The 144,179-nt window shown below is 36.8% G+C and overlaps 3 protein-coding genes across 6 annotated transcripts; 1 reads left to right on the forward strand and 2 right to left on the reverse strand.

The window, feature by feature from the left end:
- Nucleotides 1–5,181: 5,181 nt before the first annotated feature.
- Nucleotides 5,182–38,730, forward strand: LOC102800698 (uncharacterized). 3 transcript variants are annotated; one of them, XM_085495608.1, is made up of 11 exons: nt 5,182–5,270; nt 6,339–6,403; nt 10,599–10,682; nt 11,849–11,959; nt 20,924–21,019; nt 28,949–29,035; nt 30,406–30,516; nt 31,871–31,978; nt 32,712–32,762; nt 34,504–34,557; nt 35,769–38,730. In XM_085495608.1, the coding sequence occupies exons 2-11, from the start codon at nt 6,368–6,370 to the stop codon at nt 35,853–35,855; spliced, it is 825 nt and encodes a 274-aa protein (XP_085351734.1). In that variant the 5' UTR covers nt 5,182–5,270; nt 6,339–6,367; the 3' UTR covers nt 35,856–38,730. The 3 variants fall into 3 exon arrangements, with proteins under 3 accessions (XP_085351734.1, XP_085351736.1, XP_085351735.1); XM_085495610.1 differs by having other exon boundaries at nt 34,507–34,557; XM_085495609.1 differs by lacking the exon at nt 5,182–5,270 and adding an exon at nt 5,984–6,031.
- Nucleotides 38,731–41,592: 2,862 nt separating this feature from the next.
- LOC100369220 (neuronal acetylcholine receptor subunit alpha-10-like) lies at nt 41,593–77,300 on the reverse strand. Its single transcript, XM_085496145.1, has 7 exons — nt 77,222–77,300; nt 69,947–70,086; nt 67,209–67,253; nt 47,124–47,233; nt 46,441–46,643; nt 42,531–42,860; nt 41,593–42,236 (listed from the first exon to the last, which is right to left on the reverse strand). Exons 1-7 carry the CDS (start codon nt 77,298–77,300, stop codon nt 41,674–41,676), a joined length of 1,470 nt encoding a protein of 489 aa, XP_085352271.1. The 3' UTR covers nt 41,593–41,673.
- Nucleotides 77,301–93,411: 16,111 nt separating this feature from the next.
- Nucleotides 93,412–115,635, reverse strand: LOC100367218 (neuronal acetylcholine receptor subunit beta-2-like). Of its 2 annotated transcripts, none has more exons than XM_085495617.1 (8): nt 115,492–115,635; nt 101,410–101,484; nt 99,455–99,600; nt 98,958–99,002; nt 98,292–98,401; nt 97,066–97,268; nt 96,423–96,749; nt 93,412–95,728 (listed from the first exon to the last, which is right to left on the reverse strand). In XM_085495617.1, exons 2-8 carry the CDS (start codon nt 101,459–101,461, stop codon nt 95,139–95,141), a joined length of 1,473 nt encoding a protein of 490 aa, XP_085351743.1. In that variant the 5' UTR covers nt 101,462–101,484; nt 115,492–115,635; the 3' UTR covers nt 93,412–95,138. The 2 variants fall into 2 exon arrangements, with proteins under 2 accessions (XP_085351743.1, XP_085351742.1); XM_085495616.1 differs by lacking the exon at nt 115,492–115,635 and adding an exon at nt 112,286–112,524.
- Nucleotides 115,636–144,179: the final 28,544 nt, after the last annotated feature.

Consider the following 144,179-nt stretch of genomic DNA (forward strand, 5'->3'; position numbering starts at 1 on the left):
ATGTAAACAGAAGTTTACAAAATGGCGTCTATCATATCACATGACCACAGCATAAAAAAAAACAACTTAACATTACAAAATACATAAAATTAATACATTACACATCCTCTCCAGAAATTAATAATAAAATTAAATAATTTACAATGCATCACAAAGGTAGAAATATGTGTATTTAAAGAAAATATAGATGAGACTCAAGGGTGAACAGCGCCCCCACGCACTCAAGAAGTGTGAATTGGCTGGTTCCCGCCTCAAGAACATAAAGTTAAAATTTGGTTTCGCAGAAGTCAGCATGGTTTCTAAAAGTAGTTTATAAATAAATAAACATGGTTTCTAAAATATGGGCGTGGTTATTTCTGTAACTTGATGTACGTAACTCAAACAATTCGGCATCTCCAACCACAAACTCACAGTTTCTGAGCGGACATACTTAGAAATGTAGAATCACAAAATCCAATATGAATAGTATAATCCATGAAAACAAATAATCACATTGACATTCAGATATTTTTACCGCCAACAGTGTAATTTTTTTTACACATTTCACAAATTATGATTCAAACAGCAAATTAAATTAATCACATTTACCAATAATAACCCTTGAGTGTAATTGGAATTTCTGGGTTCCAGGCTAATGGCCCACTGGCGAGGAACAGACGTACAGAAGTATTTTGAGAATCATGGCGTCGATTTCGCTTAATTGACTTAAACGTGAAAGAATATGTCACATTCACGCCTAGATTGAATAATTTGTCCATAAGTATGATTTAATTTGCAAGAAAAGGAATATTATCAAGTCTGATGGTCAATATGAGTAATTATACAACAGGATATTAGTAAAACTCGGCGATTTTTACCATCAGTTTTACAAGGCAGATGCCGGACCTGACTCAAGAGATCTGTTCGTAATTTAGCAACACAGGAAATAAGAACTTCCACCTCGGGATCAGAGCAAGGTTTTATATGAAATCCAAAGCGTTACAGAGAAAGTTTTCTATTCAGCGCTCCTCGTTGATGTACATGTGACTAGATGCTGTCTACCATCAGCTTTATCACGAGCTATATTCGTTTCTTCATCTTTCATTTTTTTTTTGCATTCCAAGAATGGGTTTGTTTGATCACAATTCGCCGGTGACTCCTTCGATACCTTTCAATCACTTAACAAATACCTAATTAAAGATTGGTAACGTCTTTTGTACTCGTTGATCTGCGCTACCCATATATCTCGCGCATGCGTGGCGTGACGACTACACCCTTTAAATAATAAACGGGGAAGCCTCTCGGCTGAGATAGCTCTACTGTTAGCAATGCACGTTACAATTAAAGAATTTAAGACATCACAAAATAAACAAATCTGTGCGAGGACCACCTGAGATACCTATATGTATAATATCAAAGCAATCGGACTTTCAGTTTTTACCAAGAAGTCGAAAATATCACTTTTTACCAAAATTGACAAAAACATTCACCAAAATTAGAGAATTAAAGATAGCATTACGAAATGAAGAAATCTTAGCAAGGTCTACCCAAAGTACAAACACACCAAGTATCAACGCAAACAGACTTCAGGAAGAAGTGGAAAAAGTGAAAAGTTGACATTGTGACGGACGGCGGATAATTACTCATATGATAAGCTTCGCTCGACAAATAATTCAGGAAGGAAAATAACGTGGATAATCTTCGACATTAACGCGGGTTATGTGTGTATGTTTACATGGGCCTTGGATAATAATGCCTAATATCAGAGGTACATTACTTGGGGTTTGCAACTCGCATAGTACTGTATGGTGACATCATGTCAAGATCCCATTCAAGTCTCTTCTCGTAGATAGCGAGACTGAGGCTACGACCTTCTGACATGACGCATATCAGTGTTCAAGGTTTGTAATGAAAAAAATAAACTTTTCTTGTCACTATCATAGTGAAAAATGTAATACATCGAAAATGTACAGAAAATATAGTTCTCGTAATCCGTCATGTCGTGGGCAGCTATTTTGATCCACCTGGACATCCCAGTATCCTAGTTACCTCGGGCATGCGCATTCGCATTTTTTCTGAGTTGGAACGCTTATGCGAGAGCGAGATTGTGACGGGATCTTGGTATCATGTCACCGTAGTTACAAACTCCAAGCAATGTACCTCTGCTAATATATATATATATATAATAGTATAAGTTTTTCGGGGTGTTTTTAAAATAAAATTGTATGTGTGTGTATACGAAAGCTGGTTTACCGCTGAATAATGGTCGTTACTGTGGGTTAAAGATAAAGAATGCCTTACTCGCTGAGATACTTGTTTAGTGGTTTGTTGTAAACTACACGAATAAAAAAAATACTCACCCAAATGAGCACAATGTTTCCCCGCCCTCTCATTAAATTTATTTTATCCGCACAACTGTGTGCACACAAATAAAACCGCCCTCCCAAATGCGAAAAATCTCCCCCGCCAACTAACCTACTAAAAACATATTCGCCCGCCCGCCCGCAAAACTTCCCTCGGACAGCTTTGTGGACTGCTTCCGATAAAAAATGCAGGTAATAACTGAAACACACTGAACAATGCCGTGAAGGATGGCGGAGAATCTTAAATATCCTAAATCGTTTTTTTACGAATCGCAACCAATCCACGACTCTGAGTTCCAAGTAACACAGTATGCTAACCGAGCTCGACTGTAAAACGCGAAAAGCTTGGTTACTTTAAATATCATCGCTCTAACATTTTGTAATGCAGTGATGATATCTAAACGCCACCATGTAGTCGGGTTGTGTGATGCGATTAAGAATTGACTCAGAATTATTCGAATGTTTTTTTCAATAATAAATATTGCTCGACGTTGGTATTGTGAAATGCGTTAGTAATCAGAGGGACTGTGGTTTGAGCGAGCGGTCGGTGTTTTCAATGAGCGAGCAAGCGAGCGAAAACAAAAGCGATTAATGTAAAAATGCGGTCGGTTTCCGGTCGGACAAGATCGCGCGGTTGGAAATTAAGCAATAAGCGGAAATTTGCGCGAAATGAGTACTGTAAGTACATAAACTTTGTAGTATTGACATGCAAATCCAATCTTTCATCAAGTGTCAATTAGGATTACTTTTATGCAAATTGTGTGCTTGTGTTTATAAACAACCACACGTGGCATTGTTTTGAAATAGTAAAAACGCTGAAATAAGCCGTATAAAGTGTTTTTTTTTTGTATAGAATACAAACACTGTCATATATACTGTCCTAACCATAAAAAACACATTAAACGTATGCTAACCCCTTAAAGAGATAATGTACAGGGACACTAACTGTTAGATACTGCTGGTAAGTTGGGAAATTAAGATTATTTTAGTAAGTAATACAAATAAAATAGAATGCAAGGGACCGTGTGAAGGGAATGATGCCAGTTTTTAATGAACGCTGAACAGCAAATCACATGTTTATTAAATTCAGTTAGTATTTGCTTATACAATCTGATACTGTAACAGCCCAGTTGTCCGAAGATTCACGAGACCGAAGGTTCACGATACCAAAGATCCGCGAACACGAACATAAATAATATAATTATTTCACTCATGAATTGTAGAAGAAATCTATTACACTGCACTTCATAATGTATAAGTCATGTGGCGCAGGTGACGTGTGCGGAAAGCTCATTTTGCATAGAGGGTGCATACTCCAATGGTAACGTAATTCAGAGGTGTAGACCATTAAATGTAAGTTTGTATTATAATACGACGTAAGTGTATTATCTATATTATTTCTCCATGTAAGTCGCTTTAGAAGATCACTCTTCATACATTAGAACACACTCATAAAGTCTTGTATATTTATCAAACTGTATTTTTGCTGTATAATATTGATAATTAATAATATATTATAGATATACAGTTTATTAATGTCTAAATATATTTATAAACCCTTTCTATTCAAAGCAGGAATGGTTTAAACATGGTGGCTAACTTGTATGTGAGAAACTACCTTTGTTCCTTTTATTTATTCAAGTTTTCTAATTGTCAAACTGCTAAACACAAATTCAGTATCGCTATATCGTGCTTTCAAAATATTAATCACAGTATTATTATGCAAGGCATTTTTTCTTATATATAATGGACAATTCATTACACTGGAAAACGACGCAATTACAGAAATGAGCTGAGAACACGCGACTATTTTAATATGAAAACGTGAATACTTCGTTGTTTATTCATGTACATGTAGTTCCAGGTAATACACTATGTATTGCTATGATGCCCGTTATTGCATTAACAAGTGACGTCATTTGCTTTGTGTTGAATGCGCCAATATATGTTGTTCTATGAATAAATATCCAACATTAAATATTTCATATTGATAGGAATTTGTTTTTGTTTTTTTTATTTCATTAAAAATAATTAAACTCAATGCAGTAAACGGTTGAATGAAAAAAAATGTGTTTCATAAATAGTATAAAGTTTCCATATAATATGTGTTGGCTAAAACAGAAATGTTTAAACATAATAAAACAAACTCTACATATTTTTGCCATTATTAGCAGCGCATGATAAATATTGTCATTTGAGGAAATTTATTTTCTAGACGATATTTTCGGACAAAAACGACCTTGTGTTTATTGTTTTTAGCTTACGGTAGTTCAGTTAGATCAGACGCCATATGTATATACTTTGGATATCGATTCGATATGAAGACACATTTCCGTACATACACTCAACTTCTAGTAATGGTGCCAAGAAATGTATACACGTATTCTATAGCTTTTAGATATTTGTTTTGTCTCGTGGACCTTCGGACAACTACGATGACCCCCTAAAACAGTACTAACGGTTCTTCAAGTTGAGCGTTCACGATATTTATTGAATTCGTACAGAAACATGTGAAAGCGTGCACGAGTTGTAATTGTCACTATAGCATTTACCAATCGCATTTGATCGCTTAACAGTTACGTCACCGTGACGAGGATGATAAAATCTTTTCGATTTTGAAAACATACATTACATGTAATTGCAGTTCGATTGCGAGCACTTGTTCCCAACGGACCCGACCCCGGGACCCGACCGGATCCAGTAGATGTACGCAGTTGCTATCGCCTTTGTAAATATCTCAGTGTTAATATTGTTATCTGATAGCGTATCTTTCATTTGTGTACAGCAACCATGGTTACAGGGGTAGCCGCCATTCGTATGCAAATGAGACTATAAATTGATACGTCACTGTACGGACGAGATGCCGGATTCCTGAGTGACCCGACGTGGAAACTTTTTCCTACTAGTATAGTTAGAAACAACTTTCAGGTAAGCTCACCATTAATATATGTTAGTGTGGAACACCTGTGGTCCTAGCACAGTACACCGGGACGTTTTGGTAGCAGTGTTCCACCACTGTTCTTGGGTCGCAATCATTGAACCGTGGTCGCTGCTGTCAAAGTCGATAACGCCATTTTTGCTGGCAGTCTAACTAGGTTGGAGTAAGCGAAAGTTTGAAAGTCATTTTTTTTTCTCAACAAATCAGATATACAAATTCTTGTAAACGATGACATCATTTTCTTTTGAAACAAATTAAGGGTTGGCCTCTTGTACTAACTCAGTGGGGGGGGGGGGGGGTGTTCACGCACATATGCATCTTGGACGTTTTGTTTATATTTTTTTTCCCAGAAAAACTTTAAATTATAACTAAATTATATTTAAAATATACTACAATACAGTTACATGGAATAATGTATATTGTACCCACCCCATTTATTTGCTCATCGTCAGCAAAAAAAAAAAAAAAAAAAAAAAAAAAAATGCAAATGACTCATCATTCCCATATTTGGAAATTCGGCTGCTTATAATTAGGCCAAAAAAACAAAACAATTTTGCTACTTGTCCTAGGAAAAATAAAAAAAAAAATTTGAAGATGGTTTTAATATTTGTTGTATTGAGATTATTTAATACCACAATAAAATATAAAATCATTTGACATTTTTTAAATAATATGAGGTTATTAATTACGAGGACAGTACATCCCTGGGGGCTGCCATGTTTGTTATAATTATTAGAGGACATTCACACACGTAATCGCTCCTTATTTGGAATTTCCTAATATGTAGTTTCCTATATAGTAGGATGAAAATACTGTAAAACTATGACACACTGTAACTTATGGCGTTACAGTAACAGATGTATAATAATATGAATTTACGAAAAAGCACTATATAGACAAATATCATTTCGCCATGCATTTGTTTTATTGATCTGATTTCAAATGGTTGATGAATGACCTCTTTGTTTTCAAAAATGCCTTTTCAGAGCCATAACTGACATTAAGACCATTCATTATTTTAAATACAAATTTTGTACTGTTTACAACTTTGTTTGTAGGTACTGCTCGTCAAATAATTCTGTGTAGAATGGGGGACTGGGCAGAAAAACAGAGGCTGAGAGAGGTAGGTTATGGTCCTTCACTGATTATAGTCTTCTAAGTAAAAATATTTACAATCTTGATGACCATCACAAGGACACAGAAGCCAGCTTGCAGATTGTGTGGTTATGTCTATATTATCATAGTGTGATACTGTCAGAATTCACTTGGCATTGCTATTAGTAACCAATTAAATGCATGGTATGCACTATCAAGATATTATAAGTCTATTTAAATATCATCTGTTGTTGCATGTGACTGATGTAGCTTCACTGACTTCAGTCTGATTGCTATTCCATTGATATTCTTCTTCAATAGGTTTGAATTTGAAATAATAAAAATAATAACAATGTTCTTGCCTTCTTGTCCGGTGTTTCGCGAGTTGGATTAAACGACCATTTAATTATTTACTGTATAATAATAAGAATTTGTTGCATGCTTAGAAATACAATTTCTATCAGTTGACAGCAATAACATTATTTTTTCTGCAAAACAGCATTCAATAAATAATTAATATACAATGTAAATAAGAAGTGTGTATAACCATGTCTAGTTTTTTGTTTATGAAAAAAGTAAAATGTGGCGAATTTCACTATGTTATTTATGAAAAGGAAAATACTTTATTGAGTGATGTAGATTGGTCTGATCTATTATCTTTTACATGGGTAATTTCTAAAAACAAGTTCATTGCTAATTTTTGCCCAGATTAATATCTTTTGCGTGATTTTAATTAAAATCTTTAACAATTTGTTGCCAAAATTCAGGAAAAATAAGCATGATAAAACACTACGAATTTCCAAGTTTAAAAATCTTGTCCTATAAAGAAACATAAAAACTGCCAAATCAAATTATTTTTCTGATAAGATTTCAAAGAATAAATAAAACACAAAAATGATGGGATACTTTAAAAGAGATGGGTATTAAATCATCTCAACAGAAGTGACAAAATAGCTATTCATTTTAATAATGTTTTCACAGGTGTAGCCTATAACCTGACTACCGGTAGTATAAAGTTAATTGTGTATGTGAACAAATAAATTTAGCATTAATTCTGATATTATTGATTCATCAAATGGTAATAATCAATGGATAATAAATCTGCCAAATTAATTAAAATTGGTGATTCTACTATGGCAATTGTTATTGTTTTATAGAATCAATCTTTCTAGAAATAGCAATGCATTACCGAAAGAGTTTAAAATGATCAAGCTATTATATAAATATAGCTCTAAAACATATGCTGGAAAGTTGTCTCCCAGTTAGTCTTGTTAGTGTTATTTCTGAAATTCCTGTAAAAGTAGTTTATATACAACTCAAGAAATATTTAGTGTAAAATGATAAGTTGTTTAAATTCCAGAGGTTTTTCAATCGAGACGAGCCTGATACACCTCACTGATCATGTTAGACCTCAAAGAGTCAAAGCCATTTCATGGGTATGGTTTTATTTGATTTACAAATCTGACACAGTGGATCTTCCCATTTTATGTAAAAAAGTAAAATTAATAGGAGTTGAGTCAATTACCTCTTATATTGAAATAAGTATTTCCTTCTAAGCTTTTATTGTAACATTTGGCCTATATTTATGTATTTTTCTATCAATGTTTTGATAATTATGGATCAAATAAACATAATTTGGCTACATGTGTTAATCAAACTAAGAAAAAATAAAATATTTTGGTTATATTTTACATGAGGTAACAAAAGTTGACTTTGCTCAAAAGATTAGGTAATTTGAATCATATCTAATTATAAAAAACAAGTACCGGTACCGGTAATTACGCCCCCCCCCCTCCTCCACCCTCCAGCACGTAGTGCAGTTATGCAGTTGGGGATATAGTGGTTTCCAATGTTCGTCCCTATGTCCATGGAAAGTCATATCAGGAGCACTATAGACATTCAACCAGTACTTCTTTTTAAATGTAATTTGTTATGGGTCAGTGTCAGAGTTGAGGGGTGTTTTTTTGTGCTGTATATTTAGGTACTTGCTATATTTTATGCTAGACCAAAAATTAAAAATTGTGCGGCTCTATAACCAGACCAGACAAAAAAGCAAAGTGGGTATGCAAATCTGTTGTTAAAAATAAACTGAAATTACAAATCAAATAGCATTTGGAAATACAATTGTGTAAATATTTTAGATGTAAATAACAGGGTTACACAATTTCGTCTGAGTTATGTTTTTCGTATGTTTAACAACAGCAGCCAGCCTTGTGTGCAAAAACATTTCAATAAAATAAATCAGGTACATTCATACAACACTAGGGGTGGCAAGTCTAATTGTTGTGTCCCCAGGATAGTAGGCGGAAAAACTGTAAAAGAATTAAAAAAATAAAGAATGGAATAAATTACCACACAGTTAAAAAAAAATAAAGTGATAAATTGCATTTTAAATGACAGTTAAGAAACACCTGGCTAATTTGGATAGATAGTTTCTGACCTGGCTAATTCGGATAGGTAGTTTTTGATCTGGCTAATTTGAATAGGTAGTTTCTGAACTGGCTAATTTGGATAGATAGTTTCTGACCTGGCTAATTTGAATAGGTAGTGTCTGAACTGGCTAATTTGGATAGGTAGTTTCTGACCTGGCTAATTTGAATAGGTAGTGTCTGAACTGGCTAATTTGGGTAGGTAGTTTCTGAACTGGCTAATTTGAATAGGTAGTTTCTGAACTGGCTAATTTGAATAGGTAGTTTCTGAACTGGCTAATTTGGTTAGATAGTTTCTGAACTGGCTAATTTGGATAGGTAGTTTCTGACCTGGCTAATTTGAATAGGTAGTTTCTGACCTGGCTAATTTGGATAGGTAGTTTCTGACCTGGCTAATTTGAATAGGTAGTTTCTGAACTGGCTAATTTGGATAGGTTGTTTCTGATCTGGCTAATTTGAATAGGTAGTTTCTGACCTGGCTAATTTGGTTAGATAGTTTCTGAACTGGCTAATTTGAATAGGTAGTTTCTGACCTGGCTAATTTGAATAGGTAGTTTCTGAACTGGCTAATTTGGATAGATAGTTTCTGAACTGGCTAATTTGGATAGGTAGTTTCTGAACTGGCTAATTTGAATAGGTAGTTTCTGAACTGGCTAATTTGGATAGATAGTTTCTGAACTGGCTAATTTGGATAGGTAGTTTCTGAACTGGCTAATTTGGATAGGTAGTGTCTGAACTGGCTAATTTGGATAGGTAGTGTCTGAACTGGCTAATTTGGATAGGTTGTTTCTGATCTGGCTAATTTAAATAGGTAGTTTCTGAACTGGCTAATTTGGATAGGTATACATAGTTTCTGACCTGGCTAATTTAGATACTGTAAAATGACTAATTTTCACTAGGTTTAAATTTCGCTGATTTACCATTTCACCCATATTCAGTGGGTTTTAAATTCACGGTTTTATCATTTAGATAATGTGTTCTATGCTAAATTTTACATATTCACTGGGTTTTAATTTAGGGCATTTTCCAGTCAGCGAAATAAGCAAAATTAAAACCCATTGAATAATTAATCTTTTTACAGTAGGTAGTTTCTGACCTGGCTAATTTGGATAGGTACCGTAGTCATGTGTCGTAAGATTTTTATATACAGTATATTTGTACAAACAAATGTTTAAATTGTTCATGTATAGTATATATTCCTTGAAATGTTATCGTATTTGTGAATTGGTGTCTATTTGAGTAGGTGAGGTGTTAGTAATTTTATGTTTCTGTATACCGAATGAATTAAACTAAACTTAGAACCAATATTACATTTAGGTGATATCAAAAAGTAATAATTTATAAAATATATTCAACATAATATAATGAAAGAATGTATATTCCGTTAATAGTTTCTGTGGTATATACCGGTACTATCTCAAACATGAGAGATGACTGTAGAACATGCAAACCCAAATTGCAAAGTGTATTTGCCCATACTGGAATTAGGAAAAAATAACTTGTTTCAATGTTATAGGCATCATTTCAAATTGATCTATCTATATATTTTATAGTAAAATATATGAATCATCGACATAGTTTATTTTTTCAATTTTCTCAATGTAGATGTATCACAATTCATAACTTCACAGTGTAAAATCAGCGCTTTAAAACTAGCAACATTTATGGATTTTTTTTTATAGAAAATCAGTTTTTCAATTGTTGTTTCATTCATTGTTTTTTTCCTATTTTATAACAAAATTGATTTAAATTGCTTCATATCATAAATAATTTTTATGATGGTATTTCTAATAGGCTGTTATTGATGCAGTAAAACGTGAGGATATAAACAGTGTACGTAGTTTTCTTAATGATGGTGCTGATATTAATGTATGCGAGGTAAGAACTTGTAATCATTTATCATATCACCAATACATTGTACGAGTCAGATATGTTGGTACATCTCTTCATCTACTTTTACAATTCCTAAATAGACCATTTTCCGTACACTGCGAGAATCACGCGTTATGCGTGAATTCGAATGTAAGAACAGGACAAACAAAGGTCATAGCGTGGTAGTGGCGTCAAACATCGCATGGGATTTGACAAACGTGAAAATATTTTGAGGGCATTTCCGTGCTTAATAATGTGCTGTACACATTTGATGATAGGCAATTTCGATTAAGTGAGGGTATTCGAAAGCAATATTCCTCTTTCGAAGATCGGCCGGTCGATATGAGCTACGAAATAAAGAAATTCGAGTTGAAAATCAAATCGTTCATTTTTTGTGGCAGACGTTCGACACGCGTCTTTCATGCATCTCGCGAGATCTCGCAGTTGAACGAAAAATCACCTATTACCATCAGACACGATGTAATTCTATTAGTGCATGTGTAACCTACCTTGGAACGGGCGAGGATAGGACAAAAATATAAAAAGTCAAAAGAGCACCAGTAGACTTGTAACCCGGAAGAAATCAGCGGCATTTTTGAAATAGTTTTCAACGATAGAGGAGTGAGTGTGGTTGGGCAAACAAGGGCAGCTGTTTAAGACAGCTGAGAAACGTGGACTACCAGTTGAAAAAGATTATTTTTCAGAGAAGATGGACTGACATAGAAATGATACATGTGTGTTTCACAGAGTAAATATGACCATGAAATAGTTTTTCAACTCCACAAATACCCGCAAAAAAATTTGAAAATATTACGCTACAGCCAATAAGAATTTGCATGGTCATTATTTTTGCTTAGGCAGAATAGTGTGCAAATTTTCAGAGGCTGGTACAAGTTAGTTGAAAGATGATGGCAGTTTTATTTAAGGGGAATTTTGAAGTTGGGAGCTGGAATCGTTGATGTTCGGTGAACTGCAGCTCTGCGCATTTGGAATATTCAAAATTTGTCCGACCTTCCATGGAATTCTGGTCATGCAATATGCGCGAGAGCACAAACGATGAACATGCAAACGCTATCAATTTAGGAACCAGGAATTGAATTTCACATTTTTTATGGTGGATACCTTGCAATGAAGTATTTTGTATTAATTGACAAATGTTTTGTTGTTTTTAGGGTGGGTACCTTGCAAAGAAGAATTTATTAATGATGGCCATTGATAGGCGGAATATAGATATATCATTATTGTTGGTTGAAAGAGGAATTGATCTTAATTTTTCACGAACAGTGAGTATCTATTACATAGATTGTGGGTAAAAAGGATGGGAGTTTCTTCGCTACACTATGTTAACATTACACTACGGCCACAATAGACTATGATTACATTACACTATGACCACATTACACTATGACCACATTACACTATGACCACATTACACTATGGCCACAATACACTATGATTACATTACACTATGACCACATTACACTATGACCACATTACACTATGGCCACAATACACTATGATTACATTACACTATGGCCACATTACACTATGACCACATTACACTACGGCCACAATAGACTATGATTACATTACACTATGACCACATTACACTATGACCACATTACACTATGGCCACAATACACTATGATTACATTACACTATGACCACATTACACTATGACCACATTACACTATGGCCACAATACACTATGATTACATTACACTATGGCCACAATAGACTATGACCACATTACACTATGACCAAAATACACTGTGTTAACATTACACTATGTCCACACTACACTATGGCTACATTACACTATGTTAACATTACACTATGATCACATTACACTATGTTAATATTACACTATGGCCACAATACACTATGATTACATTACACTATGGCCACAATAGACTATGACCACATTACACTATGATCACATTACACTATGACCAAAATACACTGTGTTATCATTACACTATGGCCACAATACACTATGACCACATTACACTATGTTAACATTACACTATGGCCACAATAGACTATGTTAACATTACACTATGGTCACAATACATTATGTTAACATTACACTATGGCCACAATAGACTATGACCACATTACACTATGATCACAGTACAGTATGGCCACAATACACTATGTTAATATTACACTATTGTCACATTACACTATGGCCACATTACACTATGATCACATTACACTATGGCCACAATACACTATGTTAACATTACACTATGGCCACAATAGACTATGACCACATTACACTATGACCACATTACACTATGGCCACAATACACTATGATTACATTACACTATGGCCACAATAGACTATGACCACATTACACTATGTTAACATTACACTATGATCACATTACACTATGACCACATTACACTATGGCCGCAATAGACTATGATTACATTACACTATGGCCACAATACACTATGACCACATTACACTATGATCACATTACACTATGTTAATATTACACTATGGCCACAATACACTATGACCACATTACACTATGGCCACAATACACTATGACCACATTACACTATGATCACATTACACTATGGCCAAAATACATTGTGTTAACATTACACTATGGCCACAATACACTATGACCACATTACACTATGTTAATATTACACTATGGCCACAATAGACTATGGCCACATTACACTATGATCACATTACACTATGGCCAAAATACACTATGTTAACATTACACTATGGCCACAATACATTATGTTAACATTACACTATGGCCACAATAGACTATGACCACATTACACTATGATCACATTACAGTATGGCCACAATACACTATGTTAATATTACACTATTGTCACATTACACTATGGCCACAATACACTATGATTACACTACACTATGGCCACAATAGACTATGACCACATTACACTATGACCAAAATACACTGTGTTAACATTACACTATGTCCACACTACACTATGACCACATTACACTATGTTAACATTACACTATGATCACATTACACTATGACCACATTACACTATGGCCGCAATAGACTATGATTACATTACACTATGGCCACAATACACTATGACCACATTACACTATGATCACATTACACTATGTTAATATTACACTATGGCCACAATACACTATGACCACATTACACTATGGCCACAATACACTATGACCACATTACACTATGATCACATTACACTATGGCCAAAATACATTGTGTTAACATTACACTATGGCCACAATACACTATGACCACATTACACTATGTTAACATTACACTATGGCCACAATAGACTATGGCCACATTACACTATGATCACATTACACTATGGCCAAAATACACTATGTTAACATTACACTATGGCCACAATAGACTATGACCACATTACACTATGATCACATTACAGTATGGCCACAATACACTATGTTAATATTACACTATTGTCACATTACACTATGGCCACATTACACTATGATCACATTACACTATGGCCACAATACACTATGTTAACATTACACTATGGCCACAATAGACTATGACCACATTACACTATGACAACATTACACTATGACCACATTACACTATGGCCACAATACACTATGATTACATTACACTATGACCACATTACACTATGGCCACAATACACTATGATTACATTACACTATGGCCACAATAGACTATGACCACATTACACTATGACCAAAATACACTGTGTTAACATTACACTATGTCCTCACTACACTATGGCTACATTACACTATGTTAACATTACACTATGATCACATTACACTATGGCCACAATACACTATGATTACATTACACTATGGCCACAATACACTATGACCACATTACACTATGATCACATTACACTATGTTAATATTACACTATGGCCACAATACACTATGACCACATTACACTATGGCCACAATACACTATGACCACATAACACTATGATCACATTACACTATGGCCACAATAGACTATGACCACATTACACTATGACCAAAATACACTGTGTTAACATTACACTATGTCCACACTACACTATGGCTACATTACACTATGTTAACATTACACTATGATCACATTACACTATGGCCACAATACACTATGATTACATTACACTATGGCCACAATACACTATGACCACATTACACTATGATCACATTACACTATGTTAATATTACACTATGGCCACAATACACTATGATCACATTACACTATGGCCACAATAGACTATGACCACATTACACTATGACCAAAATACACTATGGCTACATTACACTATGTTAACATTACACTATGATCACATTACACTATGGCCAAAATACACTATGTTAACATTACACTATGGCCACAATAGACTATGTTAACATTACACTATGGCCACAATGCATTATGTTAACATTACACTATGGCCACAATAGACTATGACCACATTACACTATGGCCACAATACACTATGACCACAATACACTATGTTAATATTACACTATTGTCACATTACACTATGGCCACATTACACTATGATCACATTACACTATGGCCACAATACACTATGTTAACATTACACTATGGCCACAATAGACTATGACCACATTACACTATGACAACATTACACTATGACCACATTACTCTATGGCCACAATACACTATGATTACATTACACTATGACCACATTACACTATGGCCACAATACACTATGATTACATTACACTATGGCCACAATAGACTATGACCACATTACACTATGACCAAAATACACTGTGTTAACATTACACTATGTCCACACTACACTATGGCTACATTACACTATGTTAACATTACACTATGATCACATTACACTATGGCCACAATACACTATGATTACATTACACTATGGCCACAATACACTATGACCACATTACACTATGATCACATTACATTATGTTAATATTACACTATGGCCACAATACACTATGACCACATTACACTATGGCCACAATACACTATGACCACATAACACTATGATCACATTACACTATGGCCACAATAGACTATGACCACATTACACTATGACCAAAATACACTGTGTTAACATTACACTATGTCCACACTACACTATGGCTACATTACACTATGTTAACATTACACTATGATCACATTACACTATGGCCACAATACACTATGATTACATTACACTATGGCCACAATACACTATGACCACATTACACTATGATCACATTACACTATGTTAATATTACACTATGGCCACAATACACTATGACCACATTACACTATGGCCACAATACACTATGACCACATAACACTATGACCACATTACACTATGGCCACAATAGACTATGACCACATTACACTATGACCAAAATACACTGTGTTAACATTACACTATGTCCACACTACACTATGGCTACATTACACTATGTTAACATTACACTATGATCACATTACACTATGGCCACAATACACTATGATTACATTACACTATGGCCACAATACACTATGACCACATTACACTATGATCACATTACACTATGTTAATATTACACTATGGCCACAATACACTATGACCACATTACACTATGGCCACAATACACTATGACCACATAACACTATGATCACATTACACTATGGCCACATTACACTATGATTACATTACACTATGACCACAATGGACTATGACCACATTACACTATGATCACATTACACTATGGCCACAATACACTATGTTAATATTACACTATTGCCACAATACACTATGACCACATTACACTATGATTACATTACACTATGGCCACAATACACTATGACTACATTACACTATTGTCACATTACATTGTTTTAATATTACATTATGATCACATATGTTAAGATCACTATACTTTATGATCGAGTACCCAACTCAAAAAATTGACAATTTTTGTTCATTATGTGCCAGCTTAAGGGAAATAGTACGTCTTTTTTAGTGGAATGTGAATTGTGAAATGAGTTGCATCTTCATTGATGCCATAGAAAAAGTATTTGTACGCAAACTCATGATGCAAAACAATTTTCACCATGATGTTTTCTTGCACGATATGACCTGCTACACCATTCTTTAACCTGATAAGTCAATCTGTTATTAGGCAATCAGAATGCAGTGTTGTACCAACACAATTCTTACTGGCATTTACAAAGGCATTTCTGATAATGGGGATGTGAATTATCGATGTCGAAGTGTGACCTGTTAGAATTGAAAAAAAGACATGATTTAAAAAAAAAATGGTAATTATCAATTTTTGAAAGGTGAACTGAATATGGAATAAGTATTTACCGCCTTTCACAGTTGTTAAAAGATCATTGTCAAAGCATAGTTTACACAAGATTATCATGGTCTATGCATTCGTACAGTATTCATGACGGTCACTGTATCATATAAATTCAGAAAAGTCAACTAATTCTAAGGACCAGGTTTTATGACTAGACAGTCAAATTTGGACGTTTTGAAAGGGATGGGTGCTGAGCCAACTCAGCCAAGCATGAACCAGAAAATAGAAATTTCTCAAAAGTAGGAGGAGGCCTGGAGCTTAGTTGAGCATGTGTATGGAAAGTATATGGTAAAAGCTTGATTGTAATAAAAATAACCAGTGTAAACAGTGTTCTGTTGGAAAAAAATTAAGTAAACTAAAATAAAACCCACCTGTTACCCCCGATGTTGTCAGTCCGTTACCAGAAACACAGATTTTTTTTCCTTGGCCTAAGCACTCCAAGTAGACTATTGTACATGTACATGACTGTGCTAACAATTGCATTACCAGTACATGTATAATGGTGGGGTGCATGTAAGTGCCTGGTATGGTGTGTACTATGTCAAGGCTATAGAATTTTTCTGATTTATGCATCAATGCATCTTATCCATTGCTATACATGTTAGAGTATTGTTAATAAATATGTAGGTATTCACCAAACTTCATTAATGATCATGAATTATTGAATAGGGACAAACCATTTGATTTGTAGGGGTATTCTATTTTGTATTCTAAACAACTCTCATTTCACTGGCTTCAGCTTCAGCATTATTTTAATCAAATATCAATTTTGTCCAAAAACTAGACATATATTTATTTCCACATTTTAAAGTTAAGAAAAAAAAATTTTGAAGTTTGCACAAGATAGCAAGAATGAATAACTTAATTATTTTCTGGGTTTTTTTTTACTTACTTCGCTAAATGCACTAAATTTATTAAAACCCAGTAAATATTCAAACTTAACAATATAATTTAATATGTTCTTCACAAAAAAGTGAATTAAAAGCCTAGTGAATAACCTTGCAACATTAAAATAACTAAATTATATAAGAATCAAATTAATGCAAGATTGTGGAATTAGACAAGTGTGAATTGTATATAAACAATTTAATATTATTATGGATTGTGATCTTTCATTGGTGTCATATCTTGAGTGATCAATTTATAAATCCAATAATTAAACACGGATGAGTGTGTTTTCTTTCTCCATATCAACGTTTTGAAGAGTGATAGTGTTGAGGGAAATTATTAGTGTCAATAAGTATTTTAATGTTGATTGTATTTCATGTTTGTTGAAATTTTATCATATCGATAATCCCATAATATTTCTCTTTTCTCCCATGAATTGTGATATTTGCTCCATTTTGCTTAGATTTGTTTGTATTTTAACTAATTTTTGAGGGTACTGAAAAGGAATTCCGAAAAACACACATAATCTTGTCAAAATGAACCATTTTCACCACAATCAATGAATCATCTGTAATTATTGGACCATATATCAACCCAGAAGCTCTGGACAACATTGCAGTGTGTACATTTCAAAAAAATAGTTTGGCAGTATGTGACGTCAAACAATGTGATGCGTTATCAATCAATCTGTCCTGTGTGACGGCACAGTGTGGAATGTAATAAAATGAAGTTTCTTATTAAATGTGCTAAAATTAAATTTTTCCCACTTTTCATAAATCATAATTTCTTTAATTTCTACTATTCATAGTTTCTCTGGCTCGCTTAAATGAAACTTGTGACTTTAGAAAATCATGTGCAATCAAAAATATTTTATTTAAAAGACTTTAACTAACACATTTACCATGGAATGAAATCTAAACTAAATTCAGTACCTCTATATTTATAATTTTATAAAGCTTTTTCAAAATAAACACTGATGTTAATGACTAATAATTAATAGATCTTTAGAATATAAAAACTACCATACATGTGTCTCTCGTTAATCAACTTCTAAATTATTTATAACATTGTGAAAAAAAACAACACCAAAACATTAATCTTACTGGTGACACATTGCAGTAGGTTGCTGAGTAAATTTACAGTAACTCTATGTATTGTTAATGCCCTGGTTGTCAAGAATGCCTAAATTTGCATATGAATTGTGCACGGAAGGAAAACATTGGTTATCTGACCTCTCCCATTTCAAACATGGCTGACACACCGTCCCTCAACATTGTTAAAAAATGGGCTAGTGACTACAGGTATAAAAAATCACTTTTCTGAACCTCTACTACGACTTAGTCTTTTCCACAAAACGAAACGAAACGAAACGAAACGAAACTAAACCCAAACCCAAACCCTAACCTTAACTCTCATTTTTTTTTTATTGGCCCAATAATATCTGAGAAAATTTCACACTGTGAAATACGGACGTGACGATGTTTGAGGTCGTTCAAAATCTAAGGTTAGGGTTAGGGTTTCGTTTCGTTTTATTTTGTTTCATTTCATTTCGTGGAAAAGACTAAGCCCTCTACTACTACTTTCTCAACTTGAGAGAGAATAAATTGATCTGAAATTAAATCAGTTTCTGTCTGTTACTTAACTGGTTTTGTATATATTTCCTAAAAGCTTAGATGTAGGGGAAACTCGATATATTTTGTAACATTGTTACGTGACTAGGAATTATATTCACAACCAGGATTGAACAGGTTGTATTTCATGTTTTTTATGTTTGGTGTAATACAGGTCATTGAAAAGTTCACAGTGTAACTTGTAACTTGTTTTGTAACTTGGGATAAACTCGTATTGTGGAATTCATAAATGTAAGAATATATTTGATTAGGGGCTGTAGTATTTGCTATACCTTCCAGTAAAAAAAATTACATTGGGTGGATACATTGTAGCATTGTAATGTAAGTTAATAGAAGAATGTATATAAATATTATTATTATTATTATTTAAATATCCTAGTGGTGTATACGTGTATACAGTCAGCTAAAGTCTCTAAGCTTGAAAGTAAATATGTGAATAATTCAATGTTTTTTTATTTCCAATGAGATCTTTATTTGACTATGAAATGTTTTTTGTTCTGTATTATACTTCCAACACATTCTCATCTTCAATTACATTTTCACACCATTTTTTGCATATTCTATTTTTTACTAAAATATTTTTTTACTACTATATTTACCAGTAATTTACATGTGTGCATGCATTAATAATAGAGCGAATATAGTATTTACCTTCCAAAGCGATTTTTCAGATGTTATTGATTTATTTTTTTGAATGAGTTTTCTTGTAAAATTGATTTCATTGCATTCAACTATCGGTATTTGCATTGGGTAGTTTTTGTTCTAGGTAAGCCTGTTTTGTTAGATTATCATTTCACTGCCTAGTTGAAAAGATAACAAAACAAAAAAACATTTTTGTGATGCTGTTTGGATGTTATCTTATGAAACAGCTGTGATTATTTCAGCAAATTAGTGTGACCTCGCATGCCCTATGAGTGCATACCAAGGTGATGTGAACACAGTTGATTATTTTTTTTTCACTAATAATACACGTATTGGGTGGTTTTCTTCTATATACATTTCTTCACTCAAGAAAGAAATACCCCCTTAGAAGACTGTAAATTAAAAATGTGTAATAAAGCAAACCAAAATTTAATATTCACTTGCATTTTAAATAGTAGTACTGCACTTGCAAAATACTTAAAAAATACAATATATAATTGTGAATCCTTATTTTATATATACCCCTTAATTTGTTATGTTTGTAATTTTGAAACTTTTTTTGTTTATTTGTGTTTTTTTTTCTTCTGATCTGTATCCTTACCATACTGCAACCACTGATAGTGCTGTAGTATAATAAAGTTATTATTGGCTACCATGTCCCTCAAATATCCATCCCATCACCCCTCCCATGGCTTGGCATTTATTATATATGTAATGTAGTCATATATTTGTTTTGTATCTTGTGCAGATAGAGAAGGAAGAGAAAACTGCATTTGATTTAGCTAAAGATAAAAAATTAAATGAGGTCACTGATGCCATAGAAAGAAAGAGCAGTGCTAATGAGGTGAGAATTGTACCCTGGGTGTGTGCCACAGACTCAATTTGGAGGCCAAATCCACTGTACACTGGGTGAGTGTGCCATAGACTCAATGGGAGGGCCAAATCCACTGTACCCTACAAAAATGTATGTGAGTGTGTCACAGACTCAATGGGGAGGTCAAATCCACTGTACCCTGTGTGAGTGTGTCACGGACTCAATTGGGATGTCAAATCAACTGTACCCTGAGTAAGTGTGCCACAGACACAATGGGGAGGTCAAATCCACTGTACACTGGGTGAGTGTAACAGATTCAATGGAGAGGCCAAATCCACTGTACCCTGAGTGAGTGTGCCACAGACACAATGGGGAGGTCAAATCCACTGTACTCTGTGTCAGTGTGTCACAGACTCAATGAAGAGGTCAAATCCACTGTACCCTGAGTGATTGTGCCACTGACTCAATGGGAGGCCAAAGACACTGTACCCTGTGTGAGTGTACCACAGACTCAATGGAGATGTCAAATCAACTGTACCCTGGGTGAGTGTGCCACAGACTAAATTGGGAGGTCAAACCCACTGTACCCTGGGTAAGTGTGTCACAGACTCAATTGGGAGGTCAAACCCACTGTACCCTGAGTGAGTGTGCCACAGACTCAATGGGAGACCAAAGCCACTGTACCCTGAGTGATTGTGCCACTGACTCAATGGGAGGTCAAAGCCACTGTACCCTGTGTGAGCGTACCACAGACTCAATGGAGATGTCAAATCAACTGTACCCTGGGTGAGTGTGCCACAGACTAAATGGGGAGGTCAAACCCACTGTACCCTGGGTAAGTGTGTCACAGACTCAATTGGGAGGTCAAACCCACTGTACCCTGGGTGAGTGTGCCACAGATTCAATTGGGAAGGTCAAATCCACTGTACCCTGGGTGAGTGTGCCACAGACTCAATTGGGAGGTCAAACCCACTGTACCCTGAGTGAGTGTGCCACAGACTCAATGGGAGACCAAAGCCACTGTACCCTGAGTGATTGTGCCACTGACTCAATGGGAGGTCAAAGCCACTGTACCCTGTGTGAGCGTACCACAGACTCAATGGAGATGTCAAATCAACTGTACCCTGGGTGAGTGTGCCACAGACTAAATGGGGAGGTCAAACCCACTGTACCCTGGGTAAGTGTGTCACAGACTCAATTGGGAGGTCAAACCCACTGTACCCTGGGTGAGTGTGCCACAGATTCAATTGGGAAGGTCAAATCCACTGTACCCTGGGTGAGTGTGCCACAGACTCAATGGGGATGTCAAATCCACTGTACCCTGGGTGAGTGTGCCACAGACTCAATGAGGAGGTCAAATCCACTGTACCCTGAGTGAGTGTGTCACAGCTAGACTCAATGGGGAGGTCAAATCCACCGTACCCTGTGCGTGAGTGTGCCACAGACTCAATTGGGAGGTCAAATCCACTGTACCCTGGGTGAGTGTGTCACAGACTCAATTGGGAGGCCAAATCCACTGTACCCTGTATGAGTGTGCCACAGACTCAATGCTGGGTAGGCCAAATCCACTGTACCCTGGGTGAGTGTGCCACAGACTCAATGCTGGGTAGGCCAAATCCACTGTACCCTGGGTGAGTGTGCCACAGACTCAATGGGTAGGCCAAATCCACTGTACCCTGGTTGAGTGTGCCACAGACTCAATGGGAAGGTCAAATCCACTGTACCCTGTGTGAGTGTGTCACGGACTCAATTGGGAAACCAAATCCACTGTACCCTGGGTGAGTGTGTCACAGACTCAATTGGGAGGTCAAATCCACTGTACCTTGGGTGAGTGTGCCACAGACTCAATTGGGATGTCAAATCCACTGTACCCTGGGTGAATGTGCCACTGACTCAATGGGAGGCCAAAGCCACTGTACCCTGTGTGAGTGTGTCACGGACTCAATTGGGAGACCAAATCCACTGTACCCTGGGTGAGTGTGTCACAGACTCAATTGGGAGGTCAAATCCACTGTACCCTGGGTGAGTGTGTCACAGACTCAATTGGGATGTCAAATCCACTGTACCCTGGGTGAATGTGCCACTGACTCAATGGGAGGCCAAAGCCACTGTACCCTGGGTGAGTGTGCCACAGACTCAATTGGGAAGGTCAAATCCACTGTACCCAGGGTGAGTGTGCCACAGACTCAATGGGGATGTCAAATCCACTGTACCCTGGGTGAGTGTGCCACAGACTCAATGAGGAGGTCAAATCCACTGTACCCTGAGTGAGTGTGTCACAGACTCAATGGGGAGGTCAAATCCACCGTACCCTGTGCGTGTGTGTGCCACAGACACAATGGGGAGGTCAAATCCACTGTACACTGGGTGAGTGTAACAGATTCAATGGAGAGGCCAAATCCACTGTACCCTGAGTGAGTGTGCCACAGACACAATGGGGAGGTCAAATCCACTGTACTCTGTGTCAGTGTGTCACAGACTCAATGAAGAGGTCAAATCCACTGTACCCTGAGTGATTGTGCCACTGACTCAATGGGAGGCCAAAGACACTGTACCCTGTGTGAGTGTACCACAGACTCAATGGAGATGTCAAATCAACTGTACCCTGGGTGAGTGTGCCACAGACTAAATTGGGAGGTCAAACCCACTGTACCCTGGGTAAGTGTGTCACAGACTCAATTGGGAGGTCAAACCCACTGTACCCTGAGTGAGTGTGCCACAGACTCAATGGGAGACCAAAGCCACTGTACCCTGAGTGATTGTGCCACTGACTCAATGGGAGGTCAAAGCCACTGTACCCTGTGTGAGCGTACCACAGACTCAATGGAGATGTCAAATCAACTGTACCCTGGGTGAGTGTGCCACAGACTAAATGGGGAGGTCAAACCCACTGTACCCTGGGTAAGTGTGTCACAGACTCAATTGGGAGGTCAAACCCACTGTACCCTGGGTGAGTGTGCCACAGATTCAATTGGGAAGGTCAAATCCACTGTACCCTGGGTGAGTGTGCCACAGACTCAATTGGGAGGTCAAACCCACTGTACCCTGAGTGAGTGTGCCACAGACTCAATGGGAGACCAAAGCCACTGTACCCTGAGTGATTGTGCCACTGACTCAATGGGAGGTCAAAGCCACTGTACCCTGTGTGAGCGTACCACAGACTCAATGGAGATGTCAAATCAACTGTACCCTGGGTGAGTGTGCCACAGACTAAATGGGGAGGTCAAACCCACTGTACCCTGGGTAAGTGTGTCACAGACTCAATTGGGAGGTCAAACCCACTGTACCCTGGGTGAGTGTGCCACAGATTCAATTGGGAAGGTCAAATCCACTGTACCCTGGGTGAGTGTGCCACAGACTCAATGGGGATGTCAAATCCACTGTACCCTGGGTGAGTGTGCCACAGACTCAATGAGGAGGTCAAATCCACTGTACCCTGAGTGAGTGTGTCACAGCTAGACTCAATGGGGAGGTCAAATCCACCGTACCCTGTGCGTGAGTGTGCCACAGACTCAATTGGGAGGTCAAATCCACTGTACCCTGGGTGAGTGTGTCACAGACTCAATTGGGAGGCCAAATCCACTGTACCCTGTATGAGTGTGCCACAGACTCAATGCTGGGTAGGCCAAATCCACTGTACCCTGGGTGAGTGTGCCACAGACTCAATGCTGGGTAGGCCAAATCCACTGTACCCTGGGTGAGTGTGCCACAGACTCAATGGGTAGGCCAAATCCACTGTACCCTGGTTGAGTGTGCCACAGACTCAATGGGAAGGTCAAATCCACTGTACCCTGTGTGAGTGTGTCACGGACTCAATTGGGAAACCAAATCCACTGTACCCTGGGTGAGTGTGTCACAGACTCAATTGGGAGGTCAAATCCACTGTACCTTGGGTGAGTGTGCCACAGACTCAATTGGGATGTCAAATCCACTGTACCCTGGGTGAATGTGCCACTGACTCAATGGGAGGCCAAAGCCACTGTACCCTGTGTGAGTGTGTCACGGACTCAATTGGGAGACCAAATCCACTGTACCCTGGGTGAGTGTGTCACAGACTCAATTGGGAGGTCAAATCCACTGTACCCTGGGTGAGTGTGTCACAGACTCAATTGGGATGTCAAATCCACTGTACCCTGGGTGAATGTGCCACTGACTCAATGGGAGGCCAAAGCCACTGTACCCTGGGTGAGTGTGCCACAGACTCAATTGGGAAGGTCAAATCCACTGTACCCAGGGTGAGTGTGCCACAGACTCAATGGGGATGTCAAATCCACTGTACCCTGGGTGAGTGTGCCACAGACTCAATGAGGAGGTCAAATCCACTGTACCCTGAGTGAGTGTGTCACAGACTCAATGGGGAGGTCAAATCCACCGTACCCTGTGCGTGTGTGTGCCACAGACTCAATTGGGAGGTCAAATCCACTGTACCCTGGGTGAGTGTGTCACAGACTCAATTGGGAGGCCAAATCCACTGTACCCTGGGTGAGTGTGCCACAGACTCAATGGGAAGGTCAAATCCACTGTACCCTGTGTGAGTGTGCCACAGACTCAATTTGGAGGCCAAAGCCACTGTACCATGGGTGAGTGTGCCACAGACTCAATGTTGGGTAGGCCAAATTCACTGTACCCTGGGTGAGTGTGCCACAGACTCAATGGGAAGGTCAAATCCACTGTACTCTGTGTGAGTGTGTCACAGACTCAATTGGGAGACCAAATCCACTGTACCCTGGGTGAGTGTGTCACAGACTCAATTGGGAAGTCAAATCCACTGTACCCTGGGTGAGTGTGCCACAGACTCAATTGGGATGTCAAATCCACTGTACCCTGGGTGAGTGTGCCACTGACTCAATGGGAGGCCAAAGCCACTTTACCCTGTGTGAGTGTACCACAGACTCAATGGAGATGTCAAATCCACTGTACCCTGGGTGAGTGTGCCACAGACTCAATGGGAAGATCAAATCCACTGTACCCTGTGTGAGTGTGCCACAGACTCAATTTGGAGGACAAAGCCACTGTACCCTGGGTGAGTGTGCCACAGACTCAATGGGTAGGCCAAATCCACTGTACCCTGAGTGAGTGTGTCACAGACTCATTGGGGAGGTCAAATCCACCGTACCCTGTGTGTGAGTGTGCCACAGACTCAATGGGGAGGTCAAATCCACTGTACCCTGGGTGAATGTGCCACAGACTCAATTGGGAGGTCAAATCCACTGTACCCTAAATGAGTGTGCCACAGACTCAAAGGGGAGACCAAATCCACTGTACTCTGGGTGAGTGTGCCACAGACTCAATGGGGAGGTCAAACCCACTGTACCCTGAGTGAGTGTGCCACAGACTCAATGGGAGACCAAAGCCACTGTACCCTGAGTGATTGTGCCACTGACTCAATGGGAGGTCAAAGCCACTGTACCCTGTGTGAGCGTACCACAGACTAAATGGGGAGGTCAAACCCACTGTACCCTGGGTAAGTGTGTCACAGACTCAATTGGGAGGTCAAACCCACTGTACCCTGGGTGAGTGTGCCACAGATTCAATTGGGAAGGTCAAATCCACTGTACCCTGGGTGAGTGTGTCACAGACTCAAAGGGGAGACCAAATCCACTGTACCCTGGGTGAGTGTGCCACAGACTCAATGGGGATGTCAAATCCACTGTACCCTGGGTGAGTGTGTAACAGACTCAATTGGGAGGTCAAATCCACTGTACCCTGGGTGAGTGTACCACAGACTCAATGGGAGGCCAAAGCCACTGTACCCTGTGTGAGTGTGTCACGGACTCAATTGGGAGACCAAATCCACTGTACCCTGGGTGAGTGTGTCACAGACTCAATTGGGAGGTCAAATCCACTGTACCCTGGGTGAGTGTGCCACAGACTCAATTCGGATGTCAAATCCACTGTACCCTGGGTGAGTGTGCCACAGACTCAATTGGGAGACCAAATCCACTGTACCCTGGGTGAGTGTGCCACAGACTCAATGGGGATGTCAAATCCACTGTACCCTGGGTGAGTGTGTAACAGACTCAATTGGGAGGTCAAATCCACTGTACCCTGGGTGAGTGTACCACAGACTCAATGGGGATGTCAAATCCACTGTACCCTAAATGAGTGTGCCACAGACTCAAAGGGGAGACCAAATCCACTGTACCCTGGGTGAGTGTGCCACAGACTCAATGCGGAGGTCAAATCCACGGTACCCTGGGTGAGTGTGCCACAGACTCAATTGGGAGACCAAATCCACTGTACCCTGGGTGAGTGTGCCACATACTCAATTGGGATGTCAAATCCACTGTACCCTGGGTGAGTGTGTCACAGACTCAATTGGGAGGTCAAATCCACTGTACCCTGGGTGAGTGTATACCACAGACTCAATGGGGATGTCAAATCAACTGTACCATGAGTGAGTCTGCCACAGACTCAATGGGAAGGCCACATCCACTGTACCCTGAGTGAGTGTACCACATGAATGGGAGGTCAAAGCCACTGTACCCAGAGTGAGTGTACCACAGAATCAGATGATAGGTCAAAGTCACTGTACCCTGGGTGAGTGTGCCTCAGACTCAATGGGAGGGCCAAATCCACTGTACCCTAAGTGAGTGTGCCACAGACTCAATGGGGATGTCAAATTCACTGTCCCTGTGTGAGTGTGCCACAGACTCAATAGGGATGTCAAATCCACTGTACCCTGTGTGAGTGTGCCACAGACTCAATGGGAAGGCCAAATCCACTGTACCCTGAGTGAGTGTGTCACAGACTCAATTGGGATGTCAAATCCACTGTACCCTGTGTGAGTGTGCCACAGACTCAATTGGGATGTCAAATCCACTGTACCCTGTATGAGTGTGCCACAGACTCAAAGGGGAGGTCAAAGCAGACTCAATGGGAAGGCCAAATCTACTGTACCCTGTGTGAGTGTGCCACAGACTCAAAGGGGAGGTCAAAGCCACTGTACTCTGGGTGAGTGTGCCACAGACTCAATGGGAAGGTCAAATCCACTGAACCCTGTATGAGTGTGCCACAGACTCAAAGAGGAGGTCAAAGCCACTGTACCCTGAGTGAGTGTGCCACAGACTCAAATGGAGGCCAAATCCACTGTACACTGGGTGAGTGTGCCACAGACTCAAAGGGGAGGTCAAAGCCACTGTACCCTGGGAGAGTGTGCCTCAGACTCGAATGGAGGCCAAATCCACTGTACCCTGGGAGAGTGTGCCTCAGACTCGAATGGAAGGCCAAATCCACTGTACCCTGGGTGAGTGTGTCACAGACTCAATTGGGAAGGTCAAATCCACTGTACCCTGTGTGAGTGTGTCACAGACTCAATTGGGAGGTCAAATCCACTGTACCCTGGGTGAGTGTGCCACAGACTCAATTGGGAGGTCAAATCCACTGTACCCTGTATGAGTGTGCCACAGACTCAAAGGGGAGGTCAAAGCCACTGTACCCTGAGTGAGTGTGCCACAGACTCAATGGGAAGGCCAAATCCACTGTACCCTGTGTGAGTGTGCCACCGACTCAATGGGAAGGCCAAATTCACTGTACCCTGTGTGAGTGTGCCACAGACTGGAAGGATTTTTTTCAAAATTGGTACATTATAAGATATGCATGTCATTTTGTTCTTCAAATCAGATTCAAAATAACCAACTGGAAGCCATTTAGTTTCAATGAATGCTGTACGTTCCAGAGCCATATCTCTGACATGCTTTGACCGTTCATGTTCAAACTTTATAAAACATCATAAAACTGTACATCACGTCACACATTTGACAATGAAATTCAAGATGGCTGAATGGCAGCCATTTTAATGTTAAAAATTTAATGCATCAGATCTTGGTTTTTTAAGGAGAACTTTTGGTACATACCGGTACATTGAACAGAATCTTGATGTAAGTCTGCTTTCTGTGAGTGAAATTTGAACCAATCCATTATATTGTTATAGTTTAACACTGACTTTTACAATTACAGGATTTAATGAGAGCAATAAGTATTGGTGTAACAGAACTAGCTGTGCATGCCCTAGATGCTGGTGCTGATATTAACCTTATAGTTAACGTAAGTCAATTATGACAGCTATTGTCAACATACGTACTCTAGGTGATACCTTATCACATGATCATGGTGCATATCATTCTTAAGAGTTATGCTTAGTGTGAAATATCACTGACAATTATTTTACACTAAACATGCTGATGTGATGCTGAACGTTGTCAGTACGTGAAGGGAACCATATCGTGTAACAATACCATTTTCTCATGGTATCACTATGGTATCAACAATTTCAGACTGGATATATGAGGTTATTATGAGGATACCTCAAAGTATGCACAAAGACAGTACAGTGGGAGTATCGACCGAGGCACAGCGAAGGTCGATGTGATGGTGTACTGTCTGAGTGCATAATTTGAAGTATCCTCGTAATAACCTTTAATATTATTATTATTATACACCTTTATTTTCCAAGGATACATCATTGGAATGCCGAAATTCTAAAAGTTGAGAACAGAATCCGCGAACTTCTTTGTGTGGCGTTCGGTCAAACCCTGGTGTCAGCCATGTTTGTTTTTATTATTAGAGGACGCTTACATGTGTAATCATTCCATATTTGGAATTCATATACTTTATATAGTAGGATGAAAATACCCTGTAAAATACCGCATAATTATGGCATGCTGTAACTTATGGTGATATATGTATAATAATAATGATTGTTTGCAAGGTGCAATGAGAATATTTCACATTAAAGGGGTAAAAAGATACCTAATATACATATTTGTAGAGCTGGTTAAGATACACACGGCCTCACGGAATGTATTAACCACTCACTTATGGTTCATAGAAAATACTAACCTATGAAGTTACTTGTATCAACGTACTCTACAAACAAGTGCAAGTGATATCAGGTGATATCCTCATAATATTTGCAAGAGTGACAGTTTTACATACATGTATAGTTATACTTCACTCTTTAATCACAAGAACCATATTTCACTATACATGTATGTTAATAATGTGTCAATAAATCTGCTGTTATACAGTGAATTTCATGAAGGCATGAATGTTTTTTTTTCTATAAATTATTTATATAAGTTTTATAAATTTCAAATGACGGTTGAAAACAACTTGACTGATCACAAAATACTAACAGATGCGCAGCAGGAAATCAGCCAATGTTTGAAGGAAACTAGCAAAGAATCATGGGTAATTGGTGTTCTACAGTCAATGAAAGTGTATTCTTTATATTGAATAAAGTGTTAGGGTCTTCCAGGGTAAATATAAAATTCCACAATAACATTCATGCCCTCGTGAAATCAATTGTATAATATTTTATTAACCAAAATAATAGATTTGAATGGCGATTATAGAAAACTTTTTTAACTACAAATATTTACGCCATATATATATGGTTGGCTTGTTTATTGCAGGAAGGTAAAGAACATGGAGGCACACTGCTAATGATTGCAATATGTATGGAACAAAGAGACATAGCAAAACTTTTAATATCAAGAGGAATAAATTTAGATTTTGTAAATAAGGTAATCATATATATTAATTATATACATTGTGTACCATTGTTATTTTCATGATTTGATGACATTTGTGATTTTTTGAAGGGGAATTTAAACTTCAATTTTTTAGGCCTTTGCCGCATTCTGGCCACGCTGTGTGGCGCGGATCGCGTGGACGGGTTTCATGTTCTCTGCACGTAATAAGCTTGGTTATTAAGCATCCTTTATTGGGGATGCCCGGTGGCCGAGGGGAAGACGTGTAGTGGCGTGAAGCTAGGCGATTAGGTGCCGAACGCGAGCGCCAGTTCGTGTCACGCACGCAGTACGTATTTACTATAATTAGACGTAGTCTTTACCTTGCCGTTTATTCAGTGTTATTTGCTTACTCAATTTTTTAGTACTTTGGCCACTATTCGCAGATATGATGGTATGACTACCTTGAGTGGTCACTATACACAGGTAAGACTACCTTGAGTGGTCACTATATTCAGGTATGAGTACTTTGGATGGTCACTATATACAGGTATGAGTACCTTGGGTGGTCACTATACACAGGTTTGACTACCTTGAGTGGTCACTATATTCAGGTATGAGTACTTTGGGTGGTCACTATATACAGGTATGAGTACCTTGGGTGGTCACTATACACAGGTTTGACTACCTTGAGTGGTCACTATATTCAGGTATGAGTACTTTGGGTGGTCACTATATACAGGTATGAGTACCTTGGGTGGTCACTATATACAGGTATGAGTACCTTGGGTGGTCACTATACACAGGTTTGACTACCTTGAGTGGTCACTATATTCAGGTATGAGTACTTTGGGTGGTCACTATATACAGGTATGAGTACCTTGGGTGGTCACTATACACAGGTTTGACTACCTTGAGTGGTCACTATATTCAGGTATGAGTACTTTGGGTGGTCACTATATACAGGTATGAGTACCTTGGGTGGTCACTATACACAGGTTTGACTACCTTGAGTGGTCACTATATTCAGGTATGAGTACTTTGGGTGGTCACTATATACAGGTATGAGTACCTTGGGTGGTCACTATACACAGGTTTGACTACCTTGAGTGGTCACTATATTCAGGTATGAGTACTTTGGGTGGTCACTATATACAGGTATGAGTACCTTGGGTGGTCACTATACACAGGTATGAGTACCTTGGGTGGTCACTATATTCAGGTATGAGTACCTTGGGTGGTCACTATACACAGGTTTGACTACCTTGGGTGGTCACTATACACAGGTTTGACTACCTTGGGTGGTCACTATACACAGGTTTGACTACCTTGGGTGGTCACTATACACAGGTTTGACTACCTTGGGTGGTTTGACTAATATTGGTGTTTTTTGTTCTACATATTATAGTGGGATGATCCAAGTAGTGGTGAACATTTTGAAGACACAGCATATGACTTAGCAAGAAAAATGAATTATTTAGATGTTATAGAATGTATGGAACAACAGAGAAATAAAGTAAGGCCAATTGTATTTATTATCTATATATTTGATGTAGTCTTAACCTTTTTACTACTAGACTTTCTCACCCAAATTTGTCTGCACTTTTTTCTTATACTTCTTAAATATTTCTGGAAAGGAACCCTAATTTTGGAGCCAACAGACGAAATTTAAGTCAATTTTCAGTTTTTAATATTTGGCTATTTAATCTTCAGTACTAAATTACATAATATAAACATTTTGTGAATTTGTGATGAAAAGAGGGAACTGGTGGTGAAAAGATTACACATTCTTTATGCTGTGTAATTAATTCATTTTTTGCAAATTATGAATAGTGAGATAATTATCAACATTTCGTGGTTTGCTGGCATTGTGACATTAAAAGGCATTGGTTGTCATGTCACGCATACACGAGATATGGAGTTCTTATGAACAATGATGGCGCCTTTGACTGTTGTGCAGACAAACGAGTCAAACTGAGACATTACCATGTTTTAACTAAGTAATTGCTTTGTTGATTAGAATGTATTAAAGCAGTCACAAGTGATAATAAGTGCATGTCATGCCCAGGTAGTGACTCATACTTGGGAAAATCAATGTTTATCAAAACAAAAGTCACACATGCGTGCATGCGTGCATGTGTGACAACCACCGCCTTTAAACCAAAATCACCAGATTTATCAGATTTTACTATTGAGAAGGTTAAAATTGTTGTTCTATGTTTATTAATGTTTTTTTCTCACTTTTGTAGAATAAACAGAACAACGATAGTTCCCATAGCAATGGATTACCTACGCAGCAGGTAGGTCACTGTTGAGCTGTTGAGAGTTGAGCTGAAGAGGGCGCACTACATGCTGGAAATAAACCAAATTGATACATCCGACTATGATCAAATAACCCTGACCTCATATTTTATGAATAGCTTATAATTTCATGTTCATTGATTACTATGATCATATGCGATACCAGATCTATTGGAAAAATATCTTGTTCCCATGGAAACTGATATGAGTGTTTATAGAGATTTTGTGATATGAAACTTTTGCCTTGCACTTTATTACATTACTTAAAAACCATGTAAAATCAAGAAAATTAGGGGGTGGGTGTATACTCAGGACCACCTCAGAAAAGATAATTTGGGGGGGAGGGTAAAATTGTAACCATCTTCCCAACCACGACAAATTATCAAAATTACATTTTTCGTTCACAGTGCCGGTCTCGGAGAAATATTACATCTTTTTGATTTCTACAACACTTTTTACAATAAAGAAACAAACATTTTCATAAAAATACACACATTTTATTACAATATGATTTACATACTGTCTGAATTTACAGTGCAAAAATGGGTAAGGTCTGTGGGAAAACAGTCAAAGGCAAATTCTTTATCATTATCATCTTTGTGGAATGTTTTGGATCGTACGCAAGCTCTTGATACAAAGCAATTTCCCCCATGGTGTTTTGCATCATGACTTGACCTGAAAAACTTCCTTTGACCTAACAGGTCACGTCTTTCGTTAACCAATCAAAATGTTGTGTTGTACAGACGAAGTTTTCCGATTATTGACGAAGTAATTTTTTTAACGCAATGTGGAAGTGAATTATCGCGTTGTTAAAATGCGATCTGATTTTGGCAAAAAACGGTGATTTTTTTCCCCTAATGCTGTTGATTCGCAATTTTTGAAAGGTAAATTGAGGGTGGGGGAAGGATTTAAACTTTTCACGGTCGCCAGTCATGTCAAAGAATAGTTGGCTCGATCACATCCCATTCACGAAAGTCTCAATAGACACGATTATTTGGAAAAGTAAAACAATGTTCAATGACCAGGTTTCACGATCAAATTTTTGGCGTTTCCATAACTACTACTCGGGAAATATGGATTACTTCAGTATATCAACATTGGGGTTCATCCTGAGTAAATAACAGAATAAAAAAGGTGCGAACCATGTTCCGTACATTCGCTGGCCTGAAATTAATGCGAGTTTTTTCATAAAAGCAGGAACCAAACTATCGTACCACTCATGATTATTATGCAATGAAATACAATTTTTACATGCATATTTTAATAAATGTCGTCGACACCTGGGAAAAACACCCTGGGCCTTTATTCGGGGATGCCCTCAACCTGTTAAATGTCTAAAAACAGAGGGGTGGGCTTATACTCGGGGCAGTACGGTATTACTTCATTCTTGTTTGTTTGTTTGTTGCTAGAGGTTACTGTTGAAATCATGCAATTCTTGTTTATAATTGGCACAGCCATAGATATCCTAATTTTTAGCTCAAAATTGATTGCAAAATTCCAAAAATACCTGCCAGTTTGAACATCAGGGGTTCATTGTCAGTTTAGGACATTTTGTCATAATGGTAACTAGTTCACTTTTCTAATTATTTGGGTGTAAAACAGTAAATTTAACAGAAAACACTTTAATAGGCCTTTTGTCTGAAATGAGTAAATAAATAAATTGAAAAAATATACCAGCAAATTGCTGATGTTTAGGGAGCATTTAAATCAATGACAACATTTGCATATTGTATTTCACAGCAGAATGTGAAATCCAGTGATGTCATAGAAGATGTAGGTGACTTTGATTATGAGGTATGTTTGCTGCCCTCTATGGTGAGTTGCTGCCCTTTGGGTGAGCTGTTACCCTCTGTGGTTAGTTAATTGTTGCCGTCTGTGGTTAGTTGCTGCCCTCTGAGGTGAATAGTTGCTGCCCTCTGGAGTGAGCTGCTGTCTTCTGTGGGAGGGTTGTGGGGTTGCTGCCCTCTGTAGTATGCTGCTGCCCTCTGTGAGAGGATTGTTGCCCTCTGAGATGAGCTGGTGTCTTCTGGGGGTAAGCTGGTACCTTCTGGGGGTGAGATGCTGCCTTCTGGGATGAGCTGCTTCCCTCTAGGCTGAGCTGCTCTCCTCGGTGGTGAACTTCCGCCCTTAGAGGTGAGCTGTAGAAATTGGATCAATGTGCAATGTTGTGTTTTCTACATCCCTTCTTTCTATTTCAATAATGTTACATGTTACTAGTTCCCCTTCTCAATTCAGTATGTATATGCACCCCTTGTTGAATCATGGATGTTGGGATGTCGAGAAATGTGACTTATAGAGGGGCACAAGGACAGACAGACTGGTTAACTTTAGCTTGGACATGCTGCTCAGTTGGAAACTAGAGGTCAGAAAAATTGTATTGCTGAGATTTTATGGGGTTTTATCAAAGCAGTATCTGCTGTGAAATATGTAAAGTCGCAAGTCATTACTGTGACCTTAGTGTTCAGATCAAGTTTTGTTTTTGATTCACTGATTCACCTAGTCTGTACTCAAACAGGTCTTCACTATAACATAATACATTAGGTTTGTTATGAATGAGAGACGTGCAATGTATGTATCAGGAAATTCATTATGACGATGTCCATTAACACGAGGTTACAGTCTAGTTATATATATATATTAAGAGGTTATTAGAGGTTACCTCAAAGTATGCACAAAGACAGTACAGTGGAAGTATCAACCGACGCCCAGCAAGGTCAATGCAACGGCGTACTGTCTTGAGTGCAAACTTTAGGTATCTTTGTAATAACCTTATTATTATACATCTTTTCCTTCCAAGGATACATCATGGAAATGCCGAAATTCAAAAAGTTTAGAACGGAATCAGCAAACTTCTTTGTGTGATTCACATCTGAACATTGATTGGTTTGAAAATTGACTGTTGACATTAGCACATGCTATGATAACTCTCAGGTCAAAGGTTAAATAGAGATTAATGCTGCAGATAGTTGTGAGTTATTGCTTATATTTTTTTTGTCTGATTGCAGGAAAAAGTTGTTGAAGAAGTCAACTCTAGAGAGAAGAAGAATAAAAAGAAAAGTCAAAAGAATTCCAGTAGCTGTGTTATAGTCTAAGATCTAGAGAGTGAGCCATCCCAAAGCATAATAGAAACCAAAGATATAACATGAAAACCCAAAGATATATTGAAGCTTAGCAACTAATACTGTGGAATACTTTATTTTCGCTGGAATTAATTTTCGCTGAAAAGGCTTTTTGGGCGTTTTGTATGGAATTTATTTTCACTGATTTTTGATGAGTTTAATGTGAAATATAGGAAAAGAAGTATATTAATATTTGCTGGATTTTATTTTCACGAAATCATCCCTCCAGCGAAAATAAAGTATTCTACAGTATATCACATGATATCACCAAGATATTCTGAAGTTTAGCAACCAATATAACACATGATATCACAAAGATATTTTGAAGCTTAGCAACCATTATAACACATGATATCACAAAGATATTTTGAAGCTTAGCAACTAATATATCACATGATATCACAAAGATATTTTGAAGCTTAGCAACTAATATATCACATGATATCACCAAGATATTCTGAAGCTTAGCAACCAATATAACACATGATATCACAAAGATATTTTGAAGCTTAGCAACCATTATAACACATGATATCACAAAGATATTTTGAAGCTTAGCAACCAATATAACACATGATATCACAAAGATATTCTGAAGCTTAGCAACCAATATAACACATGATATCACAAAGATATTTTGAAGCTTAGCAACCATTATAACACATGATATCACAAAGATATTTTGAAGCTTAGCAACTAATATAACACATATCACAAAAATATTCTGAAGATTAGCAACCAATATAACACATGATATCACAAAAATATTTTGAAGCTTAGCAACTAATATATCACATGATATCACAAAGATATTTTGAAGCTTAGCAACCATTATAACACATGATATCACAAATATATTTTGAAGCTTAGCAACCAATATAACACATGATATCACAAAGATATTTTGAAGCTTAGCAACTAATATAACACATGATATCACAAATATATTTTGAAGCTTAGCAACCAATATAACACATGATATCACAAAAATATTTTGAAGCTTAGCAACTAATATATCACATGATATCACAAAGATATTTTGAAGCTTAGCAACCATTATAACACATAATATCACAAATATATTTTGAAGCTTAGCAACCAATATAACACATGATATCACAAAGATATACTGAAGCTTAGCAACTAATATAACACATGATATCACAAAGATATTCTGAAGCTTAGCAAACAATATGACACATGATATCACAAAAATATTTTGAAACTTAGCAACCAATATAACACATATGATGATATCACAAAGATATTTTGAAGCTTAGCAACCAATATAACACATGATATCACAAAGATATTTTGAAGCTTAGCAACTAATATATCACATGATATCACAATAATATTTTGAAGCTTAGCAACCAATATGCAACATGATATCACAAAAATATTTTGAAGCTTAGCAACCAATGTATCACATGTCATCAAGATATTTTGAAGCTTAGCAACCAGTGTATCACATAATATCGTCAAGATATTTTGAAGCTTAGCAACTGATATATCACATATCACCAAGGTATTTAGAAACATAGCAACCAATATGATATCGCATGATATCACCAAGATTATTTTTTTCATAAGAAGGCTGCCTCATGAGATATTTTCTGCTTCAAAACTTGGACTACTGCATCATGGGATATTCTCTAATCAGAATTGGACTATTGCATCATGGGATATTCTCTGCTTTAAGATATCGGTCACTGACAACTTAAACTATCAACATTTTGAACATACTTATGCATTAGGCATTCTCTAATTTGAACACTGGTGGCGCTGTCACTACATTGAACATTAAGATTACTCCATCATACCCAAATGATAATGTGATAAATTATATAAGATAAAGATACAGACTCAAACATTGAGTAAAATCAACCATATCATGATCAGATCTATTTTCAGATATTAGCCACAAAATTTGTATTGAAGAGGACGGAGGGTGAAAGGTTGTAGTCATGAATTTCACAAACTTTTTATTGGGATTTACATAAAAGAGTCCCCACTGTAATGTATAAAATAAGTTAAAACATTGTTTTGTTGATAATCATGAACCTGGCCTTAGTTTACATTGGTTTCAGATCTAAATATGCAGTTGTACTTAGCTTATCCAATGGCAATACTTGTATCATCCAGTATTTAGCAATCTCCTATGATTCTTTGCACACATCAAACTGACTTGTTGATATAAAAAACAGCTACTTCAAATTTATTGACTCATAAGTGAACAAGCATTTTTTAATTTATGTATATATTTCTGATTGTATCAACAGATGGCATTGACAGTTTTAAAAAGTGTTTGTGAATTCTGATTGCAGACAAGCAATCAAAGTTTTTTCCAATTATAAAAACATCTGTGAGACAAGTAAATGCAATTATGCAGAGGTCACACTTGTTCATGCATATAAATTCTAGGTTCCATTAACTGCATCTCCTATTGAGATATTGGGTTTGAAGCTTTGTTCTTGTAAACATGAATGCAAATAGTTCTACTAAGCGGCCATTTTGTGTTACTCAAAGTTCTACTGCTCTTTACAAACAGCCATGTACAGTATTTATGTCTGTCTGTCTGAATCACAAATATTATTATGTTAAAAGTTGGCAAGATGCTGCAACACCTACATCTCTTGGTTTTATATCCTGGATTATTGTTGTTATTGATATTTACAAAATGTATTTATTAATGCCTTTGGTATGATCCAGCATCATCTTAAAAATGCCTTATTTCATTACATTGTATTTTTTAGTACAGTAGTGTCTTTGAAGTGACTCATGAACCAACATAACAATGTTTGGAAATGTGAATATGTTTTTCATAAAATATATATATCAAATCAAATATTGTATTGACTCAATAAGACGTGCCCCTGCCATGGATTTCCTTGTATTGTTTCGGTTCTATCAGAAGTGCACAATTTCCAGGAAATAATTAGAATTCTACATTTTACTTAAAATTACAAATTTGCCACATTTGAAAATTTCATGAAATTGCACTAATGAAGGTATTCCTTAATAATCAAAACAGAGTGTAACTAGAAGGCACTTTGAGAGCACAAACTTCTACCATAGCTGTGAAGTACTTACAATGACCCTATCTTGTATTGAAGAATCCATCCAACTTTCCTGTTTACATGGCAATCATCTCCAGATGTCTCCCTGGATATATATTTTTTTCTCAACTCATTCCAAATCTTGCAAATTTACCCACATGTTGGTGGGTCATTGGACAATGGTGGAAAAATACTTCCAAAAATTCATGTTCCCATATCTACCAAATCAAGATATCTTCCAAAACCACAGTCACTTGGGGGCTGAAAATCAATAAATACTATTTTTTTTTTTTTAAATCATTCGCTATACGTATATAAATAAACAAGTTGTGAAACACGGCACCGAGTAAATCGACACCCTGTCGGTTTCAAATGTCGATTTCTTACCTTAAAATGCGAAACAAAAATTTTAGAGGGGATCAGGTGTTACGTTAATAACCATTGTTCATAATCGCTAACTTGGTTTTATTCAAAACTGCACAAATCCCGCGTTTTCTGATGATATCCGACGATTTCATGAACGAAAATGGCCAGCAGCCAGAATCAAGGGGGATTCGCATAGAGTTCTGGGTAAATCAAGGAAATACTCGCTGTTACGGCACGCCTGATTGGCTGAAAATGAGTATGCGCACTTGATTTACCCAGAACTCTGTGCGAATCCCTCTTGATTCTGGCTGCTGGCCATTTTCGATCATGAAATTGTCGGATATCACCAGAAAACTCGCGATTTGTGCAGTTTTGAATAAAACCAAGTTAGCGATTATGAACAATGGTTATTAACATAACACCTGACCCCTTCTGCACTTTTTGTTTCGCATTTTAAGGTAAGAAATCGACATTTGAAAACGACAGGGTGTCGATTTACTAGGTGCCGTGTTTCACAACTTGTTTATTTATATACATATAGCGGATGATTTTTTTTTGAAAATTAGTATTTATTGATTTTCAGCCCCCAAGTGACTGTGTCCAAAACCTAATTGGTGTAGGACAAACTCTTCTAAAAAAATATTACTTTTTGAGTTATCCTGCTGATGGACAGACTAAAGAACCGCCCAACCAATCACATCAATTGCGAATTTGACGTCACTAGTACTATAGTATTATCGAATCACCAGTCAATCCCAGTACAAAAGAGCAGCTCAATAGCGAATCACGACTTCATTTGTATTTGCATTTGTAAATGTTTACAAAACAATACATAAGTAACCTGAAACAACTATACACTTGCCTCGAAACTTAGACCCTCCAGTAGAGGGTCTATGCTCGAAGTCAACAAAGCCTTGTACATTATGTAAATTTGTATAAAATGACGTCACATCGCGCGGCTGTTCTGTGCTGATCACTTCGGGAATGGAGGTGGACTGAAAGATACTTCCCGAAGAATAATACACAAATAAACACCAATGCATGTTGGTTCCATTACTGTACAGGCTAGTTTTATTCTACATAATGTAAAGGGCGGCAGTCGTCGTGCCTCGTTCTGTTCGATATGGGACTCATAGCGACGCGACGTCTACAACGCGTGTAAAATACATTATTTATTTACGTGAAATTCGAACACGCGCTGCGCGACGACCACCGCGCTTAACCGTACTACTTGCTGTTCTTAAAAAAACACTGCCCAGTAATATATGACAATAGGCAACGAATGGAAACTCAACTAGAGGACATATGATACAAATAATAAAAGTAAACTGGTGAGTAGATGAAAACGTGGTGACGTCACATCCGATTATGTAAATTTAGTTGGTCACAAAAATTTTCTAGTACTACCTGGCAATCTTCGCACGCCACTGTTGTGCGAATTTTAAAACTGTAATAGCAAATTAATTAGAAAAACTGAATATTCCATCACCATCTGGCCTCGATATGCCTGTACCATATTCTAATGTTCGTTTCACATACTTTGAGGCATAAACATGAGATATCTTCTTTCTTATTGAGTCTTAAAGTTCGATTATTCTGCGACCAATTCGTAATACCCGATCTCCATAAATGCGATAAGCTCGTAGATTCACTAAAGAACTTAGGCAAGTGATATTTGTTCTATTTACATTTTAGTCTTAGCGTAACAAAAGCATTCCCTTCATCTGTATAAATATTTATAGATTTCATCATTCGAACAGTAACGAGAAGTTATTATTGGCCGATTGAATAACAACAATGACGTCGTTTCGCACTGTGCTCGTTGATTGGCTGGTTGGATTCAAATACTATTGGAATTTATAAATATTTATAAAGATGAAGGGAATATCTTTGTTGCGCTGAGATTAAAAATGGCTGCTTGAATTCAAATCATTTCAATCACGTTAATTAGCCGCAGCGTGGTTGAAGATTGTTACGCTCTAGGCAGTAAATATCCTGAACATGTGCACGCACACTACTAATCATTACCCAAGTGTGTACTCTAAAAGTAGTTGCCATGGTTTCACTGCAGATTTCTTGCGAAAATGAATGTGAATAAATGCGATGACATAGGTATAACTTTGGCTCAACCTAAATACCTGCAGTAAACTTAAATCAGTAACGAAACCATAATTGAAACTCGTAACTCGAGAATAAAATATTCCATAAACAGAATGGACGTTACCAGCTACTTTAAGCAATCATTTCTCACTTGGGTAAAGTCTCCAACCTCATATCCACTCGTAATAAACCTAATCAACACACATTTAAGTATTCAACGGAACTTAAATCAGCAAACGGTGATTCACTTCACCGGTGACGTCATTCTAGCCTATTTGAAACACTATTATCAATATAGTAGAGATAGTTCCGATAATATACACCACCATAAACAGTCTGTCGATCACAACTGCCAATCTCTTCCATTCGTTTGTCGCGTTTTCTCGACGGTTCCTATTTTCAAAATGAATGGCGATTTTTCGAAACTCGTGAAGCAAATGAAATAGAAGGTGGTCATCCGGTCCACTTGTGACACCTTTTTCTCGTTTACTGTTCCGTCTGTCCTGCAGTTGGCTATGTGAGTTTGTATGTTTATTTCTAAGTGCGTGGGCGTGCAGTGCACATGCCTTAAGTATTGCACAGTCTATTTCCTTCAACATCCGGGGTATCACACATACTCCAGCTTCGGTGGTAATCCGTGAGAGAGGAGGGTACTTCGTTGAATATTTGCTTCTAACACGTAGAATCTTTTCAAGATGGCCGAACACTAATTTGCGTACTTTATCTGGTACTGGCGCCCTCTCTGACCCACAGTAATGGAGGTTGAGAACTGTGACGGACATGCCAAGAGATAACGTGACCATCACCATGGTAGCAGCATAGTACTGTCCTGCAAATTGAGAATACTGTGTTAATGTACAATTCTCCTCCAAGTCTCTGAACAATGTCACGTGGACTCCATAGTTTCGATCTGCTAACAACTTGCCTCCAGACTATGAATTGTTGATACAAAATTAGCACATCGGGCTGATATGCAAACTGTTAGAACATCTTCTTACATATTTCCAGAAACTGTGGCAAAGCCAATGTGAGAAGGGTTTGTACATGTCTGCCCGCGCTCGCACGTGCGCGTGAAAGCGTTATCAGCGTCAGTGTGTGAATAAGAGTAAGGGCGCCCTCTTACCTATTAAGGGTATAGTACTGCATGGCGGTGTCGTCTCTGCTACCAACAACAAAAACACCGTCAGCGATAACAAGACGGTGATACCCAGAGTGATTTTCTCACCGGATTCAGCTGGTATTAAAAAGCTAAGAATAGTAACCAATGAAAACAGTCCACATGGCGTTATCAAATTGAACACGTAATAGATGGGTCTTCGTCGTAGGTACACTGTATATGTGATGTCGGTGTAGGGAATTCCTGGGGCGTCTGGGTAAAATTCCGTGTTTGCTTTCGCCGATAAATGCTCCATTTCCCATTCTCCATCACTTTCGAACACTGATGTGTTACCTGCTAAAAGAAGAAGGCAGACAAAATAGATCAAACGCATGCTTCCAACTGTGACACTGAATGATGATGGCGCTCTGTTAAGTGAGATGGTTAAAGCGGGGGAGTCGCCAACTGCGCATGCGTCAGATGGTCATAGAGTGTCATTGTTTACAAACAAGCGTCTACCCATGAGCCTTTGCTTTTTTAGTGTGTGTTGTTATTGGGACTCAATTCCCGATTGCGCAGGTGACGACCCTCCCGCTTTAAGTAAGATCGCAATGACCATATTAACCAGGAGACAATATTCTGTATCGTTATCCTGGGCGTTATAAGTTTTGACCCCAAAAGGAAATCCCAAAAAAATGAAGGAAACGGAATCTTTCATCTCGGCCACTGGCTTTTTATATGTAATACAGTAACACGATTCAATTTTCAATCTCTCTTTACTGTGAACGAATAAAACAACCCAACTAGCAGTACTGATAGCGTAATTTTGTTGCCTTACCCCAACACACTGTTTAAGCTGTTGATTTGAACCATCGACATGGCTGTTCTGTTAGCAAAACAGTAAGCTATATTACAATGCAGCTGATTGGGTCGTTTTTTCATTCACAGTACGGTTACTAGGAGCGATGACGTCATAGTGGTCGGACACGCATCGAAGAGAAGTCATTAGCATATCTAACAATAGAGTTTCCTAACCGTTCTTCTTGTACCCGTGTTCACAGTAAGTTCATGACGTATGCATGACGTATGTAAGTGAGATTTCTGACAACAACTGAAGTCAGCAATTGGATGAATATATGACGAGATGGACATGCGTACATATTTATTCCAGGAGATTTCGTTTTCTCAGATACTCCAATACCGGGCATTTGAGTAACAACTGGTACTCATCACTGGCATTGTTACATAAACATGTATTACATAATCTTATCTACCCATCGCCTCCTTCATGTCTATCGGTTTATATCCCAGAGAATAATAAGAGACTGTTAGACCTTGCAAGTGCATCTTGTGCTTTAAGGTGGGAGGGTCGTCACCTGCGCACGCGCGGGAATTGAGTCCCAAGCGACGATAATAACAGACGCTAAAAACGCAAAAGCTCATGGGTAGACGTTTGTTTGTAAACAATCACACGCTATGGCCATCTGACGCATGCGCAGGCGACGATTCCCCCGCTTTAAATGAAATATATGGTTCCACCTTAAGCAATAAGTATAATTTTTTTCATTTATATATATAATTCAGCTCGTCATTCCTGTTATTTCAAGTCACTAATTTATAAACACGTCACAGGTTTAACCACACGTAAACAAATTCACGCTTTTTTTTTAAATTTCAGTTGCCCATGAATATATCCGTCGTCCATCCATATTATATTACACCGTTTCACATGGTACCAATACAACGGCAATCGCCCAGAATCGAGTAGTTAACAACACTACTTGGTAAATAAAAGTGGCTTTGACAATATGCAAGGTACACTGCTTCGAGTTTGTCATATTTTTTTGAAAGCCCCGGACTTCTGTACTCTAACAGATCACTTGTAAAATCAGACTATTAAGTATTTTAAAATACAGGTATGTGGCAAGAATTTCAAATTTGCCACAGACTTTCTTGTAGGGCCGGAAACCGTACATGACATTACAAAAAAAACTCGTATCCACCGTTGGTTTGTTTCTCCTTTATACCAGCACCCACATTTACTTAGGTGTCGTCTATTTCTACAGAATAAGACTTTTGTTTTGTTCATATTTAATTATCACAGTTCCCTACATGCATTGCTGGTAATTCAAAGTAGCCTTGCCGGATGTCGGCTCCGATAACAGAATTTAAAGCATATATAAAACGGTAACACCTTAAATGATTTAGTCAATCATTTAACTCTGACATAGCTGTATTTGTATATTACGTCATATTCTTAGCATGTCGAGTCAAACCCGAAGTCTTGTATCAGAAGACGATAAACTTTAGAGTTATGTACGCATGCGCGCACACTTTTGCAACGCAAAAAACATGTTTGTCTGCTCGGTTAATCGTATTTTCTTTATTCATTTGTTCCCTAGAGAATTGGTACGAGATAGGAGCAAGGAAATTAAAGTAATAAAGGTTTTCAAGAAAACATATAACCACATTTACATTTTATATTTAGGCGATCCGCATGAAGACTGGGAAGTGCTATGTGTATTAGTCCTTAACGCTGATCGTACGTGCGTCATGTATAGACCAAGGCTTAGGTTTACTGTCTGAGAAATAATACGGGCAATTAAAGTCCGCTGTGTACTGAATGTATTACGGACATTGATGTCAAGTCGAGTGACACTTGGAGGTGTAACATCATTTCATGTAAAAAGGTCACACTATCTGGAGTCTTAATTCAATTTGTTACCTGTCGGATTGGCTGTCGTACTTCCAAAGTCATATGTTGATCACGTGACTCTTGGACATTGTCTTGAAGCCTAAACCGACGTCTTATGATATTTGTATGTGATCTGGCATAACGAGTGAAGGAATGCATCCTTGCGATCTAAAGACAAATAACTTTACACCAAAAAAACGTGTACAAGTGTTTTAATAACTTTTGATTTGTGTTCGTCTCGTTATTTGTGGATTATAAAACACATCACACTTTCGCTGAGTAAACTAGTAAGTAATTTTTAGTCTGGTTCAAAAATAAATTTACTAAAAGTGTAGAAATTAGGATATGCTTTAAGATATTCGATACCAACCCCTTTCCCCGGTGAAGCAAACATTAAAACCGTGCACACATTTTTTTGGAATATTTGTTCGGACAGGCCTATCATACAGATAGTCTGTCTATGAAAAGGGAGTCAAGGAGACCATGCATTCGGTCTCCTAGGTTACCAAGGTTGGTCACTTACTGTTAGCGTAAATTCTACTGGTAAATTTAAATATGTAATTCCTAGTAACTTGAAACTCAGTGTAAATTGGACAAGAATGGAAAGAACCAAAGCTAACAAATTGTGTTATTAATGTATGGATTTGAAGATTAATTTTGTAGTTCAAATCAGGGAGTTGGCAATGAAAATAAATTTTGTTTCATAATGTAAATATTCACACATGGCACATTGAAGCTGGCAATTATGAAAGGCCTAGTACGTACAAACTATTTAACACTACACTCCGGATTGAAACACTATTTAGAATATAAATGAAAGCAATATTAAGAAGAAACGCTTGCGTATCTGTTTTGGGTTTCGTGTATTGTTAACTTTGTTGAAACTTTATCATATCAGTAAAGAATGCTGAAATACAATAGCATTTTCAAGCCATATTTATTGGACTGGAACGTAAGTGTAATCCACACTATGAATGAATGAACAAACCCCCAAATATATTCACAAGTGTTAAGGGCACCCATCTCCTCCCGCAAGTCATGTATTAACAATTAAACTAGGTATACATTACAATATACTAAGAATGCAATATATCTGAATAGAAGACGAAATATATCGCATTTCATATTTATCCAACCAAACGTAATTTTGCACTTAATGGCCTGTAGTATATTGTAAAAACAAACAAACAGACAGACATGCAGATATACAAACGTTGAATGTTAACTGGTGTGATATCTTACCTCCACCACTCATATTGACCTCTGACCCCTCATACTGCCAAGGACCAAATTTCATACGACATTGTTGTTTGTCAAAAGGAAAATACGTAACGTCAATCTGACATTTACTGGTGAGTATGAGTGGTGCTGCCCACATGACGTCACCACTTGGATAGACAACAGTTAGCTGACCACCCATAATGCCTCGATAATCTTCGTATGCACTAGAATAGAATTAGGAATAGAATAGAATAGAATAGAATAGAATAGAATAGAATAGAATAGAATAGAATAGAATAGAATAGAATAGAATAGAATAGAATACGATACGATAAGTTGGAATACGATTTGTTGCTGTGTTTTGTGGGGCAGTGCGTCGCAGTGCGGTGTGTCAGTATAGTGATGAGTTTCGCGGCGAGTTGTGTCGCGGTCCCGGGGCGTGGAGGGTGGTTCTCTAAATAAAATATGGCACGCAAGCTGAAGTAAAAAGCGCGTAAAAGGGGTGTTATCTAGTTATTTGACGCGTAGATATAAATAAAGTTTGAAAATAGGAGGTATAATATGATGCAATGTGTGCGGTGCGATGTGATTAATGCAACGCGATTAGGTGCGATGCGATGGATTGCGATGCAATATTTAGTTCAGCGTAGTTTGAAGTAACGTATCCTCCATACATATTGTTGAAATACTATAACATGCCTTACTTGTCGTAGAGAGCTAAGTCTGGTAGCCATATTAAGTCAGATGGGATTTTTATATCCTTAATTCCAGGGTATTCCTCTGGATTCCACTCAAGATATTCGTCTTTCCATCTCTAAATTAGCGAATGAAAGAAAAAAATACGATTACAGAATCGCGCCACCATAAGTTGCATCTATGAGAGGAACTAAATGGAATTGACATCACTCAATGCACCGCATCAAAACGAGGTGCTGGATTGTTCGAGTTACGGACATCGAGTAACAAACATCGAGTTACGAAAACATTGAATTCCAAAACGAGCACGCCCATATTTTAGAAACCACGCCTAAATTATAACTCGATGTTCAATTAACAGTTAACCAAACTTCGAGTTATGGGAAACGTAAATTGGAGTGGTTTCTAAAATATAAGCAATTCAGCATCTCCGTCAAAACCATAAAAAACATTTCAGTTTTTATAACGCATCGTCGACATACGTGGCAGTAATTTACTTTCAAAGAATATTCAATGTTTTGTTAGTGTTCGTAGTATTTAATGTTGGAAACCTTTTTTTACGTCAAACTATTAAAATAATTTTTAACATGTTAGATAGCACAACATAAACACATTGTTTTAGACAACATCATTTTGCCACTTAAATATGTTACTAAAGTTTGTAGGAAAACACTAGATCGACATTTTCAAGTGAGGCGATCACTGTTGCTATTTTGATGGGTCGCTGTATCGTTTCATTTTCTACATAAATAAATATCGATTGACTTCGATTCGGCCCTAGTATGCAACGGACAAAATGTGACTGTCATGTCAGCTATACTGTCGCTATTTTTGGCAGAAATATTCGCCGAACTGTCCTGCCCATGGGAATGCCCGCTCCCTCATGCAATGCTTTGTCGGCCGTTCGAAGCATTAAGGCTATTCCATTATTCATTTGTAGCAACATACGACTAAGAAGACTGGCAGAGAAATAGATGGATGGAGCAGAGATTTACAGTCACACATATGGCGACCTCCAGGAAGTAGACTTGGGGTTTCGTAAATGTATATACACGTGTTTGCCATAGCTAGTGTTGATAAGTTTGATCTTCAAAATTAAGTCATACCTACATGGACGGAATTACTGTAATTACATACAGAATAACATTTAAGAGCAAGACTAGATCTAAATATGTGACAGATAAAATCGGTTTTCACTGATAATCTAAGAAATTATTTATCGAATGTTAGCGTCAGTCGCTCAGTCTACCAACCGTTACCATAATAGACTACTTTCCCGGAAGTAGCGAGATTGGGGTGCAAAAATACTCCTGGTTTGTCATGGCTGAAAAATCAAACACGTCAGTTTTCTGATAAAAGTAGATAGAAGGGAATTTTTTTTGTGACGTTGATTTGTACACCCAGAAGCACAATATCACGCGTGCAAGTTTATGTTACACCCCAAAACGGAATGCGCGCGCATGCGAAACGCCGTATATTCGACTTCCGGGAAAATTGTAGTTGTATATATTTTTGTCGTCGATGTGCCGCTATACTGCCCTCTCTTTCTTAGTACTACCCAGGCCAAAAAAACAAATTGCACATGGGACCGTTAATATTCAGCCACACATGGTACTATGCATAACATATATTGAATGATCGACCCAATATGAATACAAAATGAAGGCACCATAATTCCCAGTCTGTAAACCATACACGCAGTATTAAGCAGCAGCTGTATATTATTAGATCGTATGCGATGATAAATAGAAACGATGACTTGCCATCAGTGTGGGCCAAGGTGATCAGTTACTCGCCCTAAGGCGGAATTCCAGTCTCTGTACACATATAATTATCGTCCTTTGAGATACATGAATACAACACGATTCAGTTGAGAACACTATTTGAGTTTAACTCGAAATATCACTCGCCTTAAATTACAACGTTTATTCAAGTGAATCATATTTTCAGAGAAAATAAATGGAAAATTCCTAAATGGGATAGACAAATATCGTCCGTCATAACCAATGATGATAATGAACTCAAACATCCGAGCTGAATGACAATTCTAAACTTTCTGTTCGTATTACAAAGGCCCATATCACAGGGGTCCTTATCACAGGAAGCCCATATCACAGAAGGTCCATATCACAGGGGTCCATATTACAAGGGCCCACCTCACCTGTTTTTATTACATGGGGCTATTAGAGGGGGTCAATATTACATGGAATTATTATACATCTGTCACCGTAACGCCATAAGTTACAGCGTGCCGTAATTTTCGTCCTACCATATAAGGAAATGCGAGTTGGAAATATAGAATGATTACGCGCGTAAGCGTCCTCAAACAAACATTACTGCCACCAGGGTTTGACCGGACTCGACACAAAGAAGTTCGCTGATTCTGTTAGAAATTATTTGGATTTCGGCATTCCCATGATGTATCCTTGGAGGGAAAAGATGTATAATAATAAGGTTATTACGAGGATACCTCAAAGTATGCACTCAGACAGTACACTGTCGCATCGACGTAACATACGTATCTTCGTGCATACTTCGAGGTATCTTCGTAATAACCTCATATACATATAGCATAGTGTCCATATAACAATGGTGCATACTGCATGGGTCCATATTACATTGAACATTTATGTTTAAATTTCTTTTTAAAACTCATATTAGTATGTATGTAAGTATGATTATTATAAATAACATTTCTGCAATTTTCATATTGTGGAATATAAAAAAAATACGAATAGAGTTTACAAAAAGTCGTATATCATGTGGTAATTAGTCCCCATGGAAATATGAAACAAAATATTTCCACACGATGAATTTTAGTGACAAATATGTAATTTGTTTTATACACAGCGTATGCTGACAACTAATTATTCTTTTCTCAAAACAAGTCCACGTCTGACGTCTATGAATATTCGTGATGTACACGGTTTGCCTGCTAGAACGCATTCGTAGGTCATCAGAAGTACCGAAATAACGAAACACTACTGTCACGCTGTCAGGTAGCAATGAGGTGATCCATTTATTGTGACCGTGTTTCTCTGATAGTAATTTAATCCCATATGGACCAAGAATGCTACTTTATTGCGAAAGGCCTGTCACAATGTGTGATATCTCGTGCCGTTGGATTACTTATCATTTAGTTGAAATATTGCGACTGGCTGAAGCCGCTGCGCTTATTTACGTTTGAAATAACAGCGATACAAAATATCCTATTAAAGCCGAAGGGTCACCACCTGCGCACGCACGGGAATTGAGTCCCAAGCGACGATAACAACGCATGCTAAAAACGCAAAAGCTCATGGGTAGACGCTTGTTTGTAAACAATGACACGCTATGGCCATCTGACGCATGCGTAGGTGACGACTCCCCCCCCCCCACTTAAATATACATGTATATATCTGATAATAAAACAACTCACGAGCAAAGTTGTCAAAGCAGATAGCAAGTCGGTGCTCTTGATCAGTGAAGAACATTTGTTATCACGTGCACACATTCGCTACCCGGGTAACAAATATGTAAACAAATGATGTCACAGTGTGACGTTCTATATGCGCGTCAATGCTTCTTTCCTGTCACCATAGTTACTACTGGTAACATCTGAATGGATCGGAAATACTACTCGACATAGTCACCAATGGTGCTTACAGTGGGTATTAAGTAATAATATTATGATTGTTTCCCCGATATTTACAATAGTGCAACAATGTTTGCATTTTCATTTTGAAAACTGTTGCCACACGTAGGCAAGGCATGTTCGGTCTGAAACACTCAATTTTTATTCTAAACTAAAGCTGTATGAGTTCACACGTTTAGTGATCTAAGACTACTTCACGAACTTTGTCATACGTTTACTCTAGTTGTGTTATAACACTAGTTTGTAATACAGACAGAAACATTTGTTCAACATTATAAACTTCGCACAGTGTGTATCAGAGAAACTATCATAATATTATTATTTCACACTCATTCTACCGTGTACCCACCATTGATGACTATGCCGAGTGGTCTTTTCGCTCCGCTCATGTGTTACCGGTAGTAGTTGAGTATATAAATACGCATGTGTATATCCATGGTATGCTATTTGTATCTTGTTTATTGATATGAAGTACGGGGTAGACTTATTTGGATGTACACAATTTAAACCAGTGTAATAATGTGTTTTTTCCAGACATTATTGGTGTCACCAGACATTTACATAACTGTAAAAATCAAAATTTAAGATAATTAAATACCAATCCTATATCAAGGGAATTTATTTATTTAATCTTCGTGATATATTTATTTTGTATTTTTGAGAAGAAATTAAACTGTTCAATATTGAACAGGTCGGGTTTACATGGGCTGATCATTACGAGTTTACAAGGGCTTATTATTACGGGTTTACAAGGGCTTACTATTACGGGTTTACAAGGGCTTATCATTACGTGTTTACAAGGGCTTACTATTACGGGTTTACAAGGGCTTATCATTATGGGTTGCATGGACTGATCATTACGTGTTTACAAGGGCTTATCATTACTGGTTGCAAGGGCTTACTATTACGGGTTTACAAGGGCTTATCATTACGGGTTACAAGGGCTTACTATTACGGGTTTACAAGGGCTTATCATTACGGGTTTGCAAGGGCTGATCATTACGGGTTTACAACAAGGGCTTATCATTACGGGTTGCATGGGCTAATCATTACGGGTTTACAAGGGCTTATAATTACGACTTGCATGGGTTGATCATTACGTGTTTACAAGGGTTTATTATTACGGGTTTACAAGAGTTTATCATTACGGGTTGCATGGGCTGATCATTACGGGTTGCATGGGCTGACCATTACGTGTTTACAAGGGCTTATCATCACGGGTTGCATGGACTGATCATAACGGGTTTACAAGGGGTTATTATTACGGGTTGCATGGATTGATCATTACGGGTTTACAAGGGCTTATTATTACGGGTTTACAAGGGCTTACTATTACGGGTTTACAAGGGCTTATCATTGCCGGTTGCATGGGATGATCATTACGTGTTTACAAGGGCTTATCATCACGGGTTGCATGGACTGATCATAACGGGTTTACAAGGGCTTATCATTACGGGTTGCATGGACTGAGTTCACCACAGAGAACTATCTCCTTAAAGCTTATCACTGGGTTTGAACTTTGCGTGAGGACTGAATAAATGTTCTAGATCATAATATCGTTTAATTTACACTTTATGAGCAGATAATATACTGTGGCAAAGAAACTATCACCAAAAAATAAATCATATAGATTAATGATGAATATTAATTATTTTTTGAGTGCCATATTGTCAAGCGATTGACAATTTACGATGACAGCGTAGAGTTTATGTGAGACCTCACTTGAAATGGTGTAAAATACCACGTGATATAGAACATGTATAATTGATGTTACAACAATATTCATTATCAAGATTTAGATTCAAATCGGTGTGCGATGGGAGAAAAACTATCAACGAAACAAATACAAACAATATGGAATGGTTCGATTAAACGTGTTAGTATCGTATGTTACGTAACTGAGAATATGGAATGGTTCGATTAAATGTGTTAGTATCGTACGTTACGTAACTGAGATTATGCAATGGTTCAATTAAATGTGTTAGTATCCGTATGTTATGTAACTGAGAATATGGAATGGTTCGATTAAATGTGTTAGTATCGTATGTTACGTGACTGAGAATATGGAATGGTTCGATTAAATGTGTTAGTATCGTATGTTACGTGACTGAGAATATGGAATGGTTCGATTAAATGTGTTAGTATCGTATGTTACGTAACTGAGAATATGGAATGGTTCTATTAAATGTGTTAGTATCCGTATGTTATGTAACTGAGAATATGGAATGGTTCGATTAAATGTGTTAGTATCGTACGTTACGTAACTGAGAATATGGAATGGTTCGATTAAATGTGTTAGTATCGTATGTTACGTAACTGAGAATATGGAATGGTTCGATTAAATGTGTTATTATCGTATGTTACGTAACTGAGAATATGGAATGGTTCGATTAAATGTGTTAGTATCGTATGTTACGTAACTGAGAATATGGAATGGTTCGATTAAATGTGTTAGTATAGTATGTTACGTAACTGAGAATATGGAATGGTTCGATTAAATGTGTTAGTATCGTATGTTACGTAACTGAGCATATGGAATGGTTCGATTAAATGTGTTAGTATCGTATGTTACGTAACGGAGAATATGGAATGGTTCGATTAAATGTGTTAGTGTCATATGTTACGTAACTGAGAATATGGAATGGTTCGATTAAATGTGTTATTATCGTATGTTACGTAACTGAGAATATGGAATGGTTCGATTAAATGTGTTAGTATCGTATGTTACGTAACTGAGAATATGGAATGGTTCGATTAAATGTGTTAGTATAGTATGTTACGTAACTGAGAATATGGAATGGTTCGATTAAATGTGTTAGTATCGTATGTTACGTAACTGAGCATATGGAATGGTTCGATTAAATGTGTTAGTATCGTATGTTACGTAACGGAGAATATGGAATGGTTCGATTAAATGTGTTAGTGTCATATGTTACGTAACTGAGAATATGGAATGGTTCGATTAAATGTGTTAGTATCCGTATGTAATGTAACTGAGAATATGGAATGGTTCGATTAAATGTGTTAGTATCGTATGTTACGTTACTGAGAATATGCAATGGTTCGATTAAATGTGTTAGTATCCATATGTTACGTAACTGAGAATATGGAATGGTTCGATTAAATGTGTTAGTATCCGTATGTTACGTAACTGAGAATATATAATGGTTTGATTAAATGTGTTAGTATCCGTATGTTACATAACTGAGAATATGGAATAGTTCGATTAAATGTGTTAGTATCCGTATGTTACATAACTGAGAATATGGAATAGTTCGATTAAATGTGTTAGTATCGTAGGTTACGTAACGGAGAATATGCAATGGTTCGATTAAATGTGTTAATATCCGTATGTTATGTAACTGAGAATATGGAATCGTTCGATTAAATGTGTTAGTATCCGTATGTTACATAACTAAGAATATGGAATAGTTCGATTAAATGTGTTAATATTCGTATGTTATGTAACTGAGAATATGGAATTGTTCGATTAAATGTGTTAGTATCCGTATGTTACGTGGGTGAGAATATGCAATGCTTCGATTAAATGTGTTAGTATCGTATGTTAAGTTACTGAGAATATGCAATGCTTCGATTAAATGTGTTAGTATCGTATGTTACATAATTGAGAATATGGAATGGTTTGATTAAATGTGTTAGTATCCGTATGTTATGTAACTGAGAATATGGAATGGTTCGATTAAATGTGTTAGTATCGTATGTTACGTTACTGAGAATATGAAATGCTTTGATTAAATTTGTTAGTATCCGTATGTTACGTAACTGAGAATATAGAATGGTTCGATTAAATGTGTTAGTATCGTATGTTACGTCACTAAGAATATGGAATGGTTCGATTAAATGTGTTAGTATTCGTATGTTACATTACTGAGAATATGCAATGCTTCGATTAAATGTGTTAGTATCGTATGTTACGTAACTGAGAATATGGAATGGTTCGATTAAATGTGTTAGTATCGTATGTTACGTTACTGAGAATATGCAATGCTTCGATTAAATTTGTTAGTATCCGTATGTTACGTAACTGAGAATATAGAATGGTTCGATTAAATGTGTTAGTATCGTATGTTACGTCACTAAGAATATGGAATGGTTCGATTAAATGTGTTAGTATTCGTATGTTACATTACTGAGAATATGCAATGCTTCGATTAAATGTGTTAGTATCGTATGTTACGTAACTGTGAATATGCAATGCTTCGATTAAATGTGTTAGTATAGTATGTTACGTAACTGAAAATATGAAATGGTTTGATTAAATGTGTTAGTATCCGTATGTTATGTAACTGAGAATATGGAATGGTTCGATTAAATGTGTTAGTATCGTATGTTATGTAACTGAGAATATGAAATGGTTTGATTAAATGTGTTAGTATCGTATGTTACGTAAATGAGAATATGGAATGGTTCGATTAAATGTGTTAGTATCCGTATGTTATGTAACTGAGAATATGGAATGGTTTGATTAAATGTGTTAGTATCGTATGTTACGTGACTGAGAATATGCAATGCTTCGATTAAATGCGTCAGTATCGTATGTTACGAGACTGAGAATATGAAATGCTCCGATTAAATGTGTTAAAATCGTATGTTACGTGACTGAGAATATGCAATGCTTCGATTAAATGTGTTAATATCCATATGTTACGTGACTGAGAATATGGAATGCTTCGATTAAATGTGTTAGTATCGTATGTTACGTAACTGAGAATATGGAATGGTTTGATTAAATGTGTTAGTATCGTATGTTACGAGACTGAGAATATGGAATGGTTTGATTAAATGTGTTAGTATCGTATGTTACGTAACTGAGAATATGGAATGGTTCGATTAAATGTGTTAGTATCGTATGTTACGAGACTGAGAATATGGAATGGTTTGATTAAATGTGTTAGTATCGTATGTTACGTGACTGAGAATATGGAATGGTTCGATTAAATGTGTTAGTATCGTATGTTACGTAACTGAGAATATGCTATGGTTCGATTAAATGTGTTAGTATCGTATGTTACGTGACTGATAATATGCGATGGTTCGATTAAATGTGTTAGTATCGTATGTTACGTAACTGAGAATATGCTATGGTTCGATTAAATGTGTTAGTATCGTATGTTACGTAACTGAGAATATGCTATGGTTCGATTAAATGTGTTAGTATCGTACGTTACGTAACTGAGATTATGCAATGGTTCAATTAAATGTGTTAGTATCCGTATGTTATGTAACTGAGAATATGGAATAGTTCGATTAAATGTGTTAGTATCGTATGTTACGTGACTGAGAATATGGAATGGTTCGATTAAATGTGTTAGTATCGTATGTTACGTGACTGAGAATATGGAATGGTTCGATTAAATGTGTTAGTATCGTATGTTACGTAACTGAGAATATGGAATGGTTCTATTAAATGTGTTAGTATCCGTATGTTATGTAACTGAGAATATGGAATGGTTCGATTAAATGTGTTAGTATCGTACGTTACGTAACTGAGAATATGGAATGGTTCGATTAAATGTGTTAGTATCGTATGTTACGTAACTGAGAATATGGAATGGTTCGATTAAATGTGTTATTATCGTATGTTACGTAACTGAGAATATGGAATGGTTCGATTAAATGTGTTAGTATCGTATGTTACGTAACTGAGAATATGGAATGGTTCGATTAAATGTGTTAGTATAGTATGTTACGTAACTGAGAATATGGAATGGTTCGATTAAATGTGTTAGTATCGTATGTTACGTAACTGAGCATATGGAATGGTTCGATTAAATGTGTTAGTATCGTATGTTACGTAACGGAGAATATGGAATGGTTCGATTAAATGTGTTAGTGTCATATGTTACGTAACTGAGAATATGGAATGGTTCGATTAAATGTGTTATTATCGTATGTTACGTAACTGAGAATATGGAATGGTTCGATTAAATGTGTTAGTATCGTATGTTACGTAACTGAGAATATGGAATGGTTCGATTAAATGTGTTAGTATAGTATGTTACGTAACTGAGAATATGGAATGGTTCGATTAAATGTGTTAGTATCGTATGTTACGTAACTGAGCATATGGAATGGTTCGATTAAATGTGTTAGTATCGTATGTTACGTAACGGAGAATATGGAATGGTTCGATTAAATGTGTTAGTGTCATATGTTACGTAACTGAGAATATGGAATGGTTCGATTAAATGTGTTAGTATCCGTATGTTATGTTATGTAACTGAGAATATGGAATGGTTCGATTAAATGTGTTAGTATCGTATGTTACGTTACTGAGAATATGCAATGGTTCGATTAAATGTGTTAGTATCCATATGTTACGTAACTGAGAATATGGAATGGTTCGATTAAATGTGTTAGTATCCGTATGTTACGTAACTGAGAATATATAATGGTTTGATTAAATGTGTTAGTATCCGTATGTTACATAACTGAGAATATGGAATAGTTCGATTAAATGTGTTAGTATCGTAGGTTACGTAACGGAGAATATGCAATGGTTCGATTAAATGTGTTAATATCCGTATGTTATGTAACTGAGAATATGGAATCGTTCGATTAAATGTGTTAGTATCCGTATGTTACATAACTAAGAATATGGAATAGTTCGATTAAATGTGTTAATATTCGTATGTTATGTAACTGAGAATATGGAATTGTTCGATTAAATGTGTTAGTATCGTATGTTACGTAACTGAGCATATGGAATGGTTCGATTAAATGTGTTAGTATCGTATGTTACGTAACGGAGAATATGGAATGGTTCGATTAAATGTGTTAGTGTCATATGTTACGTAACTGAGAATATGGAATGGTTCGATTAAATGTGTTATTATCGTATGTTACGTAACTGAGAATATGGAATGGTTCGATTAAATGTGTTAGTATCGTATGTTACGTAACTGAGAATATGGAATGGTTCGATTAAATGTGTTAGTATATTATGTTACATAACTGAGAATATGGAATGGTTCGATTAAATGTGTTAGTATCGTATGTTACGTAACTGAGCATATGGAATGGTTCGATTAAATGTGTTAGTATCGTATGTTACGTAACGGAGAATATGGAATGGTTCGATTAAATGTGTTAGTGTCATATGTTACGTAACTGAGAATATGGAATGGTTCGATTAAATGTGTTAGTATCCGTATGTTATGTAACTGAGAATATGGAATGGTTCGATTAAATGTGTTAGTATCGTATGTTACGTTACTGAGAATATGCAATGGTTCGATTAAATGTGTTAGTATCCATATGTTACGTAACTGAGAATATGGAATGGTTCGATTAAATGTGTTAGTATCCGTATGTTACGTAACTGAGAATATATAATGGTTTGATTAAATGTGTTAGTATCCGTATGTTACATAACTGAGAATATGGAATAGTTCGATTAAATGTGTTAGTATCGTAGGTTACGTAACGGAGAATATGCAATGGTTCGATTAAATGTGTTAATATCCGTATGTTATGTAACTGAGAATATGGAATCGTTCGATTAAATGTGTTAGTATCCGTATGTTACATAACTAAGAATATGGAATAGTTCGATTAAATGTGTTAATATTCGTATGTTATGTAACTGAGAATATGGAATTGTTCGATTAAATGTGTTAGTATCCGTATGTTACGTGGGTGAGAATATGCAATGCTTCGATTAAATGTGTTAGTATCGTATGTTAAGTTACTGAGAATATGCAATGCTTCGATTAAATGTGTTAGTATCGTATGTTACATAATTGAGAATATGGAATGGTTTGATTAAATGTGTTAGTATCCGTATGTTATGTAACTGAGAATATGGAATGGTTCGATTAAATGTGTTAGTATCGTATGTTACGTTACTGAGAATATGAAATGCTTTGATTAAATTTGTTAGTATCCGTATGTTACGTAACTGAGAATATAGAATGGTTCGATTAAATGTGTTAGTATCGTATGTTACGTCACTAAGAATATGGAATGGTTCGATTAAATGTGTTAGTATTCGTATGTTACATTACTGAGAATATGCAATGCTTCGATTAAATGTGTTAGTATCGTATGTTACGTAACTGAGAATATGGAATGGTTCGATTAAATGTGTTAGTATCGTATGTTACGTTACTGAGAATATGCAATGCTTCGATTAAATTTGTTAGTATCCGTATGTTACGTAACTGAGAATATAGAATGGTTCGATTAAATGTGTTAGTATCGTATGTTACGTCACTAAGAATATGGAATGGTTCGATTAAATGTGTTAGTATTCGTATGTTACATTACTGAGAATATGCAATGCTTCGATTAAATGTGTTAGTATCGTATGTTACGTAACTGTGAATATGCAATGCTTCGATTAAATGTGTTAGTATAGTATGTTACGTAACTGAAAATATGGAATGGTTTGATTAAATGTGTTAGTATCCGTATGTTATGTAACTGAGAATATGGAATGGTTCGATTAAATGTGTTAGTATCGTATGTTATGTAACTGAGAATATGAAATGGTTTGATTAAATGTGTTAGTATCGTATGTTACGTAAATGAGAATATGGAATGGTTCGATTAAATGTGTTAGTATCCGTATGTTATGTAACTGAGAATATGGAATGGTTTGATTAAATGTGTTAGTATCGTATGTTACGTGACTGAGAATATGCAATGCTTCGATTAAATGCGTCAGTATCGTATGTTACGAGACTGAGAATATGAAATGCTCCGATTAAATGTGTTAAAATCGTATGTTACGTGACTGAGAATATGCAATGCTTCGATTAAATGTGTTAATATCCATATGTTACGTGACTGAGAATATGGAATGCTTCGATTAAATGTGTTAGTATCGTATGTTACGTAACTGAGAATATGGAATGGTTTGATTAAATGTGTTAGTATCGTATGTTACGAGACTGAGAATATGGAATGGTTTGATTAAATGTGTTAGTATCGTATGTTACGTAACTGAGAATATGGAATGGTTCGATTAAATGTGTTAGTATCGTATGTTACGAGACTGAGAATATGGAATGGTTTGATTAAATGTGTTAGTATCGTATGTTACGTGACTGAGAATATGGAATGGTTCGATTAAATGTGTTAGTATCGTATGTTACGTAACTGAGAATATGCTATGGTTCGATTAAATGTGTTAGTATCGTATGTTACGTGACTGATAATATGCGATGGTTCGATTAAATGTGTTAGTATCGTATGTTACGTAACTGAGAATATGCTATGGTTCGATTAAATGTGTTAGTATCGTATGTTACGTAACTGAGAATATGCTATGGTTCGATTAAATGTGTTAGTATCGTATGTTACGTGACTGATAATATGCGATGGTTCGATTAAATGTGTTAGTATCGTATGTTACGAGACTGAGAATATGGAATGGTTTGATTAAATGTGTTAGTATCGTATGTTACGTGACTGAGAATATGGAATGGTTCGATTAAATGTGTTAGTATCGTATGTTACGTAACTGAGAATATGCTATGGTTCGATTAAATGTGTTAGTATCGTATGTTACGTGACTGATAATATGCGATGGTTCGATTAAATGTGTTAGTGTCGTATGTTACGTGACTGAGAATATAGAATGGTTCAATTAAATGTGTTAGTATCGTATGTTACGTGACTGAGAATATGCAATGGTTCGATTAAATGTGTTAATATCCTTATATAAATACATTTTTGAGCTGAGGTAGAGATAAACAATGATCTGGAATTATATTACAAATATCTTACTTTGAATCTCAGTAGGAGAGAAGCTTATAAGCAAGTAAAACAAATCAACCAGCATAAGATGCTGCTCGAAGATGAATAACAAAATCATTCCTTTAATGTTGTTGTATTTGAAATTCACGATTCTCTGTATTCCAGTAAGATATTTATATTCTCTACTCAGATTACAACACATTCCTCTCAGCGAGTGGTACACGCCAAACGAAGCCCTCAATGCTTTAATAATGACGTCCACCGAAACACATGTCTCGTTATCTAGATGCTCCTTGAATTGAAATCAAACATGCCTTCGATTACAATATTATATCCCCAAGTCATAGGTAATGCCATATAAAATACACATAAATTATAAAAGTCGGCGATTTAAAATATTGGTATGAAAATAATCAACTGCAATATGATGTAACGGTTGAACTGTCATTCTGAATTACTGTTTGATCTGTCAAAGAACCGAATGTAGTTATGCTTGTCATGTTTCAAACAGTTTACGCGACATCTCTGCTTTCATCCGTGGAAAGGGGTAATTCTAGATTATTACTAACGCTGGTCGTATAACCAATAGAGTAAGATTGGAGGTTCACTGTACAATGTGAGGTTTTACCGTGCGAGGTGTTGTTTACTGTACGATGTGAGGTTTTACTGTACGATATGAGGTTTTATTGTACGATGTGAGGTTTTACTGTACGAGGTGTTGTTTACTGTACGATGTGACGTTTTACTGCACGATATGAGGTTTTATTGTACGATGTGAGGTTTTATTGTACGATGCGAGGTTTTATTGTACGATGTGACGTTTTATTGTACGATGCGAGGTTTTATTGTACAATGTGAGGTTTTATTGTACGATGTGAGGTTTTATTGTACGATGTGACGTTTTACTGTACGATATGAGGTTTTATTGTACGATGTGAGGTTTTATTGTATGATGTGAAGTTTTATTGTACGATGTGAGGTTTTATTGTATGATGTGAGGTTTTATTGTACGATGTGAGGTTTTATTGTACGATGCGAGGTTTTATTGTACGATGTGACGTTTTATTGTACGATGCAAGGTTTTATTGTACGATGTGAGGTTTTATTGTACGATGCAAGGTTTACTGTACGATGCGAAGTTTACTGTACGAGGTGTTGTTTATTGTACGATGTTGTGTTTACTGTACGATGTGAGGTTTTATTGTACGATGTGAGGTTTTACTGTACGATATGAGGTTTACTGTACGATGTTGTGTTTATTGTACGATGTTGTGTTTACTGTACGATGTGAGGTTTTATTGTACGATGTGAGGTTTACTGTACGATGTGAGGTTTTACTGTACGATGCGAGATTTATTGTACGATGTGAGGTTTTACTGTACGATGTGAGGTTTTACTGTACGATGTGAGGTTTTACTGTACGATGGAAGGTTTAATGCACTGTGTGAGGTTTACTGTACGATGTGAGGTTTACTGTACGATGTGAGGTTTATTGTACGCTGGAGGTTATATTGTACGATGTGAGGTTTTACTGTACGATGTGAGGTTTACTGTACGATGATTTGGTTACTGTACGATTTGAGGTTATATTGTACGATGTGAGGTTTTATTGTACGATGTGAGGTTTACTGTACGATGTGAGGTTTTACTGTACGATGCGAGATTTATTGTACGATGTGAGGTTTTACTGTACGATGTGAGGTTTTACTGTACGATGGAAGGTTTAATGCACTGTGTGAGGTTTACTGTACGATGTGAGGTTTATTGTACGCTGGAGGTTATATTGTACGATGTGAGGTTTTACTGTACGATGTGAGGTTTACTGTACGATGATTTGGTTACTGTACGATTTGAGGTTTTATAGTACGATGTGAGGTTTTACTGTACGATGTAAGGTTTACTGTACGATGTCAGGTTTACTGTACGATGTCAGGTTTACTGTACGGTGTGAGGTTTTACTGTACGATGTGAGGTTTACTGTACGATGTGAGGTTTACTGTACGATGTCAGGTTTACTGTACGGTGTGAGGTTTTACTGTACGATGTGAGGTTTTACTGTACGATGCGAGGTTTACTGTACGATGTGAGGTTTACTGTACGATGTGAGGTTTTACTGTACGATGTGAGGTTTATTGTACGATGCGATGTTTACTGTACGATGCGGTGTTAAGTGCTACGCCAGGTTGCCATCGCAAATTCTTGTCTTGTAAATTTAATGAACGTCCGCCAGCCGTAAGCATACTTTCTGTTAAATATATAACAGTGTAGGATTCATAATGGATCATCAACTCGGATTATGTGTGTGTTGTTATATATTTTACGTTGTTCCTATATGTCAGAGATTCGACTTCTGTATTAGCAAATAGTCACTGTGTGGCAGTGATCATTAGACTCCATTTCCAACTGTTTTTAGGACAGTGACTGTGGCATGATGTGGTGCACCAACGCCTGCAGCGGTGATGTGCGTTGCCATGATTACGAGTTCGAATCCAATGTTTAGTGCTGTAATGTATGTATTTTTGTTAGCCTATAATTACATTAATTCCGCACAGTGGTTGTCTTTTGCTGGTGGGAAGAATTGTCCCGGAGGTTAATCTTAACTGTTTGGGATTCATAATAGGCCATGAGTACGTTGTCTATATGTGTAGTGTCCGTTGTTGGTTTATGTCAGATTTTCAGTTTATACATTAACAACCAGTCGCTGTTGGGCTGTTCTCATTAGACTTCATTTCCAATTGGTTTGGGACAGTGATGAGGAGCACGTATGCCTACAATGGCGAGGTGCTTAGCCGCGGTAACGAGTTCGAATACCCTGTTTTGTAATATATGTATCTTCGTTTTTCTGTAATCACATATATTGATTAACTCATACCTGAAATGCGATCGACTGTAGATGTGAAACATTTCCCGCATACAGATTTTGTTTTATAGATAATAAATTAAATGTAATTTGTTGCCGTATCTTACAATTATATTTTAATTTGGTAAAAAGAAACCAATCTTTAGGTATTGAGATTTCACTGATAACTCAAATATATCTCAAACTAGTGTCATATCTGCTGTACAATTATTATTATTATTATTATTATTATTATTATTATTATTATTATTATTATTATTATTATTATTTTAAAACTGCAGTTTGCCATTACTACCAACAATTATATTATGATAAATTAGAACATTACATCCAAAATAACTACTAACAAAGGTATTCATTTAACATACTCGCCATGCTAGCGCAATTGTTGTAGATGAGTACATTTATAATCTCTGTGAAATATAATACATTTGATGCGAATATAATTGTGTGTTCTGTTACTCCCTATATACTGATCTACGCGGCAGTTACTGAACACAGATAAACAAAGTGTAACAATGCCTTGGAAGACGTTACGTATGATGACTCCGAAACGATGTCCTATTTAATGAAACGTCAGAGCAGCAGCAAATTACATAATTAAACGTACGACGAACCACTTCATTGCATGAATATGTATTGTATAATTAGTATGTAAAGTACGTGACAATTATAGCGACTTGTAATCCCGACGGACTGGATGATCTTTTAAGTTTTATAATTAGGTAGTATTTTGGAATTTATGTAATTTGTTACATGTCACTTAAATAAATAATCTTCTAATAAGTATATTATTACTGGCAAAATCACATGACTAGTTATGATACTGGTATAATACACCCTTGTCTGAATAACCAGTGCTCAGTGAAGTTGTCATGGCAACGGTATATCGCGAAATTTATTTTTAAAACATTACATGATTAACATCAGAATCTGAAATATGAAAATGAATATAATGATTAAATATTCATTATACCGCGAGGGTGCATGATAAGATTTCTCACAAGAATTGAAGATAGTTTGGCGGTGTGTGTCTCACATCTCTACAAAACACATTATTGAAATGAGGTAGCATACGGGGGGGGGGGGGGTTCTCGTCTGAATTTTGGGTGGAGGTCCTCCGCAGCTAGATGAGTAATGAACTAAAACATGTCAACGTTTGGCGCGTTTTTTTACTCAAAACTTGACGTTTTCGCCAAAAAAATACCCCCATTTTGTGAAATTGCCGAAAATTTTAACTCGGTCTTAAAAATAGAGGTTATACCCATATACTTTGTTCATTTTATGATGAGCGTTCCCGGAGTATAAAATGTAAGATGATGAATTACTAGTATATTATTTCACATCACAAAACGTACTCCATTTTTTTCCGCAGAATATAAGATACAGGTACAGCTACAAGTTAGATGAATTTTGTCATCCGTTTTGTAAACTTCAAATACAAACAAGTATAAACAATTCATTGTAAATGACAAAATATCCATCAATATTCATTTAATCGATTGGACATTTGGAAATCATATAAAGTCACTGAAGTTAAGATTAAACAGCAACGTTAATAACAGATATGATCTCTTCTAATACTCGTATTTTTCTACTCCATCTATAGTAGCATTGAATAATCACCTGTATATTCACAAATGCAGCACTGCACTATGGGTAATTACTATGGAAAACTACACTGTGCTCATCATGATTCTCTTTATGCCCGCGATCAAAAGCGATTTCATCTTAATCTTCGCATTTTATATTAGCTGACAATTATGTCTGAATATCAGCGATACGGAGTATGTTTTGAATACTAGTACGTCATCCCGTTATAAATAACACATCAGAACACTGAAATCAGATATCGAATTTACATCAGTTACATCAAACGCATTGTTATGATAACGCAATATTAAACACATTTCATGATTATTGAAGTATTGCAGAAAATTATTAATATACTATAATCATTTTGATGCCGATAACACACGTTAAGCGAGTATGGCGAGTACATTCGAGATTACATGATTTATTTAAAATTTGGAATTCCTTAGGGAGCGGGAACCTATCAGACATACTGAGGATATCGTTGTAGACTCCCACTGAGTCCGAATCTTGTACCGTTTAGCACATACGTATTACACACCGTGACTGCCGACACGGTGTAAATGACGTAGGATAGATGTAACATATTGTGACATGTGATTCTATGTGTTCAACGAAGAACTGTTATAACATGTCATTGACCATGTTTGGACACTGCGTAACGTCTATTAGGATAGTCTCAGTACCTCGAATACAAGGCGCCTGTTCGATTCGACACTAGCCACGTGATTTTCGAACTTCCATGTCGACACACACATCGTTCTATTGGCTATGAATCTGCATAACAATCTGACTTTTAATTCGGTAACTTAAAACCACGCAGTTACGTTGCGGAACATGTGACATGAAAATAAAAGCGTATTTGATAAAGAAATGAACAAAGAAATACATATGAATCAAATGTAAACTTTAAACATTCTTTTTCGACAGGCACATTGTCGTCTGCATGTTTCATATTTGAGAGTTACTCTCGTTCATGTTCCAGGGCTTCGGCCCGGCCATGGTACTCTCCACTACGTACCAGGCGCGACAAACGAGTTTTGGCCATAAAACAAGTCAAAATAGACGATATCAACCGATGATTAAACACCAACTGATACATAATAGTATACAACATAATAGCAATAATGAACTCCCCCACGGTCTCATAGTGGATTGCTCACACACTAATATTTTGCATAGAATAGACATCTCATCCAATAAGGCGCCTTGGGATGTTCATTATTGTTATATTATTTAAACCATGGTCACGTGATCGTTACGGCATATATGCTAATTTCCTGCATACCCACGCATGCATTTTATTATAACCTCTAATTATGTTAAGCCCGGACATTTTAAGCGGGGAGTCGTCATCTGCGCATGCGGTAGACGGCCATAGCGTGCCTTTGTTTACAAATACAAATCTACCCATGAGCCTATGCGTTTCCAGCGTGTGTTGTTATCGTCGCTTGGGACTCAATTCCTGCGCGTACGCAGGTGACGACCCTCCACATTTGGACATTGGGAATTTATTTATCGCAATACATGCTGTTTATTAAAGCGGGAGGTTCGTCACCTGCGCACGCGCGGGAATTTAGTCGCAAGCGACGATAACAACACACGCTAGAAACGCATAGACTCATGGGTAAACGCTTATTTGTAAACAATGACACGCTTTGGCTATCTTACGCATGCGCAGCTGACGACTGCCCCGCTTTAATTATTAAACATGATGAAGTAATTGGCGCATATCTTGGATGATAACTGAAAGTTGGAACAACCTAACGATCGTCTTTTATATTCCGCGTCTTATCGTCAGCTGTATGCGAACACGGGTTGTAATTTAGTGATATTATCATACGATCGTGTTCACTATTGTGACACTCCCAATAGGTTAGATTGTTCACATAAGCGAGCTATTGATTACTTACTATCGATATACAGGATAGATAACATATGCCGTTGACAACGGGTAATCTCAACTCCACGTTGCACGCCAAATGGAAAGCAATGTTGTCCGGAAATATTCGTGTTTCAGAATATGGCGGTGATACAATACATGATATCACAAAGCTATCTTTAGACTTGGGTTTATTAGAAAGAAATAATCTGTCAACGTAAAGAGTTGTTATCTTCAGTCGTATTCAAAATCGCGTTATTATTGTTCTTTTGTCAAGTCGTTATATCTGCCTCACGCGTAACCTCAGTCTACTTTGTTGCTTACATGGTTTTTAATGTTACGATGAATAGAATTATTAAATAAGTCATAGAAGAATGTCAAGTAGTAGTGATTATACTCACCAGTGTCAGCCATGCATTCACTTGTAATGTCTGTTTACGTTCATCCTGTGGAGTAAATATGACGTCTAATTAGGCTTCACCCATACAGTTCTCATAAAAAGGTATATTGTGATAAACAGATAAATACATGTGGCAACGCAATCAGTTAAATTTCCCCACCAACAGTAGTAGACCATTTGCACACGTAATTTTAGGTGATGAAACAATAATTAAATTAAACAATAACACACTGCTACTGTTAAGTTAAAAATATCATTCTATGCTCCATAAACCACTTGAACCAAAGTACAGCACTGTGAAATATTCATCAGACCAATGACCCCTAGCTATTTCCCGATGAAATATCAGTTCGTTTACAAAGATACATATCATTCAACATCGACAGAGTAGACAGAAATAATACTATGACGTAAAATGAACTCAGCGTGACTTAGGTTTGTCTGTTACCAATATGTGTTTTGGGCATCGTACGAATCGTTTAGTATAGTTATATGCGTCATTTTTAACCTTCCATACGTTTCTTTTGATAGTTTAGTTTCTCAATACATAATGTCAATGGTAGGAAATAATATATACAAGCTAACTTCTCTGGAAATAACCGCGCATTATTGCTTTTAGTTTTCTGATTTCTGAGCCCCATGTGTGAAATAAGCCCATGGCTTAACATGTTTTTCCTTTTAAATGGAGTCTATTATTAATAATATTATTCAGGTTATTTCAGATGTGTTGATAAGAACACTGTCAATGACGTAGTATGTGGTGATAATTTAACGCGTTAATACAAAGCTAGGGGTTTAGAAATTCGCTCTAAACTAGTTAGGTAAATTAAACTAATTACTGGAGAATTTACACGGTGATCACTCAAACAACAGTTCACGATGACAAAAATTAACGAAAACTGGGCGATAATGAAAAGTTATTAAATATTCACATTGCTTTCACCCTGTTACCGTTCCTATCATGCAGTTAACCCTTGTTTTAACCAAATTCTATTTGTTTTCAAGCAGACTTGCCTTCCAACACAATCCGGTTATTTTTCAATCAGTTTCCTTTGTTTACTCTCAGTACTCATTTGGTTCATTATTTTTAATATACATTTATCTGATTCTATTTACATTCACGTAGTCATTGCTTTCCCACAGTCTAATTTGCTTTCATATCCTTTCTTTGTTTTAATCCAGTTACTTTTGCATTCCATTATTGCTACGTGCTTTCACCCAGTTCCATTTGCTATCACCCAGTTCTCACGTTCTCACCCAGTGCCCTTTACTTTCACCCAGTGACTATTCTTTCGCATTCATTTCCTTTAGTTTTAAGATGCAGTTTACCTGACAGGTATTTTAATTAGTTAATTAGGAAACCAAGATGACCTCCCTTGTCCACAAAACTATATATTTTCGGAAAGCTTGTTGTATGAATTTTAAATTTTTTTAGTATTTTTTTTATGGACACTGTAGCTTACATTCAGTTTCCGTTCTTGTAATTCATCTACTTTTGTTTACACCCAGTTCACTTTGCGTTCACCGAGTTTCGTTCTTTTAACAAAGTTCAACCGAGTGTCCTTTTTTACAACACTGATCTTTTGCTTTCATCTAATTCCCTGTTCCATTTTTCTTTCAACCCAGTTTTCTTTGCATCATGCTTGACATACAGCCATTAATAGGATCATGCTTCGAGTTCCCTTGGCTTTCCCCAGCGTTGTTTGCTCCACCTAAGTTCCCTATGTTTTTCACCCAGTTCTCATTTATTACGCGGCAGTTACATTGTTATAACATAGCCCCCTTCTTTACCCACTTTCATTTTTCACCCTCACTATTGCAAGCTCTTCATGCTTAAGAGTACACTGCAACGCAGATTGAATTTCACAACCACATACATCAAAAACACATAATGTGTAATACTTTTCGACTTCTCGATTTTAGAGTCATACATTTGGTATCTACGATTTCTCCAGAGAATTTCGTGTCGAACAAGATGTCAATCCATCGGCAGGTTATGCGCACCACACCGATTTCAAGTGCGCTAGGATTTGAAACCATGGTTACTAATCACCAAAAAGTGCGAAAAAGCTCGCAAGACAGTTGAACGGAGCTGTACACAGATGAAACAGAAACACTGTGATTCCCTGTTGGAATTGAGTCTGTTCATTCACACACACCTACACTAATAAATGACACTCGTAAACGCATTGGTCTTTGTAACGATTCTGGTGCATTACACGCAGAACACAATTTAATACAGCGAACTGCATTATGGTATACGGAGACATCTTGATGTTTGGATTTCAAACACTTTGCCGAATACCCACAATGCATCAATATCATGTTCGAAGGTCATTAACAATCTACACACAATATATAATACACCCATTAGGGGAATGATTAGGGTGTGTAGTTTTAATCTCGATAATGAGACAGAACCGATCAAAGTACATATACGCTTATAGGTTCGCCCAAGTCCACACACACCAAATGACACATTCTGTGTAACTTATTTTAAAAATATTAATTGTTAATGATATATCGCTCAACACAGCCATAATATCAAAAATATATCAGTGCCCGCCACTATTAAATCAATACTATATCGATGATCGCCACTTTAATATCGGCGTCATATAACAATATATCGGATCTGTCCAGCAGTCAGGCAAAACTTTCAAACAACATGCAAAATTCTGTCAGGTTAATGCGGAAAATCACGTGCAGTCATTGGTGTTTCCATGTGTGACGACTTACCATATTTATTATTTGTGATATAAACAGTTGCATATCCACGTTCGTAACTGTAGTAATATTATTCACTGGTCGAACTATCCGGACGTAACCCGACAATAGATGATCAATGAGCTTTTTAATTGATTCATTTCCATGGCAACCTAGAACAACACATAATTCCTTTTAATAAATTATATCATTACATATGAACTGCAGTTTACTTAGCCCCACTACCAATATGCAAATGAGCAAAAAAACCCCATAATGTTGCCGTTCATGTAATATACCCGGATGTGGCAAATATTTTGAGCGCCATAATCAATTGTTAATAAATTTTAAACACACGCACAATTTTTCATAAATTTTCTAAATTCTTGATCAAGACTTGTAGCCAATGGATTCTGTTTGTTAATTTAGACCAAAATTATGTACAAATATAGAAAAAAATACATAAAACACAAACAAAATGTATGGAAAAAAAGTTATGGCGCCCATAAGGCTAATACAACTAGTGTCTGCAATCCCATCGTTCGCCATAAACATTCGCTGTATGTTTTTCGTATTAAACAGTTTCCAACGAATGATAAATTAAAGAAGCACTTCAGAGAAGCAACCATTTATACTTAATACGAAGTATATAATGAATACACTTGACAAAACGTTGATTGATTGCCACTGTGATAGAAGAAATGGAATATTACTTATTCAAAGCAATCACTTGGCTTGATATCGATTCGCGTGACACAACAATAGACTCGATGAAAATACGCCATGTTCCTCAATCAACGATTCGATTTATCACTTTTTTTACTGCAAATCTTTATATTCACGTAAATTGACTGAATTGAGCTTATAGAGTGAGAGTCGTCATCATTGGGAAAGCCATTGCAGAATGACATATTATTGTTTGTATACGTGTCTGGTAAAATATCATAGAAATTTAAAAAAAAACACAATATGTTTAGTGATTCCTGTCAGACGATTTATTTTTTTAATCAATACTCATAAAAATTGGTATTGGACCCTAATTGATCAACCTTAATATATATGTAGAATAAAAACAATCCCCGAGTCTAATTCAGTTAAAAAACTCGTATATGAGAATACCATTGCGTAGTTTGGATGTTGGCAAAGGCGTGACATGGTATATGTACATTTACGTACCTGTGACTTGCATGGCACGAAAACCCGATTTAAAACCCCGTTAGTGACGTCATCAGCTCTCGTGATGGAATTCAATTACTAGTACCCCAAATGATACATTACAAATTTGCATATAAATTTGCACTATGGTACATTACACACTGCAATTAGCTGCACACTTGAACTAAATGCAGAACTACTATAAAAACATGAACGAATGGTGTGAAAATTAGAGGAAATTATATTTATGTCTTTATCTACGCAGTGCCTAATTTGATATAGGTATTCAAATTAAAGTTAAAGCAAATAATAAACAAATAACGACCCATAGTTTATACTGATTTATAAGCCAATTTCAATTAAAATAAATAAAATGAATCAACTTTAATAATATATTGTATGTGTTCAGTATACCGGAAAAAGTCATATTAAAACAATTTATCAACTATTGATTTTTTTTCTTATATATTTTCGTAACTATGGCTAGTATTAAATAGTGTACCACTGTGACGATAACGGGACATACCGTTTATCATTCTGAAACATGGTACAGGAAAGACACTTGCGCCGTTCATCAGTACAACAGGTAGTCAATAGGGCGTAATATTGCAACAATTTCCGGTGATCACAATAGACCCATGTCAAGCTGTGAGCCCCAAATCTCGTATACTAATATTATACAAATATAGCGCCGTATAGATTAATTTTTATAACTGAGCGAAACATAAAGTACACAATTCGAAGCTAATATGAAAATGTTCTTTGTAGTCAGTGGCATTATTACGACTCACTAACCCGGTTATACCCACACATCCCACTGACGAGATTATACCCACACATCCCACTAACCAGATTATACCCACAAATACCGTTAACCCTATTATATCTGACAATACCACTGACCCAATTACTAGTATACTCCACACATGTTACTGAGCCGATTATACCGCACACCCGCCTAACCCTACTATATCTCCAATACACAGTCCATAATATGCTCACATATCTCACTGACCCTATTATACCCACATATCTAACTGAACTAAATATACCCACAAATCTAACTGACCTCAATATACCCACAAATCTAACTGACCTCATTATACCCACATATCTCACAGACCCCATTATACGCACAAATTTAACTGACCTCATTATACCCACATATCTCACTAACCATATTATACCCACATATCTAACTGACCTCATTATACCCACATATCTCACTGACCCTATTATACCCACATATCTAACTGACCTAAATATACCCACAAATCTAACTGACCATATTATACCCACAAATCTAACTGACCTCATTATAACCACATATCTCACTGACCCCATTATACCCACAAATCTAACTGACCTCATTATACCCACATATCTCACTGACCCCATTATACCCACAAATCTAACTGACCTCATTATACCCACATATCTCACTGACCATATTATACCCACATATCTAACTGACCTCATTATACCCACATATCTCACTGAACCCATTATACCCACAAATCTAACTGACCTCATTATACCCACATATCTCACTGACCATATTATACCCACATATCTAACTGACCTCATTATACCCACATATCTCACTGACCCCATTATACCCACAAATCTAACTAACCTCATTATACCCACATATCTCACTGACCATATTATACCCACAAATCTAACTGACCTCATTATACCCACAAAACTAACTGACCTCATTATACCCACATATCTCACTGACCATATTATACCCATAAATATAACTGACCTCATTATACCCACATATCTCACTGACCATATTATACCCACATATCTAACTGACCTCATTATACCCACATATCTCACAGACCCCATTATACCCACAAATCTAACTGACCTCATTATACCCACATATCTCACTGACCATATTATACCCACATATCTAACTGACCTCATTATACCACATATCTAACTGACCCCATCATACCCACAAATCTAACTGACCTCATTATACCCACATATCTCACAGACCCCATTATACCCACAAATCTAACTGACCTCATTATACCCACAAATCTAACTGACCTCAATATACCCACAAATCTAACTGACCATATTATACCCACATATCTAACTGACCATATTATACCCACATATCTCACAGACCCCATTATACCCACATATCTCACTGACCATATCTAACTGACCCCATTAGACCCACATATCTCACAGACCTCATTATACCCACATATTTCACAGTCCATAATATACCCACATATCTCACAGACCCCATTATACCCACATATCTCACTGACCTCATTATACCCACATATCTCACAGACCCCATTATACCCACATATCTCACTGACCTCATTATACCCACATATTTCACAGTCCATAAAATACCCACATATCTCACAGACCCCATTATACCCACATATCTCACTGACCTCATTATACCCACATATCTCACAGACCCCATTATACCCACATATCTCACTGACCTCATTATACCCATATATCTAACTGACCATATTATACCCACATATCTAACTGACCATATTATACCCACATATCTAACTGACCTCATTATACCCACATATCTCACTGACCATATTATACCCACATATCTAACTGACCTCATTATACCCACAAATCTCACAGACCCCCATTATACCCACATATCTAACTGACCTCATTATACCCACATATATCCTTGACCGCATTATATCCACATATCTAACTGACCTCATTATATCCACATATCTCCTTGACCGCAATATATCCACACATCTCATTGACCTCATTATACTCACACATCTTACTGACCCCCATCATACCCACTCATCTCACTGATATGATTATACCCAAACATACCATTAACCCTACTAACTATATCACGAATATCATAGTTCATACTATACCCACATATCTCACTGATCCCATTATACCCACTTGCTCATTTATAAAATAAAATAAAATATTAAATATAAATATTAAATAAAATATTAAAATAACAATAAAAAATAAAATATTATGACGATTCTGCTCATGTGTCCAGGAGAGAGATGAGGTATTGTCAGATATTAGCGATGTATTTTTTATACAAACAGAAGAAACATTTCGATAAAATTATATTATAATTATACTTATATGATAAAATGATTAAAACTACACATAAACGGATTCTTGAATACGTGGGACGTTGAAGCGCTACGATCACTATGATTGATTCATCATTACTACAGGCAGGGGCGTCGATCATGTTGGGGGACAGGGGGACACGTCCCCCCACTTTCTGGAGGGTGGGGGACACAATATCAACTGTCCCCTCCACTTTCCAGTCTTACCCAAATATCAATAATAGGCTTATATCAAAGCCTGCGTTTGTGTAAGGCCTTTGGTTCTGTGTACATGTACTGTATTCCTAATGATCAAGAATAAAAATCCCCAAGTATGCACCAAATGACTTCATTTTTGTTGCATTTTTCAAAAATGTCTACCTTCTGAGAGGGGCACATCCCTCCTCGGGGTTACACACCTATATTCCGACACCCCTATGTTCCGACATCCCTATATTCCGACACCCCTATGTTCCAACATTCCTTTATTCCGACAACCCTATGTTGAGATGCAAATAGGTTCTGACACCTACGAAATTTTAGAAACGTTTTTGACATTTCACTGCGTTTTTATCTCTTTACTATAAGAAAAAATATCATTATTCTTCTTCAAATATTATTCTACGCTCACCTTTTGTAACACAATGTTACATTTCTTTACATTAAAAATTAACTATGCCGGATTATAATACTTGCCACTCTTCTGGCCATGGGCTTTCATGGAGGTGTTTTTGTGATCATCGTCGGCAATATTCTCAGACGCGGTGTATCCTATCAAGCTTCAGACGCAAAATATATATTTTTTTTAATTATTGCCAAACGTTCAGATCAACAATAAACTATGTACCTGACAGTCTTCATGTGGGCCCCTGACAACTTGTACTCGGGGAGACCTAAATTACATTGTTTAGTACTTTTATGTTCGACGATCATCCAATTAATTCTGAGCCGGCCAGAATGTGCCATATTTTCAATGGAAATATGTACGCTAGTGGTCGGAAGCCAAAATTGGATAAATACCCCTTCCCATGGTAGAACAAAGCAACATGTTTTTTTTTTCTGTTCAGCGCGATCAGTCTAGTTACAGAATACTGACTGTACAATTAAAATTAAGACAAGGCTGTCAAATTTACTTGCCATAAAATAGACAGAAACATGGGAATTAATTTGGTCAATTTTGGCTGTAGAATCTGTGCCGTTTTGCCCCCGAAAATCAGGGTAAATATGTTAGCTTTAAAAAATTATACACAGCGTCAAATAAAAAGGGAATTTTATGGGATCAACCTTATATAAAGATATAATTACGTAATAATAATTACGTACCTCAGACAAACACCATCATGTTATATATCAAATTAAAGCTATATTGGTGTAGCGTACAAGTATTACGTTGGATATTACATCGTATATTCCATTACTTATTGACATTATGTTTTCATTAACTTTATTATACGTTATTCAAAATCATCAAATGGCATTTCTGAGCAAATCCTGTCTATGATAAAATGAATTAGTAATGACATATTCATGTTATTTATTTATTTATTTATTTATTTATTTATTTATTTATTTATTTATTTATTTATTTATTTATTTATTTATTTATTTAAGAGAACGCTATTACACTGCCGAAATTACATATGGATAAAAATGGAATTCAAATAGATGGCGAGACGTTGCCTGACCTAAGATTACATAAGTAAATTAAACATATGTAGCAAAGAAGTTTGGGTAATTTACACAAACGTAAATTACAAAATCGACGACTGCACAATGGAGCGAATAGGCAGTTTCAAATACATCTGCAGAACACAAAGGATATTGACAAAGAAATAATGTAAAGTATAAATACGGGATATACATGTTTTGGCAGATATAAGGATAATTATTTCAATTGTGTATTATACCAACTGTAATTTATGAGTGTAAAATATGGGAATATTTTCAGAATAACGAGGAATATCAGAACAATGCAATGGAACAACGAAGAATAGAATAGAATAGTGCTTTCTGACTTCCTTAAGGAAATCTGTCTAATATGGACCTTAACCTTAAATAAATAAATAAATGATTTTAATTAGTAATATGTAGATCAACTTGGAAAGGTGTTATCGGATGTAAACGGCATCCTTGCAATTCCGCGACTTTCATTAAAAAGGTAAAATAATTCTCCGATAATTATCGATCTAAAACTTCGATAGTTAGGCAATCGGAGAATTTAAGGTTGGAACCAAATCCAACAGACACGGATATTGTCAAATAATTGTCGAAGTATTATAATGATACAATAGACAACATTGTTTGACAATTCTCTAACAATTATCCGATAACATTATGCAAGATCCCGCCTTCACGGACTTTCGAGCATCATGGCCGGACTACACTACAGTTGGATTTCCAGTATTAACCCACAGGACATCCTGGTTATATCAAGGTAGTAAAAGGTCACGCACTGCTAGTCAGATTAAGTTTGACACAAGTATACTGTGTGTCGTAACATATGGGTTTCGGAACATAGTGGTGTCGGAACATACGGCAGTACAAAAGTGCCCCCCCTCACTTTTCAGAATGGGTCGACGCCCCTGACTACAGGCACTATCTGGAGTGAAATGAATTACTAAAAAATGACTTTTAGTATCTGTTATGTATACGTATATAATATACATGGCGTATTTGCAAGAAACATTACCTTTTGGTGCAGAAGCTCGCATTGATTAACATCATTGTTGTTGTTATTCTCGTTTGTGATGATATAGTTATAAAAATGGCCAAAAATGGATAAAGCTTAAATTAGTTCAGTTTAGTTCAGCTGGAATCGATGTGATGGCATAATGGAATAGTATACCGTTACTATCGAGAAAAATATAATTATAACGGCTTCTTTATTGGCACTTGAATTGCTGCCACTCTTTTACCAATTGACATACAATTCTACATATATTCTACAAATTCAGGTCTAGTAATGAACTGACTGGGTGTAGTGTTTTACACGCTCTAGGGTACAGGCTGATGAGACGAACATCTGTAACTGTTTCTGGCATACACATACCGGGATCAGCTGTTCCTCCTGAGTCCATTACCCAGAAGCTGTGGATAATACTTCCGGTTAGGTTAATTAATGACGTCATCGTCGCCCATCAACACCTTATATCAGCGTGCCCAATATGCAGTTTGTGATGCCACATAGGCTACACGCTTTGGAAGACGCCGACCATGAATAATTCATTAGAAGAACAAAAACGGCTTAAATACAGTCCTCGGAGATGTTTTACTTAAAAGTTAAAATACAAGATATAACCTTTCACAAGATGCATGTCACCGATAGTATGCAGCTATCTGTAAATATGAATACAGACACGTTTTTGTCCAATAATCTGTTTTTCCAAACTTATAATCATCAATGAGACGATGTCATATAATTACAGTGTAGACATTTTGAACGTTCATTAGTTATTGCTGAATAGTAAAGGACTGAGGCCCATTACTTAATATACAAAGACGGCGGTGCATGATATCCGTTCATTTAGTGTCGAAAACAATCTCCGTATCAGCTAAATGGAGTGAACATCAATGAGTTAATGTGTCGAGTCTATCCGTCTACATTGTCTGACTCAGAAAACGTGCCACATCCACTCGGAACAACAACGTTTATACTTTCGTTTCACTTTATTTTATATTTATCTCAGCTGAAAATTTCTTCGATTACAGAATTTAAAATTGATTTATTTCTACGAGAGGTGCATGTGCACCATGCTTGAGGTGTATGTGCCCCATGTACTGATATTGTCACAGTTACTCCCCCTGCCTGACAATGCTAGAGGTGTATGTGCACCATGTACGGATATTGTCGCAGTTACTCACCCTGCCTGATACTGCTAGAGTGTATGTGCACCATGTACTGATATTGTCACAGTTATTTGCCATGCCTGTCAATGCTAGAGGTGTAAGTGCACCATGTACTGATATTGTCACAGTTACTCACCCTCCCTGATAATGCTAGAGGTGTAAGTGCACCATATTGTCACAATTACTCACCTTGCCTGATACTGCTAGAGTGTATGTGCACCATGTACTGATATTGTCACAGTTAATCGCCCTGCCTGTCAATGCTAGAGGTGTAAGTACACCATGTACTGATATTGTCACAGTTACTCACCCTGCCTGATAATGCTAGAGGTGTATGTGCACCATGTACTGATATTGTCACAGTAACTCACCCTGCCTGACAATGCTAGAGGTGTATGTGCACCATGTATTGATATTGTCACAGTTACTCACCCTGCCTGATACTGCTAGAGGTGTATGTGCACCATGTATTGATATTGTCACAGTAACTCACCCTGCCTGACAATGCTAGAGGTGTATGTGCACCATGTATTGATATTGTCACAGTAACTCACCCTGCCTGACAATGCTAGAGGTGTATGTGCACCATGTACTGATATTGTCACAGTTACTCACCCTGCCTGATAATGCTAGAGGTGTATGTGCACCATGTACTGATATTGTCACAGTTACTCACACTGCCTGACAATGCTAGAGGTGTATGTGCACCATGTATTGATATTGTCACAGTTACTCACACTGCCTGATACTGCTAGAGGTGTAAGTGCACCATGTACTGATATTGCCACAGTTACTCACCCTCCCTGATAATGCTAGAGGTGTAAGTGCACCATATTGTCACAGTTACTCACCTTGCCTGATACTGCTAGAGTGTATGTGCACCATGTACTGATATTGTCACAGTTACTCACCTTGCCTGATACTGCTAGAGTGTATGTGCACCATGTACTGATATTGTCACAGTTAATCGCCCTGCCTGTCAATGCTAGAGGTGTAAGTACACCATGTACTGATATTGTCACAGTTACTCACCCTGCCTGATAATGCTAGAGGTGTATGTGCACCATGTACTGATATTGCCACAGTTACTCACCCTCCCTGATAATGCTAGAGGTGTAAGTGCACCATATTGTCACAGTTACTCACCTTGCCTGATACTGCTAGAGTGTATGTGCACCATGTACTGATATTGTCACAGTTACTCACCTTGCCTGATACTGCTAGAGTGTATGTGCACCATGTACTGATATTGTCACAGTTAATCGCCCTGCCTGTCAATGCTAGAGGTGTAAGTACACCATGTACTGATATTGTCACAGTTACTCACCCTGCCTGATAATGCTAGAGGTGTATGTGCACCATGTACTGATATTGCCACAGTTACTCACCCTCCCTGATAATGCTAGAGGTGTAAGTGCACCATATTGTCACAGTTACTCACCTTGCCTGATACTGCTAGAGTGTATGTGCACCATGTACTGATATTGTCACAGTTACTCACCTTGCCTGATACTGCTAGAGTGTATGTGCACCATGTACTGATATTGTCACAGTTAATCGCCCTGCCTGTCAATGCTAGAGGTGTAAGTACACCATGTACTGATATTGTCACAGTTACTCACCCTGCCTGATAATGCTAGAGGTGTATGTGCACCATGTACTGATATTGTCACAGTAACTCACCCTGCCTGACAATGCTAGAGGTGTATGTGCACCATGTATTGATATTGTCACAGTTACTCACACTGCCTGATACTGCTAGAGGTGTATGTGCACCATGTACTGATATTGTCACAGTTACTCACCCTGCCTGACAATGCTAGAGGTGTAAGTGCACCATGTACTGATATTGTCACAGTTACTCACCCTGCCTGTCAATGCTAGAGGTGTATGTACACCATGTACTGATATTGTCACAGTTACTCACCCTGCCTGATAATGCTAGAGGTGTATGTGCACCATGTACTGATATTGTCACAGTTACTCACCCTGCCTGACAATGCTAGAGGTGTAAGTTCACCATGTACTGATATTGTCACAGTTACTCACCCTGCCTGTCAATGCTAGAGGTGTATGTACACCATGTACTGATATTGTCACAGTTACTCACCCTGCCTGATAATGCTAGAGGTGTATGTGCACCATGTACTGATATTGTCACAATTACTCACCCTGCCTGACAATGCTAGAGGTGTATGTGCACCATGTACTGATACTATTCACAATTGGTACACGTATTAGATTTTTATCTACAGCATAGCATTGGTTTTGTTCTGTGCTTTATATAAAAAGCTGTTGCTCGAATCGTCTAGCTATTTTAAATAGTTACTTAGGCCAATGATGCCAAATATGATCTACTATATATCATATTCCGGTCCACGCAGCGATTATGTATTTTAAAGACATTATCTGTAACACCAAATCAAAAGTGATATGGAAAGTGAGGTGTGCTCGTCCTGTTAAATCGCCGCTCTTGAACACAGTTCGCTCACGTGTGATAGACATTGACATTGATCGATGTGTAGGATTTTATGACATTCTGCTCAAATGAATTCTCGTCGATATGACGAATTTACAAAAGGAAACGATCATTTGGCCTCCATTTGTAAGATGTGGTCACGTTACCGTGTATCGATAAATTATGACATACGATCTTGTCTGATTAAGTGTGGTTCTTATTAACATATGCATGTTTCTTCACCTGCCAAAAACAACAAGAAATACAGCTGCTACCACTTGTGAATGAACAACGAATTCTGATGCAGTACAAAATGTTGCTCTGTTACCTTGGTGATATTCTGACAAGTGAAAATATTGGCTGATTTTATAACGATGTATTACCATGTGACGTCATGGATATATATTTAATATTTTGATGCACATTTAAGCGTTGTTATATTGATATTTTAATCAATACACCATATCACATTGCCCATTACTTATGTGTCTCGATGCGATGGTAACAAGTGACGACCAACAACGCATAGTCGTGTATTCACCAAACCCACGTATATGATGTGTTGGTAACTATGGCAACGCAGTCTCCTGCAATCATTCTTGATTTGTCACGATGTGCTTCATTCACACCACTATGAGTGTTGCTATCACAGCTTAGATCCTGGTAAAGCCATGTGTTATGGAGTGGTGCAATCAGTTGAAATCATGTTAGCCAGACTCTGCATTGAGCATTTTCAATCCAATCATGTACGTGCCCTGAGATATACACTGATGTACGTCCCCTCAACTACAATCATCTTCTGATAGTATGAATTAGTATATATTTCCTCGCTTGCCGTTTATTCTTGCACAGTTTTGGATATATCTTGGATAGAGATTATTCAAACACAAGTATAGTTCATACCAGTGACTGTAACATTATTGCAACACAATAAATCAATTGTCATGGTAACCAATTTTAACCATATCAAAATCGTGGGAACGTGAAAAAGTTGTTTCCATAGTAATCCTATCGGTCATACCACTGAACTGACACAATATTTTCTGCCTATTTCTAAGAGAAAATTTGTTTCTGTATTTGGATCGCACGAAATAACGAACACACTAACATCTCGATATGACATCATTTCGCTTCTTTTCTCCCTAAAAGTATAATGCCATATGATAGTATTATTCCACCACTCAATGCCATTGCGTCCATATGTTAACTATGTTTTAATTGTCTAACGGGCGTGAATTCAATACGTGCTGATACCAGCTTTGCCAACTCACGGACAAATTCACACATATATGCCCAAGGTGTTGTATGTGCAATAATAATTTGTACGTGCTTGACAGAGAAAAATACGTTACCATGTTTTGAAATATTATCACGACCACGCCTGTGAAGGTTATTGTTATATTGATACTGCGCCATTGTGAGTCATTTGCCGAACAGTAAACCATTAAAGAGTACAATTGTATGTAGTCATATAATAAACTATTTACAAATGCGTCGTACAACATCTGATACTATTCTGAATATGTCGAAGTTCAATGTCTTTCAATATGTAACTGCCTAACAATATATCTTGCTATATCAGTTGTGTAGTTGCATTAAAACTTGTGTGTATACATTGTTTTAGCAGTCAATTGAAAAGACTAGACTGGGTATCATTCACGTGTATTATTTGAGTTTTGAGACCATGGATTCCGATTAAATTGGAGTATTGGGACCGTAGGTTCTGATTTGGAGAGAATATTGAATTCATGGGACCTGGCTTGAGGGGAGAATTGGGATTGATATAGTTTCTGATCTACCTTCTAAATCCGCCGAAAGGCAGTTTGTCGATGCGGTTCGGTTACATCTAAGTAAAAGTATGTTTTACATGGAAATGTTTTGCTATCCATGGCGTGGTTACGAATCTAACGACATTTGACGTGAATATTGATTCAAATATTAATTAAATCACACAAACGATATACAATTGACAACACATCGCTTGGCCAAACAAGTGGAAAAATATATATTTGAACCTCGCGGCATCATGCGAAATATGCAGTTGTATAGTATTTTGAAACGTGTTTTTGTCTGTTTGGGGACTTTTGAGTGTGGCATCCGTTCACGTTTAAAAGAGTTTATTTTAGCATATACGCATATCTAAATTAAAATGAACACAGTCTTTAGTCAAACATAACAGTAACAATAACAATGCAGCATGCGACAATTAGGTTTACTGAAATACTCCTTAGGTTACTGTAAAATAATGATGCTACTGAGGAAGGGTAACAGATTCCGGAGGATATCATAGAACTGATTGTGAAGGGCACCAACAAATTAACTGTGAAGGCATCAATATTATTTTCTGGAACAACCATTGGTTGGTTTGTGCATTATAATCTTAGTTAGGAATGGGATGGAATCATTTGCATAGTTGAGCATTCTTTTAAAAGCTGTATTTGGGAGACAATATTATATGATATCTCTGACAAATAACACGTACAAGGTATTGGATGACTAGAAGATTGGCAGCAATCTCCTACCTCAACTTGATCCAAGTTGATTCAAATTATTCTCATTTGCAATTAACAACTTTTGTTATCGTTGGGACCGCAATAAACTCTCGAATACGTTTGTCTATCGTATTAATACTATTTATCATTATGTAATTACAGTTGTAAAGATATGGAATGCCCGGCAGAGTGCTTGATTTTGAGCATGGAGAGTATCCCCTCTAAAGACACACCTACATCAACTCAACAGATAGGAGATAGGTCAACAATCGATTTATGTCATCACGAACCCCATGAAAAGACAGCCATGCACATTTTGACGACTTCCCATGACATTTCGCTATCTTGGTGACTGCCAAACTAAAAATAATTAAATTTTACGGGTTTTATTTCAGAAAAAAAAACACATTTGAGTTAAAGCAATTAAATAGATCCGCAAGTGGGTTTAATTTGATTAAATCATTGCAATATGTGGTCATGTAAGTAAGAAGATTCAGCGTGTGTGTAATACTAAGAACACTGGATGTAATGGTCAGCTACGTGACGTACATGCAAATATGCCGTTTTGTAATAAACTAGTCTTATTCTGTTGTCTACGTAGTCGCAATGACTACTGTTACCACGAACAGGAATGTGTAGACGTAAATATATTAAATCAATCTTCAAGAAAATTTGCACCCAATTCAGTACTGTAATATTGAGCATACGTCTGTATAATGTAATGTACATTGTATATATAAAAAACAAAAACAAAGAAAAAAATACTTGGAAACCTACTAAATTAAATGTCAAGTTTTAACAATTATTTAACTTCAGATCTGTATGTAAACAATCTAATGTGGTTATAAAAAGTGATGCCGGGATCTATATGCAATTTACTGTTAATAACATTGTACAAAACATTAATAGGTCTGTTTATGAGAGCGTTATAGCTACTTTATAATAATTGTCTGTAAAATGTACACTAGGTGAATGATTATGCAAAATGGCTAGTTCAAATTTGAATAGGTCACATGGTTCTGTTTTGTGCCATGTGCAATTTTCATTTTATGTTCGTGTCTTGGGCATCTACAAACGAGTGTCCAGGAAATGAGTTTGTTCTCTTGAATGAATGTGTTAAGCAGATTGTTAAGCTTAATTTAGCCAATTTCATTTAACACTTCTGTTAAATTAAATGAGAAAAAACAAATGACGTGACCTCTATGTTCTTTTCACGACGAGACGAATACATCACCTTATTAGTTGAAAATTTAAAACTGAATGAACTCAGACTTGAATAGTGCATACCCAACACTGTTTATATATTATAAAAAAACACATTTGTTTTGGCTCCTGTCTCCCACAAAAATACTAAGGATTGACGAAGGTAATAATTTGTGATTTTTTTAACTCATATCATCGAGCAAAATTCCGGAATACGAGAAAATAAGTTCAACATGGAAACTAGTTCAAACATACACATTTTAACGACTTTCTATGAAATTTTTGACATTTCGCTATCTTGATGACATGAACCCAATAATAATGAAAGCATAAATATATTATGGTTGTAGAAAAGGAAACAATATATGATGTTAACGTAGACCTTGGGAAGTAAGAGATCAGACGCCTATGTTCATTTACTTGACATATGGTTATTGGCTTTGAAGATTAACTCGGGTACGTGTGGCATTGCATCGTGTAAATTAATGTATTGGTCGTAAAGTACATATGCTAAACATTAATTATGCTAGTAACACTCCATAGCATCAACACTCAGCCTGTCATTACAGCGAATCTATCGATATGATTCGATGTATATCAAAACAATATCCCCGATACAGTATGAAACAAGCAACATTAGAGACTGTCAATGGGTTTGGTGGAGCATGGTCTATAGTGATTAAGTCTGTTATATGTGATACGTTTATGTTGCCATTAACAGTACCATTAAATACTTGACCCAAGCACGCGAATCAAATGATGCCTCATTGGTATTCGCTGTCATCGTCGAAATACCATAGAAAAAGACATGCATTGCGACCACCGTGCACAGTATGCGTATCTATTTACTCTATTTGCATCAAAATATCGCCAACACTGAAACATACACGAGTAAATCGCTATTTGTAGTATTCGTGTACCATATTTAGTTTTAATGTTAGAATATTTATGTAGCTTTCAGCTTTCAATAACAGCTGAGTTGTTTGAGTCAATATGGCAAGCTTTTCATTTTAGTTCAGGAAATATCGACTTGTATAAATTAAACTTCGAGTCTAATAAACATCGAGATCTCGTGGAAGATTATTTCCTCCCTCAAATAGTCCCATTATATCGTCCACTATTCCAAATTATATGGTGACGTAAGTCAGGGCAACAGCACAGGCACTTGAATTGGAGTATGTACCCATGCACAACAAGGCTCTTTAAAAAACGCCTCTAAATGCGTACACACGTTTGAAAAACCCTAACTCATTCTGAGTACAAAAACATCAAAAGTAAACCTTATTTGCGAGGAGATTCACGAAGTGTCACGTATGATGAAATACAGATTCACCCTGGCGATTCACCCGTATGTTCGTCGAGAAGATTCATAAACTAACTTGAATAGCTCAAGACATGAAGATTGATAAATAGCCCTGTTTGCGTACTAGGTTGGAAAAATGTCCCCTTATTTTTCATATTTTATTTTATATTTTAATAACCCTAAAGGCCGTACGTGCGTTGACATGGCTATGACAGCCACACGTAATACGCGTGTTTGTGTTGCATCATGCGAATCGAGTACCGCTTTGAGTTCCCTTCCCGGGGAAAACAGGTGGACGTTTAACGGCGTCGCGCAGCCATGTCAAGCATAAGCAGGATAATATTGTGTGTTATGAACTTGATAGGGTCACGAAATTACCATGTGCTCTCACTCTTAAAATGCGGTTACCGTGACAATATCTATTCTCTGGGAAACACGTGTGAACAAACGTTAAGTGTGTGACTTTGACTGATTTCGCATTATATGCATTTTACATATATCAACTATATCTATTCAAGTAACTTTCATCATCACGTGATCAGATGAAATTGCCCACCAATTGAGCCATATAAACGACAAAATACTGTCCTCGGCATTTCTACGTAACCTTGGTTACGACTATTTTTTACTGGAGGCAAATTTAGGGTGACGCTGTACGGTAATTTGTGGCATGCAGTAAACAGATTTGTTGTGATCAGGTTGTGTTTGTGTTTTCAAATCAAATACGCTCAAAGCTTTCAGTTAACGTTTGCGGATTGAAGACTCTGATGTAATCAGCCAAAGTTAAACATGTTTTCCCAACCAATGTTCGGGGATGGAGGACCCTTTAATGTGACGTCACAAATCCATAGTGTTTAATAGTGACTAACCATTATAGATTTCATGAACAAACAATGTTACATACGTTGTCTATATATTCGGCACCTTGAAATGTGAAAATAATGATATTGAAAGTTTTGGATAAATACGTGGTTGGAGAGCAAAGAATATAACTCACCTCGACAACAGATAACATAGAAGACACACAGTCGGAATATAAAAGACGGGATGTCGCTGATAATGACCATGATGTACACACATTCACGGATTACAAATTTCATAAGATGGAAATGATGAGTTTAGCTGCATGTAATACCTTTAAAAAAATACACATGTCGTCTGTGTACAGGTACACTGAGAAATCGCTTTGTGAGAATAAGGGCCTTTTAAGTTGATGGGAATTTATTGGAACACCTAAGCTGGTGATATAAAGCGTGAAAAAACATGTTACAAAATGACATCAGTCGTCGTTTAATTGTGATATATCGCAGCGAGTATAGCCATTAGTATTGTCGTGTGTGAGTGGGGGATTTGTACCAGTGTCAACGCTGCGATCTAATTATATACGCTAAGTGCCAAAAGGGGGTTCCCCAATTTCAAAACTGCGGATGGCTAGAGGATGGTACAAGAAGAAAAAAATGTATACATAATGTAAAAGCAAAGGATTATGGGAAAATGTGAATACAAAATTTGTCACCTGGCATATGTGAATAACCTAAGTATATGGGTGGGGTGGGGGTGTCCAAACGGATAACTTGAGCTAACGTACCGCCCTCTATAATATAATGAAATCAAAAGTATGAGGTTTGATCTGGGCGTGACTTAATTACCATCGGCGACTTCTTCAATACCTTCCAATCACCTAAAAAAAAAACTTAATTAAAGCTTGGTAACGTCTCAGTTTGTACTCGTTGATCTGCGCAACAGTCAAAGGCGCCATCTTTGTTTATATGAGACCCACATATCTCGCGCATGTGTGGCGCGACGACTAACGCCGTTTGTACCATCGGGAGAGATTGATACACATTCCAGTCTTTCATTTGAAATAAAAATGAAAAAGCTTTGCGCCAAATGGGCTTACAATATGCATAATTAAAGTAATGTAAACGTGCATTAATATGAGTAACACTTAAATCCAGAGCCAGTCAACTGGTAATTTCACCTGCTATAGTTTACGAGATTTCGACACGATGATTTGAGTGTTCCGTGCCATGGTGTCAAAGGTCAAGTGAAAACATTACACCAAATAAAAAGAATGTTAGAGGTGTAAACGACAATACGGATAATATTGGTTCGGTGTCGATGTGTAGTTGGTAATAGCAGTATTTATATACTGTACTATGCCCCACACACAATTCTAGTATAACCATATCTGAAGGCCTTTGCCGCATTCTGGCCACGCTGTGTGGCGCGGATGACGTGGACGGGTTCCATGTTCTCTGCACGTAATAAGCTCGGTTATTAAGCATGCTTTTTTTGGGATGCCCGGTGGTCGAGGGGAAGACGTGTAGTGGGGTGAAGCTAGGCGATTAGGTGCCGTACGCGAGCGCCGGTTCGAGTCACGCACGCAGTACGTGTTTACTATAATCTGACGTAGTATTTACCTTGCCGTTTATTCGGTGTTATTTGCTTACTTCATGATGTAGTATATAGTTGCACATACTATATACTGTGGTGTCGGGAAATAATTATTGAGCGTGAGATCTTGTAAAACCACAAGTTAGAAAAAAAAGTTGGCTACGTACAACGTTTATCACTACGACACAATCGCATGCACTTAATTTACATAAACAGAAAATTAATTACACCAACAATGTTATTTTGTTTTTACAAACCAACATATAGAAGCCAGTTAGTTATGTCAATTACCCGTGAGTCGTTGCGGGTGTTCTTTAATCATTGGTCAATTGACTGTTAAGCATCCCTAAACGCGTTGTGATTGGTCTAGATTTTTTCAACAAAAATAAAACAAAATGATAAACAATATATAAATATTCTATATAAAACAAATTCATACTTTCATGAAATTGACAGTAACAATTGTGTCAATCTACATCTATGTAGGTTTTCACAAAATCAGGTTACACTCTCCAAATAAATACTGTAGCAGTTTAAAATCTACAAAAGACATCGAATCTCATTACCAAGAGTGGTATACAATATTTTTTGATGTACTTTTTTCCAGCGGTGTCGTTCGATGACGTTGATGCGTTGATTTACTGTTGTCATTCAAAACACCATCGTCTTTATGTGAGTGCCATATTTTAGTGCAACATCGTGACGTGTCTTGCTTGCAGCAAATAATATCGTGATCGCACTCATTGCGTTTGTTATAAATGCCATTGTGAATACATGTATGATTGCCATAGTAACATACACCACGCGATGTATGGTGTGGCCGTTCAACACCCTCATCTTCATGTGAGGGCGCTGTGATCATTCGAAACACCTCCCGATTATATATGGGTACGCTGCGACAATTCAAGATACCCTTCCTATATGTGAATCTCCTCTTATAATACAACACTGTTACATTTGAATTTTTTATAAATGTCATTGTATGATTGCCATAGTAACACACATCGCCTGATGTGTGACGTAACAGACATCTGAGATGTCGTATTGTATGACATAACAGAGACAAAAACTTGGAATACCTAAGGCGGCAGTAGATTTCTATGTAAAGGAAATTAGGTGAAAATGTAAGGAAATTACATGAAACATCACACAGTTTGAAGAGAATAAAGACATAATGATCGATGGCGATTGGTAAAACTATAATTGATTTGTTTCTGTCGACCCAAATAAAAAACAAAGAGTTTCACATTTGTTCTGATTTAATCACGAAGCTTGACATGATATTGATGCATGGCCTTATCATAGTATTATTTGGGCAATGTAATAATAACACATGCATGACAATTAAATACACGTGTTATGTCTGGCTCAACAAAGTTAGGAATAGATTGTACTTATCAAAGCTAGGGGTCAAGACATCACAGGCAAGAAAATATGAGTTATTATGAAAAGTACATCACTACATATTGTTGAAGACTTCGCTTTGTATTTATGAGTATCTACTTTGTAGTGATTTTTTTAAATTCGTCTTTGAGCCTCGTTATGTAGATTTAGGGTATCTGCACTGTGATTGGTAGACACTTTGAGGTTTATAGAGCGAGTAAAGTTTGTTTTCTCTCTAATTTGAATACAACTGAAGACACCACTTCCACAGCACACCCCCAAATAAAAGGGAATTTAGCTGCCTTATTAGGTACCCAATAACACACTGATTAATCTTGCTAAGTACATTTTGTATTTAAAAACGAGGAATCTATGTACAGATAATGTATTGGTTAGTATTATTGTGCTGTAGTGCGGTAATACATTCACTTTCACTCTCTGATTTATTTTTTGGAATATTTTTTATCCAAGCAGAACGTCCTCGCATAACTTGAGAAAAGTGTGTGATCGGGAATCTTCAGAGGGACGCGGAATCGGGTTTCTTTACAAAAAAATACTGTGAGTGACGTATCCTACCGGAAGGGAACAGATGTCATGTATTCCAGTAAGTATTAAAACCATATTTATATTAATAGCTACTTGTAAATTTGCATGGAGATGTTATGTGTTTGTTCGAATTCGGTATGCGTCGGCCTCAATTGGCAACCGACATCAGTGACTTTGTTTTCACGATTGACACAGATTATTAACTCCAGATGGCGTGCTATTCATTGTCCAATACAATTGTGTATTCAATAACACTTCCATAATAATGAAAGCAAGAAACCTCATATTTGAAACAGATTTCAAATAAAATTGGCATTACCCAGAGCATTTAATACAATTATTCCGTTATTTTGTGTATTACCCCTGAAATCCGTCAGGCTAATTTGCAGTCATGAACATCTAAAGTTTCCTTTATTTCTGATGAAATTTATCAGTATTCAATACAAAAAACCCATTGAAATGATGTATACCACGGTTGTCATGGCAACGTTTCCATCTTCAGTTCATGTGAGTTCAGTCCGTCACCATGGCTATTATCTTACAATTTGCATAGAAACAGTCCTAATTACAGTTGATCAATGTGATATGAAAGGATTTACACGGACACAGTGTTATTACTTGAAATAAGCTCTGTCTCTGTTGCTTGACAACAAAGTTTAGTCGGGCGAGACGATATTTTAAAATGATTTGGTTGGTATAAACCTTTGTCAGTCTACCAGTATGTCACCTAATAACTCTATACACACTTTACGCCAGGCCTTCACATATGTTGTTAAAATTTTGTCGGATACATAGTTTATCATCCTAGTTTATCAAGTTCTAAGCAATCATAAACAGTTAATTTTGATCAATCCCTGACAACTACTTTTCCCTTCTTAATATTGTACCATATATGTATACCATATATTGTACCGGTATACTCTGTGAAATCAATAGGAAATTAGCTTAAAGGGCGGCAGTCGTCACGCCGCGTCCTGTTCGATATGGGACTCATAGCGACGTATACAACGCATGTAAAATACATTGTTTATTTACATGAAATTCGAACACGCGCTGCCCGACGACCACCGCGCTTTAACCCAAAGTTTTGTTATTATTACAGCTTATACTATAATACACGAGACGGTGGAAAAGTGTGCTCTCACGCTTTACTGCGTGCGAGAAGGCGTTGGCGTTATATTGTTTGCCAGATTCAGTATAATACTAGTAAAATATCGCTAATGCTTTTATTGTTATATAAGAAGTTTTAAAAGGCGAAATATTTTAAAGTCGGCAACCTGTAACCTGACCTGTAATCTATGACCTGCGTTTTGATGCTGCCGGAAATACACGCGTTCACGGCGCACTAAACCACTTTGTCTGTTTCTTTCTTCTTAAGCTACCACTGCACGAATATTCAATTATTCGACATTCTATGGTAGTAAAATTAAAGTAAAGGAATACTTTCCCCCGTCCTTGCCCTGTTATCAAATAATAACGGACAATGCGCCGTCTTTTATTTTCTAAGTACTGAGTGACGTGGCAATAACGAGATTGACTGTTGTTTATTTCCATGCATTGCATTGAATTGCATATAATTCGACGCCGTCGTTTGCTTTCTAGTTTACACATGGATTTTAAAACAACCAATCATGGACCCCTCATAAGGAAGAAAAACTATGCTAAGTTGCAGGATATTAGCATTGCGCCAATATGAATGAGAATTGACACAATTATAGAAATTAATGCTTAACAATTAATTAGAAACACATAGATAGATAAACGGTTTTGCCATAATTTAGTTATATAGATATTTAAAATCATTAGATAACTGATAACTGAATTCGTTGTTACCTAAGATGGTTCAAACAGAATTAAAAATTAAATGCCATACGTTCATTATTATCGGTTTTTGCCTACGGTCAGTATATCGAACACAGAAAATCAAATTTGGGTCATACGCAGGTCTGAAATTTCATAAGAAATGGTCAAATTGGATTGACACTGGTTTCTATATGGCGAAAGTTCTTCATCATGATAAAAACAACTTTGCTTGTTGACGTTGGATGAAAAAGATGTATATTATTTCAACGCAGTGGTCGTTACGCTGCGAATCTTCGAATTTCGTGTATTTTGCACTCGCTGCGTACTTTGCTATGAGTCCAAAATCTAACAGTTTCCTGTATGATAATATATTTTCAATATGTGTAATGGAAAGTTTCCCATCAATGCAACGCACGTTTATTTTTGGAACGGGGTTTACTTGGTTTTATTTGCTGAATTTAAATTTTAAACTTGCTGATATCATGATAACATACGAAATAAAATGCACAGTAACAGTACGAACATCAATGAAATGCACTACGCGAACATTTTAGGGAAATATACATAAGTTAAAATCAAGAAAGCCCGGATGCATCTCCGTCACATAATTGACACGCAGCGCAACTTCAAAATCGCTTAAATCATGAATTTATCGCACGATTAAATTTCCGATGGGAGAGGGGATTCAGACGTAAAAAGGCTTTGAAACAATGCACGGTGGTCCCCTAAACTACATAAAACATATATGTCACAGTCCCAGTCATTAAAAAAATATACATGTCCTTGGATATCATGAATAAATAAATCGAGTAGATATTGTAATGAACAATTGAAAAAATACCAATAATTATGAATATTAAATTGGAAACCTATATTTAAGCTGAATCTATAAAATAAGAAATATTTACGCCATCATGCCTCTTTAAATGGGACAAAACACCGATTTTGGATAAAGCCAAGAAGTGCAAGTTGAATTGAATGAAACAAATTTGTATATAAAAACCACTATGTTTACAAACTCTGAACAAAAACGGTCGAAACATGTCCTAGAAATGGATTCATAAAAATAAAATCAATCATATTCTTTGCACTAACTTAATTGTAATGTGCTTTTTGACCACAAACTAGATGTAGTTCACAGTCCCATGTCTGGCCGTATTTGTATTTACTTGTCCGTGGCATCAACCCAACAACAGAAAACGCAAAAATAAACGCCATCAAGAATAAAATAAAGGTAGAGTAAAGTTACTCACAATTTTGAATCCCAGCTAGTCCCAAACGTGAACACCGACACTGGGGTTAAATTTTGCTGTCGACTGAAATCGGCAAAATTATGGGACTAGACGAATTGAAATATATCAACGTTGCCACTAACACAAAACACAAGAATAAACTTCGCAATGCTGAAATACGGGCGCGAATTTAGTAAGTTTGTCAATGGACGTAATGATTTCGTGGTTTATCCCACAGTCTGCTGGAGTACACGTGATAATAAAATAAATGCGATCAATTTACCGATATTTACTATATGGGACAGTCATCTTGAATACGGCTTGAGTTTAATTTCAAGCCGTATTCAAGATGGCTGCCCAGTTCATCTTAAAAGCAAATGGCGGCTGAATGAGATCAACTTGTATAAATTGGTGGTCGTCGGGCCGTAGTTTATTAACATTAACATATCAAAATCGATTTTCTATTCAAATCAGTGCCTGAACAGCGCTCCCTGGTCACGAAAGTAACACGCGTCTGCAACGTGATTGTACCATAGTCACACCATTCATACCATTTAAAAATCGTAAACAAGCATGTTAAACAAATGTAATTTATTCTTTGGTGATTAAAGCTTTGCAAAGCGTAAAATTATTGTAAAATATGACTTTGTACGTTTGGTGAGAATACAAAAGTGTGAAAAAGCTTCTTGCGTATAGCGGCCACTTTTCTACTCCAGTAAAACACATTTTTTCTTCAATCATTTTACAGGAAAAAAATCAAAACACTATTTGGAAATACCATGATTAAAAATGAATAAATATATAATGTGAGGTATTTGAAGGCTACGGTATGCTATCACATACCCCCCCCCCCATCTGTAACCCCGGTGATACTCCAACAACAGGAACATGTCTATACCATATTAGTCATTTTTTAATTGTGTTTGTTTAAGTGCATAACATTTTAAATTTGTATTACAAAATATTTGTCGTCAAAACAAATAAATGTCCACTGTCTTATGTAATGAAAACACAATATTGGTAAAATAAAAGAACCCACAATCACGGGTATTGGGTGGTATCCTTCGCGGACAGGATTGTTTGTGCCGAATATCATTCAACCCCGTGACATCCACGTTTGATTTGCCACATAAATTGTCATTTGAAAACACAAAATTAGGAATTTCATCAAAACAAAGGATGATTTTTATTGAATATATAAAATTCTTGATTTTGATGATGTCTTGATTTTGTACTCAATTTAAACACAGTTGATCAAGTGTATCAGAAACAGAGAAATGGGCAAGGATATTTAGAAAACTAACCAGAATGCATTTAACCCATCGAAAAACATTTACGAGGAAATGAAAAGAACAATAAAATAAATATGACCGCCAGTCGGTTATTCAGAATCAAATTGCGAAATAAATATCGTGCATTTGTAATCCATCGAAGAATATCAATGCCAAGTCAGGTCATGAGACAGAGTTGAAGACATATTGTTGGAAACAAAATAGCTGCCAGAGCGGCAAAAGTTAAAAAAATGAAAAACAAATTGTCGTGTATACGTATATATATATGTATATATATAAATGTAAATACTGCCACCCAACACTCAAGTCTTTTTATATAGTCATGTGCGGAATTGCAATTAAAATATCATTATGATGACGATGAGGATGGAGATGGTGATGACGACAATGACGATAATGACGATAATGATGATGATGATGATGATGATGATGATGATGATGATATATATATAATTGCTCTCGGCATGTCCGTGAAATTACGTCGGACGGAAGCACGGACTGACATGTGGATGTTAACACATAAGTCTTATTTTCGGTCTACTCTGACAGAGACTAACAGTATAGACGTTGGAGATACGAAGAGAACTTTTTGGAGAACGGTTTCTGGTCTAAATATCACACGGAGTACAGAAAATCTTTATTAGAAACTGGGTTCAAATAAATGTAAATACTGTCACCCAACACTCAAGTCTTTTTATATAGTCATGTGCGGAATTGCAATTAAAATATCATTATGATGACGATGAGGATGGAGATGGTGATGACGACAATGACGATAATGACGATAATGATGATGATGATGATGATGATGATGATGATGATGATGATGATGATGATGATGATGATGATGATGATGATGATGATGATGATGATGATGATGATGATGATGATGATGATGATGATTCAGTAGCTTTGTCAAACATTTTGATTGTTGCGGCCACTCTGTTATTTGGCAAACGAATTTTGATTGGTTGGATAAGAAACCCATGCTTGTCACATATTTGTTGTATTTTATATCGTCTTTGATGTATTTGTTCCCATCTGACAGGCGAAGATAACTGCAGCAACAACACTCCCGATAATATAAATTAACAAAAATAATTTGTCCACGACCATTGCTACAATTTTCCAATCTTTCTTGGCTAACTCTTCTCTTCTCTTCAAGTCAAAGTACTTGGTGAGTTTTTTTGTTTCTTCCAATAGCTCAATGACTAGTTCACTTTCGTCACATGCATTACCCCGAACCTTCCGTGGGCGTTCAGGCGAGCTGCCCATGATACGATGCCGACTGTTTTGATCAGGTACTATACTATATTTTCGAAGCAAAGGCAAAAACACTTCCCCGTTGCTCAGTTTTGCCTTAACATAAGTTGGCGCTCGCTTCAATTCCTCCAGTCTGTGCATTGATATATTGGCTTGAAAAGGACGGGCAATCGGTCGTTTCCAAACGTGCATCAACGGCGCTAGATGATCTAAACACAAACGCCGTACCCAAGCAGGCATTCCATCGTCCTCTGGAGTCCCACAGTGAACATTAAGTACTAGAACTGAAGACACCAGTGACATAGACACTAGCACCATTACGCCGATGAAGTAGTATCCTGCAACCAAAAACATCGATTTTAATAACCATACAAATGAAGCTAGTGGATGTGGACATTCATTAATTTATGCGATAATTCTGCTACTCGTCAGTCCATGGGTTCTGGACTTTAAATTATTCCTAACATTGATACAATTGATGGAAGTTTTTAAGATGGATAGTAGAAGATAGTAATGGTTTGCGTCACTGGGCGGGCCATAGATTAGGGTATTAGGGTGGTGATAGATTATGTTTCAGGATGGATGGTATATTAGGTAATACTTAGTGAGAGTGATAGACGTTGATCCAGGAAGGGTGTAGCCTTAGGTAGCCGAATGATTGTGCCTCAGGGTGGCTAACGGATTGTGTCTCAGGATTGTCCTGGATTGGGTCTTGAACATAAGCATTTAGCCTAACGTTCGGAGATGGTTTTGGTCTAACTGTGGGTGTTGGATTTGATGGGCGTCCCAGTGTTCCTAAAATATTGGATCTCAAAGTGTGTGAAGGATTATATCTCCTAATGGAAGATGGAAGCTCAAGAATGTATGGGTGGCTGACTAATTAGGTGTCTTAGTGGCTGAAGAATTGGATCTCTGAGTGGGTGATATATTTGACTTGGTTGGTGGAAATCTGGAAAGATTCGGTCAGTGGGTGGGTGATATATTGAGTCGTAAGGCGGGTACACAACTTGTGTAATCGAATTCGACACTCACCTACGAATGGCAGGAAACTGGAAGGTGGCATAAAGTCCGCTAACATCAACTGGAACACTGTCAAGGACAGCAAGATTGTAATACTTAAACTAATTTTTTCACCAGACTCCGGCGGCAAATAGAACACTGTGATGGTGACAACGGTAAACAATGCATTTGGTAATAACAAATTGAAAACGTAATACTGCGGTCTTCTTGTAAATACTAATCCAAATCTAACATCTGTATATGGTACTTCAGGGTGGTCTGGGTAATATTCCACATTTTCCACTGCTGTCACCTCAACTAGATCCCACTGTCCATCGCTTTGATACTCTTCTTTGTTAGCTATGAAATGAGAAATAAAACACGTAGCATTAGTTCACGGACCAAGACACTGTTTGCAGGTTTGTAACCAACTGTGGGGAATAATGATGTATGGTATCATTAGAAAGGTCTGTTCGCGTATTTTTCAGATATGTACTTGTCTGTTCAAATCATTACTTGACCACGTGACAATGACGTATACTGCAACTACATTTACAGGTAATGTGTTGTAATATCATAGCAATGATGAATAGATGACTTGTGGAAATATTATTCGGTGGCTCCGGTTTAAGTGTATATATATATATATTCACGGGATAAAAAAACTGTTACTCACCGACACCATGCATATATACCTCTGTGCCGTCATGTTGCCAAGGACCAAACTTCATCGAACAGTTTTGCATGTCAAATGGAAAATATGTGACATCTACTGAACACGAGCTCACATATATTACGGGAGCTGCCCACAAAATTTCTCCAGTGTAGTAAATGATGGCTATTTGTTTAATTAGAAAATTGATATACGACGTGGCAGCACTGTAAATCAAAGAAAAGAACAAGCGAATTTAGCAGTAATTATTATTGTTAAATGTAATTGTTAACGTCTAGGTTTTAAATTTTAATAAATTATTTATATTTAATATGACAATATAAACATATTTATTGTGAATAATACAAAGTTTACATCAAAAAATGGAAAGTCGGAGCCATTTTGCGCGAAAGAGAAATTGTCATAGTGTAAGGCCAGCTAATTGATGTTGAGAGAGTCACTCAAAAAACCCACCATTGACAGGGGATATTTCACTGCTAGAATGGGGTAGACAAGAAAATAGTACTGGAAATGAAATACACATACACCAAAATATAAAGTTAAAGCTACTGGCAAAAGCGCAGAATAATACAATGAATAAATTCACTAAAATAGGGGATTGTCTAAGGAAGTGTGCATTGGGCATAACTAGCAGTTCACAATACTTATAAGATGGTTAGTAAATTTGGTATATAAAGTAAGGAAATATATATGGCTACCATCTCTTTTATAGTAAGTATTCAAAATCGTGATTTAAGGTTCTTATCCATGGTTAAACAAAAACACTATTTATAAATATAAATTTTGCATTACAAACTAACGTCTATTAACACCAGATATAACCTCAAACTAAAGTATACAAAATAGGTTTTTACCGAGTTTTGTGATAATAAATAATACATTTTGCTATAGGCTAGTAAATGTGATTTAGTGTAGTTTTAAGGTTTTAATTCACTAACTAGGAAAAAATTGCATGAATGCATTGAATATTATTCATAGAAATATTCCACTTCTTTTAACGTGTGATAATCAACTTTTAAAAAGTATTAGAATTTTTTTTCTCGACCAAGATTCTTCAGTCTAAACTCCAATTCTAACCTAAATCGTGTTGATTAAGCCAAGTCAACCATAGTAGCTTGGCGCCATTTAATCGTGATAGTGACACTTTTGGTTTGAACTTTTGTTTTGCCGGAACAACAGCAATTGAATTCAAGTTTGTAGTCTTTGTGTTATTTACAAACGGCACTTACTTGTCATACAGTACAACGTCCGGCAGCCATATATCAGTGGAAGGCACCTTAATATTGTCTATTCCTCCGTAATCATCAGGATTCCATCGCATGAACTCGTCTATCCATTGCTATGACAATATAATTTATATTTATCATTTAGCATGACATACAAAATAATGAGAAACAACCAGAACAGTAACACGACTAGGCAGAATGAATTTTGATAAACCGTTTTCTAAACGAGCGTTTTAAATAATCATTCTACAATCAAATTTAAAGAAAACATTTCTAATGGCTACAGAATCCCTTTGGTAACTACTGTAGGGTGATGGCCGAATGAATGAACATTGGCAAGCAAAGATTACCACTGAGCCTTTTTGTTTTTGCCTCAATCTTCGATTCGTACAAAACGCAGTGCATCAAATGTACATGTATTTCGAATGTATTCACAGAAGGCGAAGAATTGAAATTGGAAAACCTATTTATGGGAATTGTCGTTTTAAGATCGACAATTATACTTACTATTGTGAAACCATTATGATTGGCCAAACGGTTTGATTAAATTTATATCGATTTTATGTTGTCTCAATGCATCGATACGTCTTCAGTTACAATTAATGTGACGTCACTCAACAGGACGCCACAATGACAGAAATGAAAAGAAATATTTAATTTATTACTCACCAAGGTAACCCACATATTGCTTTTAAGAAGTTGATTACGTTCGTCCTAAAATAGAAATCACATATGTGAGTTGGTAGTAGTCACTGGCATCGTCATGGTAACAAACACTTGGGTAATATGAAGTTATTACGAGAATACCGCAATATATGCACGAAAGAAGTACGATGATCGGAGGTTGATGAGACCCGTAACGCCTGATTGCATACTTTGCGGTATTCTAGCGATAACCTTGTTGATGTATATCATTATTCTGCTTGTTGTGATAATTTATTGAAAGATTATAATCAGAAATTAACGCATCGATGTTGATGACGTAGTTTACCCTCAGTTTATGAATGGGTGTTGATACGTTTCAAATGATGTTTTCGGTGATGTATGTATAATAATCTGGAAGATCAATACGTGACTGTAACATATTTCAAGGTTTCAAGAAACGCCACTTCATTAGAATTAGAATTTCTTTCGTTGCTTGAAATATAATAAATAATAATACTTACCATATCGATAATTGTAGACAGTACTACGGTCATATTGACATGTGTAACATGTGCCCGGTTATAAATTGGTCGGATTATTGGACTATATTTAGCGGGATCAAATAGAGTATCCAGTAATCGGCGGTGGTCTGTACTTGTTCCGGTTTCTGTAAATCGAAAAACGGTGATGCAAATTGGCAAAATAACCAATAATAAAGTGAATAACATCGCCCCTGAACGAACATGACACCCTGAAGTCAGCAAAGGCATATTCATGTTTATAAATATACTGATAACAGTTTATAAAGCCAATCATTTATATGCAAAAAATCCACGGAATATCCTCGCGCTGCTTGCAAATACAAAGAAGACGTATAGATACAAAGGCTAACGCAAATTACCCGTGAGTCTTTGCAAGTTTTCTTCAATCATTGGCCGATGTACGACCATGTATTCTAAACACAATGTGATTGGTCTAGTGGGTTATAGTCATCAGTTTAATTTTATAAAACATTTATACAAATTGAATGCACTATCATGCGTAGTATGCACTTGTTCAGTTTAATTTGACAAAAAGTGGCCAACTTAGTTTTTCTAACGGATATGATAATATGCCGAAAATCGCCACAATTACTTTATATCTGGATATACGTTATTGGCATTAATTAGAATAATTTTTTTTGTTATTGGAGATTACGTGCCAGTAGAACTAGAAGTTGAGATTATATCTCACCAGGTTATCAAACTTGTATTGTTGAAAACCCTTTTAATTTTGATTAACTTTGCCACAAATCTAATCTGAAACTAACGACATTGGCGCACTATACTGATCGAAAGTGACATATTGCGTTTATCGAGAAGGTTATTATTTGAATTTATTACAATAACCCTGTCATGCATTGCTGTTCGAATTCTACTTCGGCAAAACATAACGAACCTAGTAATGTTCGATGTTAAAGTTCGCCCGGACGCAGTGGTAGCATTTGTAAACTACTAGTAGTCGTTCTATAAATTTGAACGGTATTCACATAATGGCCATACAGGAAACCAGTGTACATCTCAGACTAATGTTAATGCAAATGGCTTAGCATCGAATTTTTGTTTTGTAATATATTGTTATTTTGGTCGTTGAACCAAATCTCAACCGAATCCACGGAGACGCTCTGCTGTGTCGCCAATATATTTGTTATGCGGATTTCTTACGAATAACGTAGCTGCTGCATTTATACACGCCTTAAACGTGAAACGCTTAAAATAATATTTTGCCGATAACACAATTCTAATGTCACATTTACCCGTGTTTTCTATGTCACTCTGTATAACAACAACGTTTAAATACAGGGTCTTTGCACTGGCATTTAAACTCACGGGCGAAAGAAAACAGCATTCTAAACTTGCCTTGGAGATAATCTACTGAAGGTATTAATCCCAAAACAATCTGCTAATGTAGGCTTACATGTGTCCGGTGTATAATCCATTGGACATTTGCAACAGCACATACACACATGATAATTAAATGTGAGTTCGAACGCTGACTCGTGCATCGCGCGTCATCATTCGCGATTAGGTAGTCAACTACAAAACGTTATAATTATGAATTTCAACTAATTTGCTACCAAGGTTCGAAGTGGATGCGCAAACGTTTTTGCTTGATATCACGTTCCAATGCAAATGTATTCTGTACAATAGGTATGTACCTATTATATTTTTTCAAAATGTAGTTCAAGACACGATATTTTGTTTTGAAAAATCGCAGCGATTTTTTTTAATCGAATGGGTTGTGTTCCCATGTATTAACTCCTTAATCTACATACAGTAACGTCAAGTTCTCAAAAACTATGTTCGTATTTTCATTTCTTGCAAAACATAAAAAAAATTCAATGAACTCCCTGAAACCATATTGATCCACCTTAACACTGATTCCGATTGCGGATATTTTATCAATCAAAGCCACTTAATAACAATGAATTACCTACCTTCCGCTACGGTTATTATGCTCAGGAAAACCAATATTGTGGCGCTGAACATCACCGCTCGTTTACAGAGACCCCCTAAATTTAAAACAAACATGATGATGAAAATAAATGTTGTTTGTAAGTCACAAAAGTACTAAGCTCTGATCTATATTGTTCACTACTGTAATTCCAAAGACCAATGTTGTTGATTGTTGTAATTCTAAAGACCAAAGTGTCTTCAATGCCACCAGCAACCAATAAAAAACTTTCAATGCGAACTCGTCACGGGCACGTGGCTTTGGGGTCTGCACATTATTGGATGAACATACGTGGACTTTCGCTTTGTTTTAATGTATACCAATACCGTCGAATAATTTACAATATTCCAACCTATCGCCATATTTTGGCCACCGTGGACTGGAAATATTTTGACCACCTTGTATAGGAAATATTCTTTTATTTCGGATGTGTAATAAACTTATTTGAGGTTATTAAACTATGTATCGTGGCCCGTGTTCATTCCTCTCAATCCGCTGGCTATGAAATATACATATTTCGAGTGTCCTGTGATATATTTCATTTGTAACATCAATAAATGCTGTGTAGTCGTGATTGAAGGTGACATATTGCGTAATTACTTGTGTTATCAAATTTTACGTGGCGCGTCATTTTATCATTGCGCTCTAAAGTCGATTAAAAGTCTGCCATATTATGGAACTGTTCCCTCGGGCGAAAACTGAAAATAAACACTTTTTTGAGTTGGTATTTTTATAATGAATTGTTTGAATCCAGCGCTGTGGATACTTATCTTGGTGGGAATTAAATCTACATTTTTGTCGATTGCTTGACTGTGATATTCCCACCAAACGATACAGTCAACATGTCATTTATTTGGCAATTGCCTTAAGGGAATGGGGTGATCAAGATACAATTACCAGCAAAGAAGTTAATTACATATGGAATCAGGGCCGGTGACATCTATCGCGAACATTAGTAAAATGCGTTGAAGCCCGGGGTAAGCATTGTATTGTTTAATACATAGGGCTTTGTGTAAAATTGTTCAGCAATGTTAGCGGCCTTGCCCATATACGTATCCCATTAATATTTCTAAACACCTGCATAAGATTTGTTGAATGACCGCATATACTGGAACTCAGTTAGTGTATTTTTATAGTGCATTAATTTGCTTCGTGTGGGTAAATTTGTATTAGTAATACCACGCATGTGCAGGTACGAATCAAGTCGAAGTCAAGTCGTTTAGCGCTTAGCTATTTGAACTAATATCGAATACAGTGTTTTGATTTCCAGTTTCTGAATACTTTTTGAAATTCTGGCCGTACTTTGACATGCTTGTACCGCGTACTTCGATAACTGAGAGGATTATTAATAATACGTTTTCTTGATTTGAAAATTGTGATTAGTCGGTGAGACTCGGGTAGACGCATGCCTAATTTTGTTTTCGCCATTTTGATCACTATCCATATCATAACATCGTATAACAAATATAGTGTATGTGTTGTCACGGCAACCAATACATTGCCTTTCTCGTTCGTGCTGCACTTGTTGTAACAACGTAAGTTCGACCCTCGTGTTATTTTCACGCACTGATTTATGTTCATAGTTACCATAGTTACATCTACTAGATTCACAATATCTAACAAGAGACTGAGCGGCATTTAAATATTAACGCCGAGTGTTCAATTTTCTGGCCGCATATTGCTCGAGGCGATCCGTGAGGATTGTCTTCCCGTCGTGTTGGTACATGTACGTGAATGTGTGGGGTCAGAGTTTAAACCGATTTAGCGGTACAATACGTCAACGTAACCCCGCTCTATTGAGCGTGCTGTTTTGTAGTTGTCAGTCATTTTACTGAAGAATTAAACGTTACTGATCCTTTTTATATCATGTTTAAAACTGCAACGAAACAAATAAAATGATAACAACAACTACAAATAGAATGGCCTCTATAGAACACATGTATACAGAAAATGCTCGCCACGAGAAACTTAGTTTAACCGTTACTTAAATACGTAAAACTATTAACACAGTAAATAACTGATGTCGGCAACAAGTGAATGTACGTTACAGACACGGTCACAAAATAATCACACTGAACGACAATTGTCTCAATTTATTAGTCTTTCGAAAAATTATTTTTTCGAACACACGACGTCCCACAACCTGGGGCACAGACGTGACAACTACACTAGGACAACGTCACCACGATTTCTATAGAACTGTATTCATGCACACAATCACAATTACCTTGGTGCCAATTCCTCAGCCGTCGGTCGCGTCACTATGGAGAAATTAATAGATGCTCAAAAGGCTACAGTGTCAGTATTTGACCTAATAAAATATTGCATCTATTCATGGCATCTTATATCAACAACGGTGTCACCCAGAATATGCGAATAATGTGACGAATTGACTATGATACAACCGACACCATGATATCACGTGGTATCTACAGCTAATACATGACTGGTACACTTAATCTATGGTATATATCAATCCCATGGTATCACATGGTATCTACAGCTAATACATGACTGGTACACTTAATCTATGGTATATATCTATCCCATGATATCACATGGTATCTACAGCTAATACATGACTGGTACACTTAATCTATGGTATATATCAATCCCATGGTATCACATGGTATCTACAGCTAATACATGACTGGTACACTTAATCTATGGTATATATCTATCCCATGGTATCACATGGTATCTACAGCTAATACATGACTGGTACACTTAATCTATGGTATATATCTATCCCATGATATCACATGGTATCTACAGCTAATACATGACTGGTACACTTAAGCTATGGTATATATCAATCCCATAGTATCACGTGGTATCTACAGCTAATACATGACTGGTACACTTAATCTATAGTATATATCAATCCCATGGTATCACATGGTATCTACAGCTAATACATGACTGGTACACTTAATCTATGGTATATATCTATCCCATGGTATCACATGGTATCTACAGCTAATACATGACTGGTACACTTAATCTATGGTATATATCAATCCCATGGTATCACACTGTATCTACAGCTAATACATGACTGGTACACTTAATCTATGGTATATATCAATCCCATGGTATCACACTGTATCTACAGCTAATACATGACTGGTACACTTAATCTATGGTATATATCAATCCCATGGTATCACATGGTATCTACAGCTAATACATGACTGGTACACTTAATATATGGTATATATCAATCCCATGGTATCACATGGTATCTACAGCTAATACATGACTGGTACACTTAATCTATGGTATATATCTATCCCATGGTATCACATGGTATCTACAGCTAATACATGACTGGTACACTTAATCTATGGTATATATCAATCCCATAGTATCACGTGGTATCTACAGCTAATACATGACTGGTACACTTAATCTATGGTATATATCTATCCCATGGTATCACATGGTATCTACAGCTAATACATGACTGGTACACTTAATCTATGGTATATATCAATCCCATGGTATCACACTGTATCTACAGCTAATACATGACTGGTACACTTAATCTATGGTATATATCAATCCCATGGTATCACACTGTATCTACAGCTAATACATGACTGGTACACTTAATCTATGGTATATATCAATCCCATGGTATCACATGGTATCTACAGCTAATACATGACTGGTACACTTAATATATGGTATATATCAATCCCATGGTATCACATGGTATCTACAGCTAATACATGACTGGTACACTTAATCTATGGTATATATCAATCCCATGGTATCACATGGTATCTACAGCTAATACATGACTGGTACACTTAATCTATGGTATATATCAATCCCATGGTATCACATGGTATCTACAGCTAATACATGACTGGTACACTTAATATATGGTATATATCAATCCCATGGTATCACACTGTATCTACAGCTAATACATGACTGGTACACTTAATCTATGGTATATATCAATCCCACGATATCACATGGTATCTACAGCTAATACATGACTGGTACACTTAATCTATGGTATATATCAATCCCATGGTATCACATGGTATCTACAGCTAATACATGACTGGTACACTTAATCTATGATATATATCAATCCCATGGTATCACATGGTATCTACAGCTAATACATGACTGGTACACTTAATCTATGGTATATATCAATCCCATGGTATCACATGGTATCTACAGCTAATACATGACTGGTACACTTAATCTATGATATATATCAATCCTATGGAATCGCATGGTATCTACAGCTAATACATGACTGGTACACTTAATCTATGATATATATCAATCCCATGGTATCACATGGTATCTACAGCTAATACATGACTGGTACACTTAATCTATGGTATATATCAATCCCATGGTATCACATGGTATCTACAGCTAATACATGACTGGTACACTTAATCTATGATATATATCAATCCTATGGAATCACATGGTATCTACAGCTAATACATGACTGGTACACTTAATCTATGGTATATATCAATCCCATGGTATCACACTGTATCTACAGCTAATACATGACTGGTACACTTAATCTATGGTATATATCAATCCCATGGTATCACATGGTATCTACAGCTAATACATGGCTGGTACACTTAATCTATGGTATATATCAATCCCATGGTATAACATGATATCTACAGCTAATACATGACTGGTACACTTAATCTATGGTATATATCAATCCCATGGTATCACATGGTATCTACAGCTAATACATGGCTGGTACACTTAATCTATGGTATATATCAATCCCATAGTATCACGTGGTATCTACAGCTAATACATGGCTGGTACACTTAATCTATGGTATATATCAATCCCATGGTATCACGTGGTATCTACAGCTAATACATGGCTGGTACACTTAATCTATGGTATATATCAATCCCATGGTATCACATGGTATCTACAGCTAATACATGACTGGTACACTTAATCTATGGTATATATCAATCCCATGGTATCACATGGTATCTACAGCTAATACATGGCTGGTACACTTAATCTATGGTATATATCAATCCCATGGTATCACATGGTATCTACAGCTAATACATGACTGGTACACTTAATCTATGATATATATCAATCCCATAGTATCACGTGGTATCTACAGCTAATACATGACTGGTACACTTAATCTATGATATATATCAATCCCATAGTATCACATGGTATCTACAGCTAATACATGGCTGGTACACTTAATCTATGGTATATATCAATCCCATAGTATCACGTGGTATCTACAGCTAATACATGGCTGGTACACTTAATCTATGATATATATCAATCCCATAGTATCACATGGTATCTACAGCTAATACATGGCTGGTACACTTAATCTATGGTATATATCAATCCCATAGTATCACGTGGTATCTACAGCTAATACATGGCTGGTACACTTAATCTATGGTATATATCAATCCCATAGTATCACGTGGTATCTACAGCTAATACATGACTGGTACACTTAATCTATGATATATATCAATCCCATAGTATCACATGGTATCTACAGCTAATACATGGCTGGTACACTTAATCTATGGTATATATCAATCCCATAGTATCACGTGGTATCTACAGCTAATACATGGCTGGTACACTTAATCTATGGTATATATCAATCCCATAGTATCACGTGGTATCTACAGCTAATACATGGCTGGTACACTTAATCTATGGTATATATCAATCCCATGGTATCACGTGGTATCTACAGCTAATACATGGCTGGTACACTTAATCTATGATATATATCAATCCCATAGTATCACGTGGTATCTACAGCTAATACATGACTGGTACACTTAATCTATGGTATATATCAATCCCATGGTATCACGTGGTATCTACAGCTAATACATGGCTGGTACACTTAATCTATGGTATATATCAATCCCATAGTATCACGTGGTATCTACAGCTAATACATGGCTGGTACACTTAATCTATGATATATATCAATCCCATAGTATCACGTGGTATCTACAGCTAATACATGGCTGGTACACTTAATCTATGGTATATATCAATCCCATGGTATCACGTGGTATCTACAGCTAATACATGGCTGGTACACTTAATCTATGGTATATATCAATCCCATAGTATCACGTGGTATCTACAGCTAATACATGGCTGGTACACTTAATCTATGATATATATCAATCCCATGGTATCACGTGGTATCTACAGCTAATACATGGCTGGTACACTTAATCTATGGTATATATCAATCCCATAGTATCACGTGGTATCTACAGCTAATACATGGCTGGTACACTTAATCTATGGTATATATCAATCCCATAGTATCACGTGGTATCTACAGCTAATACATGGCTGGTACACTTAATCTATGATATATATCAATCCCATAGTATCACGTGGTATCTACAGCTAATACATGACTGGTTCACTTAATCTATGGTATATATCAATCCCATGGTATCACGTGGTATCTACAGCTAATACATGGCTGGTACACTTAATCTATGGTATATATCAATCCCATAGTATCACGTGGTATCTACAGCTAATACATGGCTGGTACACTTAATCTATGGTATATATCAATCCCATAGTATCACGTGGTATCTACAGCTAATACATGGCTGGTACACTTAATCTATGGTATATATCAATCCCATAGTATCACGTGGTATCTACAGCTAATACATGGCTGGTACACTTAATCTATGGTATATATCAATCCCATGGTATCACGTGGTATCTACAGCTAATACATGACTGGTACACTTAATCTATGGTATATATCAATCCCATAGTATCACGTGGTATCTACAGCTAATACATGGCATAGCCCGTGATACAACCACAAATATTATCGCGTTGGAATCATTCATAAATTGTCACCATGTGTGAGCTTCATATGTTTGGTAAATTATTATTATGTTATCCCCTGAATGATAATATATTTCAAGCTTTTTTTCAGTGTGTTGTTGCCAGCGGGCGCGAAGACCAGTTACTAGCAAAAGACTAAAGCGCCTAATGAAAATAACAATTCAGTAAATAATATTATTTAAATACACAATCATGTGTTATTTTTATGTGACATCATGTGTAAGGTATTATTAAAACCATTTTTTATTTATGCATTCATACGACATTATACAAAAGTTTACCCCAACCATGGAAGGAGCCAACGTTAGTAAGTTCCATGCCCCAACAGTAATGGTGACCTGAAGAGCACATTGTCAACCAAGGCGAGCTGAATACACGTATATACATGAGAGAGTTCAAAAGCAGTGACTAAAATTAAATTTGTTGATTTTTATCATTTTATCACGCCTATTTTTAACTTCATGGTTTTATAAACCTAATTTCAACATTTTGAGCCAGACCGTGACGATAAAGCTGTGCGCTACACATTGCTTGAGGATAGATTATATCATCACTATTCTCTTTCAGCAAATAAACCAAACATAATATTTAGATATACTGTTCGATCACAAACTTAAACTCAAAACAAACTTAAACAAGCGGTACTGTCCCGCGACAAATACCACACCACAACACTCAGTTTCTTCAGGGAGACGAATAGGTGATTTTCCGAACAACTGCGAGACCTCGCGAGATGCATGAAAGACGTGCGTCGAACGTCTGCCGCAAAAATCGAACGATTTGATTTTGAACTCGAATTTCTTTATTTCGTAGCTCACATCGACCGGCCGATCTTTGACAGAGGAATATTGCATTCGAATATCGGAATAACCTCTTTTAATCGAAATTGTCTATCATCAAATGTGTACAGCACATTATTGACATGGAAATGTCCCCCAAAATACTTTCGCGTTTGTCGAATCCCACGCGATGTTTGACGCAACTACGACGCTATGACTTTTGTTTGTCCTGTTTTTACGTTCGATTTCACGCATAACGCGTGATTCTCGCAGTGAACGGAAAATGGTCTATTACGTTAGCGTATATAAAGTGTCTCAAAGCGCGTAGCCGAACGCGGTGGCGAATCTTGCATCAAGCACGCCTGACAATCACGCGAAATCGATAAACTAAACCGATCGGAAAAAGATATGGAAAAAAACAACAAAAAATAGTCATAAAAAATAGGTATATAAAATAAAAAAAAATAGCAGATGGGAAGATGTTAAATGAGAGCTATGCAGTGTTTAGAAGTAGTCGGCATGTAGGAGTTGTGTTTGTCTGTGAAGGAACGGACAGAGGCCATCCATGCCATATAATAGTTGAGAAGAAGGGACGTCTTTTTGGCCGTTCATTGTCCACTGGGCGTTATCATTAAAAGCCTTTTCAGCAGTTTGCAGTGAAAACGACAACAACAACACCAAGTATTTTGGGCTATCCGGGGGGTAACTGGAAATGCTCAACTTACTGATTAGAAATTGTTTTGCTGGATACCTGTCTGAATTCACCCATAGTCAATTGAGATGTGCATTATCTGCTAAAAAGACAACTATTCGTGTTTAAAGTGTGTCACGCAGTTAGTCATCAGCTCTGTTTTGTAGATAGAAAATCACAATAATGAGTAATGTATTTCAAAGCTGACATTCATCGAATACTACATAAAATATTGTTTTTAATTGTTTTGTTACTTTAGAATCTAGTGTACTCCTACATAATGTCATAACGCTTTATAAAGTAAGCGCGTTACTTCTTTATGTAAATGCACTTTCAGATGTCACACACAATAACACTGTATTATAACTACGCGCACATTTGCCGTTGTCAATTTCTGTGCCTGCCATTAATGTCTGGGGTTTGCAAAAAATATATTTTCCGCTACAAAGTAATCGACCATGAGGATAAACAACCTTGCTCATTTCACGGTATTAATCAGCTCAGGAAAGTGTTGTTATAATAAGTAATAACGGAGTGTATTGTTATTTGTACGACACTGGCCGAGCTTCCACGCACTTGTCTAACAATATGGCTGAACCTGCTATTATGATGTCCAATTAAACACTGCATATAAGTGACATCAAGGATGCATTTTCTAACAATGCACGACAATATATTGAATTGTCATAGCAACTACACAAAACACACATTAATTATAAGTAAATAACGTGGATATCATCGCAATTCGCTAGAAAGGAAATGTTGACAAGAAAGCAACACATAACACATAGTAATCCGGCATTTCAATGAGTGCAACCTATTGCGAGAAATAGATTTGAAAAGACAATAATACTGACCCACCTCATTTCAAGGTTTGACATTAATGAAAATATTGACGAAACGACAAAAAATGTATTCAAGCAGACCCTGCGCGATTTCAATTGTGAAGTTTTGAAAAAAAGACGATGGTAAAAATGTTTTGTTTGTGCTAAAAAGGCCAAGGCGGCGTACGACTTCTATACTGAAGTGGTGATCATCTCATGCAACATGGTAACGTGGCGTGAAAATAGAAAGAATCTATCTGATGTACAGGTGACGTTGGTGCTTAGAAAGAATTCATTGATTCAGAAATATATTACAAGCACGAAACACCAACAAGGTCACGTACGACTCTTCAAATCTATGTTTCAATAATTACAACAATCTTCGAATAAGACATTCAAACTGTACAAACGTCAAAAAAGTGCTTATTGAGCTCAGTTGGCTTTTATTTGATGGTGCATTGGTGAAAACATTGTCACTCAAACGAAAAAAATACCAAATTGCTCAGAAAAGGACATATCATACCATAACTTGTTATCACTTTGCGTTAATTGTAAAAATTGTAGAATATTTTAGTTTCTGCTTATAAATACAACGGGGTAAGTATGACGCTGAAATGAAGATTAAGTCCGGATTTAGATTAACTTTTTTTTTTTATTGTGGACTCATTTAAAAATCTGGGAATATATGACGTCATTATTTATGTCAGTAAGTTGTTTGCAATTAAATCAATAGTGTTATTATTAGGTTTACCTTTAATTATACGAACAGTGAGAACCAGCTAAATTCTCCTTCGGGTAATTTAGGAATTCCCCGCTGTGTGTCATTGTATAAATACAGGTATATGCTTGACAGTTCACTTGGCTGACTAATGCGGTAACACGTCGTAAACCATGTATTTGAACTAGGAATAATGTGGGCGCGATTTGTTTGTGCACACATGTTTGATGGAGACTTTGTTTGTTTAATAATCATACAGTTTATTGACTTTTGTTTATATTCATCGTTTACTCATATGTCTGCTAATACTTTATATCCGATTATGGTATTAGATTTTATATTTCTTTTCATCAGAAATATGCGCATTTTACACCGATTTGGGTCAGTTCAGATTCGGGGAGGTCGCTAGGACAGAACCGGCGCGGCAAACGACTGACTAAGTAATAAACTATGAGTGAAACATTATTAAGCGAGTGAAATATAATAGTTCCAAGTATTCCGTAAACTTGATCATGATAGTTGCTCAAAAGTGTTTAGATATTAGGAGGGCATATCGAGAAGATTGTACATTGCCTCAGAGTGGATTGGACGACATGCATTGCCTGTATCGTCACGACATAGCTAGTTACACCCACTTTGACACAAATCCCGAATCTACAACTTATTCATCGTCAAGGAGGGGAAAGCGGCGTCATTTTTGTTCGCTTTGCACCCGTCTCGATAACTAGCCGATTCTGTTTCTAACAAACTTAGTTTATGTACAATATGGAGTGTTTTTTTCTTTAGTATCACGTCGAAAGCGTCTTTTTCATCTACTACCCGGCCTATTTAGAAAGAAAGCAATCGGAACAAGGCGTAGTGAACACACTTTGTAAGCGTATTAACGGATTAAATTTCAACGGAATTATATCCACATTCAATCATAATGAACCTACCTGGTTTTACGGTACAACACATCGACCAGACGACACCCTTCTCGTAAAACATGGGAAGTTTACCGGACGTAAAATTTATAGATTTCGTCATTTGCTCTGTCATAAAAATACGTACCCACCTCCCGGAACTCGCTGAGGCGCATGGTAATAAAGCGGCTACGTATAATTAATCGCTGTAATGACTCACCTGACATGGTGTCTCTTAGGTGTGTTACGACTATGCAATTATCGTTGTTGTTGTTGTTTTCCGCGGAATTCGAATTTATCTTTCACGGATAGTGGACACAGGGCTCAATGCATTGTTTAACACCAGTCCGTTGGTAGAGACGAGTATGAATAGCGCCGCCAATACCGACGGTGTTGGACAATGGCTATTAAAAGTTAATGTCTGTTTGGAAGGCGTTTAATTATATCAAAATGATGTTTTATGAGGCAACGTACCACCTTATGTCTTTATATTGATAAGATTGTGAAAATAAATTTATTACTTATGACGGTAATTACAAGGCTGTGGTTACTCCTTCGTGTTTTTAATTACACTATGTTACTGGTGACCTCGACTGACCTTGCTACCTCCCGGAGACACAAAAACGGTGGATAACAATAGGCAGATACGGCCTTTAAACATCTATTCAAGGTATATTCATGAATATTGATGAAAGGAGCAACTATCTAGTGTTGAATTGATTGTATTCTTCTTTTCAAAGTTTGCCGATTGTTTGCAGTGATGCCATCCTTTGTTCGTTTGATGCGCGGTGCCGGCTATCACGTGAAAAGAACAATATACGATGGATATCCCTATTGTCTATCGCGACTAGCAGCGATTCAGTCCAGAACACTGCAACACTGGTGGGGTTTTCTCCCCTCGCCTTCGTGGGGGAACTTTTCTTTTATTAGTCGTTTATCAAGCGCAAAGTAGTTTTGATAGGTGGGTATCCATCTCAGCCATTCCTGGCGACTGATGCGCGTTACTAATAGACACGGGCCATACTCTATGTCACCTTAATGACACCTTATCTGTATTTTATGTCATAGCAGACACTCATACGAGACGAGGCTGGAGTGTCGCCAAATGGTTTTATCTGTGGGCGAGTCTGAGTTACTTTTAAAATCCACATATTAGTGGGAAAACATGACAAGGTGTATCCAAGTGGAACGCCAACTCGATTATGGCGGCCACGAATGTGCGACAACAACGGCAGAGACAACAGATGTTTGTTACTACAAGGACATTGTGATGTCACTGTTCATTGTTGTCACGATATGGAATAAATACGCTGTATTTAATTCCAGACAACATCCGGTGTTTGAGGAAATATTTTGCCAAACACAAATAAATATTAAATGTATGTAAATAAATACACTATGATAAAGTATATGTCTGTTAAGCTACCAGAGAGCCACATGGTGATAGACACATGAAAAGAACATTATCGGCGTTCAGGGATCCATTCAGTTATATTTATTACAACGATGTGTTGACGACAAGCAAGTTGTGAGTTTGCAATTTGTCGATTGGAACCTGTATGAATGACAATATCATTTGTTTTGTACGAAAATATATTAATATAACCACAATCTCAACCACGTAAGCCAATCTAACTAGTTCCGTCTAGATAGTATTCAATCAATTCAATGAAGAATCCCATTCATCGTGAAATAAAAAACAACCACAATAACAACATGGTAAACTAAATTAGCGGCAGACCCGTATTCGGATCCATCGAAATCTTCGTTACTAGTGTATCATATAATCTCTTGTGACCAGAAGCTACTTATTAATACACATGCGTTCAAATTAATGCGAGTACCCTTCATATTCAAGAATTCGCATCTGAATATTCTGTGTTGCAACTGTATTTGGGGGATTGTTTTTTTTCAAACTTATCAACACTGTACAGTGAGCTCAACACTAGAAGTAAATTGTGTTTTCTCTGTGTGACGTTGATTGTCTTTACTAACTTGAAATGACGTAATGATTGGTTTTAAGGATGACGTCATTTTCGTATGAAAGAACAATACGCCTTAGTTGTGTGTTTGGTCAATGAATTGTGCAATCTAGTGAACCAAGTCAGGATTCGTCAATGGGATATTAGATAGACTGGTTCACAGAGCGGTCATAGTAAGCTTCAACCATGCTAACAATAGATTCATCGCGTGGTTTGGTCAAAACATTATATTGCGAAGATTTTGTGTGTCTCCGATCGTAATATTTTTTACCTTTGTCCTGTCATCGGGCAGTCGTTACGTTGGTGGCATTGTCCTGCTACCGTATAATGCAGTCATGCTATTGCGATTTGTCCCTAACACGGCTTAGATAATCCGGAACGTTAATTTATTCAAACCGTGAACCTCAGACATTTTGGGTGAAGGGAGATTCAAGTATCGCATTTAAGTCAAAACGCATCTACTTTCCTGTTGCAATAATCCAGCAATGATAGACAATAAATAATACATTTTAATTCATTTCAAAAGAATGACTAATTCTTAATTTATTCGTGCGTCAAATTTACTCAACGCGTCAAATATTTTAAATACTGTTAAGTTGGCAAAGATTTTATCTCGCCTTTCGTGAATTTCAGTTGTAATTATAATTTCATTATAGTCATTGTAGTGGGAGTATTGGGATATTTTAAGGCATTGTTACCACGCTAAGATAAGATCAACGCAACAGTTGCAATTCCAATGAAATACGCATCAATTATCGCTCACCTCAGTAGAAGAGATATTGATCTGTCTGTCCAAGAAAAGGATCGGTCTGGCATTAAATTAGTTAGCATATCGGTATGTCTGATCTCTGACTCGGTGAGCAGTTAGATACAGAATCTCCGTATTCGATGCACTAAAACATGTTCAATGTGTCCAACGTTGTGGTATGGAGTCGTTCCCTATAACGCGGACACACGTTGCTATTCCAATAATAACTAACTGAACTCCTTGACAGTTTGTTTAGCCGCACAGAGGTTAACCAATGTTGGCATTACGGAACATGTGTCGAGTTATTTTGAAAACGCATGAAAACTGTGGTTATGATGTACTTTGTTTCGGATGGGCGTCTTCTTCGAGTCCAAAGTCGTGCCAATTAGTTTTCTATACCGAAAAGAAGAGGCTACGTTCATTGTTAATTTAATAGAATTAGCCAATGGTCGTGAACATCCATTGAAAGCAAAGCAATTAGGTGAAAAAAATAAAACAGGTATACTTACAACAAATCTCTAACAATCTACCGCAATTCGGTCAATAAAAATCACATGGTATTAACGGAGAAAACACACACTCATAGCATCAACATGCATGTACGGAGCACAAATCATTTGAGAGTGGACGTTTACCGGTATTGCGAAGCGTATTCCGACTTTCGAACTTCTAGCTCTGCGGGGGGTCGATCAGCTTGTCACGCCTTGTAATGCAAATTACGCGCTAACAATGTAAATACTTTAAGATTCTGGATGTTACTGCCATGGGCACGACATATGTACGATCTATTCTAAATCTTTTTAAGTACGCTTTTCAAGGTTAACGTTCTTGGTATTCTGTTGCTATCAAAACAGTTTTATTCACAAATTAATTCGAAAAGTAAGAACTTCTTTCAGGGGTGAATGACCACGACGATAAGTCACCTTTGTACAGCCATTGCAGTCAGATGAAGAGAATTATCATTATAACAATGATGATTATATCCGGGTCTTTAGAGACAATGAATCACCGAATCAGACAACATGCATTTTGTTGTTGATTTCATCGTTGGTATTGCGCACGCGCATCCTCCGAGTCCCCGAAATGTTTCAGTATAAGTATATAAACAAATTGACATTTTAATTTTTCTCTTCTATGTAATAATTTCCATTGTTTACATATCACTATGTGTTATTTATCATAATATTCATTTACATTATTCGGTAGTACAATAAACCAGCTTGGCAAAGGTACCGACTACGGCATCTGAGACGTGTCATGTCTGTTACAGTAACGTGTTTACTTGTGTGCTCAGAACACATACAAGTCCCATGACTAGTCTTCCTACGTATCTAGTTTGCTCCATAAATTTCCAGTGATAGTTGGTACAGTAGTACAGTGGTCATTAATATCAGTGTATATCAGAGTTCACTGATTCAAACCCCTCACTGGGCGACCTTCAATTTATACAACTTGACTACTATTATAATGCAACCCCATCACCAATGTTCATATTTGTGGGTAAATTTGCCAAATTGCAGTTTGTTATATGATCTTGCTACGGTGATGCTGCACCAATCAAATACAAGTAGCAAAGTTGCGAATAAAGTAAGTATCCTGCCTTCTAGTTGCAGTGGTAGCAGTGCACTTAACATGTGCCGCTAAAACTCCTTACGGATATATTAAGTGATCTGTGTAACCTCTGGTGTGGTTAGTGTATAATTAGTGAAAATACCATTTGCTGAATATCCTTCATTAAGGTGACATTGATATGCAATTAGGTATCTACCGTTGATCTTGGACTTAGAGATTCCTATTGGCATGTGGGTAAACAAGGCCACAGTTGGCGATCAGGTTTTAGATCGGACAGGCATGAAGTCAAATGTGTGATACCTTAAATGGTAATAAACTCAAAGATTTCTCTTATTTAAATAATATCGTCCTTCAAATTGTATTTTACGTGTGATTGGTCACGTGAGTTTTACATGAGCGGATCATACACCCTAGTATCCAGGATGGAGAGAGGTTGAGACGTAACATTGTATCTCTGCGATTATAGAGTGGAACAGACATTTTGGTTACTTGTGTATTAAATTGAATTCTATACTCGATGAAGAACCGTGCAGTGTTCACAGCTTATCTATTGCATCTCCACATAGAACTTCTGATAAGAAGAAAACGAACGCATCCAGAGGTTGTGGTAGAACATGTTGAGCACATGAGTAATGACGTGCGATCAAAAATCCACGCAATGAGACGAGGAATGTGCAAATGTTTAATAAAACAACCAGTTGCAGAAATTGAATGACATCGTATGTTTTCGTAAACGGAACATCAGACTTATTAAAAGAAAATAATCTGAACTTTTCAACCGCCGTTAGCAACTGTAACGAATGCGATGTCTTTTTTAGAGGAAAATGACAATCGACCACTATCGTTGAAAATCGGCCACTATCGTTGAAAATCGGTCACTATCGATGAGAATATACTAGCTGTTATATACAGTTATATGATGGATATTAGAACGACAGAATGTGCTAGAAATCACTCCTGAAATAATAGATTAGTAGAGTTATATTGTATCTAAGTGATTCTAGTAAATAATGTGAAATCATTAAAATATCAAATTTACATATACTTACATTTAGTAAAATGCTTCCGATGTGTGAAATTGACTAGAATGGGGAAACTACTTGATCAGTTAAGTTATGGAAATCCTAGCAATCTTATACCTGGAGCCATACGAGGATTTAACGGAAGCGTGGTATCATCGGAATCATGCTTTATTTGCACCGCTGTGACATCTTAAATACTTATAAAGTGATATATTCAATTAGTCCATCATTAGTTATTTGCTGACTATTCTTCATTAAGGTGACATTGATATGCCAGCAAATATTCACAGTTGATCTTGGACTTAGAGATTACTATCGGCGTGTAAGTAAACAAGGCCACATTTGGCGATCATGTCTTATATCAGACAGGCATGATGTCAAATGTGTAGTATCTTACATGGTAACCCACTTGACGATATCCGATATTTAAATGATAATATCGTGATTCAAGTTGTATTTCTCGTGTGATTAGTCGCGTGTTTATATGGGCGGATCACACGCTCCGGTATCCTGAAATCCAACACTAACATGAGAAAGAACTTATCGGAAAATAGAGGAGGGGGAATACAACACCGTATCTGTGAATGGAATAATGATAGACTGTGCTTATCTGCACAACGTTTCATTACAGTAAATTAAATCTGTATAGTAGTACATTGGAACTTGAAAATAACCCTGGTAAGACAAATCTTTGTCCGTAACTATGATGAATCCGTCTTGACAACAAATATGTTTTAAGTTAGAATGCTACTTGCTAGTTTTTTTACATGTGCACATATTTTAGCACATATAGCAGTAACAATATTGTTTTAATATTAGTCACAGTTTGTTGTTTGAGAATATGCATAAAATTTCATTTTAGCAGCGGTTTCCATAGGCAAATGTTTCCTCCATAAAAACCCACTGGAATATTGTCAATTGTTTAATACTTTCACTCCGTTTTGTACATCGATTTCTTCCAAACCGTGTATGGTGTCCTCAGATTTGTATTTTTTTCTTTCCGTGTAACATGAAATTTATAACATGTAAAAATGAAGAGTATGACAATATTTCTTCTTCAAAATGAGTTGCTTACATTTGTCATGCTATAAGAGGGATTATTGAACGTGACGCCTTGTCCTGCGGAGACAAGGTCACGGTAATGGGGCGTGAGAGTCTTACTGAGTTGAGGTGAAAGAAACACAGATATCGAACAATAAATAATGTGTCTATTGTCCGTATACATCTGTATATACAATGACATTGGAACAGACATTGATAGAAATTCGGATCAAATTGAATATGTCATCATTTTTCACCATGTTTTTATTGCAATAACGAAAATTAAAATAAAAACGGGCTCACCAGACAATTTTTTGATAAGCAAGAGTCGTAAATGTCACGAAAATTTTTTTGTTTTTTTGAATTGGATTTTACAGTGATTTTTTTTATATTCTTATCTCAAAATATTATTGAAACTTCAAAACAAAACTCGACATTTAAAGCGAGGGGTCGCCACCTGCGCATGCGTCAGAAGGCCATAGCGTGTCATTGTTTACAAACAAGAGTCTACCAATGAGCCTTTGCATTTTTAGCGTGTGTTGTTAACTTTGCTTGGGACTAAATTCCCGCGCGTGCGCAAGTGACGACCCTCCCGCTTTAATTTATCGAGATTTTATGATACGATAAGTTTGATTATTGTATACAATGATAAGGTGTCTCCCATAATGCTTAGCGAATTAGTGCAGTAGCAAACATTGTGTTAACTGTAACAACTTCTAATCAGAGCAATGACACACAGGTATTTAGACTACAGTTATTACTAAATATGTAAACTTGAACTATTTTGAAATTATTGTTTCAGATGTGTTCATCTCCCCTGTTTTGCGATATGGTTTGTGGGAAGTGTAGGCATATGTGTATTGATTTATTACACGAAATGCCGCATTGAATTAAATCAAGGGTCGACTTCTTGTTTCACTTCTAATAGGGGTGTTACAAGAGGTTGTAGAATCGGCTATACTTTATAGAGACAAAGTAAATACTTCAACCAGTAGACAAAACCCTATGGAAATAATGTTGTTAAAAAGTGATTCCATTTGAATCTAAAATTAATATTAAAAACACAACAATACAGACTCGGCGGCACGAAATTCGTCATGGGGAGGGGCGAGATCTGCTCACTAGTCCTGCGCCGAAGTCGCGACCTTACTAGGGGGTCCGGGCATGCTCCCCCTTAAACATTTTGAAATATAGACCGTCTGAAACGCTATTTCCTGCATTTTGAAGCGCAAGTTTTACCTCCCCCGTGCCGCCGCCACTGCCGTTACAGAAGCAAGACAAACAGAAGTCATCGCGTCGTAGTGGCGTCAAAAACGTGGGTAATTTCCACGCTTAATAATGTGCTGTACACAATTGGTGATGTTAAGGGCACGCCAACGCCTTATTTTTTTCTGAATATTTATAGCTTAATAGGTATAAACAAATTTAAATTTAAGTTCAAATCAAACTGAATAATTTGAATTTTGCAGCAGACTTTCGGTCAGCGCCTTCCACGCAATACGCGAGATTTCCGCAGTGAAAGAAAAACCGCCACCCTACTGTCATTTCCGATCATTTATTCGAGTAGCAGACTTATTTTAATAAACATATTCGGGTATTCTGTACACCTTAAATTTATGAGTTGTAGGTAGTGATGGTGCATGGCTCAAGGTAATTCGATAGACCTCGTCGTTATGCGACGTGTTCGCAAGGGCTCATGAGTCCGAATGAGGCCTAGTATTGCTGTGAAGATACTCGTGATGATTCTGAATTGTCGCAAAGTGACGGACTATCAATCACATTGCTGATGCTCAATCTCCGCGATGTATGTGCCAGCATAGAGATTCCGCTTCACTGAGATTCAACTGGCAGTATCGTAGCCTGCAGCCTCTCCGACGGTCTCACAGATTTGAAAAAAAAAAAAAACGTACGCATGGTGTTTTTCAATTCATAGAAAAGGTATAAGAAAGACGTCAACTCTGTGCAATGCAACGTACCAATGAACGAGAGCACAGTCGATTGTAAAGACAGTGCTTGTCACCTCATGACATAGCCCCTAGAGCGAGTTGACTCTTGAATTTACTGTACTCCGTTTACAATCGACTGTGCATGAGGATGAGTCCTATTAGCTTCACCGATTTGAAAAATGTGGGCTGGAGGGAAATTTTATTCCCACGATAATGTTCATTTATCAATATCCCCAAGGCACACAGAGTACAGTAAACCATGCGTGAATCTGGTAGAGGTTACCTTTGACCTCAGAGTTGAATCGCCATGCAGACAGTGTTTGATAACTATTCTATTTGTTTCACGAGTGTGGCAAGATTGTGTTCTCTGTGAACTCAAATAAATAAAGTAAAATACAAAATATAAAACTGACATTAAATAAGTATTGTTTAGAGTCCATCTATACACGCGTTTTTTAAAGATGAAAATAACTCCAATCACATGGAAAAATTCGTGACAAAATATTAATGTATGTGAACCACTCACCTCATCAATTCGTTTGAAAACATAATTTTGTGTTTAGGTACACTTTGTCCTGTGAAAGTATACAGATATTAGCCGAGATATTTGTACACTTGATGTAGGCAACAAATTCTTGTATAATTTTCCCTGGCTCGCACTCCCTAACTCCCTAACCCACTATGACTCATCTGAGTATGGTACATTCTCACAATGTAACCAACACACGGTGCATCATGATGTATTGTTATATTTCCTGCTCCCGGCGATCATCGTGAAATAAACATTTTCTTGACTGCATGTTATTGCCGTCTAAATAAGCACTTTGAATAATTATGTTCGAAGCTCTCCAAAAAATTTGCTCAAGACAATGTATTATCTCGTCAAACCTACAACAATAAAAAACTAGATAAAAAAATTCTAGACTACTACTATTTAACACAAAATATGCTGATTCCGCCCAGAGCAAGATTTCTCACTTAAACACAAAAAATGTAAGTGAGCTTTCACCTTCGATACTATATTTTTGGTACAAATGCATTCTCTTGTATCTACCCTAGGTGGTCCACTACTCCGTTTTGTTATTTTGATTGGATACATTTTGTAAAAAGGAAATATTTAAAACAATGTAGTAAGTTTTGATAGACTAAAACATTTGGGCGGTAGCTTGGGAGTGCCATTGACTTAAACCTAAAAGAAAACGTCTTTCATTTGAAAAACAAACAAACAAACAAAAACTAATATTTATGTTCTTAAGGTAGAGATGCAGGTTCGTGGGCACTTGGGAGTGAAATTTTTTTTTTGCTTTTTATTATTCAAACAATCTTGGCTATAGACTGTTGAAATTTTGTAGAATTGTGAATAGTGGAACATACTCAAAAAACGATTTTAAAATATAGATAACAGGTGCAAACATTCTCTCTTTTGAATGCTTAGCAAGGTTTAGCAAGGCTGTACATAAATAATAAAAAAGAAACATGGTGAAAAAAGTAATGACGGGATCTCCATATTATGCACTGTATTTTAACTTTTTACAAACGATAATACATTTAAATTTGAAACTGTAACATCCATTTTAATTATGAGCATTAGCAAACTTCTTGCTGAGTGAATTGTTATGCAAATTATCAATTATCTCAGCTTCTTTTTAGTGCACATCCCAGAACTTTAAAGAAATAGTCTTAGACGCTTTGACCTTTTGTTTTGAAATTTTCACAAATGATTGACAATGTGTTTATCTTCAAAACGCCGTCGGGACACTGTTTTTGGTTGAACAGTGCACAGTCCCTCCAAAGGGACTGTGAACAGCCTAGTGTTACAACAATCGTACAGACTAGCCTGGGTGTTAATTTATGCATAAACTTGAAGTAGCGAAATTTGAGCTGCTGCCCTGCAAAATTGACAACAGGTAGACAGTTTTCAAGACGGCGCTTTCTTCATAGTAAACAGATGTACCCATAAACCAATTTTGACAGGAAACAGAAGCATGGTTTAGAAGCTAATTTTTTTAAATCACTTTTGACCAAAAAAGCACATTTTTGTGCATATTTCAAATTACAGTGACCATAAAAAAAAACACTAACAAAATTTTAAAATTCATACAATAAGCTTTCCGAAAATATATAGTTTTGTGGACAAGGGAGGTCATCTTGGTTGCCTAATTAACTAATTAATATATCTGTCAGTTAAACTGCATCTCTACCTTAAAGATGACATAACCAGGGTTTTCAACCTGCCTGGTTGTAAATGCTTGAAACTAATGTTTCAATCTCATAACTTCGTGTTTATATTTATTTATTTCAGATTGTTAAAACAAAAGTTAATATATAGAAGCAACGCATTTGATATAAGAATGATGGGGACAAAGAAGAAGTTCAATTGAACTAGTCAAGTCCCTTGCCCCAGTGAAAATACATTGGTATGGTTACCACATACACAAACAAACAAACACACCTTATCTACTATAAATTAAACACAACTTGAGTAACCTGGGTTGAAAGGGATTGTGAGTTACATGTACATATGGACGACTTAAAGGAGCATCTTCCAGTTAAGCCTAATCTCACAACAAATTTACTTTCTGGATTAAAATAACAATGGATAACAAAAGATAGATTATCATTGTAAACAACATGAACAATAGTGTCCCATGATTCTTTGGTGCAATCCATGAGATTGAGCGGGTCCCCTTTAAGGATGTAGTAGACTTTCGTGGTGATTTCTTTCTTCATTTTTTTTCTTTTATTAAACGGTGACTTATACCTATAGGCAGCCATACGACCTTGTTTTTTTTTTATTAAATCACGTCTTTATTTTAAAAAAACGGCTTTTTAAAAAATAAAAAATAATTTACAAGTAACGGAAATCCCGGGAATGTGCACTTCGGCTAAGCCCCTCTGAGCCTAAACAATAACACTTGTAATTAACTTAATCCCGCAAATAAACATCGCGTGTACGCGTCCGGTCAAATGACCGGATACACTCACTCGTTGCTGATAGTTCATCGCATCGCTTTTCTCTACTAATATTACTGTTCATTTATCTTTTATTGACCAAGTTTATTTTGAAAAATGGCACAGGAAAAAAAGTGTTCCAATGACAAGCGAAACCTACAAGTTTCTGAATAGCAGAAAACGTATTTTTTTTACTACGAAACACAAGTCCCTCTACGAAACAAAGTCGGACGAGTCAACAACAGACACGTCGAGTGAAAACCCAAGGGACATTTGATATAAAAACAGACATAAAACACAGTTTTTCATAAATGCGATAGAAATATACGGGAACACTTCAGTTGTAGAACATATATTTCTGGGCACATTACCAATTCTCTGACAACATTCGGGTCCGTATAAAACATGAACCGTGTAAGGTAAAGGCAAACTAGTATTTCACAAGTTTACAAAAAAATTATCAGTCCCAGTGGTTGAATTATTACAAATTCATTCATTTCAAATTCGTTGTTTTTTCTTTACACAGAGAGGTGCATATGTAGTTTGCCTTATCCATCAGATGACGTCAGTAGTAATTGAAGTACGCCCTCACTTAGCGTTTCGGTTAAAGCGCATTGGCTAATAACAACCTAGACTGGCGCAGTCGGGCGATTAATTTGTTTTTGTAGTTTAAATAAAATAAAAAAAATTCGCGAAATGGAGGTGTTAGCGCGAAATCCCCTGTAACTGCGAAATCACCCCGACTGATTTATTCTGCATGGTCCTCTATCGACACTGCAGGACCCGTCGAGTTTCTTTTTTCAACGGGTAATTATGTTAATGAGTGTTCTAATTGGCAATCATCTAGGCCAATCACAACGTCTCTTCAACTGACCTCAGACCACAGTCACTCTACTAGGAGTAGTAGAGTGACTGTGCCCTGACCGAGAAGACGTCGGCTGATTGTAGCAGCCGATTATTTTTTTTAATTCTACGACTACTTACTTAATTCTACTTACCGTCACGTCGCTAACGCTGCTTTTGGAGGCAGCCATGTTGTGTACGCCCTCAACATCAAAATATGTTCAAAGCTTGAGTTCTCGATGTCAAAACTAGCGGATTTCATTCCTACAGCTAAGCTTTTTCTGACCAAGCTATGCTGCACGGTGTCAAAGCTGTGATTTTCATTAAAAAGCTACACTTTCATTGGTACCCCTGAATCAACTGTACATTTTCCTCCAGGTTTCAATCCTACACACTGTCACGTGATTTATCAGGTGAGAGTGATGACATATACTAGTATATATATTGATCGAAAAGAAATTGAACAGAAATACTAGCGCCCGCGTCGGCGACTATTCGTATATTATAGTTTGTGGTGTGTTTCATTCTTATGTTTTACATGCGAGCACAGTCAACCCACAAATTGGCTAGTGTAATTATGGAAGGTATTGATATAGTCAATTGATCGTATTGATGTGGCAATTACTTTTCCTGTTAATCAGACGCATTCAGACAATTGTGACAACAATGTCACGTGTTAGATGACAGGTACACTCATTATATATAGTATAGTATTATAATTGGTTACTATTTGTACATGTGTAAACACCAGTGAACATGTGCACTCACATGGTATACTAGTAGTTGACTGGAGTGTCTGGGAATGTGCACAGACCGCTCACTATTGTTATATGTCGTAATAGGAACGGAAGCTAGACGAATAGCTCACAGTTAATATTACTATACGAGTAGCTCAAGTTATTAATATTGTGTCTGACAAGCCAGATATTTTCTCAGCTGAAATTCTTGTGTATCCGGCATTCCAGAATATGTTCAGGCCCTGTTTTCTTGTCGCTAACAGTTCTACTATACTTTTCCTGACACTTCAATAACCATCATTTCAATTATATTACTCGTGCTGGAACTCATCTCCGGAATATATAAAAAACATTACAGTTGTAAATATGCCTGTCTTTTTTAAAAACGGAGAAATTGTAGATGTGGTCAATTTGGTGGAAACTATATTGGATTACAGGGAGAAAGAAACCATGCTTGGACTGCCATTTACAATTGAATTTCGACGCGGTAGAATGGTCTTTCCAAGGCATTTGAGGCATTCAACTTGGGCCCTAGATTTATAAAGTGGGTACGGGTGTTCTACTTGTTTGTGAGTGACAAAAGCTGTAGAAGAACAGAATCTAGAATGTCAGCTAATATTATGATCAGAAAAGTTTATAAAATGTATTTTTCAAATGCGCGTGCGGATACGTTGTTGGATTACGTCAGTAACATTGCAGCCTCGTTCGAAGATTCGTACATGATTTGCTCCAGTCTGTCAACTTGAACGGTTCATGTTTACCCACATTTGTACAAAATTACTGAGCATTTCCAGGAATTAAATGGTATTACCTGCAACTTCAATTGGCGTAACCGTGGATACTTGAAGGTTTATCTTAGTAGTTTTATAACAACCAAATACGAACAAGGACGACAAAATGGCGGATGATTATGACGTAATCCCCGTAAATGGTCTATTACGACGATTCATGCACATGGTCCAATCCACAGAAGTATAAATTTGACAATTAACGAAGTAATCCACCAAAATATTGTAATTAAAATTAAATACAACTATCATTCATATGTGATTCATCAAATTACTCAATAACAATGTTACAAGACGACGCGACGTGTACATTTGTTTCTTTGTATGCCATCATATTGTAGGTTTACACATGGAGCTTAAAAGAGACAGAATTTATCGCAGCCGAATAGTTGCTTCTCCCACAAATTAACAGGATATTATATCCTGTGCGTTTATACACTTGTTACTGAGCATAGTCTGAAGTTTGAAACGTTTTGTTTAGAGCCGAGTTGGTATAGCGCCAGAGACGTGGAGTTCTCGTTTACACAGTCGGTTCATGTCGGGACTCATTCCTATCGGAGTTCAATTCTACGGGTTTATTGGAGACGAATTCAATTCGGATCGAAGGAAAATTAAATCCGTCACATGTAAACAAACACACAGCTGACAATCAGACCTTCAAAGTACTACGTCACGTGATTAATTCACGGGAAGGTTCGATTCGGACAAATAAACTAGTAAACTAAAAAACAAACAAACAATAAACTTGCTTGGGATTCAAAACAAGTCAACACAATTTTCTTTATTACGTTGTTCTCATTTGAACACTTTTACGAGCTGTACCATCATTTTTTATTTTTTAGTTTGAGCTTAATATGCAAACTGTAAACAAAACTTATCGCGTCTATTGTAATAAACCATCGGAAGACGGGGGGCGCATGTCATACGAAAATACAGCATAACTATCAACGATTCTCACGACTAATTACAGTATGGCATGCTATGTTTGTACATTACCTAGATCAATGATTTAATTATCAATAATTGTCAATCATTCATCAGATGTGGTCAGCCATTTATTGTAAGTTTACGAGTTACGGCGATTTCTCTACTGCGACCGTGAACACCCTTCTTATGGTTTGGTGGTTGCTAGGCATATTCGAATGTATGTTGAAACATGGGGAATTAGCGAATATTAACAGAAAAGTAACCTATACGTAGTAAATATTGCATTGCGGGTAACCAGTGAGACTAGAGTTCCGAGAAGAATTTTAAAATGTGTCACCTTAATAGAAAATAATTATTTCGTAAAAACAAACCAAGTGCAGATATAATTTTTCTTCAAAATAGATTATTCACACGAAATAGCCATTTAATGCGCACAAGGAATATCACTGAGGACAATAAAAATGAGTACTCTGTAAAGTGTTTGACACTAGATTTTTTGTGCTAATTGACCTAGCATTGTTCTTAGCTTTGATATTGAAAACACAAAATATTTTGTGGCCAAAATATATACATTTCTGGTCTCAAAAACATGGCAAACATTATCAAAATTTTGCTGGACTATATATGCCTTCTGATTACGTAAATATAGTAATTTGACTCTATATTTGCGGTGACGATCAAGTTGAAAATGCATATTTTCTTTCTTCCAATGGCGAACAATTAACATTATTATCTATTACTAACTACTTAACAAAACTTGGTACAAATTATCTTATAGAATTCTCTGTTTTATTGGTGTATGATAAACAAGAGGTTAGAAAACATTGGATACGCAGCGAAGTTCGGCAAAATAAAATTTCGACAAACTTTGAAACTATACGATACATTAGTTTTCGTGACAACAGACAGGTACACTTCACAGCTCTAGTGTCTACGAACACGTGACCTTGACATAATGTAACTCTACTACACATACACATACTCTCTCACAAAACACAACAAAATCGAATATTATCAAAATTACACAGATAAACATCAGCTAGAAGGGTTCGAAGGCCCACAGTTTAATTCATATAAAAAGTCACACTTGTATTGGTTGCATCGAAATAAAAATATATAATTATTATTTTTATGTTTATTGATAACTAGTATATATCTATTTGTAAGAAGTATACATGTTCATATCATCCACACGGAAAGAAAGATGCAGTTCAATAAAATTGACACATCAACACAACTCACTAATATCCACATATGCTAACAAAACTATCACAAACAGACTTGAGATTTAGAACAATTCCTAGAAACACCCGACATCTATAGTTTCAGTAATTTTAGGGATACATAGCCACTTAGTCCACGATTACCTGAGCGGGTCACCATAGCAACACACAAGAAGCTGAGCTGAATACACACACCATCATCGGTAATATTGAGTCCGTGATCCGGCAATGGGAAATGAACACTCAGGTCAGCTCATTGCATATACACGTGTTTAGTCGTGTACTCGCACGCAGAATTAAATTTAGACTTACACACAGAGACGGCACTGTCGTTCATCCTATTTATGCCGAAGGACACAGTCCGCCATGCCACATACACTGAGAACGTTATATTGTACCCAATATGCTCTCGATATGCAGGTTTGCTATTGCAGACATCGGTACGTACATTTCACACGTGGTACGACTCTCGTATCAATGGTCATACCAACAGACAGGACAACCACACTGTTGGTTCATTTATCCAGCGTCAAAGCATACTTGTCCAGTCTACGCGGGCAGCTATGACCAATACAGTAGAGATACTGGCACAGATGTACAACATAAGAAAGAACCTATCAAGCACCACTGCTGCTGTCATCCATTCGTGTTTCATCTCGTCGTCTTTTTTATTGTCTTCCAAAAATGTTGCAATTTTACGAACTTCTTTGACCAATAGTCGCATTGTGGGCGAATCGCGCTGTGACATTTGCTGACCTTTGTTGTCGGGGTTATTCGACACGCCATTAGACTGCCGATCGTTATTGCATTCGATGTATCTAAGACAAGAAGGACTTCTTCCACTGTTAAGATTTAGTTTCCTGGAACGAGGCTGCCTAAGATCTTTGTATTTAAAGAAGACGATTTTACTCATATAACCAAGTATAAATCTACGCATCCATGGCGGCAGAGGATCACCAGCGCCCCCACGATGATGCGTATTGATAACTATTACTGAAGTAATCAGCGACATTGTTACCAAGACTACTGTGGCGGCGTGATACTGACCTGCAAAACAAATAAAAACACCTGGCATCATATCTAAAATATACAAAAGCACGTTGACGGGATCTCGTGTTAATAAAACAAAATCCCGTATTAAAATTTTAAGTGCTTTTGTTTTCAAAACTATTGGATCTTTCATGACAGTGACGTGCTCGACGGTGAATATTTAATACGGGTCGATGTTTATTATTTACAATACACTCGTAGAAGAGATGTCCGCTGATAATCTTCATATTTGTCACGAGAACAAGCATTTTAAATTCCGAAATGTTGTAAACGAAAGACTGCTTACCAACTAACGGTATAACACTGGAGGGCGGTAGAGATTCTGCCATTAACAGTAAAAACACTGTTAATGCCAACAGCACTGATATACCATAACTGATCTTTTCACCAGATTCCGGTGGCAATAAAAACGTCAAGGAAGATAAAGCAGCCAGTATCACACAGGGAACAATCAAGTTAAAAATGAAGTAAACTGGGCGACGTCGTATGTATAACGTGTAGGTGACGTCATAATATGGAACACCTGGATGATCTGGATAATATTCGACATTGCTGGTGGCAACCAGTCCCAGCATGTCCCACTCCCCGTCACTGGTAAACACACTAGCATCCCCTGTAATACAATAAACAGGGATTTAATTTGTGACGCTTGCACCATTTTCTGGCGATGTGACGTTATTAACGCCCTCAGCGTTACGACTGATTGCTGATTTTGAATTTCAACGCAACATTAACTTGGGATGCAATGACTAATGGTGAGCAGGCCAGTCTTGAATCTACAATGCGCCCTCTTCCGTCCAAAAAGTGCAATGTCCTATTTTGGAATCTAAAACCGTGCAATTCATCAAAAATGACTTAAATTACTACAGACCTGTGCCGTTTACTTTCAACTCATTGCCATCATATTGCCATGGCCCAAACTTCAATTGACACTGTTGACTGTCAAACGGGAAGTAGGTCACATCAACCTGGCAGTTGCTCAGGAATATTACCGGCGCCGCCCACATGACGTCACCATTAGAATATATCACCGCAATTTGTTCTTTCACGAAACTGTCGTACTTGTCATCGGCACTGCAGCAAAACGGCAAACACATTTAATTGGTTTTCAATTTAATTAATTACCATCTAGCATTTAAATTAATTTATTTCTTTATTTCCCCGAGGAAATTGTCACAGTGACGTTTTATTAGCACTCATCAACGTACTAACACCATTTTCAAACAAAATTATAACCCATCGCGAGCATTTAGAGATATTAGTACAACATATTATGACAATAAATTCTATACTAGTATTATAGAGTAGGATTAGTAGACCATTCATGTGACAGCTGGTTACTGGCGCAAGATCGTCACTTCAGTCAAGGACATCGAGTACCAGATATACTTCACTCCGGCCTATGTCACTATAATGGTGTCAATAGTCATTTGCAATATATAACAATTGGAAATTTGCATAATCGCCTTTTCAACTATATGCAATATTATATATCTCACGTAATTACATTGTTTTATAATTTTGTGGATGACCCTGAAGTGAGGAAACTATGTCGGTTTATTTTTTACTCTAATTATGATATAACATCAGCTATTGTCACGTTCTTCGACACGACGCACGACGCAGCAATAAATCAACACGTGCAGGCGTGTTGTTGATGATCATTGTAATGTTCATTTCGATAAATCTGTCATTGTTAATTTTCCCCATTAAATGTATATTGCTAGCAAGTGTCTCGTATGGACCGGGGTACACTTGGATGTCTAAGCGGTTCGCTTCCGATTTCCACCGCAATTTGGAGGGTGGAGTAGTTTTTAATAGCGCTATGAAGGTTATTTGTATGTCTTCGAAAACCTTTACAATTGTACCTTTTAAATAGATTGACTTTGCGCAAATACAAACAAAATCGTGGCATTGCGACCGGTAAAGGTTACGTTCCATTTTTTTTTTTTGCCGAACGATTTCTCGCTATCGCAGACACGTTTGCGATCATTGTATTCCCACCGACGTTATCTCTAGATGCGCGCGATTTTTTTTATTTTGCAGAACGATAATATGTTCATTTATACGTTTCGGCGTACATATTTGCATAAATAGACATGTTTAATTTGGTGTGTCATCCGATTACTCGAACAAAAAACATACTAAATTAGTCATCACCATTGAATGGCAAACAGACATATGCAACTAGGTGTGTTGTCCGTAATTGACAAAAATTTAAATATTTCAATACATTTAGGTGTTTCACATAGAAGGTCAGATTTAAGTTATTCAATTTGTGTTAATATTGAAACTGAGTCAATGTAGCATTTGTTATCATTTGCGACTGTTTGGAAATATCTTGTGTTTAGCACTAAATGGGATAGACACCGTAAAAGAAATAAACATAACGGATCTTCCCATGTGCTTATTTTTCTTTTAGTTTCCACCATACACATAATGTACGAAGCAATGGGTGTTTGGATCTAATTGGAATTCACTTTATTTGAGAAATTATCAACAAATCGCAAGACAAACGAACATTTCTAGAATAGCTAGGAGTCTTTGAAATAGGTGGAATGCTGCGTTCGCAAGAAAAAACGTATGTGTGTGTGTGTGGGGGGGGGAGCTTTTGGATGTGAGTTAGGAACACAGTGTCGTTCGGGCAAGTCACGATTTCAATGACCATAATACTGATGATGCCCTCGCCATCATCTTATCACCCCATGGGCAGGCAACAAATCGTTATATTGCCCTCACAAACACGTGTTTTTATTTGAACGGTAGTCTTACTTATTATATAGCACGACTTCCGGTAGCCATATTAGATCTGAGGGTATCTTGAGACTGCGTGTTCCTCCATATTCTGACTCGTTCCATGACAGCATCTCGTCTTCCCATAGCTAATAACATAGTGAAAATAATGTCAGCTTTCTCATGAACAATTATTTTAAACAACTATTTTTGGCTACTCAACGCTCTCGCGGGTATATGAGACCGAAATCGATGACCTTAGAGTTTACGTTGAATTTTTTTTTCGGCGGACGACTAAATTTAATCCTAACGAATCGCCACGGTTCACATTACATTACATAACAACCTATTTGTACAGAAAATATTTCGGTTATCATCCCTATAGTCGAATGTGTACACTAGCCTATCAGATATACGTGCAGTGTGCGTGCAAGAAACAGACAGCTCTAACTTCGAGTAAAAACATTAAACTTATACTGAACTGAACTGAACGAAAATTAAAAAATAAAATCGTAAAATAAAACTCCCTATTTCAAGTCTTGAATCCGCGAGTCAAAACTGTAAGTGACCAAAAAGGTAAAGTGTCTGACCCACTATCGCGTCATGCTAGATCTTATCGTTGTTGTCACAGTCGTTTTTTCAGGTGCACCATGACGTCATTAATGGGACGTAATCGATTAAAGGTGTACGATGTGAATTGTTTGATACATTTGGATGGGATCATCTGGAGTAAAACACATATAAGCAATTACTAGCCCATTTAATTGTCAACGAGATTTGTTGACAGCGTTTTAATTGGTAATATTTTGGGGTCTTTTAGTTTCAAGTTGTATTGAAATGTGCATAGTGCGCAGTAAAACTGACTGCAAATCAGACGCGAAGACATTTACTTGAATTTATGCAGACTCGACTGAATCGATCTCTATGCAATGCACACATGCAGACAGTTGGACGAGAACCAACTTTATAACAAATCAAATACTAAAAATCAACACAATTGAAACGATTTAGTAAAAACACGGCATAAATATTTAAACAGATATTACTGTGTTATGAGAACACAATTCGATAACATCAATAAAACGCAGATAATTAATGCAAATGAAAATTATCACAGCGAAACTAAGAAAATTAAATATCAGGTTAAACGAACAATTTATTAATCATTAAATAGAGTAATTAAAAGATACTACTACAAATAAAATTAGAGCATACAACAAAGCAGTTCAAACTTTCATTCTTTTAATTTAACTAGCACACTCCAACTCAGAAACACTTTGTTGATTTCACTTTAATTCAAGGTCATCAACATCAGTTGAATAAAAAATAACTTGCAAATATATAAAAGTCACGATACAGACGTCTTTGATATTAAGACAGTGTATGTCTATATACGTCACGATACAGACGTCTTTGATATTAAGACAGTGTATGTCTATATACGTTACGATACAGACGTCTTTGATATTAGAACAGTGTATGTCTATATACGTTACGATACAGACGTCTTTGATATTAAGACAGTGTATGTCTATATACGTTACGATACAGACGTCTTTGATATTAAGACAGTGTATGTCTATATACGTTACGAACCAGACGTCTTTGATATTAGGACAGTGTATGTCTATATACGTTACGATACAGACGTCTTTGATATTAAGACAGTGTATGTCTATATACGTTACGATACAGACGTCTTTGACATTAGGACAGTGTATGTCTATATACGTTACGATCCAGACGTCTTTGATATTAGGACAGTGTATGTTTATATACGTTACGATCCAGACGTTTTTGATATTAAGACAGTGTATGTCTATATACGTTACGATCCAGACGTATTTGATATTAAGACAGTGTATGTCTATATACGTTACGATCCAGACGTCTTTGATATTAGGACAGTGTATGTCTATATACGTTACGATCCAGACGTCTTTGATATTAGGACAGTGTATGTCTATATACGTTACGATCCAGACGTCTTTGATATTAGGACAGTGTATGTTTATATACGTTACGATCCAGACGTCTTTGATAATTGCTGCTGTTGTAATCATATCCATGTATGGCGGTTCCTATCATTAAAACAACTAATGGGCAATGTTATCGCAGCAGATGCTGGTTGCCAATATGTAAACATGTGACGTCACACTGTGTCGGCTTACAGCTGCATATATACATATTATGTATCGGTGGTTTCCACCAGTACACACAGCTATAAATCACGTGACATCTAGTATAAACCATGTGTTCAATGTCAGCCACATTTGTAATACTTTGGATGTCAGCCTCGACAACTATTTGGTCCCAAAAGTATGTTTTAAACACATGTAATAAGAGCTATGCTATTAAACCGTGTTATTTTAGTGTAGTGCGTATCTCTGGAGGCATCCCTTCATATCAATTAATATGCCTTGCATGTTTCCAATAACTTCAGTCAGGTTATTTTCTGTGTGTCTAACGTCTGTAAGTCAGGTATATTTGCTCTGGTCACGTCATTGATTATTTTGATTCAAGGTTGGAATTGAATTGTTTACATTTTTTTTATAAAAAAAAAAAATATAGTCAATTTAACAATCTAGAAAAACTTGATCACGAATTAAATATTAGTTTTTACGATATGGTGTGAAATTGAAATTATCAGCTTCACACACAGGCAACTACCATGTATGAATTATTAATTAACGAGGATAATTATTATGATAATTACAATAATTAAATGTTTAATTACAGGGAATCATTAACGTGAAAATCTATTATTTGTTGTGCGTTTCGTGTAACAGTCGGTTACGTGTTGTGTGTTTAACAAGTTTTTTCTAATTTTGATCATTACCATCACGTGATACTTACCAATGTGACCCAAGCATTTATCTTAATCCTCTGCATTCTCTCGTCCTAAATTGAAATCAAATTTATTAAAGCGAAAGGGTCGTCACCTGCGCACACGCGAGAATTGAGTTATAATCGACGAGAACCACACATGCTAAAAAGGCATGCGCAGGCGACGAGTCCCTCGCTTTAATATTTTATTTAATGTATTATTATTCATTTGTATTATTCAAATTACGGCGATATCGTGATTGGACACTTGACTTTATAAAAATGCAATATGAACAGAAACATTATTTTTAGTATTGATTCCCTATACTGTAGAACAGTTTATAAACCCAACATTTTGCGTCTGCAAGACACACCACGGCATTCGTTAGATGAAACACCAAAACCATCATCATCGATATCATTGTCTCACCAAACGAATACTTGTGGTTACACGAACTTGTTCATGTCATGATAAATTATAGCCTAATGTGTTTATCAATATACACTATCAAACCATGAAACCTAAAAATACTTGTTTTCGTAATATTGCAGTTTTAATGAGGAAATAAGGTCCAGTACATGTGTTGCACCTTAATATGTTCAATTAATTGGTGATAACTCGTGTTTGAAATCAGGTGATGCGAATCGATATTTCAAATTACTGTGTTCATGGAATCAGTCTACCACACACTTACCATTTCTAATGCCTATAATATGTGCATAGGCGATTATGGAATCAGTCTACCACACACTTACCATTTCTAATGCCCAAGATATGTACATATGTATTTATGGAAACAGTTTGCCACACACTTACCATTTCTAATGCCTATAATATGTACATATGTATTTATAGAATGAGTCTACCACACACTTACCATTTCTAATGCCCAAGATATGTACATATGCATTTATGAAAACAGTTTGCCACACACTTACCATTTCTAATGCCTATAATATGTACATATGTATTTATGGAATCAGTCTACCACACACTTACCATTTCTAATGCCCAAGATATGTACATATGTATTTATGAAAACAGTTTGCCACACACTTACCATTCCTAATGCCTATAATATGTAAATATGCATTTATGGAAACAGTTTGCCACTCATGTACCATTTAATATGCCTAAGATATGTAAATATGCATTTATGGAAACAGTTTGCTACACACTTACCATTTCTAATGCCTATAATATGTAAATATGCATTTATGGAATCAGTCTACCACACACTTACCATTTCTAATGCCTATAATATGTAAATATACTTTTATGGAAAAAGTTTGCCACTCACTTACCATTTCTAATGCCTATAATATGTACATATGCATTTATGGAAACAGTTTGCCACACACTTACCATTTCTAATGCCTAAGATATGTACATATGCATTTATGAAAACAGTCTACCACTCACTTACCATTTCTAATGCCTATAATATGTACATATGCATTTATGGAAACAGTCTACCACACACTTACCATTTCTAATGCCTATAATATGTAAATATGCATTTATGGAAAAAGTTTGCCACTCACTTAGCATTTCTAATGCCTATAATATGTAAATATGCATTTATGGAAAAAGTTTGCCACTCACTTAGCATTTCTAATGCCTATAATATGTAAATATGCATTAATGAAAAAAGTTTGCCACTCACTTAGCATTTCTAATGCCTATAATATGTAAATATGCATTTATGGAAAAAGTTTGCCACTCACTTACCATTTCTAATGGCTATAATATGTAAATATGCATTTATGGAAAAAGTTTGCCACTCGCTTAGCGTTTCTAATGCCTATAATATGTAAATATGCATTTATGAAAAAAGTTTGCCACTCACTTAGCATTTCTAATGCCTATAATATGTAAATATGCATTTATGGGAAAAGTTTGCCACTCACTCACCATTTCTAATGCCTATAATATGTAAATATGCATTTATGAAAAAAGTTTGCCACTCACTTACCGTTTCTACTGCCTATAATATGTAAATATGCATTTATGGAAAAAGTTTGCCACTCACTCACCATTTCTAATGCCTATAATATGTAAATATGCATTTATGAAAAAAGTTTGCCACTCACTCACCATTTCTAATGCCTATAATGATGTGTAAATATGCATTAATGGAAACAGTTAACCACACACTTACTATTTATAATGCCTATAATATGTAAATATGCATTTATGAAAAAAGTTTGCCACTCACTCACCATTTCTAATGCCTATAATGATGTGTGAATATGCATTTATGTAAACAGTTAACCACACACTTACCATTTCTAATGCCTATAATATGTAAATATGCATTTATGAAAAAAGTTTGCCACTCACTTACCATTTCTAATGCCTATAATATGTACATATGCATTTATGTAAACAGTTAACCACATACTTACCATTTCTAATGCCTATAATATGTAAATATGCATTTATGGAAACAGTTAACCACACACTTACCATTTCTAATGCCTATAATATGTAAATATGCATTTATGGAAACAGTTAACCACACACTTACCATTCCTAATGCCTATAATATGTAAATATGCATTTATGAAAAAAGTTTGCCACTCACTTACCATTTCTAATGCCTATAATATGTACATATGCATTTATGTAAACAGTTAACCACACACTTACCATTTCTAATGCCTATAATATGTAAATATGCATTTATGGAAACAGTTTGCCACACACTTACCATTTCTAATGCCTATAATATGTAAATATGCATTTATGAAAAAAGTTTGCCACTCACTTACCATTTTCAATGCCTATAATATGTACATATGCATTTATGTAAACAGTTAACCACACACTTACCATTTCTAATGCCTATAATATGTAAATATGCATTTATGGAAACAGTTAACCACACACTTACCATTTCTAATGCCTATAATATGTAAATATGCATTTATGGAAACAGTTAACCACTCACTTACCATTTCTAATGCATATAATATGTAAATATGCATTTATGGAAACAGTTAACCACACACTTACCATTTCTAATGCATATAATATGTAAATATGCATTTATGGAAACAGTTAACCACACACTTACCATTTCTAATGCATATAATATGTAAATATGCATTTATGGAATCAGTTTACCACACACTTACCATTTCTAATGCCTATAATATGTAAATATGCATTTATGTAAACAGTTTACCACACACTTACCATTTCTAATGCATATAATATGTAAATATGCATTTATGGAAACAGTTATCCACACACTTACCATTTCTAATGCATATAATATGTAAATATGCATTTATGGAAACAGTTAACCACACACTTACCATTTCTAATGCATATAATATGTAAATATGCATTTATGGAAACAGTTAACCACACACTTACCATTTCTAATGCATATAATATGTAAATATGCATTTATGGAATCAGTCTACCACACAGTTACCATTTCTAATGCCTAAGATATGTACATATGCATTTATGGAAACAGTTAACCACACACTTACCATTTCTAATGCCTATAATATGTAAATATGCATTTATGGAAACAGTTAACCACACACTTACCATTTCTAATGCCTATAATATGTAAATATGCATTTATGGAAACAGTTAACCACACACTTACCATTTCTAATGCCTATAATATGTAAATATGCATTTATGGAAACAGTTAACCACACACTTACCATTTCTAATGCATATAATATGTAAATATGCATTTATGGAATCAGTCTACCACACACTTACCATTTCTAATGCCTAAGATATGTACATATGCATTTATGGAAACAGTTAACCACACACTTACCATTTCTAATGCCTATAATATGTAAATATGCATTTATGGAAACAGTTAACCACACACTTACCATTTCTAATGCATATAATATGTAAATATGCATTTATGGAATCAGTCTACCACACACTTACCATTTCTAATGCCTAAGATATGTACATATGCATTTATGGAAACAGTTAACCACACACTTACCATTTCTAATGCATATAATATGTAAATATGCATTTATGGAATCAGTCTTCCACACACTTACCATTTCTAATGCCTAAGATATGTACATATGCATTTATGGAAACAGTTAACCACACACTTACCATTTGTAATGCCTATAATATGTAAATATGCATTTATGGAAACAGTTAACCACTCACTTACCATTTCTAATGCCTATAATATGTAAATATGCATTTATGGAATCAGTCTACCACACACTTACCATTTCTAATACCTATAATATGTAAATATGCATTTATGGAATCAGTTTACCACACACTTACCATTTCTAATGTCTATAATATGTAAATATGCATTTATGGAATCAGTCTATCACACACTTACCATTTCTAATGCCTATAATATGTAAATATGCATTTATGGAATCAGTCTATCACACACTTACCATTTCTAATGCCTAAGATATGTACATATGCATTTATGGAAACAGTTAACCACACACTTACCATTTCTAATGCCTATAATATGTAAATATGCATTTATGGAAACAGTTAACCACACACTTACCATTTCTAATGCCTATAATATGTAAATATGCATTTATGGAATCAGTCTACCACACACTTACCATTTCTAATACCTATAATATGTAAATATGCATTTATGGAATCAGTTTACCACACACTTACCATTTCTAATGCCTATAATATGTAAATATGCATTTATGGAATCAGTCTACCACACACTTACCATTTCTAATACCTATAATATGTAAATATGCATTTATGGAATCAGTTTACCACACACTTACCATTTCTAATGCCTATAATATGTAAATATGCATTTATGGAATCAGTTTACCACACACTTACCATTTCTAATGCCTAAGATATGTACATATGCATTTATGGAATCAGTTTACCACACACTTACCATTTCTAATGCCTATAATATGTAAATATGCATTTATGGAAACAGTCTACCACACACTTACCATTTCTAATACCTATAATATGTAAATATGCATTTATGGAATCAGTTTACCACACACTTACCATTTCTAATGCCTATAATATGTAAATATGCATTTATGGAAACAGTCTACCACACACTTACCATTTCTAATACCTGTGATACGTAGAGTTGCATTTCTAGCTGGGTTACTGTATGTGGATCATATACAGGTCTCACAATAGGGTTATATGGATACAACAAATCATGCACCAAGTGATATCGGATAGGCTGGTCATCTCTGCTCTCTGGTTGAATATAATGACAATAGCCAAATTAGAATGTTCCCATGGTTACGTACTTTGGTATAATTATAACAAAGCCTAGGATTGTTTCCGATCAGTTCAACAGGTTAAATAATGGTGTCGTTATTTTTTAAATCGTATAAGTATTTTGTGAGATGGGTGTATTAATCGTATTGGGGAGGAGGTAAACCGTTTATATTGGATGCTGCCAATATAATGTATACACTGTAATGCACAGTGATAAATCACATGATATAGGACCTAGTACGATGATATAGTATTCAAGTTTTTGTATGTTTGATTAAAGAGGTCTATAACTTCTAGTACTCTTCGGTCGTATCGCATTTAGAACAGATTTAGTATAGATAGGGTTTATAATTATAAACCTCATGTGAATATAACCTGGTAAACCATAAATAATCGAACTGACAATCTCCATGAGCCCAGTATCGAATGTTGTCATGGAAACTAAACATAGCTCTGTTATGCACAATTAATTTAGGTTTGTTCGTACCTTGAAACAATCTCGAAGTTTTGAGGTGTTTTTTGTTGTAGTGTAACGTCTGTTGAGAACCCCATCCATCGGAGCGTCCACTTGAATTACTTTGTAACATCGGGTACATGCCTAAGGAAACAGATGACAGCAAACATGTAAGAAAACAAGCGGTCTGTATGATTGATATGACGCTTAATTTGAAGACATGTGTTCCATTAATCAGCAAAGTGTGCTAAGCACAGAATGTTGTTTCACTGCAAACAATAATAGCGTATGTTTATTGTAGACTATGCTTGACCTCCGTGTTCGTTTAATGATTGACAGAAGGGTTTGGAATGTATATAATGTCGTTACTGTGATTTGGCGTTCTTTCAAGAAACTTCCAAGATTTCATCTTCATCAAATAAACTATATTTTCGGAAATGCCGTGATTGGAAGTTACTGCAAAATAATTTAAATCTCGTGTAAAGTGCGGACCGAATGATTGCCACAAAAATTTAATAATCTTATTTTGAGCTTTAATTTCTTATTTTTCATGTTCAATGTCAAAATACTGATCTTTCAGAGAGAAATATGGCATTGAGATGACCTTATTTCATCAAAACATACTATATATAATATACTATGATCAAATGTTTATAGCACATTATTGAGAAATACCAAAAATATACTTTCGTGACGCTGTTCAAGTTTGTTTGTCCTGTTTTCACGAGCCCCGCATTGAACAGAAAATCGTCTATTGCGTTTCGTTGTGAGCAAATTGTATTAAATGGATACCAGGAATAAACTCTAAATCCTTAACACGACTCCTTATCCTTATCCTTAAAATCCTTATTCTATATTCTCAATAAGTCCTCTATGTAGTTTTAAAATGATTAAAAAGTTGAAAATATTAAAAATAGCGCCATCGCGGTATTTCTTAAACAATGTGAATAACTATTTCAGGAATGTGAAATAATTTTTAAATGCTAGTACGTATGCACTTCGAATTATCTGAAGCTGAAATTAAGCGTTTAGCATTATTCATTGAACGAATACTGCAATATTTGCTTCAAGAAATAACGTTTGTATTTTTACATTTCCGTCATTTCAAACTGATGTATTTTTATTAAATCTTAGGTTACGGTATTGTGTTATCATACAAAATATGTCATACCTAGATACATTACATTGGTATGTGCTTTTTGCGTTAGAACTCTGCTATGAATCACATATTATCGGACGCGAACTTATATATTTACCGAAACATATCATCTCACCATAACCTAGTCCATTCTATTCCATTGATTTCAGTGGCAGTAACCACCACCACACCCACCCACCCACATCGCACAGTCACTACAGCTAATCCCTAACGGCCACAACCACCACCAATACGATCCCATTGTAACCAGGGGACAGACCCACCACATCCCATACGATCCCATTGTAACCAGGGGACAGACCCACCACATCCCATACGATCCCATTGTAACCAGGGGACAGACCCACCACATCCCATACGATCCCATTGTAACCAGGGGACAGACCCACCACATCCCATACGATCCCATTGTAACCAGGGGACAGACCCACCACATCCCATACGATCCCATTGTAACCAGGGGACAGACCCACCACATCCCATACGATCCCATTGTAACCAGGGGACAGACCCACCACATCCCATACGATCCCATTGTAACCAGGGGACAGACCCACCACATCCCATACGATCCCATTGTAACCAGGGGACAGACCCACCACATCCCATACGATCCCATTGTAACCAGGGGACAGACCCACCACATCCCATACGATCCCATTGTAACCAGGGGACAGACCCACCACATCCCATACGATCCCATTGTAACCAGGGGACAGACCCACCACATCCCATACGATCCCATTGTAACCAGGGGACAGACCCACCACATCCCATACGATCCCATTGTAACCAGGGGACAGACCCACCACATCCCATACGATTCCATTGTAACCAGGGGACAGACCCACCACATCCCATACGATCCCATTGTAACCAGGGGACAGACCCACCACATCCCATACGATCCAATTGTAACCAGGGGACAGACCCACCACATCCCATACGATCCCATTGTAACCAGGGGACAGACCCACCACATCCCATACGATCCCATTGTAACCAGGGGACAGACCCACCACATCCCATACGATCCAATTGTAACCAGGGGACAGACCCACCACATCCCATACGATTCCATTGTAACCAGGGGACAGACCCACCACATCCCATACGATCCCATTGTAACCAGGGGACAGACCCACCACATCCCATACGATCCCATTGTAACCAGGGGACAGACCCACCACATCCCATACGATCCCATTGTAACCAGGGGACAGACCCACCACATCCCATACGATCCCATTGTAACCAGGGGACAGACCCACCACATCCCATACGATCCAATTGTAACCAGGGGACAGACCCACCACATCCCATACGATCCCATTGTAACCAGGGGACAGACCCACCACATCCCATACGATCCCATTGTAACCAGGGGACAGACCCACCACATCCCATACGATCCCATTGTAACCAGGGGACAGACCCACCACATCCCATACGATCCAATTGTAACCAGGGGACAGACCCACCACATCCCATACGATCCCATTGTAACCAGGGGACAGACCCACCACATCCCATACGATCCCATTGTAACCAGGGGACAGACCCACCACATCCCATACGATCCAATTGTAACCAGGGGACAGACCCACCACATCCCATACGATTCCATTGTAACCAGGGGACAGACCCACCACATCCCATACGATCCCATTGTAACCAGGGGACAGACCCACCACATCCCATACGATCCCATTGTAACCAGGGGACAGACCCACCACATCCCATACGATCCCATTGTAACCAGGGGACAGACCCACCACATCCCATACGATTCCATTGTAACCAGGGGACAGACCCACCACATCCCATACGATCCCATTGTAACCAGGGGACAGACCCACCACATCCCATACGATCCAATTGTAACCAGGGGACAGACCCACCACATCCCATACGATTCCATTGTAACCAGGGGACAGACCCACCACATCCCATACGATCCCATTGTAACCAGGGGACAGACCCACCACATCCCATACGATTCCATTGTAACCAGGGGACAGACCCACCACATCCCATACGATTCCATTGTAACCAGGGGACAGACCCACCACATCCCATACGATCCCATTGTAACCAGGGGACAGACCCACCACATCCCATACGATCCAATTGTAACCAGGGGACAGACCCACCACATCCCATACGATTCCATTGTAACCAGGGGACAGACCCACCACATCCCATACGATCCCATTGTAACCAGGGGACAGACCCACCACATCCCATACGATTCCATTGTAACCAGGGGACAGACCCACCACATCCCATACGATTCCATTGTAACCAGGGGACAGACCCACCACATCCCATACGATCCCATTGTAACCAGGGGACAGACCCACCACATCCCATACGATCCCATTGTAACCAGGGGACAGACCCACCACATCCCATACGATCCCATTGTAACCAGGGGACAGACCCACCACATCCCATACGATCCCATTGTAACCAGGGGACAGACCTACCACATCCCATACGATTCCATTGTAACCAGGGGACAGACCCACCACATCCCATACGATCCCATTGTAACCAGGGGACAGACCCACCACATCCCATACGATCCCATTGTAACCAGGGGACAGACCCACCACATCCCATACGATCCCATTGTAACCAGGGGACAGACCCACCACATCC

This window comes from Saccoglossus kowalevskii, chromosome 22, assembly GCF_978046115.1.
Source record: "Saccoglossus kowalevskii chromosome 22, keSacKowa6.1, whole genome shotgun sequence".
Classification (NCBI taxonomy): domain Eukaryota; kingdom Metazoa; phylum Hemichordata; class Enteropneusta; family Harrimaniidae; genus Saccoglossus; species Saccoglossus kowalevskii.

Excerpts from the sequence above, each read along its gene's own strand:
- LOC102800698 (XM_085495608.1), top strand. The coding sequence starts at position 6,368 with ATGGGGGACTGGGCAGAAAAACAGAGGCTGAGAGAG. Across the intron at positions 21,020-28,948 it reads GAAAGAGCAGTGCTAATGAG|GATTTAATGAGAGCAATAAG; the intron begins GTGAGAATTGTA and ends TTACAATTACAG. Across the intron at positions 29,036-30,405 it reads ATATTAACCTTATAGTTAAC|GAAGGTAAAGAACATGGAGG; the intron begins GTAAGTCAATTA and ends TGTTTATTGCAG.
- LOC100369220 (XM_085496145.1), bottom strand. The coding sequence starts at position 77,300 with ATGACGTCATTAATTAACCTAACCGGAAGTATTATCCACAGCTTCTGG. Across the intron at positions 67,254-69,946 it reads TATCACAAATAATAAATATG|GATGAACGTAAACAGACATT; the intron begins GTAAGTCGTCAC and ends TTTACTCCACAG. Across the intron at positions 42,237-42,530 it reads CAGTACTATACCCTTAATAG|GACAGTACTATGCTGCTACC; the intron begins GTAAGAGGGCGC and ends CTCAATTTGCAG.
- LOC100367218 (XM_085495616.1), bottom strand. The coding sequence starts at position 112,388 with ATGACAGAGCAAATGACGAAATCTATAAATTTTACGTCCGGTAAACTT. Across the intron at positions 101,485-112,285 it reads GTGTTGTACCGTAAAACCAG|GGGGTCTCTGTAAACGAGCG; the intron begins GTAGGTTCATTA and ends TTTTAAATTTAG. Across the intron at positions 97,269-98,291 it reads GACGTTGTACTGTATGACAA|TGCTGCCACGTCGTATATCA; the intron begins GTAAGTGCCGTT and ends TTTGATTTACAG.